Here is a 136085-nt window from a genome sequence, read left to right on the forward strand (position 1 = left end):
GAAAAGCTTTTGTTGGCAGCAAGATCCCGAGGAAGATCGAGGCCTTGGCGGACGTGTGTACTTGTCTGCTCAGTTGTGCTCTATTGGTTTCCCTCATACGAGTGAAAGGACTGTTTGCTTATTTATTGTTAGACAAAAACACTGTTAAATTACTGACATATTTGATTGATAAGCTTAAGCGAATAAACATTTGGATTCGGCAGATTCTCCTAATGCAGCTCATGCCAGTAAAATGCTGTAGCCAACCATACTCCTTCACAAGTATTCCTCCGAGTACAACAGTATTGCTTCTATGGTGAAAGAATATAATTTTAAGTTCAGACTAGGTTAAACTTTTAAAATATATTTCAAAGTTTTTTTAAGTATTTCACTAAAATGCAGAGACTTAGAACACACGCAAACCTAATGGTTATTGGGTATCAAGAATGTTTGTATTCTTTACATTTAGAATTAATCAAATTTGAAATACTAGTTTGACTCCGTACTCCTTAGAAAGTGACGATTGTATTTTCTTTTGCACGGAGGAAGTACTCTAGTACAATTATAAGTTCATAGAAAATAATATCTATAAGACCCCATTTGGATTCTTAGAATTGAATTCGTTATAATATTATAGCTGTGAAAGAAGAAAGTCTACAACTTTACTTAAGTTGGAGAAGAAAAAAAAGAAAGAATACACAAAATCCATTTTTCATTTCTCATCCTATACATTCGAGATAGACTTATTTATATATGAACTTTAAATTCTAAACTAATAGTCTAATTTCTTAAGTAGATTTTAATTTCTCAAAAATGAAGGGATACAAACGGACCCTAACTTCATAGAAAATAATATCATTATTTATCATTTCAGAAAAAAACATACTAACGCTACATATCACTATCTTTTTGTACAAATTTCATTTCAATTAAGAGGCTTTGTCTAAACTTTGTTTTAGAAGGGTATTTTTTTTTTAAATATGCCACCGTAATATGCAATCATTATGTGCATGAAACATGGGATCCCATAATTAGTCGGTGACACAGAGACGATTTGTTTGTTTTTTCCCGCAGAGATGCGCCGTGGTGCGCAGTTGTGTGCACCAGCATTAGTTTATGCGCGCGCACCGGTCTCGTGGGGGGGAGTGGCCGGCGTTGGCGCGTTGCCCAAGCCCAATCGCCGGAGCAGAGCACACGCAAGCCACACCACATCCGGACCAACCGAGGCACGCCAGGCAAAAGAACACGCCCCGCACGCACACCTAGACGCGAGTCCCGTCCCTTCCAGGCTCCCCGGGGCTCCAGGCCCGCGCCCGGTTGCCTGTCGTCGTCGTCGTCGTCGTCGTCGTCGTCGCATCGCGTCACGCCCCCCGCCCCGCGTGTCGATCTGCTCCCCCCAAACAACACGGACGCACACGCACGCAGGAATCAATCACACACACGCACCAGGCACCACCCCCTCCCGTCCTCCCCTTCCCTGCGTCCCGGAGAGAGAAAAGTCTCCTCCTCCTCCCCTCTCCGCCTCGCCCCCTCTCAAACATCCCCCGCGCCGATGGATCTCCGCCTCGCCCACTAGGCCGCCAGCGCGACCGCGTGTGGGTAGGGGGATGGGGTTCCTCGGGCGGAGGCCGTGGCTGCTGTTCCTCGCCCTCGCCCTCGCTTCCGCGGCCGTCGCCGTCGCCGTGGAAGCCTCCGAGGGAGACGCTGATCCGCTCTACAGGTACGAGATCCTCCCTCCCTCCTTCCGCTGCTTGCCTTTGCACGCTGCTTGGTCTCGCAGTCCCGCTCCCGCTCCCACGGGTGGCTGCTGCTGCTGCTGCCTTGCATCGTCGTCCCGTCCCGTCTCGTCTCGTCTGTCTGTGGTGGGGGCACTACGAGTATAGCCCTGTACACGCCTTTCCCTTCTCTCCCTTCCTGCTCTCTAATCTACCGCCGGCAGGAGTGACGCGAGGCGCCGCACTGGTTGAGATTTAGCGCGCGTTTTCTACTGCTGTTATCTGCGATCAGTTCTACGTTGCTCGCTACTGACGACTGCCCAAAGCCTGATGAAACTTAGCAGATTACGTTCGACTATTTAATATTTATGTGCGAAGTCGAGCCTTCGGAAGTTTGCTCAGCTTTAGTTGCACGGTGCCAAGCAGAGCCTCGCTGGAGCAGGGTAAACCATGGCATTCCAGTGCTGTCTCTGTCTTTGGTTCCTCCCTCTGGTGGTTTCCGCCGGTCAAAGCCCTCTCTAGCTAAGCTTCTTGTCTGTAATTTCACTTAAAAAAATCTCTTCTCTGTCAATACATGCTGGGCAGAGTCCTGCCAGCGGTTTGTGAGAAAATAAAGGTGCTGTCTGTCTTGGCCTCTTGGCTATATGTCATTGTGGCGTAAGTCCTATCAGGATTTCATGGTACGGTCCCAAAGGTTGAGCTAGCAAGACTGTGTGTTGCAGTCTTATTTTCGATCAAATCTGTTCCAAATCTCTCACGGAGGGAGGAACATAGGTAAGTTTGCTGTCATCCCAATCCTAATCTTGACTTTGAAATCAGATTCAGTACCGTTTTGCTGAATCCTGCAGATAATGGTGGGCTTTAAAACATAACTGGGTCACCGTCTTGACCCATCTCTCTGTACCAATGGTTAAGCCCTTCTTTTTTAGATCTAGTAACAGTTAAGCCCTGTAATGACTCACTAATTATTGTCGCAGCACATAATTTGGTATAACTTTATGACCAACGAGCACCACTAACTCATGTTCCCATTGTTTTACCAGAGCTTGTGTGGAAGGATGCCAAAAGACAGGCTCCCTGAAGGAGACTTCTATTAAACACTGTTTGGTGCCAACCGATGGCCAACCTGCTGACAAATCATGGTACACGCACGAGCCACTGTACTTGCAATGGAAGGACTGGAACTGCAAGAGTGAATGCAGATACCACTGTATGATGGAAAGGGAGAGTGAAAGGGCAAAGCTTGGCCTTCAGCCTGTTAAGTATCATGGAAAGTGGCCTCTGAAGCGTGCCTCTGTGTTTCAGGTAGTCCATTGCAGCTTTGAACTGGAGTTCTCAATTTTTGTTTCCTTCTCACTTCCTAACTATATTCCTCTGCTTTCATTCCCAGGAACCTTTATCTGCATCTCTTTCTGCTCTTACTCTTGTTGTGCAATTTAATGGGTGGCTATCGTTTTTCCTCTTGCTTTATTATAAGCTTCCTCTACGATCAGAAACTCACAAGACATACTATGAATACACTGGCTTGTGGCACATTTATGGGCTCCTTGCCATGAATTCATGGTTCTGGAGTGCCATATATCACAGTTGGTAGGCTCTATCACAATGGATACATCTTTTCAGATGAATTGTCTGTTGCTAACTCATTGACCAAGATCTGGTGTCTGTTGCAGTGACACAACTTGGACAGAAAAGCTATATTTTTCATCAGCTGCTGCCTTTCTGGGGTATTCTCTCATTTTGACAATCCTGCGGACTTTAAATTTAAGAGACGAAGCTTCTAGAGTTATGGTTGCCGCTCCTATTCTGGCTTTTGTAACAACCCACATTCTGTACCTCAACTTCTACGAACTTGACAAAGGTAATCTTTATTATGAAAATAGCGGTATTGTTTCTGTGCACTTTGTTTTTTCCCAGCACTAAATATGTAGCTCAGATTATGATATCTACACTGTCATCAGTATGCGTTACAAGTTAATTCAGGGTACAGATTGGAATCCCGCATGGTTGGTTACTGAGTTTTGTGAAAAAAAAAACCCTCTTTGAAACACAGGAGTCTAGAAACACATGAATAGGAAAAACATATAGGAATATAATACCCCAACATCTTGAATCCTATGGATTGAAAATACTTAGGCTCTGTTTGCCAACACATGATTTTTTCCCCTGTTCCTATGTTATAAAATTCATGCGTTCCAAACAGGCCCTTAGGAAATTGCAAGATTGAACGTTTGGATGGAGCACAGAAAAAACAAAGGAATTCAATGAGAGAGTGACACAAAGGAACCTTTCCAATTTCCATGAGGTTCAGCCTCTTGGTAGAATTCCTCCAAAATTTCTATGAAACAAGTCATTCCATTGGTTTTTTTGTAGGATTTGTAGGAACCCAATGCTATGTTCCAAAGGGCTTCATAGGAAATTTACCTTTAGGATTCCAATCCTCTAGAATTCCTCCATTTTTTCCTTTGTTCCAAAGGGGGCCTTAAATCAAATTTTGGTTCCTCGAGAGATTAAGCTCTCAATTTAATGGGATCAAGAATTTGTTTGTTGTCCCATAGTAGGCAGGTAGCATGGTGCTTTGTTTGAACTTGTTAGTTGTTACCTTATACAGTAACTAGGAATTTTCTTTCCTGCTTTCATGGGATGGAGATTCAGCAGCGAACAAATGTAGCACTATTGAATTTAACGTGTCAGTGGCTTACGCTTGTAAACTCTGCAGGCCTGAACATGAAGGTTTGTACTGTGATAAGCATTGCTCAGTGTCTCCTATGGGCACTGTGGGCTGTCATGACTCGGCATCCTTCAAGGCTGAAGATCATATTTGTTTCCATTGGAGGTGCGGTTGCAGTACTTCTGGAAGCTTATGACATTCCTCCGCGATGGGGATATGTAGATGGCCGTGCAATCTGCCTTGCTGTGGCTATACCCCTGTCGTACCTTTGGTGGAGCTTTGCCAAGGAAGATGCTGAGATGCGAACATCAGCAATCCTGAAGAAGACACGATAACGAGCAAATATGACATCACCTGTGTGATAATTTTATCTCTGCACCCAGCCATTGTAAAGATAAAAAGTTTCACTTGTAATCTTAGGTAACTTAGTATGTGAATTATCGTCTTATTTTTGTTCCACGATGTTTCCTGTCTCAGTTCAGAAGGCCATATTGTTTAAGGGGCCACTTCTATTCTTTAATTTATACAGCAACTGAACACTTGGTAGTCTCGAGTTCATCAACTATAATCTCAGAAGATTGTTACCATGCGTTAGTGAATGGCTATCATAAAAATGTCTTTGTTGTGTGCGTGCGCTACTGTTTGCTATTCCTTGTGAGATCCTGAACAAAGTTGGTGTGCAGTTATTATATAACATGGGAAGAGATGAAGTTAAAATGCATCAAACGCTTATATCGACATTACATGACGCATAGAAAGAAAAGGAAACCATAGATGCTTGGGGCAAAAATAAACATACGAAGGATATTTACATTCAATAAATAGAGACCCAGGCAGTAATCTACTTGAAATTCCTTAATACATCTCAAAACACACCAGATTTAAAATATCCAGTCGAATGACAAAAATGTAGAGAGAATGAGAGTACAGGCGTTCACAAAAGGAATGAGCGACAGAGCAGACTCAGCTCATACAATTGCCAATGCAACGTCAAGCACATTTAGCAGGTCACTGTACCATCTCAAGGTCCTTGAAGTACTCATGCTCAAGTGCTTGCCTAGCTGTGATTCTTTTGCTTGGCTCGTATCGAAGCATTTTCTGTCAGCAAACAGAAATAGGTGAATTCAAAACACAGGATAATTGATGCAACATTCATGATCATCAACAGAAATCCATTTGACTTACTGAGAGAAGGTCCAAACCAGCAGGTTCAAGATTTGGGACAATTGTTGCCAGGTCCTGGAATGAATGCACAAACAGGGGATTTCAGTGGCATTGGATATATATATATGACAAACACAAATGGTAAGCTATGGCCCAAGGATGATGATGCACAATGCACTTGCCACGTGCCCAGAGAAATGCTTATGCTGTTTTACCTGAGCTTGCCACCTGGGGAAAGCAGTCTTGAAGTCAGGCAAACAACTGACTCCTGGCCAACTTTGTTCATTTGGTGTACCTAGTACCCTTCAACAGTGACCATGATACAAACAAAATCAGATAGTCTAGAAATGCAAATACAAAATAAGAAACTTAATGCCAGCACAATCATAGAACCTGAATATCTTAAACAGTTCGTCGATCTCAGAATCACCAGGGAATAGTGGCTTTTGGTTCACCATTTCAGCAAAGATACAGCCCACAGACCATACATCAACTGGTGTTGAATACTGTTTCGCTCCAAGCAGAATTTCTGGAGCTCTGTACCATAATGTCACTACCTGAAAAGTACTTCCATAGATATGTATTGTGAGTTAATGTGACTAGAATAGACAACAAAAAGCTAAGTCATAGGTATAAAATCGCAGGGATCCATAATTTTGGTATCCCTCACAATAACTGTTTCCCTAACAGGACAATTCAAACTCCCTTTCTCAAGTTAGAGCATAACAAATGTACCTCATGAGTAAATGTACGGACAGGAATTCCAAATGCCCTGGATAAACCAAAGTCAGCAAGCTTCAGTGTATTAGTACGCCGATCTATCAATAAGTTCTGAGGTTTCAAATCTCGATGAAGAAATCTATGAGAATGGCAGTAAGCAACACCACGGAGTATCTGGTAGAGGTATGACTGCATAAACAAGAAAATAGTCACGTTTCAAAATGCATCCACAAGCATCTCATTCATTTTCTGCTTACGCGATATAATGGAAATGAGGAAAGGGAAATAAATAAATAAATAGGATGAAAAACTTCTAGTTACGCTAGTCTTGTTCACTGTATAACACAATCCAACCAAGTAAATAGTAATCTGTTGTGCCACATTGAATACAGTGCAAGTCAGCTAATTCCTAAAAACATGTTAGAGAACTAGTGGAAGCAAATGCAGTACCAGTACTGAGTGTACACAAAAATAGCGGGCATTGGAGCAGGGGCATGGTGGCACCCACATGAGAACCCCACAGTTCTGGTATGGTCGCGCTACAATGCCAGTCACTTTACAGCAAAGAATCGACAATAACAATGAACACATCTGGCATTCACAGGAGTTACTGTGGAGAAAAAGTTGATCTAAAGTCACTAGGGTAGTGTGTCTGTTTACTTGAGGAGATAAAACCATGTGCTTTGTAAACCTTATAAGGAAATATACAGTGCATGGGGTCACAAATAAACAGGTCCTACGGTCCTACCATGTTACTGAGAGGCATTAGAGGCTATATGAATGAAAACTCCAAACTCGCTGCAATAATGTAAGTTGATGGTATTTCCAAAGTTAGGAATATAAATATGTCCAAACAGCAGTTGCGAGTTTGTCTCCCCCCCCCCCCGGATAAAGACAATGTTTACAGTGCCACAAGTTTTATACCAGAGAGGTACATGAGGAAATGTAACCATGGATTCTTCCCAAGTCAAACATCCTGGTTTACGTTACTACAAAGACAAGCCTAGTAAGTAGAAAAAGTCAAAATAAGCACTTTTTTCCTACCGTATACAAACACAGTAACGCTCGAAGAGAGAAGACAACAGGCAAATACGGCATATATCGAGCTCAACTCATGATGTGGGACCCATCTCTGTCTTCTATCTAAATTCTAGCGCATCAGATGGCGACAAAAAAGGTTTTACATGCAATAGGAAGACACTAGATCGGCCTCTACTCTACAACCTCGAGCTGTTCTTTAGTTAGATTAATTACTTTTCAGTTCCACATTGCCATTGTTCGGTTGCAAGTTCAATTCCAAGAATAGCATAACAAGTTGGGTTAGCATATACCAAATCAGTAATCAATAAATGCATGAGCCAACTTCGAGTTTATCTATATGCGGAACTGAACAGAAGCAAGGTGTAGACTTGCAATCACAAACTATCATATTCTGCGATTCTCACCTTAATCAAAGTGGGATTCTTAGCAAACTCCGGGCAAGAGTCCATGAACTTCTTCAGGTCCAGATCCAGGAACTCAAAGACAAGATGTATGCGCTTCTCGCTGTGGATAACATCATGTAACCTGCACGCAGAAGAGTAAAGCTTCTCAGCGTACCAACACTACAGGCCATCACAGCATCAAATGCAACCGCTTCACTGGACACACACCAACATCATCATTTCCACCGATGAACGAATCCCATACTAAAACGACACCTACCCACTGTTGCATAAAACCACCAAAGCTAACCTGGAGGCGCTGCCTACTTGGACCAACCAACGAATCGATCGATCACGGATGCGTCGGCCGATCGATCGATCCTGAATCCGTCGTAGTAACAACTAGAACAGGGCAATGCAAAATGGGAAGTTTAATGGAGGAGGGAGGACAGCACAGGCGCAGCGGACCTGACGATGTTGTCGTGGTTCATCTCCTTGAGGAGAGAGATCTCGCGGATGGCGGTGGATGGGACGCCCTCGTCCTCCTGCTCGAGTCGGATCTTCTTGAGCGCGATCGTCTCGTTGGTGACCTTGTTCACCGCCTTGTACACCACCCCGTAGGTGCCCTCCCCGATCTTCTCCTGCTTCTCGTACTGCAGCCAGCCAGCACGCACGCACGAGAACAGCCGAACACGCTCAATCAGAGAAACCAAATCAAAACCCTCGAGTCCGAATCGGGCCAGATCGCTCGCTTACCTGCTCCATTGCGTCCACGAATGCGGCGACGACGACGGCTGCGGGTGCGGAACGAAGCAACTGGCGAGGAAGCGAGAGGGGGTTGGGGGAGAAATGGAAGGGGATTAGGAGGAGAGGGACAGGAGGTGGGGAAAGGCGGCGGCGGGCGAAGCTGCAGCTGCCATTGGGGACGCCTCTCCGCCGGGGGGCTGCTGGCCTGGTCCTCGTCCTCCACTCCTCGCCCCGCCGCTGCTGGCTCCGCCCGTTTCTATTGCTGCTGCCCTGCCCTGGTGGCTTTGGCTTTTATGTGCTGTTTGACTGCGGCAGCTTTCCTTGCTGCTGCCCAACCCTCCTTGTCATTCATTCATTGTGGTGATGACTGGGGCGGTTTAATGGTTCTTGTTGGGCTGCGCTAGGGTTGGCCTGTTTGGCAGGTTACGCCTAGCTGAGCTCCTTCCGCTTGTCGAGTCTTTTGTTGAACCTCTCCAGCGTTAAGTTGAGCGCTGTATTGGCAGTGGTTTGTTGTCCTAGTAGTGGCATGAAAAATGTATAGATGAGTCCATACATTATAACGGAACCCAGTACTTTTAGAAATCGGATTTTGGGCCTTTTGGTGGGAGGTATTAAAGTTTAACAGGTATTATAATATTTTTGTTTTATTTGATAATTAATGTCTAATCATAGATTAGTTAGGCTTAAAGAATCATCTCGCAAATTATTCTCTAGCTATATTTTTAGTTTCGTAAATATTATATATTTAGTACTCCATGTATATGTCTAAACATTCGATGTGACGGGAGTTAAAGTTTATCGTGACGAACCAAACGGGGCCTTTGTATCATTACTACTAGATGTGAGTCATAAGTATGAAACAAATACGAGATATGTAAGTGAAGGTCGTTAAATGTTATGATAAACGATGAATTTATTTAGGAGGGCTCACGATAAATCGCGGAGTTACCAATGCATTGATAGCTAAACTAGGCAACACCAGGATAAAAGTGTGTGTGTGTTGAGGGGGGGGGGGGGGGAGGGGGACATGAAATTGACCTAGGTCGACATCACAGGCACTATGTTTTTGAGCTTTGAGTTTTGCTCGTAAGGATGTGTTTGTTTGTTATTTCCTTCTCTCGACACTATATCGCCTTACCGAGCAAGAATTCTAGATGAGCCTGAGCCAGAACAAATCACATGTCTATGTTGAGTTTTCTCAATACTCATGCCAACAAGGTGAGGAACGCTAGAGACCAAACATGCACTCACTAAGTTCTTTGTTTATGTTTATTGGCTCCAAAAAATTTTAGTCCCCAATATATAATTCTACAATGTTATTCTAATAGCCAGGTGTTAACCTGGGAAAACTTTGATGTGTAGCTGCTCCAACAAGATCCCATGTGCCTTGCCGATTGGTGGGAGGAGGCGGCGACCAAGGTGCCAAAGCAACAATGCAGAACATTTAATGGAGTGTTTATCTACATTGTGTGGAACCTGTGTAAGGAAAGGAACGGGAGGATCTTTGAAAATGAGCACAAAACGTCAGCACAAGTTGTCGCATTGGTGAAGGAAGATATTGTTCAAATACGTAGGGCCATGTGTATTGCGGGATAAAACAAGCGTGTGAGTGGTGCCTGTTTTTTTTGTCCTATGACCGGTGTTTTTGCCTCATTGGCACTTTGGGCGCTTTTGTACATAAACCATTTTTTCTTTTTAATTGAGCAGGAGAGCTCCTGCCTTTACTTTAAAAAAAATATACGTAGGATTTTGGCTCGCTTGTTGGGCGTCGTATATACCAAGTTATGTAATCACAGAGTCGCAGCCTAGAGCTCGTGGAATGCAAACACATAGCTCGAGTAGTGTCACTTATACCGAAGTGCTATTGAAAACGATATCTACCCGTAGTAGTTGCTAGTAAAATGCGAGATTTCCGTTCTTCTCAAAGCGCCGAACTCGTCGCTGGTGATTGAGATTTCCGTTCTTCTCTAAGCTCCACGTAAGAAATCGGCTAGCTCAGAGCCTTCTGTTAGGGACGCGCTTAGTGTTTGTTTAGTACTCCCTCCGTCCCAAATTATAAGTCATTCCAAGAATCTTGGAGAGTCAAAGTTTTTCAAGTTTGACCAAATTTATATAGCAAAATAATAACATTTTTGGTACCAACCAAGTATCATTAGATTCTTTGTTAGTTATATTTTCATAGTGTACCTATTTTATGACATAAATCTTTATATTTTTCTCTATATTTTTGGTCAAACTTAAAAATGCTTTGACTCTCCAAGATTCTTGGAATGACTTATAATTTGGAACGGAGGGAGTATGGTTTAGTGGTTTTAAATATTTCTCTGGCCTTCAGTTTTGGTAGAAGAAACTGTTTTTTTACATGTGGAAAAGAGTGGGAGTAGTTTTTTTTACCAAAAAAGAGTACAATTTGAGGCATCTTCGCTTTTGACTTGGGCTCTAGATGAGGTGGAGCAGTTGGAAGTGAATCCATACTAAGAGTTTGGTTGAAATTACTCTCACCAATTCTGTTTCACTAACTCTATCTTAAAGCAGCTCTAAAAAAATTATCTTGTTTAATGTATGTTTTTAGGTGGAACAGTTTGTGAAACTATTTTTATTTAGATAGTAAAGTTAAGAACAGAGCTGAAAAGGATGGAGTGTTTTTTTTTTTTGGAATCGGACGAGAAGACTATTGAAATCGGATTCAGCGTTGCTATTGCTGTGGGCTCAAATGGGGCTTCGAGCCAGCCCCTGTGAGCTTTACACGCGAGAGAGGGACGACGGAGACAGAGAGAGAGAAAAGACGAGGCCCCGCTTTGCCGACGGCGACGGCACCGAGGACCGATCGGGCACGGAGCGCTGAGCCGCCGCTTTCGATGCATGCCAATGCCAATGCCACTCGCGAATCAGAATCACGATGTCGCTCGCCCTGTCCGCCCGCTTGGTTTCTCTTGTGCCTGTTGCGCGCTCGAGGGGTGGGGCGGGGCACCGTGCCGGCCGACGAGGAGCCGGGGAAATGAACGCGCGTGCTTGGCAATTGACAATGGTGGTGGGTGGTGGCGGCACTGCAGCTGCACGACCACGACCACGAATGCTGGCGCTCGCGCGGCACCACTGACACTGTTTCCCCTGTTGTGTTGGATGGATGGATGGATTGCATCAAAAGCGGCAACTGCGGCATGTGACGGCCATAAAAGCGGCACGGCGCAGCGTAAAGCCTCCCCGTTCCCCGTTTCCTCTCCCTCCCTGTGCAGCTGTGTTCTGCTGCCGTGGATCCGTGATGTGATGAGGCAACATGTATGCACCTGTGGCCTGGCCTGGGCGCCTGGCGTGAGTGGCGACTGCACGCACGTACTTGTACGTTGCGTACGCGGTGGACGTAGGACAAATGCATGGCCGCGCCGTGTCGTTCCGGCTCCAGCTCCATCCATCGGCAGCGCCAGGTCACCCATGCATCACACACACGTAGTAGCAAGGAGCCAAGGAGGCACCGTGTACCACAGCCGCAGCGCAGGAGTTCCGGTCCAGGTCCAGCCAGCTGCCAGCGCCCCCCGAGCGTTACGAGTTTGCTGTGGTGGGGGGCACTTGGGCAGAGGCGTAGAGCGTACTTATTTAATAGCACATGTTTTCTATCTCCGACAGAGGTCGAATTGTAGTGTGGGCTCAACGGTGTAGATGGGCCACTAGCACACCAGTCACCAGGTCTCAACATAACTGGACCAGATGAGTAGGTATTTCCAGAGGCCCATGTACGAAGTATAATTTAGCGACCTTGGTACGAGTGTACGACCAACGCATAGGAGTATAGGACTGGCGAGACATCCATTATTTTTCTTTTTTTGCCCGTAACAAATGGCCTATTTTTTTTGGTTTATTACATTTTTGTTACTCCGTACTGCTTTTTTTAGTCGGAAGTAGGAACATGGACCGCTGCATCAAAAAGTATGCTTTTTTTCGCGATATGGTTTGTGTCCGTTTTTCATCAAAAAGTATGCTGTGTAGGAGAAAGCAAATAATAAATAACAACACATGGTTCCATCTTTGAGGTTTTTCCTATCTATCTTGGGTAAAAATCTACTACCACGGAGTGCAAGGGAGCATGCCGCTGTGTCTCGATCAAGATAGAAGGAGAAGCATGCCACTGGCCTAGTCTCGTCAGCACTGAGGGAGGATGATATATAAGGGCACTCCAATGCTAGAAATTATATATAGTTTCTATACCTATTAATTTTTATAGATACTATATATAAAAACTATGGTTCCAATAGATAGTTTCTATAGAATATTTTTTATCCAATCACATTCATTCTCTCTTAATTCTTAGCCAATTATATCACTTCATGTCTTGGATTTTGTGTAGACATGGTTTCTAACTTAGACCCAGTTTCTATGATTTTTGCTCTCTCTCTTCAATAACTCTTTTGTCACATCAGCAAAATGCTTAGGTGACACTACAATTAATATCTACAGAAACCACAATAGTTTCTGCATTGGGAGTGCCCTAAGACGTTAATGGGCTTCCTCGGGCCTCTAAACATGTAAAGAGCCACACAATTATTGTACTTAACTACATATGGCAGAATTTGACTTGAGAGCTTTGGCTCTGATATCATATTGAGTCGCATGTACCAACTAGTGACTAGTTGAATAAAACTTAAGTTAATAGGAAAAGTGTGCAATTCACTTTTCAACACTCCTCACGTGAAGGGTCCATTATGACTGGACTTGAATAGAGCAAGCAACAAATATTTTATTTAGAGAAATTTGCACCTAGCATGCAACAACTATATATAAGTCAGTGCACATTGGTGGTCTAACATCTTATATTTGTCTGATTTGATGCACAAACTTGGTTGTTTGGTGTATATATAGTTCAAACATGTCATGGTCTCATATAGATGGTGTATTTGTGCCCCATATTAAATGTGAGGACGATATAGGGCTCGCATTCACTTGAGATCTGGTTTGGTTCCCTACCATACTTCGCCACAACACAACTTCGGCAGCCACGTTAAAATAGTCATTGTTTGGTTGAGCAATAATATTTGACTACTGTAGAAAAAGCTAGTTGATCTCTACTGCATTCACGCTACACTTGTGGTGCCGGTTTACTTCGCAGACAATTGTGGTGCCGCCACACTCTCGGTGGCAGGGCATGGCCAGCAACGAGCAGCCAATAGTTCGCTCGGCTTGAGCATTAGCTTGAAGATGGCAAGTCACACTCAGTTTGGTCTCATTAGTTACCATTCCTAGTGACAGTAATTCCCTATCCTAACTGAGTGGTATGAGCCAAATGTGTTATGGCACAACTCCTAGTGACAATAGTACCCAGATAGGTTATTGTGCTGGATTTACAAATATGCGGTGTGACAGTGTTAAGAATATGTGCTATGCACTATCCGCCCGAGCGTTGAACGGCACGTTATACCTCTGTTTGGTTACTGCCGTAGGTGTGCTGAAAGTATGCCACTGACGCTTGTTTTGTTCGCAACACTTGCGGTTGCGGCGCAGCCAGATTCGTAGCTGAATGACATGTGGCAAGAGCCAAACAGGCCCTAATTAGCCAAGATTTGGCATCAAATTGAGCAGATTACATGTAAAGGTAATTAGAATTCAGACGTCTGGCCCTTATATGAAAAGCTTAAGACGTTAGAGCAAGAGCACAAATCTGTACTTTAACGGTTTAACATTAACCACAGCACATGAGAAAAGCGAGGGGATGAAGAAAGACGTTATTGACTCCTGTAGTGCTCTATCCTCTATGTATCCTATCCTCCTTTGGGACTGTTGTTTTGGATGACTGAATTTCATTTGGGATTGTTGGTCGACCTGGCGTCTGTTTTGCTCTGCTTGGGTCACTATCACACTACACCAAACTTGCCTTTTCCGCGTCCGCTTCTCTGCTCTCAAGGGGCTTGTCGTCATCATCGCCAGAGCGCTCCTCCGTCTTCTTCGGCAGCCGGCGCAGACGTCCCTCCTTGTTCTCCGGCAGGAGCTTGATGACGATGCCCATGGTTATCAGGAGGAGCCCCGTCGCGTGCTGCTCCGTCAGAGGCTTGGTGAATATCAGGTACGACAGCAGCAGCGTCACTGCTTTCCTCGCCGTCGTCACCTGCAGAATAATCCAACATGGTTACGAGCTGCAGGTGCATGGAGTGGAGACGAGTCCAAACAACGATGGCTGACCATGGCTGTGGTTGCGGCGCCGAAAAGCGCGATGAGGGAGAGCACGGAGACCTGGCCGACGAACGTGGCCATCGCCTCAAACACCAGCACCGCGTACACGTACAGATGCTGCAAGCAATGCATGCGTGCGTTTCAGTAAACACGACGGTCAGCTCAGCTTGGTCAATGTAATCCTTTTCAGTAACAAGCTACGTAGCTAGCAAGTAGTAGCAACACTTTTTGAGTGGATCTGATCCTTTTCCTGACAATCAGGTCTGGTCATCAGGATGAGGAATGCAGTGTTCAGAACTTGAGATTGTTTCTCTAAAAAGAGGGATTCCTTGAAGGAGATATATACCAATAAAAGAACATGGAGTATTTGATTCTTTTCCCACTGCTTGGGCTATGCACATTCTGAAACTATTATAAGTGATGTGCTAAAGTGAGCTACTAAGATTCTTATCATTGCTAGATAACTCTGACAAACCATTGTCCTCTTATAATGGCAAGGCAGAGAATCTGAATATTAAGCATAATTAAGTGAATACTACTGTAGAGAAAAATGAAAAAGGGAAGACTTGTTCACTCACCTGGGAGCAGGAAGTCCATGCCGTCATGAGCTCACCTGTTAACACCATTGGCACTGCTAGGAATGGAAGGCCAACAACAGTGGAGCAGAACAGCATCTCCATCTAATTTGACATAATGCTTGACTGTCAGCAATGTAAGTTCTGTCAGGAACAAAAAATAATTACCAGACTGTGACTGGAGTACCTGAGTCGTGTCTGGGTTCATCTTGAAGATTGCTTCTTGCAGGTTGCCAAGAAAAGCATCCATGACAAGTGCCCCGGACACCATGGCGACGCCGACCAAGCTGAAGTTAGGCGATGTCTGCGCATCCGCGAGCGTGAAGAGTATGAGGCCAATGACGAGCATCACGGCTGATACATACTCTTGGAACGGGTACTTGCGCCTTAAACCAGGGATAAAAGCTCCCATTACCATCACCGGTAGAACCTGATGATTGATGATGACAAAAGAGAAACAGATTAATGCCTCTATTGTATTACTTATTATGTCAAAGAAAAGTAAGGAATGTACTAATCGCGGGTAAGAATATACAGTTCGGTATATTAAATTTCTTCTCAAAATGTTCCTTTGCAATTATATATCATTATGAACATTGACAGGAGTTTGTGTTTTATCACAAATGACGAGAAATTAAAAGGTTCTATTATTACTGTACTAATATACATTGTTTTTTTCTTGAAATTCAGTCACTTACATACAGAAATCAAATCAAACCGTAGTTGCGAAGAATTTTTAAAATAGACATATGCTTAGTAAAGAAGGGGCCAAAACGTGCTAATCATATCTATCAACAATGTTATCCTGCCTGTCCAGTTATTCTCATTGTGGCCAGAGAAGTAGTATTCGTACCTAAAGCAGAAAGATACATGACATTTCTGGCTAGTTTGGCACCTAACCAAAACATCAAATCTGATGCTGGACTCTCATATTGGACATTTCCAGGTATACCAGTGTACCTTGTCTTCAATAGCTATCCTAATTGTGTACAAAGTTTCAGACTGCACCGAAATATCAAGAACTATATTTCTTTTACTTTTTGCTCGCAGAAAGCAACTATATTTCTTCTAAAACAAAAACAAAAAGACCATGTGTAGAAGGTACAGGTGAAAAGGAAATCATGAACCCAGGAAATCTTTGCTGCTGCAATGCTACTCAAATTGTCAGCTGAAAAAAACATGGGGTATTGTTCTTCCAACATTTTTTAGAGTATTACTTTTGCCAGCGTATGGGGAACAGTAAAACAGTATGGGGAACCAAAAAAGGAAGGAGCCATTTTTTTTTTTACCTTGGTTGACTTAAACATGATTTGTGCAGGGTAATTGAGGAAGGCGAGGGAGCCCTTGGTGAGGCCATTGGAGCCCATGAGCACAGCCGAGAGGCGCACGTAGGTCCGCCACGGGTTCACCATCTGCTTCACCGTGAACCCCTGCAGCCGTATCAGTGCCAGGTACACGAACCCCTGCACAAACGTGAAGTACCACCCGTAGCTGCAAGCACACGACGAAACAATTCAGATTTCAGAAACGCGTAGCATGCAGCAAGTGATCACTTGCACTTCTTTCATGTGGTACGGATGAAGGCATGAATGCATTGTAGAGCTAGTGCAGTCACAAAGCCGGTCACCTGAACTGAAGCCTGTTGTACACGTACTCCTGGAGCAAGACAAGAGCAGGAAATAATTAGCTAGCTACCAAGGATGGAAACTGGGAGAACTGTGAGCTGAAGTTTCGCTGTAAAGGAAATTTGTGCAGGCAGTGAAATTAAAGCATGGGGGAATTCTTCTGGACAACGTTTGCGAAAGTTTCAGAAAACCACGCTGACCAAGCAAGTGTATAAAAGTCCATGACGACAGAAACAAGGAGGGAAGAAAAGAAAAAAGATGCAGTTTTGTGTGTCACGCAATAGCAACCGTTTTTTTCTGCGATTTCAATGGGAGTACTGGCATCAGTAGGAAAAAATGGCACAACAATACGGCGTCACGGCCACGAATTCTCGTTACAGAAACATAACCTCTCACCGTACTAGAGAATTGACTGCATTTCTTCATCGATACTGACATACTGTATGCCGAAGGAGGATCGGAGGAGGAGGAAGAAGATGAGGAACTGTACCTCGCAGATGCCATTGACGAGGTAGCCGAAGAAGAAGCCCGAGGAGCAGATCAAGAACTGCTGCCACCTGGGCCGGTCCGTCAGAGACATGCCGAACAGCGATCTCCCCTGCTCCTCCCCTCCTCCGGTCATGGCGGCGCTTCCTCCTCCTCGTCTCTCTGGGTCCTTCCTTCCCAAGAACAAGAATGAAGGATCCAGTCGTCAATGGCCGCCCGGCCGCCGGGCGCGACAAGGAGAAGTGTAAGGGTGTAAGGGGACGACGAACGAAGCAGAGCGGAAAGGAACAGATGTGGACGAGTCCTGGGCTCGCAAGTCTGCAACTACTCGCCAAGATATGGTAACCGCCCTTATATATATCATAATCATAAATAAATAAATAAACAAACAAATAAATAAAATAAAAAGATATGTCAACTGCATGCAGGCCAAAGGGATTCTAGGAGAGGTGGCGGCGGCGAGGAGCGTCGTCGTCCTCACTCCTCAGTCAATAGTCATGGAGAGCTGCTGCTGCAGCTGCCTGGTTTCTCAAAGATTCACAGCTACAGCTACAGCTGCGTCACCCATGCCTATTTTGCTCATCGACCGGTCAGCGACGGCAAGCAGGGAGACCCGGTGCTGGCAGATGCGCACCACGCGGCGCGCCACGGCGTGCATGCGCATGCACAGATGCACTGAAGTTACTACAGTTGTGTTTCTGCAGGTGGCTACTCTATGGTGCTTGACAGGTGGGCTCACGAGTCTGGTGGGACCGGTTGTCAAAGAGAACAGATGGGCACATTGGTGTTGGCCGTATCGAACGGAATTGAATGCTGAGATCTCGTCTTGTTCATCAAAGGATATCAAGCCTTATTTAGTTCGACTCAAAATCCTAAAATTTTTCAAAATTTCTTACCATATCAAATTTTTTATATATGTATAGAGTATTAAATATAGATAAAAAATAACTAATTGCATAATTCGGCTATAATTTGCGAAACGAATCTTTTGAGCCTAGACCTTGTTTACTTACTAGAAAATTTTACAAAATTTTTCACATTCTCCGTCACATCGAATCTCGCGACACATGTATGGAACATTAAATATAGATAAAAAAATAACTAATTATACAGTTTGCCTGTAATTTACAAGACGAATCTGTTGAGTCTATTTAGTCTATGATTGGACAATATTTGTCACATACAAACGAAAATGCTACAGTAACTATTTTCCAAAATATTTTGGAACTAAACAAGGCCCTAGTTAGTCTATGATTAGACAATAATTATCAAATACAAACGAAAGTGCTATAATATCCGAACCCAAAATTTTTCACCAACTAAACAAGACCTTATCAATGCCAGTTTTAACAGGTGTTAAACGTTGCTCGCAATTTTTTTATCAGAAGATCATAGCGTTTATAGGAAATGAGTGTACACTCGTGTTTGCCTGGAACTAAACAAGGCCTTGCTGAACTCAGCATCGACTCCGCCATGGGAGTCGCATGTCATATTGTGGAGCATCCTTCAAAGTACCACTCGACATCAACAATGAGTAAAAAAATAACCACACCATGGAACACACATGAGTCCACAACATGCCAGCTTATATTGTGAACTGTTTTGGTCCTACCAACACCACCGCTCACTCCCCCCTCAACTCAATCAGGTGCACCTAGTACACTAGCCACTGACATGCAGCAAGACCCGCTTCAGCACCATAACTACACACCCAGAGACCAACAGATTCAACAGACCATGGTTGTGGTTCACTAACAACAACATCAACACCCGCAAGGACGCACGAGCTTGGTGCAGGAATGACTGGGTGACGGGCACCTCTACAAGGCCATCTTGCAACCAACGTACAAATTGAACGACACATCCTCTTCGTCGACCTCATCAACACCTCAACAACTTAAGCAAACACGATACACCAATACAACAACATCACCGTACATCAGGAGGAATGACAAAGTTGTCACAACATCTCTTGCAAGCTGCTCTCAACAGCAACACGATCTGTTGTCTATGCCACCATAAAAAAATATCATATACAATGTTGTTATTGCCCTACTGCAACTAAACAACAGCCTCACCAATAGTCTTCTCGACATCAACAACACCATCTACTACGATGCTATTGTTGACACTTCTAACGTCATTACTAAAAATAGAGATAAACCCTATCCCCGGCAACAGCGCCAAAAGTGCTTGTTGGTATAAATTAACTGCACTCCATTAAATAAGTTTTAAGTAGGATTATCCGCAAGCGCACAGATATCATACCAGTGTCACATTTTACCCGGAGGTTTTAAATATCATATTCACAGGGAACGGTTGTGATGATGACAAAGTATATAGACTTAACCCTACAATTAGGCTAGATCATATATAAAAAAAAGAAAATAGCAATGCACTCTGCTTCTGATTCCGGTAAACTTTGTATAATAACGTCTTATCGGGCAAGTGACCCGAATAGGAGAAGAAACGGAGTAATCTCCTACCAGGCACCTATAAGCCATAGGTCCTACCAACGGAAAGTTGACTACAGAGGAATCAACGTAGCTGTCACCTACGCAAACTACCACTGTTCGGCTGATCAGGGGACATTCACAAGCAAACCTAGCCTAGGCACCACGCCTACACTACGAAATACTACTTCAACCAAGTAATGACCAAGATCAAAGCACTCAATATGAGTTGTGAACCAAAGAACAAATAAGAACAAGTTGTTTACTTAAATCAGAATGGTAAGTACAAAATTACCTCAGAACGCAGCTCCAGGCGAGGGAACTAGATCCAGAAGAATACAACTATCAAGAAGCGCTGACAAGCCGAAACTCCTTCAGAATCTCTACTCCTCTACTCAATCTCTCAAATCTCGTTCTAGAAGAACTAGACTCTCCTAATTGCTACATCTAGATGAACTAGAACTAGATCAACTAGAGGGACCCTAACTCTAATTATGTAGAGAATATAAAGCACCGGGGTGTAGAATGCCTCCAGGGAGGGGGGTCTGCCCCTCTATTTATAGCCCGGTGAGATCGGCGTGCGCCGTAGGATCAAACCGACTTAACCAAAGGCCGAGATGCATCAAAAGAGGCGGTGGAGGAAGCTTTCGGAAGGCGGCGGCCAGAAACCCTAGGGGGGCGCTGGCTGGCGCTATGGTGGGGCCGACCGGCCCCACCTGGCGGCCATTGGCTCCCGGTTGCTTCCGGTGTCTTCTGGATCCTTCCTACGTTCCGATTGCAATGTTGTCGTGGCAGATAAGTTTCGTGTTTATTTTGCACTAGAATCCCTCTTTTCAGTTTTCCTAAAATTCACCCTGGAAAATACATAATATGCAAAACTCGTGGGAATTGTTAGTTTAAACCCTATACTAGTGTGTATTCATGTTCTCCTTCGGGTTTAAAGTTCTAATAAAAGTTGACGTTATCGATCGTCAACATTTTCCCCAAGCTTACCTTTTGCCAGTCCCTTGGTAAACAACCCAAGCCTAATTAATAAACTTGGATTAGGAGTTGCTACGATACTTTCATTTCTTTTAAGTACACTTGCTTTTAAACATAAATTGTCCTCTGGTCTAACTTTCAAACTTATGGAGCTTTACAGCTTTTGCATAAGTCTTGAGTAATCGAAAGATAGAACTATCAAGTCAAGCACTATGTCTCAAATTCTTCACAGTACCAATTTTCTGGAGTTTTGCAAGTTTTCGAAATAAAACTCAGAGCTTAATTGTATGACACCCTCAAGTCTCTTATTATGTAGTATTTATGGATCTCACTGAGACATTAATGAGGTTATGCCTTCCTACAACTAAGGATATATATAGTGGAGCTTATAGAAGTGGCAATAACAAGGATGAGCATACTTGCAATTCATATATTGTAAAGTCAAACAATGGATCCATAGAGAATCGAGGCATACAATCAAATCAAGATATGCATGTGTATGAAATATGGTGGATGTTTTGTAGATCTAATAGATAATTTGTTACATCTTGTTTTTGTATTTAAAGAAAATATATGAATTAATGTAATTGCATCGAAATAGTTCACGTAGACACGTGTGTGTCACACGAACATATTTGCTAGTGCCACAAGAGTATCAAAAGTAAAGAAATGTAACAGTGATATATGATTAACCTAACCAAATTAGCACAAACAATATAGAAGCGCTTAATCGTCGAAACAGTTCCACCATTATGACTAAAATCAGAAATATCATCTCAACAAAGGGATGACTAGAGATACATGATTAGCCCAACCCAATAGCATAAACAATATAGTAGAAGCCCTTAATTGGTTAAATATTTCCATCATTATGATTAAAATCCTTTTGTTGTAATACTTTTGAAGGTTCTTAACACAATATCACCCCAATAAAAAGCCAGGGGATGACCATGCAAGAATGCAAGCCACGGGAAGACAACTTGATAAATATTGAAACAATATAATTTTTAAAGATCCCTTTAGTAGAGCAAAAAGGTGCATATATATTAAAGATTATGTATACATATTCAGTGGAGTGTAACCAATCAAATATCAAATACAGATAACTTCTAGAAAGAGAAGTGATTGCTATTTCGGCAGCTATGTTGCTATTACTGAAGCATTGCCTCCGTTCATAGAGGTCCAAGAGGAGCACTGAATCTGATTCGGTAGGAGCACAAGAGATGACGTTGCAAGAAAATGAAATATACAAGGACAGGACTTTTAGGTCTTCGTGCCGAAAAGTGAACAACTTCTAAAACTTAAAATTAGATGGGGTCATACAATTTGATGGAACTGCATTTTTAGAATTGGAATTACAACACAAGTACGTGAGTCGAAGATCCACATGAGAATTTGAATCAAAATTGTAAGTTACAGTTATCAAGATAGCATTCTATACTCACAGTCACAAGCCGATATTTATAAATATGTCATATAACGAACTCTTGAACCACTGTTTGTTTCACTGAAATTTGGGTGATGTTCCTGCTGATGCTGATTTCTTGTGAAAAAAACATTATTCCTTTGCTAGTGCTGAAAAACAGGACGTTGTTCAACATGGCAAAAAGTGCACGTTTCAGAAACTAGTGCAGCTAATATTGAATTCTGATAAACACCAATTTCTACAGGTACAAGACTAGCTACTACAAAGGTTTAAATAAAGTGCAGAAAAAGCACAACTACTGACAAGTACAGAAATATTGGGTAACAAATTGAGAACTCTGCAATTCAGGTGGCTTCAATTCATATGAGCATATATTTTTTCGAAAAAGTCTACATAACCCCCCAAACTATCTATGGTGGACTACTTTACCCTCCGAACTATGAAACCGGATATTCTACCCCGTGAACTTTCAAAACCGGTCAAATAACCCCCTCGAGTGGTTTTGAAGGGTGGTTTTGTCTTTTTATTTTTTATTTATTTTTGCTAAATCTTTGAAAAATCATAATAAATCATAAAAAAAATCATAAAATGAAAATTTTAATTTTGTTAGACTTCTGATGAGTTGATCTACATAGTGAATATATAATATGGTATACTTTAGTACAAATTTTTTGCTGTAGCTTTAAATCTATGGTTTTCTATAATTAATTTGAATAATTCATATATGCAGTTCATGTGGTCCAATTGTGGTAAAAGTTTTATGGTGGGCTTATTATTGTATGCTTAAACTGTGGTAAAAATTTGATACTCATTGGATCACGTATAACTTAGTTATAAATAAAACATAGATTTAACAAGAATAAAGCTAAATAAATTGATAACTAAGTTATACGTGATCCACTGGGTATGAAACTTTTACCATAATACAAGCATACAATAATGAGCCCACCATAAAAATTTCACCATAATTGGATAATAGGAACTGCATATATCAATTATTTGATTTAATTACAGAAAAATATAGATTTAAAGCTACAACAAAAACTTTATACTAAAGTATACCATATTATATATTCACTGTGTAGATCTACTCATCAGAAGTCCAACAAAATTGAAATTTTCATTTTATAATTTTTCTATGATTTATTATGATTTTTCAAAGATTTAGCGGAAATAAATAAAAAAGAAAAAGACAAAACCACCATCCAAAACCACTCTAGGGGGTTATTTGACCGGTTTTGAAAGTTCAGGGGGTAGAATATCCGGTTTTAAGTTCGGGGGGTGAAGTAGTCCACCATTGATAGTTTGTGGGGTTATGTAGACTTTTTCCTATATTTTTTTCCGTTTAGCCTAAGAAAGTGTAATACAGCTACTACAATTTTATATGTAACATCAATACATGAGCTAGCTGAAATGTGTGGGGGGAAGCATCTTATGGCACTCACAATGCAAAACTCTATCACAGAGTCCAAAACAATTAATTATATACTATTTATAGTATTTTGCTGATGTGGCAGCATATTTATTGAAGAAAGAGGTAGAAAAAAAATAAGACTCCAAGTTTTATTTAGACTGTAAGTCCACATTGTTCGAGGACTCTAGAATTGTATTGTGAGTGCCCTTAGGCAGCTCATATGGACACAGAGCATAACGCTGTCTCATTGATGCCCTGTGTCATAAGGTACAATTTACTTATGTTGAGATAATAATACAATGCCATATTCATAATTGCTTCTGAGTTATTGACATTAGGCCTTGCAGAACTTCATTTTGGGGATTTGGGGATTTTCCACCCTATAGTTGTACGCTTATAATGAATGAAATCCTTCCCATTTAAAAAAACATATATAAGATGATAAAGCTAATAACAGTTTACAACACAACCTGCGCAAAATTTCATGGAAAAGCATGCCTTACATGTAAGCGGCAACGGAAACAAAGGCATAGACGGCCAATCAAAAGAAAATGGATATCGCAGGTGCAGCCCTGGTAGTTTCATGCAAGGATAGGGTACATTACTGTCCTCTCCGTACTAACATCAAAACCACGTGTTTAAAACATCCAAAAACACGCAATAAAGTTCTACATTAAGTAGTAACCTAACTAATATCAATCCAGACAGAACAGAGCAGGCTGACATGACCACCGACTTCACGCTCTTTACCTAACAGTGACAATGTCATCAATCTTCAAGATCATTCTGACACACTCGCAGGCTAGCGTAATGGCACTTGTGCTCACCAGCAAAGGCTGCACGACATTCTCCTCCAGGATGTTTGTGATCTGCCCTTTCCTCACATTGATGCCAGCGTTCTTCTCACCTCTGGCATGGCGATTCCTGAGTTCAGTGACGATGGAGATTGGGTTGAGCCCAGCATTCTCAGCAAGTGTGTAAGGAATGACCTCAAGTGCCTCAGCAAACTCCTTGATGCAGTAACTCTCCATCCCTCGAAGTTCCTTTGCCCAAGCAGCCAGCTGCATTGACATCTCTATTTCTGGAGCACCACCACCAGCAATCAAAAACCTCTTGTTGACCAAGCACCTGAAGCATCAAAAGAAGTATAACATAAAACTCCTTACTTGGTTTAAGGAAATATAGACAGCATTACTAATGCAAATGTTTAAGTCAATTAGTTGGGGGAAGGGGGCATTTTAAAAGGAACATAATGAGTACTCAATCCATCCCAAATTATAAGACGTTTGACTTTTTGACACCAAGTTTAACCACTTGTCTTATTCAAAAATTTGTGTAAAATATCACTTCTTTTTTCATGGCTTGGTTTATTAATAAAAGTTCTTCAAGAATGACTTGAATTTGACTATATTTGCACAATTTTTTTGAATAAAACAGGTGGTCAAACTTGAGGTAAAAAAGTCAAACGTCTTATAATTTGGGATGGAGTATTTACTTACGCCCAGCTAAATTGTTAGGAAATTTATAACTACCATTATATCCACCATACCATGAAAATAGCTTTACTAAATGAGGAAGGCATGCCACCAATGATCATTACAATTTCCCCAGCTTCGACATGTACTAAATCCAAGTCAAGAAATGAGCAGACAAACCCAAAGCATTAAAGCAAGAACAACTATCAAAACACTGTAGAGACTCCAGAACGACAGTGTACAATGATCACACACTTCCAAGCCTACTTTGCCATGAACTAGGTAAAGGAGGTCCATAAATTGTTTGGTAGCATAAAAGAACAACACAAAAAAAACGTAATCATTCTGCTAATGCAAATTAAGTCCTGAGAGCCCTTTATTTCAGCTCATGTGAATTGAGCAATAAATCAAAGTTGAAAGGTTTTGAAGCTACACAGGAGTCTCAACATCTATATAGTGCTAGGGTTCAATCAGGCCCAAACATGTACAGTTCACGAAAGCAACCAACCAAGACAATATACATTTAATACTCAGTCATCAACTTGTGCATTGTGTGCAAAAGTGTAAACAAAGAGCCAAGTAGACATTAGACCATAGGACAGGCCATTCCATGAAGCAGAGAGAACCACACACCAGACTCTCGGAACATATACAACATATTACATAGCAGAGTGCCGTACTGCCGTGCAACACAAAGCAGTACAGCAGAGGCAAATTAATGAGGCAGAGCATAGGAACAATCAGAGCAAAATAAAAGCGAACCACCACAGACCAGACCAGCACCTAACACTAGAAGATGCATATCCACCATGAGAAAGAGATCCCCAGAAGAACAAACAAATAGCAGGGGAGTTGGGGGAGAGGAACACCTGTGCTATGTGCCGCTAAAACCAAATCAAATATACAGGCACAATCATAAGAAATGCTTGCTCCAGCTAGCGAGTTGGGGGAGGGAAACACAGGAGGCAGAGCGCAGCCTCATTTACCAGGCAGGCAGGCAGGCAAGGAGCAGAGGAAGATGACCGCTGCCGGGACGCGGGGCACCAGGTCCTCCACTGCTGGGATGCAAGGGCACCAGGTCCACCACCACTGGGATACCAGGGCTCCAGGTCCACTGCCTTCTATTTCCCTCTCTCCATGACCGACCCCCTCCCCCCACCAACGGTAGATGACTATGTGTGGTTGATTTCCCTCTCAATGCGCATATATGCAGTCAATTCCCACCCAGTTTTGGCGTCTTGCGCTGAATTACCCACGATACAATGCCTCCCGCTTGATTTCCTCATCTGGTTCCACATCCGGTGTTCGCCACAAGCTTCAAAGTGCCCGACCGACACCATTGCACACCTAGGTAACGCCTAATCACTTAAGGCAGACGCCACACGTCCGCAAGTCATGGCAACACCAATGCCAAGGGCCCATAGCTCACCCTCGTCACCTAGGCGGCTAGGAGACTCCTCATAAACCATGGCAGTAGCAAGTACAATTAGTCTATATTTATGTCTAACATTCAGACAACCCAGCATGGTCATATCATATGGTTGATGATATAGAGGAATATATGATTGATACTAACTAAAATAGTCATGACAGGATAACAAAACACAAATGTCGGCAATCAGTGTACTATATTCAAGACAGGCAATCAGTGTACTCAAGACATATTGCAGGTTCCGGTTTTATTATATATTACATTAATGTAGATACATGGTAAAAATTTCCAAATAACCAAATTAAAACAACATACAAGTCTTCTTGCAACTTCACTAATGCACAAAAAATTCTAAACTACTGTCATCTGTGTATCCCCAACCTAATCCACCAAATTAGGCAATCATGAAGTTTATTGTACTCCAATTCTAGAAGAGCGGAATATGAAAATATTTAATGCAATGAAATCAAACCCAGTAGAAAGTTGGGAAAAACATTCTTAGTGGTACTTGAACAAAGAAGACCTCATCTGTTGAACTTTGAATACATTTTCAAATTTAAATATATATAGCCCTAGTAACCAAAGGCATATAAAGAATTTGGTGAACATAAAGCGTAAACAGTAAGATTTGGCCCAACAATAAACAACAAAGAACATAAGACAGACTAGAATTCAGAAGCAATTATGAATATAGCATTGGATTATTATCTCAACATAAGATAAATTGTACCTTATGACACAGAGGGCGTCATGGAGACTGCGTTCAGCTTCATCAATAACCAACTGGTTCGATCCCCTGACAAGTACAGTTGCGGTCCTACCCATGTCTCTGATACCAGTGATCTTCACAACCTTGCCCTCCCCAACAGAGATTTCCTCAACAACATCTGCATACCCAAGCTTATCCGTGCGGAAGTGCTCAATGTTGGCAATGGGAAGGCAGTTTAGGGTCTTGGTGATGAACTCTATCTCATCCCTCTCCACGTCCTTCACCACCAGAATCTTTGCCTTAGCAAGATAGTGCAGAGACAAGTCAGTGACCGCATCCCGCAAGATGCTCTTCTGAATGAGCAAGACATTACATCCAGCTGCCTTGATCTTCTTGACCATCCCGAGGATGTAATTGCGCTCCTCACGTAGGATGCGGTCCATCTGTGCATAGTCCGATACAATGACGCTCTGCTCAATGTCAGTCTTAGGTGGTGAGATTTGGAACTGTATGACAGCGATCTTGGCATTCTCCACCCGACTTGGGCCCCCAGCAGCATGGCTAGCCTTCTTGTCAAAGATGAGGCCACGGACGAGCTCAGTATCGTCCACGGTGCCACCAAGCTTCTTGACGATGCGGATGTCACGGAGGTCCAGAAGGTCAGGGTGAGCGGGATCCACCACAGAGAGGGCGGCGTCGACGGCGAGGGGCGAGAGGAGGGTGGAGTACTGGGAGACGACCTTGGAGTTGAGAGCAGTGGACGCGGACTTGACGAGGGACTCCCGGTCGGATAGCTCAATGGGGATGGCCATGGCGTGGAGGATCTCAACAGCGCGCGTGGCGAGGCGGTGGAGGGCGTCGGCGGCGGCGGTGGGGTGGGCCCCGGCGGAGAGGAGCGACTGGGCGCGGCGGAGGAGGGATCCAGCGAGGACGACGACGGTCGTGGTGCCGTCCCCAGCGGCGGCGTCCTGCGAGCGGGATAGCTCGGCGAGCATGCGCGCGGCGGGCTGGAGGAGCGCCATGCGGGAGAGGATGGTGGCGCCGTCGTTGGTGATGATGACCTCCTGCGCCTGGTCGCCCGAGGAGATCATCTTGTCCATGCCACGGGGGCCCAGCGAGGTGCGCACGGCGTCGGCGACGGCGCGCGCGGCGGCGATGTTGGCGCCGCGCACATCGTCGCGGCGCTTGGTGTCGGTGTAGGTCTCCGTCTTGCGGGATGGCGCGGTGGCGGCGGCGGCGGCGGCCATGGATCGAGGGGAAAGAGATTTGAGAGGGCGGTGGTGTTTAGGGCTTGGGTGTAGGAAGATGCGGCGGCGCGAGGGTTCGGGAAGGAAGAGCTAGGTATGGTGTGTTGCTGTGGCGCCGTCGCGGATCGAATCGGGGATGTTGAAATGTTGATGACGGCACGGGACGGGAGGCCGGACGGCGAGAGGTGCTGACCGTCCTGGGCTGGTTGTGTGCCTAGGAGCGGGCCCGCATTTTATGCATGATGGGCTTCCTTAGAGTCCAGACTGGGCCGCCAAGACAAAAACAGTTGAGGTTTAGGCCCTGTTTGGATCATTATCTGCTTATATAATACTCCCTCCGTTCCAAGAATCTTATAGAGTCAAAGCATTTTCAAGTTTGATCAAAATTATAGAGAGAAATATTAAGATTTATATAACATAAAGTGAGTATACTATGAAAATATAATTAAGAAAGAATCTAATGATCCTTAGTTGGTATCATAATAATAATTATTTTATCATATAAATTTGATCAAATTTAGAATAGTTTGACTCTCCAAGATTTTTGGAATGACTTACAATTTGGGATGGAGAGAGTAATAGTCACGGTTTAGAGATCCAAAGAGGGTTCTCGATGTCACGCATGCAATGGGGTCAAGCATGGTATTAGATTCAGTTAGCTCACGTGATATGCCTAACAGGATTTGGGTTGTATTAGGGTTAAGATAGAGTTCAAGTCGGACCTCCAACCTAAGCCATAAATGAGGTCAATCTCTATTGTAACATGAGATAACTTGGCAGCTTGTTTGGACGGCAGCAAAACTAGATACGCACCCAGATGCCACTATAGCTGCACTTTTGGAACTGATGAGAACCCATAGTTATACCCGAGGATGTAGTAGGAGCTGACCAAACCTCATGAAAAAACCAATGCTTTAGTGTCGTATTTTCTTCTATGGTACTTATATTTAATACTTCTGCGTTCTTCGGTTAGTAGATTCATTATAGTCTGCATTTAACCATGCATCATGTAGTTGTGATATATACTCCTTTATGAGTAGGATGAGTGGATGGACAATGGATTCAAGGGCCGAGTATGATGTCCTATGCGAACGCCATATGCTATCTATTTGGCTGGAATCAAATCGTTCAGGATGAGACGGTGCAGCATGAACCCATTTCTCAAATTTGATAAAAACAACCTCATTCATCATACTAGTAGGAGTACTAATTATTAGCTTGTTAATGAGATACTAATAGATAACTCATTTCGTTCTATAAACCAAACAAAAAAAAAGTGCACCCTGTAACATTCCTAAGCACATTGACACTTTGGAGGCCTCCCGGTCTGTGGTCAGTGCCTACAAACAAGACGTAGTGGCTTCAGACCAACGCCAAGCTATTCAGACTTCCAGAGGAGGCAGACAGGCAAAGGAGCATAACTATAACGGTGCAGATTAATCAAATATATATTCTAGAAATGGAAGTGCTCAATATGTTCAAAGTTGCATGTCAGATACTTGATATTCATCTATATGGATTGTAGCACAGAAACCCACAATAGTTAAAAGATATACTAATTTGTTTTTTATCATCATTTTACAGATAATGGATAGGCACGGTAATTTCTTCTGTGTTCTTTGTTCCTTATCCTGTGTTTTTTCCCCCAAAAAAGAAACTCTTCATCAAACTGTCGTTAAAAGAACCTCAGCTGTAATTGCAAAGACACTTCAAAAAATCAGCTGTATATGATTTGATCAAACATGAAAAGGAAAGCAGATAATGATCCTCCCAAGTAAAATTCTGAACCGGCTGCTATCAATAGATGATGCATATGCTGGGGCAATGTGTGTATATAGGATATGCTCTTTTTTGACTTTGCAATAGCTTACATTACGTGCTCTTGTTCTCCGAGTCAAAAAGTGGATTGAGCAGGAGCAGCCTTTGTTTAGATGATATAGGACCGAGTTCAAGAGCTTGGGCTGCAAAGTATCGACCTTGTTAGGAACATGGAAACTTCATAGAAAATTAGAATGATATTCAAACTAAGTTCCTTTAAGACTACGGAAAAAAAAATTGTACATTCCAAATAGGTCGGTGGTGAAACTCATTTCTGAATCATTGCTCCTATCACCTCATTCTTCTATACAAAAGTGGTTATAGATGTACTGGATCAAAGGATTAAAAGGGACACAACCAAAAGAAATAAAAATTCTCCGTGAGTAATCTGGATTTGCCAGTGGAATAAGCACATTCTCTGGTTAAATCCTCCAGAAGTTAACAGCAAGTCGAAGTTTTCATGTTGCATGCATTTCGTTTCTTTGGAATGACTTCTGCATGAATAAACGGTTGTTTATCTCAGGAAGTAAACACACGAATCTTGTCTTAAATAACACAGAACATCAAACAAGACTCAAACTGAAATTGTTAATGGAGGTTGAAAAATAAGCTATAAACAATGTAAATTAGATTTCTGAAGGCTCTCTTCTGATTGTTGAGTGTAAATGCACACAGGACCAAGCATCAAACCAGTGTTTGTGGCTTCTACTCCATTGGAGTGTGGAAAATCTTTGTTCTGCAGCTGCAAGCTGAGAGAACAATATTTTTATAAGAATGCAGCAGAATCTGAAGATACAGAACATATCAGTTGAGATGTTAGTTAGATGAACCCACTTCTCAATCTTGTTGACTATACCAAATGTCTACATGGGTAACATAGCTGTGTGGCTGTAAACATCAGCAAAAGCAAGGTATTATGACATTATTCAGCTCAAATATGTCCAGAAACATTTGGCTTCCTGAAACAAGTCTTAAATGGTTTGAATCAGCATCAACCGTACAGTTGTTGAGATCACTAGCTCATCACAAGAATATTTGGGCACATACATATGACTCCTGGTTCTATACTAGTACAGTTACAACACTGTTAGCAGTTAAGACAGCTACTAGTACTCCCCTAATATCTAACTGATACTACATGCTACAATCACCTTTTCACTGTAATGAGTTACAACAACTTGCATTCCCCTTAATCTATGAACCACTGATTGTTTCGGCAGCGGTGAAGAGTTCAACTGGAATGTTTTGCGATCAGAGTTCAACTGGAATGATGGCAGTAGTTTTGCAGGGAGCAGTCTGTAAAAGACCATCATCCTAAGGTCATGGCACAAGACTTACACAGTAAGTAGAAATGTTAAACCCCAATTTTATGATGACCAAAACTTAAAGGTATTTGTCCTTGATTATCTTCACTATCTCTTCGACTCTCTTAATGACTTTAGGATTCATCATGTCTCTTGCTTGCCCAAGGAGAGTGCCTTCTCTGCTATTATAATATGCATCAACTATAGCTCTTGCCCAAGTGTGCATCGCATCTGGACTCCTACAATCCGCCAGGCAACAAGCAAGATTAAAACAAAAGAAAGGGTATACAAAATCATTGCCAGAGAACCAGTTACTTACGTGTATAATGTATCAACATTGTCCCCTTGAAGTTCAGGACCAGGAGTAAAAGCATCATTAAGTGCACTTAACCGTTCTTCTGGATCCTCTATCATTATAAGATGCTTCAGTATTCTGATATCCTTCGGCATTTGTCTCTGGAGATTGGCCACCGCAGTCATATATAGGTGAAACATTATATCCTTTGCCTGTGACATGCATTGCAGATCAGGAAACACCCAAAGACAAATTTGGAGCACTAGAGCACAACTACAATATGCTAAAGAGTATAGAAACTCAAGCACATATGTGCTTGCTGAATGCTATAATCATTTACCTCAGATTTTGTGATGTCAGTGCCCTTTGCAGCTGACCAAGCTTTTGAAAGCATCAACACTAATGCAGAATCCAGTTCTTTCTTCTCAGCCAAGTCATCAATCTTTCTGCAAGCAGCATCCACTGAAGGTGAATTAAGTATATCTTTTAACTTCAGTTCTGCAGCATTCAAAGCTTCAAGGCTCCCTGTTGTATCATCATGAGCTTGTAGAGCATCTACACAATCATTTCCAAGCTTCGCCAACTCTACAAGGACAAAAAGGTCCATGCTACAAAATATAAATCGGTAGAATCCAATTGGCCAAACAACACAAACAACAAATGAAAATCTTTGTCTTCAGATCAGGGATGAGCACTAATGTTGTCTACATGCCTATAAGCAACTAATGAGATTCAAAACTCCACAATAGTTATTGTTGCACGAAAGTGAAATTTCGCAGAAATTATTTAACAATTGAGAGAAAAGAGTTAGTCTTTCATTATGACAGTGCAGGTAAATCAAAATACATTCTAAAAATGAAACTGTTTAGGGTCTTAAGAGTTGTACAATGGATATAGCTCTATTTATTTATAGTATTGGAGTGCATAAACTCACAAGAACTAACATATAGTTAATTGTTAGTGTTATGTCTATAATGCAGATAAGCAAACTAGTACATCTGTCCATTTGATATGTTTCTCTATTATAATTAATGTGTCATATATTTTTTTGGGTGCCCGGGAGGGGGGGTGACAAAATAGCAAAAAAAGGGGGAACAACATATAAAGTTACATACATCATAGACCAGTACTCAAATGCCTCACCAGTTTGCTTTTCAGGTTCATCATGATAAGACTCTGCAACATAGTAAAGGTGATTGAAGAATTCCACTGTGAAATCTTTACGCCTCTTAGCAACAATAGAACCAAGTTCGTCTGATGGTGTGGATTTTACTACTTCAAGAAGTTCATTATGCCTCTGTACGTCCTCATCAATCTGAAAAAGGAGGGGCAAACTATATTAATATCTGTTATGAGGAATCCTAAATCAAATAATGAGGTAAACCATGCCGGCAGTGAACCAGTAAATGTGTGACCTCTTTAAGTTTTCTACCAAGTCTGAGAAGATTGTGCTTCATCTCAGGGTTCAGCTCTGTATCTGCTTTTTCCTGGCAGCGTTTAAAGAAATGAGGCCTTATGTTGTCCCATTCCCTGCTAAAAGCTAGTAATTTTCTCCAATCCATTGGTGTAGGTTTATCCACCAGGAATACACCAATTAACTTATCACATATTTTAATCATTTTATTGTCTCTGGAGTTTTGGTTCATCTTAACAGCCCTTTCTGATTGATTATCTTCATGAGATGAAGCATCCATAGCACTATTCAGATATCCACTGCTTGATGGCGAGCTTTCTACAAAATCATCAGAAACCGCTGCCACACCACCAAAGGCTGAGATAGAACAGCATGACTTGGGAGGACCAAGAAACAGACAACCTAAGATCAAGAAAAAGAAAGTATGCTATTACACAGAGAATAAAATTTTCAAGAATAGATCAAGCACAAGATATAAGGAACCTCATGAGCTTAATCTACTAGATACACCGAAATACATATCGCTGCAATGTCAAGAGACTTGTGTATGCCTAGTAGCTAAGCATCTGACTAGACTAGTATCAAATGCTGCTCCTACACATTAAAGAAGGTGATAGAGGTCAAAAGCAAAGAGGAATGCCTGAACCTGAACCGTATGAAAAGAACAAGCATTAAAAATGCTACTAAAGAAACTCGTGTATGCCTAGTAGCTAAGCATCTGAGTAGACTAGTCTCAAATGCTGCTCCTGCACATATTAAAGAAGGTGATAGAGGTCAAAAGCAAAGAGGAATGCCTGAAGCATATGAAAAGAACAAGCATTAAAAAATGCTACTATAGAGAAAGAAAGATAGTCAATACCTATATAGTATAAAAAATCTACACCAAATACATGAAACACAGTCAAGAGATCATTGTATCACCTTACCTAATTTCAAGGGAAAAAAAACTACACCAAAGACATTAAAGATAGAATAAAACTAAGAAGGGAAGTGATTTTTTTCAATTGACATTCTTTACTACCTAGAATGTTGATGCCTTCATACAAATATTTCCTTTTGTGTTTTGTCACTAACACTTACAATAAATTTTTCATACAAATAGCAAAAGAAAAACAAATTCTAATTTTCAGTTTATCTGAAGGAAAATGCACAAAGGAGGACCTTAAATAATAGACAAATGAATGAGGTCACAGGATGATAGGAAAATACAATTCATCAAAAGAGCCTTCATTTAATGCAAGCTTCAAAAGAACCTTTTGTATAGAGCAAGTTCTACAAGGAACTAAGAGCTGAACTTAGACTACATATAAAATTCTGAACTGACATGCTCCATAGCACCCTTAGACTAATTAGTTGTAGTGTGTGCCAGCATTCAACGTGACAGTAGCAATCACTGATAGGAACAACATTTTCTGTTAGTGCATGGCATACTCTTAGTTCTATTGAATATATGCTATGTTGTGTCCTTTTCTGTCTAGCTTCTTACCGTAATCACTTGTAGTTAAAATTTTAAAGAAACTTTTGGAGAGAGCTGATTTCAAAGCAAAATCTGAGGGATTAACACCATACCAGAATTTGGAGATCATGGGCACTAGGAAAATGTCAATTTTATATGTGGCTGGTGACTAAAAACAAATGTTGGACAGCTGACAGATTTGAAAAGAGAGGTTTGCCACACCCAGCCCATTGCCCAATCTGTGACCAGAAGCCTGAAATGATCAACCATTTGCTGGTTGGTTGTGTATTTGCCCAAGTATTCTGGTTCTTGTTGCTCCGAAGGGTTGGGTTGCAGAGCCTTTCACCACAGCCCACAGTCCCATCCTTTGATGCTTGGTGGTCTGATGCAAGTTCCAAGGTTGATGGGGAAGGTTAGACAGGGACTCAATTCAATGACCATCTTGGGAGCTTGGTCTATTTGGAACCTCCGTAACCGGTGTTTTTTTTATGAGTATCACCGAGTTCATCCTCGATCACACGGTCCAGTTTAGAGATGAGTTGAAATTTTGGGGTTTAGTGGAGCAAGTGGTATTTCCTACCTCACTGCCCTAGCACCTGATGAAGTCTAGGTCAGATTTTAGGGTTAATATTGGTAAGTTTCCTTTTCCTTTTAGACAGTGGGTGGGGGAGTCATTGGATCCCTAGTGTGGGTTGGTCTTGAACATGGCTCGTGTTGAGTACTTGAGTGTTGTTTGTAAGGATTATCTACCCATTTTATTCTTCTTAATACATGATACACAGCTCCCCTGCATGTTCGAGAGAAAGAAAAAAAACACCATACCGGCCTATGGGAAAAAAAAAGGAGAACAGAACAAGCACGATGTTTGACCCTGGTGTGTGGAAATCCACATATCTGTTACCTCAAAGTCATGAGTCTCATGATTACGTTCAACCACTCTTTTTTTTTCATTATAAAATGACATGGCATCAGAAGAAATCAACAACAATTGATATAAACAAAAAACTATGTCAAAAACCACATATATTATCTTCCTCTTTTAGCATTACCTATTGTATATGTATTTTTTATTTGCACAACCAAAATACACTAAAAACAATATGAATCTAGTTCTTGGGCTGACAATAGCATAGGTTGTGAATACATAATCAACCAACACTAGCTATTGTAATGGTTACAGTTTTGATCAACATCATGATAATTTTGCATGAATAATTGAATACAAAGGCCGTTCTGGACGTTATTCAGCTCGCACATATAGGGCCCAAACAGCCAAGTAGTATACAGGAGCCACTAGGTTGGCTAGTAGATTAGGAAAGAGAAAGAATAGGAAAAGTCAATCCGAGTTAGAGTTTAGAAACTGAGTGTCCCAGCTAAAAGTAATAGCCCCATGCGGGTTTGGCCATCTTGACTAAAAAGGCCAGCCAGCAATGTGATAGACAAAATCAAGCACGAAAAGGAAGGAACCAATCCACTCTTTTCCCAAAATTCCACCTGTATGCAGGAGGTGCCCACAGCAGGCAGTTCAACATCTAAACGATCACAATATTTGGAAACCTGATTTGGGCGGTTTCTCAATCTCCGCACTCTGAGAGTTCATCTTCAAACAAATGGCAGAGTCCAGGGTTCCAAAAAGCGGCACTAAGCGCACGATTCAGCGCGCTGAAGCGCTAGGCGGACGGGTAGCGCCTCGCTATGGGGCATAAGCGCTCCCAAAGCGGCGCGACCGCCTTTGGTGGAGCAGCGGCTGCTGGCTCGCTCTGCCCACCGGCCGCGCGCGGCGCGCGGCGAAGCCGCAGGGGCCGTGCGCTGTCGACAGTCCAGCGGAGGCGGGAGGGGAGAGGGAGGTGCGTACGCAGTGTCGCCGGCCGGTGTGCTGAGGACGGAGGTGAGGTCGCGAGGCGACTGGCGAGAGGCGGGAGGAGCCGCTGACGCCGCCGCTGAGCCTGGGACTGCCCCGCCGTCGCTGAGAGCCCGAGCCCGAGCGCCGTCTCCGTCGCCTTCATACCGAGCGCGAGTTGGGGATGGAGCGTCGCCTTCATGCCGAGCGCGAGTGGGGGAGGGAGCAGCAGATGGAGCGCCGGCGCTGCGACGAAGATAAGAAACGGCGGCGGCTATCAGGCTGTGTGCTGCTGGGTGAAGACTACGCGGCGGTGCGTGAGCTTTTTTACATGGGCCACTAAATAAAAAAGGCCATACCATCTCTTTTCTTTTTTGTTACTTTTTTCTTTCTTACATATTTTGATAAATTAGCACATACTTCCTTCATTCTAAATTGTAAGTCATTTTAAGAATCTTAAAAAGTCAAAACATTTTAATTTTAACCAAAATTATAGAAAAAAAATATAAAATTTTGTGGCATCAAATAAATATACTATAAAAATATAAATAATAAAGAATCTAATGATACTTAGTTGATATCATAGATGTTATTATCCTACCATATAAATTTGCTCAAACTTAAGATGTTTTGGCTCTCCAAGATTCTTAGGACGACTTACAATTTGGAATTGAGGGAGTAATATATATTTATATATCTATAATAACATATTTAAATCCACTCCGATTCAATTACAGTGGAATTCATATGAACATATCAATCCTGTTAATTCTAAGAATAAAAATTCTACTCAGTTTTATCAGATTGGTGAATCGAGGAATTTGTTCAAGGTCGTGGTGGATTTGGGCATGAGCGTGGTAGCTATGGGCAGGGGCGTGGTGGTTTCACTCAGGATCGTGGAAGATTTGGTCCAGGACATGATCAGGGTAACAACAGAGTTGGGGGAAGGATAAATTCGTGGAGGCGAAAGGATGAGGGTACTGGTAATGAAGAGAAGAGTGGAGATACTTTTGCTGTTGAGGATACTCAAGCCCAAGATTCTGAAGAAGAAATCAGAGACAGATGGGAAGGGAAGAGTAATCTTAGTGGAGACAAACAAGTGCAGGAAAATCTTAAAGATGCTGATCTGCCAAAGGAGGAGGCTCCAAAGAAAGAAAGTAAGATAAAATCTCTTGATATTGCTGATTCTTCGCAGTCTATGGGTAAATATGTGAATGTTGCTTGTGAGTCTTGTGGTCTCTTTAATCATGCTACTCAAGATAGGCGTAGGATATTATGTGAGATTTGTGGTTTTACCAATCATAATACTTATGATTGTAAGAGATGTCTTCCTTGGAATTATGGTCCTGAACTTTGTGCCACTCAAGTAGAAGAACAGATTTTCTTCTTTATAGAGGAATGTATTGATCCTACAGTGGCTCTAGAAAAACCTAGCACTGCTGTCATTAAGGTGGTTAAGGGTAATGCCAATGCTAAACAAATTGAGTTTGAGTTTATAAATCTGATTGGGGCTGATACTTGGAGATGGCGAGCACGTCCAATAGCTGAGAAGAAGTTTATGCTTAGGTTTCCTAATGCTAAGATGGTGAATGAATGGAGCCATATTAAGAATTTGACTCTGAGAAATGATGCCCAAATTATGACTGAAACATGGTCTCCTGCTATGGGTGCTAAAGGTATTCTGGTCTGCCTGGTTCAGAGTTAGTGGGGTTCCAGCTGATCAGAGATCTATTAAAACCCAAATGTCATTTTTTCGCATGGACCTTGCTACATAAGAAGATCCTCACAGCAAACAATTTGATCAAGAGGAATTGGCCGAATGATCCCACATGTAAGTTATGTAGTGCCAAGCCAGAAACACCGACACACTTGTGCAAGGACTGTATTTTCTCCAAGCAAGTTTGGGCCCTAATAAAGATATGGTTTGGACTGTCCGTGATTGACGTGTTAGGGGAAAACGGATCACTACATAGCTATTGGAGAAGGTGCAGAATGAAAATTGACAAGCCACGCAAGAGAAGGATCGATGACATCATGATCTATTTCTGGTGGAATATTTGGAAAGTGAGGAATATAAGAACCTTCCAAAATAAAAATTTACAACCAAGCGCGGTGGCACTACTATGCAAAGAAGAGATTGATCAGTTCAACCTGGCTACAAGAGTAGAAGTTCTAGTTCAATAGTAAAGTATAGCTGTAACATAGTTCTTTATTTTTGTTTAATCATGTTGTTGCTCTTTTTGTTTTTCCTCGTCTAATAAAAATCTGGCAAAATGCTTTTGCCGCCCTTCTTAAAAAAAGGGCGATGCTACCTTCCGCATCTTGCTCGCCGGCGGCGTGGGTGATTGTCGTTTGGGGGAAAGCTTTTCCGCTCATTAAGGCTTTGTTTAGTTCGCAAAAATTTTCAAGGTTTCCCGTCACATCGAATCTTTAGTCGCATGCATGGAGCATTAAATATAGACGAAAATAAAAACTAACTGCACAGTTTACCTGTAATTTGTGAGATGAATCTTTTGAGCCTAGTTACTCCGCGATTGGACAATGTTTGTCAAATAAAAACGAAATGCTACAGTATCTAAAAACAAAAAAATTTGCGAACTAAACAAGGCCTAATAGGGTGACGAGGCCTGCGAGACGTTCGGGGCCCGTGGATCGAATCGGAATCGAGCCCATGGATTGTGGAGGCAGAATCGGACTCGAGCGCCAACCGCTGCAAATTTTAGTTCGCAAAAATTCCTGCTGTACCACTTTGTATTTGATATATGCAGGGAACGCAATTCCCGTATCTTCAACAACATTTTGACCACGGCAGAGCAAGCTAGGCGGGTTGTGCTGGTTGAGGGGGATGAGTGGATCGCTGTTGGATTCACGGCGATCTCCAAGTTCCTGGTGGTGGCCGCTACTAGCTAGTAGCCATTACCGCCGGTTCCTTTGCGTGTCGCACAGATGGTAGTCCATCTTGCTTTCCTCGGGTGTGCTTGTGAACTTCCACTATCGTTGCATCTCGTCTTGGATAGCATTTGTCTGTATGTATTGTGCTACTTTTTCTTAATGAAATACACATAAAGTCATGTTCTAGAAAAAAAAAAACGTATACAAAACAATCAAGCTAACAAGTATCCTGTCTTCTCAAGAAGCAGCTATTCAAGATGCTGGTTTAACTCCTACGCGATGGAGGTCAACCCGATCGTTGATAGTCGATCATCAAAACACGTTGGCATATACCAAAATTCATCGTAGTGGAAAAACAAAGATCAACCTTGAGCTTGCCACACCTAAAAACCTCCAAAATTTGAGTACCTAGCTAGCTAGTACTCCGTAACTCGGAACCTCGCCTCGGACATGTACACGCTCTATGGACTGACTCCTCCTAGTACTAGACTAGACCTCGCCGGCGAAATCCTTGTGACGTGACGTCAACATTCAGTTAACGAACGAGCACATCCTAGCTCCGGCGCATCGACGGCCCTATCACCGCGCGGGCGCGGCCACCAAGGCAGCACGGCCATCTCCATGACGAGCTCGTCCAGCAGCGCGTCGACCACGGCGCCCTCCACGTCCGCGCCGACGTCGCGCTGCTCCTCGCCCACGCACATCCACCGCCGGCTCCGTTCCATGTCGTCCAGCGCCGACTTCCCGGAGAGCACCACGTCCCCGATGCCCCACCGCGGCCCCGCGCCACGCAGCCACTCGGCGGCCGCTCCCAGCAGCGCCTCGCTTCCGGCCGCCGAACGGATGAGATGGTCGGCGCCCTCCGCGAAGAAGTCGAGTACCAGCACCCGGGAGACCTCGTCGTCCAGGCACGCCGCCGCCGCCGCGTCGTGTTCAAGCAGCCGCGCGAGCAAGCGGTACTCGTCGTCAGGCTCTTCTTGCTCTGCCTGGTGATCGGGCGAGGGCGAGGGCGAGCGCTCGGCGCTCTGGTGCTCCGTCTCGTCGTCGTCGTGCCGTGTCGCCGTCGTCTCCGAGGTGCTGCTGCTGTCCGTGCTCGAGCTGCTGGTGGTGGTGGTTGCGAGACGCGTGCTGGCGTCCGCGGACTCCCCGGACTCCGAGGTGGCCGCCGTGAACCGTGCGTCGAGATCCAGGGGGTCGATTCCCTGCGCGACGCCGCCTCCGTCGTACCGTCGGATCTCGTGCAGCAGTCGCGTCTGCTTCTTCGTCCCTGCGTGCAGTACGTCCGATGATGAGATCCAAGCTCATTAAAAAAAAGGACATGCATGCAGGTAATTAAAAATCTGTAAATACATGCTAAGCACGTTCTCGAAAAATCTGGTAATTGAAATCAAACTACGTACTGTGCTCCTCCATAGCATAGTACTGCTGCTCAACAAATTTACTATAGCAGATACTGGGACCTCCAAAGCCCAGCTTTAATTAAGCTAATGTTAGACGACATGCCACATCAAGAAGAGATGAGGCTAAAATCTTTTGAGCTAGCGAAAAGACAAGAGCTAAACTCTTTACGTGTTCTAGATACATTAAAGACATATAATTCCTCTACATTGCTTAAGAGGAGAGAGAAGATATGAACTAAAAGAATACTCTTTCCCTTCTAAAATAAATGTACATCTCTCAATTTAATTTGAAAAGTCAAACAATCACAAGCTTGACTAGATTTATAGAAAATTATATTAACATTTGTATCTTTAAAGTTGATTAGTACTATAGTATAACAATATGTGATATGTTTAATCTAATGATGATTATTTGACATTATAAATATTTTATACTCCCTCCATACCCATAAAGAAAGTCATCTAGGATAATGACGCAGTCTTCAAAGTCTAACTTTGACTATTTATTTCTATAAAAAATATTTATTAAAAAATGGTATATGTGTACTTTTACGAAAATATTTTTTTCAAGACAAATCTATTCATATAGTTTTCACATTTGCAAACTTAACAATTTAAAAGTTAGTTATGATTTATATTTTCAATGTTTGACTCAAACCTTGTCTAAAACGACTTTCTTTACGGGTATGGAGGGAGTATATATATATATATATATTGTCAAACTTAAGTTTGTTTGACTTCTCAAAGTATGAGATATGCACTTATTTTATAAGAAGGAGTATATAACAGTACAAATAGTATGAGATGAGACATCACTTGTTGGAGATGCTTTTGTTTAAGGCCAGTCTCGGTGGGGATTTCATGTCACAGTTTCCATCGTATTCAGATGTTAGTCCTCTACTTATATAAAACTCTTATCATCTATGTCTTCATTAATATATGTGTCTGGTCAGCATAATTAGAGCTCATGAAACTTCATTAAGAGACTGTCCTATAACGTATGATGATGCATCACAATTACTATGTAACCTAGTTGACCTAGGTGCGTAGTGAATCATGATGCCATGCGACGACAATCGTCGCCATCATCACGTGCCATTGATTCACACTGTAGCACTATATTTTAGTGTGATCGAGGACAATTATAATTATAGCTAGTATTGATTGACAGTAACTACTACTTCATGTTTTGTACAACAGACTCTACTAGTAGCGTAAAAAAAAACTCAACGAAGCGACCGGGGCAGCTACCAGCTAAGCGTTGTTTTCCTTTTACAGCCGGGTTGCCTGATCGAGGAGCGAGGCTCCCGAACTGTTTCGGCATCGTTGGAGTGCTCAAGTCAAGAATCTCGGCGTACCATTAATGATGTTCGGACAGTGCACGATTCTTCGGTCGTACTACTGGCACGCTAACCAAGCAAGTGTTACTCGGACATGGTGGCTAGATGAGCGAGACTAGAAACAATTTGCATGCCTAGCCGATTCCGAGCTCTAGAGGAGACTGCTGCTGATACTGAGTACTCCGATGGAAGTTGGGATAGATAGATGGATGTGCAGTGCATGGATGACAATGGCAAGAAGAAGCTAGCTTACTCTGGACGTCCGGCGGCGTGCAGCGCTGGAACTGGAAAGCGGGGGAGGAACAGGTGCCGGCATCGCTCCCTTCCTCGCCGTCGTCGTCATCGAAGGGGAAATCCAGAACGGACACGGGGCTCAGCTGTTGCTTGTCCTCCACCATGCTGGCCTCCATCAGCTTCTTCCGCCCCACCGCGGAGTCGCCGTCCGCTAACTCCTGCACCTGCCATCATCCACCATTTAGCTACCGTTAACACTACCGTTAACAGTACAGTATGGATCTGTGCGCGCACACAGTAAGTACAGCGTCTATTGCTACAAATACAAAGAAGTCAAGAACACAAGACTGCTAATGGTAAGTACGGCTGGTGCAGAAAGTGGAGCACACCACACATGATTGACACAGTGGCCAATTGCTTGTCTTTTTTGGATGTAGTTTTCCCCCCAAAAAAGACAAGAACAGATGAAACAAAAGGCTTTCAAGTGGAGAGAAAAACATTGCAAGGCTCACGGGGAAAATTTAGATAAATAGACCATTCGCTGCAGGAGTGCAGGATAAAAGAATGGGGCCCGGCGTTTCCAGAAGAGCAGATCAGGAATCGGGATTCAGGATCAGGGTGGTAGTTGGTGATGGCGGCATACTGACACGCACGGTGCTTGTGCTCCGTTTTTTTTCTCCCTAAATAATCAGATCCAATCATGCATGTGACATGGTAGTGCCAGTAGATATGCCCTGTGTTATGCAGACATTAATTACAATTATTAAATTGGAGAGGAGATACAGATACTGCCCGTAGCTTGAACAAAATACTGCAGTGCATGTACCATTAAAATCCTAGGAGTAAAGAGGAGTAATTAACCGGTGTAGCCATCAAGTCTAGCTGCCCTGATGCCTACACTAGAACTACACTACACACAATCTTTTGGAGCAGCGTGACTGCAAGTGATAGAGTAGCCACTCCACTGCAGGAAGCTATAAATTTATTAACTAACTGAGGCTAACACCACCTCACCACAGTCCACAGGCAGTCACACTCACCATAAGTTCCTACAACACTTATGAAACTACTAATTTCATGTTGCTAATAGCTAGCAACTACTAATTTTCTTTTTATGGAACCGGAGGGATTTGCACCCCTACAGAAGTTTTATTGAAGGAAAAAACAGGTTTAGGCAGCGAAAGCTTAGAACAGAAAAGAAAGACTAAAGTCTACTGAACAACTACTAAAATTTATTTATCAATCCATCTACAAATAGATGTGCTAGCCAAAATTAGCAAGGTTACATTAGTGTACTAAACCTTAGTCATCTAACTAAAGTTTAGTTCTAATTCACTCGTTCGATTACGTGGACCAATCTGTAGCCAGCCAAACTAGTTGTTAGTCTTTTTCTATATGTAACCGATATATCCAAACAGTACAAGATAAACAAAATTAGTCATCTAAACTTTAATCACCTAAATTTTAATTAGTGCTAACTCTACCATAATATTAGTTGGCATCTAAACTACCGGATTGGAGTATACTCCTAAATGAGTAGTATGACTACGAGTGTACTACGGTGTCCGGTGATGATGGAAGATAAAAAGTGTATTTGCCCTACATGTCAGGGAGGTAATGAGGTGTCCGGTTTCACGCACGCCGATGCTGCGCGGAAGTTGACGCGGGGGCCTGAGCCTGACAACACAGAGTATGGCTTGCCATCTGCCTGTTGGCTGATCAGTGAACAGTGAACACCTGAACTGACGACGAGGCATGCGCGTGCTCCCCGCAGGGCACAATCTGAAATCGCATCGTTTTCTATCACATCGATGTGGGGAATATTTGGGGCTTCACCGACGAACAGAAACCCATCCTTTCCTTTTTTTCCCTGCCCTCGGTGATATTTGTAATTCACTCAAAAAGTCTTACTAGTAATTTTCTATGCACTGACACTACGGCATGCGCGCCACTTGTAAAAACTCCTACGCCGGTTGTATTTACTCTATCCTCAGATGAATATGCTACAAAAAAACAAATATGGCAATTTTGCTGCACTGCACATGAAGTAAATCACCATTGCAAGTCTCATAACACACCTACGTATACTATATGGTTAATTTTTTCTTGCAAAATTTTGGAACGGTTGAAGCGCAGACATGCAGTACTACCGAACCGAGAATTACCACTACCGGAACAATGGAGGAGGAGGATGGGTACGGTTGACCTGGGAAGCAAATATCTGTGCTACCACGGGTAAATAGAAATTGGCCCACAGTGTGTGGTGTCATGGTGTGCATGGGCATAGCGATGGATCACCAGCAGACGCTCTGGAATTTATGCTAGCCCAACCAACAAGACGCAGGATGATTGAAGCAGCATTAACGCGCCAGGACGCTGGGCGGAAGCGGAACAGAGGCAGAGGCACTCACCTTCTTCCCGTCAGCTGCAGCGGCGTCGTCCGTGCGATCGTGGTCGGCCGATCTTGAGGAGGAGGAGGAGGACGACGACGATGAGGTGGAAGCGGTGGCCTTGTCGCGCTCGGACGCCGGCGTCGTCTCCTCGGTCGTCGTGGTCACGTCCGCCTCGGACTCGGCGCCGTACTCGGACTCGTCCGAGTCGGACGCGGAGCAGCTGCTGACGAGCGGCGAGGGGAAGCCGCACGAGTCCCGGTCGTCGAAGTAGGCCGCCTCTTCGTCGTCGCCGTCGTCACGGCGCCTCCAGAAGCCTTCCTTGATCCGCCGCGAGAAGGTCCGGGAGAGGCTGGAGATTCTGGCGAGCGCACCGAGGCCGGAGCCGTGGCCGGAGACGGAGCCGGGGAGGGAGAAGAGCGAGAGTGAGAGCGAGGACGGCGACCGCGAGGGGCTACGCCGGAGGAGCTGGGCCGCCGCGGCCTCGGCCCGCGGGGCCGGGGGCGCCGCCTGCTGCTGCTGCAAGTGCTGCAGCACGGAGTCGTCGGCGTCGGGAACGAAGGGCAGGCGGCGCGGGTAGGAGCGGAAGCCGTCGCTGCTGGAGTCGCAGCCGAGCTCCAGGAAGTCCCGCAGCGTCACCGGCCGCCGCGGCGCCTGCACGCCTCTCGCCGCCATCGGTACGTACGGGCACGGTGCGTCGTGGATGGCGCGTCGGCGAGCGACGACTGGACGCCTGGTGCTATACCTATGGATGATGGCAAGGCGAGGAGGAGGAAGTGGCCGACGGCATGTGGGGCTGTGTGCTGGCGCGCTCGGCAGGCCAGTGGGTGTTCGTGGCGTGGGTGGGCGCGAGTTTAAATGAGAAGAAGAGAGGTGGATCCGTGGATGGATCGACGCGGGCGGAGCGGAGCGGAGGGCGGGAGGAGTGGAGTGGAGTGGGAGTGGGCAAGCGAAGCGACGCGACGGGTAGAGCGCTCTGCCGCTGCCGCTGCCGCTGCTGCTGCTTGCTTGGCTGCCTGCCCGGGGCCTGGGGACCGTCCGGCCGGGGGGCTCGGGCAGCAATGATGAACGGAATGGAATGGACCCTGCTGGCCTGGCCTGGCCCTGCCGCGGTGGGCTCGGGCCGGCCTCGAGTCGGTTTAAGTAGACGACGGTCGGGGACTCGGGGTGGATGCGCGCAGCTATTGTGTTTGTGTCGTGTCCAGCGGCAGCGGGTGCCAAGTCGTTTTTGGTCTGCCAAGTGCCAACGCCTCAGGCCGTGACCACTACTCCCAGCCACTAGACACACTCACGTAGTACAAGGATTGTAGTTCAATCAGTACGTAGGCACCGAGGAACAGCACTGCAGCAATCAGTTGAGGGCCGGCCGGGTGAAAACCGGCCAGAACCAACAGCTGAACTAGGCCGGGTGGAGCATGCATGCATGCCACATTGAATCCGTACGTGTTCCATATGCTTTGCTGTATACTCGCTCGCGCGCGCGTGTATATCTTGCATTGGGGTTAGACCACCAAACCATTTGCTTCCATTAAGCTATTTTTCTTTCTCGTGGTGGTAGCGAACTAGGTCGAGAGGCAAAGTGAATGGAGTATTTTCCAACCAGACAGACACACATGCACACTACGTACTGCTCCGTTCTGCAGTACCGCGGAGAGCTAGTAGTTCAGTAGTCCAGTCCACCACTCACCTGCTCGATCACCAGCAGCATCCGCTCAGATCATCCAGGGTTCAAATTAGGTGAACAACAGCGAGCTCGAGCCCTGCAGAATACGTGCACACGTTGTGATCGAATGATTCGCTCACCTGTAATAACCTGTTCACGCAACAACGCTAAAAACAACAACCCCCAAAAAAAATGATATCAGGGTTGATGGTTGGGCTTACTGCAAGCAGCTCGTACCGGCCCAACCAAAAACCACGACGTAAACGTCGCTGCATGCGATGCGACGCGTGTTTGTTCGTTCCCGTACGTCACAGTACTGTCACACAACTCCATTTATCACGTGCATCGCTCCGTGCCCGCATGCAGGCATGATGGATTGGTCCGCCCCCAACCACACACGCACACACGGTTCTTCTTCTTCGTTGCGTTGCATTGCATTGCATTGCATGCACGGCCGTGCCCTGTCCGCGCGCTGCGGGACACGGCTGGGTCCCGACGAATTCCGTCAGTGTCGTGGCAATGCCAGGTTTAGGGGTGTGTCAACGTCGCCGGTATCATTTTAGCAAGGAAAAAAAAAAATCCTGCATGCATGGAATCTATCGCAGAGACACGCACACACCAGACACATACTACGAATTGAAGGATGTATCCCTGGCGATGAATTCCGGTTCACAATTCCGCCGTAGGAGTAGCTAGCAGTAGCAGGCTCGTCGTCGTATTCGAGTGTACATTACGGATCGGAGCGCGTACGTATACGCTGTACCTACCGTGTGTCTGGTGGCTCGGGTACGTGCTCCTCGTCGGACGCTAGCTCTGCTTGCTGCGACAGTGATATCCACCGTACTAGGCCGGGTGCTACTACCGTGCTTGCCGCGCCGTTCCCGTCGGCGGCAGGCATTGACCTCGCAGTGAACCTTCGGCGCGGTTTCCGATCCGGGAACGCACGCATGCGAGCGTTCATCAACCTCGTCGCCGCGTGAGCGTGAGTTTCGAAAGTTTTCGAATGCAAAGAGTGTCGGAATCGCCGTCAAAATGAACTACGAGTACGGATGCACACGTGTACATCTGGTTTTGCATCCTCCTCTCTGCATGGAGGACTGCCGGAGGAGCTGGTGCGTCGAAGCCCGCGCGCCAGCTGTGCCATTAATCGTCAAGATGCCCCTTGCCTCCTGTAGGCTGCAGCGCGCATTGCTCGTCTCGATCGTATTGTCAGCCGTCGTCGTCGCCCCCTGATATGGCGTCAGGGATTAGTTTATTTTTTGCACACTAATTCACTAAACTAACCTCCAGTAGGAGTACGGTACGTACTACTCAGTATGAGTAGGACAGCTTGCCAGCTCGGGTTGACAACAAATTCCCGGATTCTTTCTGCCTTTATTAATCCATCGTCGTCCATGGACAAAATCATTCAAAATTTCGATTTCTGGCGGAGGTGATTTTGAGTGGGCATATGCGGCCACCTGACATGAGATCGCGTGCAACCAGCTGCACAGCAGCACGAGCACGCGGGAGGAAGAAGAACCACCAACGTCGCCACGAGACATCTCTAGTTGCTCATCCCGGTATGGCAAAAGTGGGTGTATATATATGGGTCATGAGGATGACACATAGTTAAAACAAAACAAAACAGAACAGTAATACCACAATGTGTTTTCATACTTGTGCTCTCACCTTGTTGATGCAAGGTCAACTACGGTTTCAACACGCTACCACAATATAGCCATCTTGTGCAGGATACATATTATGGGTCGTTGGCATCGCCTCCTCCCACCCCCACCCAAAAAAACCTCTCTTTTCTTTTGAAATGGTGATTAAATAAACAATAAGAAATAGATACGCAATTATCTAAACTTGTATTCGCTAATATGGAATGAAGGGTGGAGGGGTCAATGCCCTCCTTACATTTTTTTGCACCCGCCATATATTTTTTTAGATAATGGATATAAAATCCGGCCTCTACATCTAAGGATGTACACAACCCAAAATTACAGAGTTTGAAAAGAGATAAACAAAGAGAACCATAGTCCTAAACATGGATCGGGACGCTAGTTTAAACAGTATAAATGTTTTCATCCTTTATTGGATATCTCTAAAGCAATTATTTCTAATTTCTTGCTTATCTTCGAGAGCACGTCCTTGGCTGTCTCATCATGCTGCAGCTAAGCCCAAAAGCATAACCAATACGCTTCTCTGAAAATTACCTGCATAATAGAGTTAGTTTTCATTTTATTAAAAACATAATCATTGCGGCATCTCCAGATAGCCCAAAGCAAAGCAGCCACCCCGACCGAGATCAAATCTCTAATCTTTTTATTTTGATTAGATAGCCAAGTACTAAACATGTGGCTGATTGATCTAGGTTGGGTCAAACTAGTAGCAAAGAAGATAAGCCTCCAAATCATTTTGGTAAAGGGACAGTCTAGGAATAAATATTGAATAGTTTCACTCCCATTACAGCAAATGCACTTGTGACTCCCTTTCCAATTTTTTCTAGCAAGGTTGTCTTTGGTTAGGACTACACCCCTTTGCAGGAACCAAAGAAAAATTTTAATTTTTAGAGGTACCTTTATCTTCCATATCTTCCTGTGCCGAAAGGGTGTATGTGTATCTATAAGATTGAGATACAAGGAACGGACAGAGAATAACCCTGATCCGGTTAAACTCTATCTGAAATAATCTGAACCATCCACTAATTCGACATGGGATATCTTTGCCACTAGACTAAGTCATTCTGTAAGTTTATTATCCACCAAGGCCCTCCTAAAAGATATGTTCAGAGGGTTCGTACTCATAATTTTTGAGACTGTGGCGTGAGGATCTCTCACTATGTTATATAAAGATGGATAACTAGCTTTCAGAGGTTTATCCCCTACCCATGTATCATCCCAAAATCGAGTTGCGGTTCCATCTTTAATATGAAAGGAACCTTTTGCCAACACCTCGTCTTTGATACGCATGAGGCCTCTCCAAAAATGGGAGTCATTGGGCTTAGCTGACACCTGGGATAGGCTTTTGGAGTTTAGGTATTTATTCCTTAAAAGCGTTTGCCATATTCCTTCTGTGTTCAAAAGATTAACCAGCCATTTGGCTAGGAGGCACTTGTTTTGTAATTGTAAATTTAGGATACCTAATCCTCCTTGATCCTTAGGGCGACACAGAATGTCCCATTTGGCAAGGCGATATTTATGTTTATCTGAGGATCCTTGCCAAAAGAACCTTGATCTATAATGATCAAGGTTCTTTAAGACTCCCTTGGGGATCTCAAATAAAGACATTATAAACATAGACAGACTACTTAGGACTGAATTAAGAAGTACTAGTCTTCCCCCATAAGACAGGTACTTCGCTTTCCAACAAGAGAGTTTCTGTTTGAAACGATCTTCTACTTTTCTCCATTCAGAATTAAGGAGTTGTCTATGATGCATAGGGATCCCAAGATATCGGAAGGGATATTCCCCAGTATTGCATCCAAAGAGACTAGTATAAAAGGATTTCATCTCTTTAGCAGCTCCATAGCAGAAGATTTATGTGTACAAAAATTTATGACATTTGTAAAAAATATATTCTCTCTCTTTCGTAATTAATCAAAAACCGTATGGGGCTCATCTTATGCATATTCTTTGATTCTACATATTTTGTCACTAACTGTGTCGATTCCATCTTGATTCATATTCCAAGTAGACTAGAGCCCAGGCCTCTGCTCGTGCTGCGTGATTGTCCCTGCCGTTCATTAGCTTATCTACTAGTATATGTCTTGTCGCTACATCCGAACACTAATGCATGTTATGTTTGAGCAACTTGGCAACTTTAACCATTGTTTTTGCTCTGTGTTACATTACTTTGCTTTGTATAGCCATATTCCCCTGCCAAAACCCTCTCATTTATTTTGAACCGGGGATATCGAAATTTGTATTCGCTAATATGAAATGAAGGGTGGGGGTGCCAAGGCCCAATTAGACTTTATGCACCCATCATATATTTTGTACAAAATTCTGTTATATAGTGTGTAAAAAATATTCTCTCTCTCTCTCTCTCTCTCTCTCTCTAGAAGTTAATTAGATCGCATGTGGCTCATCTCAGGGATATTTTCCAATTCTACCAATTTTTTCATTAATTGTGTCCATTCAATTTGGATCCATATTTATCCAACACTACATGTATCCATGAAAGAATGAAGTACCTATTCAAATGTTATCTCTATGACTATGATTTATATTTAGTGACAAATATATACATGTTAAGTCTCTTTAGCTCCAATAAAATTAATAAGACCTTAATGTAGTATAGTTAGTACTTTACTTTAGTTTGAATGATTTTTGAAATGTTTTTTTTTATAAATTTTTTATTTATACATGATGAATCTATATTTAGTTATAAATATTGATATAATTGATTTTTTAACTTATATATATATATATATATGTTATTTCTTGAAACTATCTTTGTTCACAATTTTTATATACTTATACTTCAATCCCTATACCTACACGTGCAATTATTTTCTTCTTCTTCTTGAATTGTCGATAAAGCAACAAACATATTATGTTCGCGTGAATCAAATCTAGCATTTACCCCCACTATTCCAAAATAAATGCTCATCTCATACTATTTGAGAAGTCAAATAGTCTAAAGTTTGACCAAATACATATATAAAAATTACTGATATTTATAAAACCAAAGTATCATTAGATTGCCATATATTTTCATTGTAAACATACCAAAGGATATAAATGTCGATACTATGTTTTTATATATTTAGCTAAACTTAAGAGTAGTTGACTTCTCGAAGCACGAGGTTGGCACTTATTTTTGGACAAAAAGAGTATTTTTTAAATGTGCTCGTGCGAATATACAGTGTGTTGCAGGGTCACCTAGATAATTTATAGCTTAGAGATTTATTGAACGATCATGATATGTTCCAATGTCCAATGTTCTGGAATCCAATTTCATACCTTTACTTGACACATCTTGAGATCGGACTCCGCTCCATTTCTGTACGCGAGTTATTTTAACTCGGATTAGAACAGATCACGAGTGCCCCTCACGTACGAGACATGAATAACGTGAGATCGTCGTAGGAAGCGAAAAAAAGAAGCATGCAGTGATGCAGAGCAAATAGATATAGAGTGTAGATAATAATGTAAATTCAAATTTAAACTACTTAATTGTTCTGCACTCGTATATATTTGAGAACGTTCCAGTTCGTATTTATATCCAAACTCAAGATATGGATATCCCACCAAAAATGTACTCTATCTGGATTATTCGCACCTCGGTGTCGGTGTCGGTGTACCTGCCACAGTAAACTAGACCCCGACGGGCCTCTGGTCCTGCTCCTGGCCTGCTGCTACGTGATCGCTCATGTCGCATTCTGACGGTGGACCGAAGCGTACCCGCAAGGCAGAGCGGAAACTAGAAATGCTTTTGTCTACTAGAGACGCGGATTCGGCACAGCCGTCCAAAGTGCCGGAAGAAACCGGCTCCGTCGTCGCGCCCGACACGTAGTTCTCGCTCGGCAGGCCGGCACGAACACCGCCCGCGCCTTGACATGACATCAGCAGAAAACCTAAAAATATATACGAGGGCGGGCGAGCGGTGGCCGCGACACGCACCCGCACGCTAGCACCGACGACGACTCCCGAATCGCGTGCCCAGCCTACAGCAGCGCCTCGTGTCGAACAGCTACGTACGTGACGGTCGCTGTTTCATTCCGCGTACTGCTACTGCTAGAGCGCTAGCTAGTCATTGGTGGTGCGCCATGCATGATGGCATACGGTTGCAGGCGATAGACTAGCCAATCTATCGAAACCGAGCCGAGCCGAGCCCGAGGGACCGGATGCCGTTTCGGGCGTGGCAATATGGCATTCCGTTCACTGCGCCTCGAGTACACCGCCACGTCCTACTCCAGTTGAAATCGGCCGCCCACGGGCCAGGGCTATCGGCCAGCTGCTACACCACGTACTCGTCGGTGTACCGTGTACTGCAGTCGTACACAAACCAAGTGTGGTGGGGGGCGTGAGAGGCTTTCAGCTGCCCTGTATACTGTACTATTGCGTTTGGAGACTGCCACACATGGAAACACAGAGAGGACGTTACATGCTGGCCGATGAGCGGCGATGAACCTTTGGTACAGATTCGAGCACGTTACATGTTGGCCGATGCGATGGGGGTCAGATCTTGCAATGCAACGTACTACTACGGCCTTGTTTAGTTGCAAAAAATTTTACAAAATTTTTCAGATTCCCCGTCACATCGAATCTTTAGACACATGCATGAAGTACTAAATATAGACAAAAATAAAAACTAATTGCACAGTTTGGTCGGAATTGACGAGACAAATCTTTTGAGCCTAGTTAGTCCATGATTAGACAATATTTATCAAATACAAACGAAATAGCTACAGTATCTATTTTGCAAAATATTTTAAAACTAAGGCCTTGTTTAGTTCCGAAAAGATTTCGGATTTCGGTACTGTAGCACTTTCGTTTGTTTGTGACAAATATTATCCAATTATAGACTAACTAGGATCAAAAGATTCATCTCGCGATTTCCAGCTAAACTGTGTAATTAGTTTTTGCTTTCGTCTATATTTAATGCTTCATGCATGTGCCGCAAGATTCGATGTGACAGGGAATCTTGAAAACTTTTTGCTTTTTGGTGTGAACTAAGGCCTTGTTTAGTTCCCAAAAAATTTTGCAAAATTTTTCAGATTCTCCGTCACATCGAATCTTTAGACGCATGCATGGAGTATTAAATATAGACGAAAATAAAAACTAATTACACAGTTTGGTCGAAATTGTCGAGACGAATCTTTTGAGTCTAATTAGTCCATGATTGGACAATATTTGTCAAATACAAACGAAAATGCTACCGTTTCGATTTTGCAAAAAATTTTGGAACTAAACAAGCCCTAAACAAGGCCAAGGCCGTCGACTGGTGTAGTAGTAGCTGCACTGCACGGCTGTACTGCAGAATTTACACATCTGGGACACGCCTTGTCCATGCTCTCTGCTCTGCTCTGCTCTCCAGCGAAGTGTGCAGAGCCGTGTGCTACGGGAGTGCAGACCGGTACTGGAGTTACAGATGCACGTGTTCAGCGATCTGGCGGCAGAGAGTATCAGGAGCATCAAAACTCCGCCGTAGTAATAACTTGGCCACGGGCTACCTGATCCTAATCCACTAGTGCATGCAGTGAAACAAAGGACAGATTCGTTCCAGAGGCACGCCGTCCCCCTCTCTAGCCACACTGTGGCGCGACGTTTGTACTTGTATAGTGTTTGTAGCCGTTGACGCTCACGTCCACGTCAGGATGCAATGCAATTATGCATGCATGGTTGAGTTCTGAGTTCACGAGTGATCCCACAGGCTCACCACGCCGTCCTCGCTGCCGTCCTCCTCCAGCAACACGGCGCCGTCCGTCGCGGGGCCGACGAGCCTCGGTGGGCTCATCATCAACCCCTCGGCCATGCCCGCCAGCAGTCGCGGCACCTGGAACACGTCGTCCTCGTCCACGATCCGCCTGTCGCCCGCTCGGTGCTCCGGCACCTGGCCCTGGGCACCGGCACCGGACGACCAAGTGCTTGCACCGCAACCACCACCAGCAGCTGCTTCACCACCCACCTGCGGCGAATGGGAACGGCCGATCACCGCGGCAGCGGCGGCCGCAGCGGCCGCGCGGATGTCGTCGGGAGAGCACGACGCCGGCGCGGGCCGGGACATGGCCGCGCCGGGGAAGTTGAGCGCGGCCTCGGCGCCCCGCAGAGCCAATGCGGCGGCGTCGTAGGCCGCGGCGGCCATCTCCGGCGCCGGGTACGTGCCCAGCCAGATCCTGTTGGACTTGCGCGGCTCCCGGATCTCCGACACCCACTTGCCCCCGCGGTACCGGATGCCGCGGTACACCGGGTGTCGCGTGTCCGCGCGCACGCGCCGACCGAGCAGTTGCTGTGCTGTGCCCGCCTCCTGCTCCTGCTCCCGCTCCATCTGGCCCGGACACTCCGGACACACTGGTACTGATCCGCGCTGTTCTTCGCCGGAGAAACCAGGGATTTCCGGCAGCAAAACGTGCAGGAAATGCAAGTGAGCAATGCCAGTTCCGGATACTACGGCCACGGCCACGGCCATTGCGATTCCAGGAGCGCGAGGGTTTAAAAACGACGGAGTAGGTGGTTGAAAAACTTGGGACGACGCGTCTGAGTTGCTTGCATCGCTAAGGATTAGCTGGGGAGCACAGGGAGCGACAAAAAGCCTATGCTTTTGAAGCCTATCGGGCAGGGGTCGAATGGGAGGCCGCCACGTTAGGTGGTCACCGGTGGTTAAGAATGTCTTAGTGCGCGGACAGGGACAGGCCTTTTTCACTAACGTTGTTAAGAATATCCAGGTCGCAAGCATATATCCGCCGCCTGGTGTTGTTCCAGCTGACTGGGGTGGAGTAGTTTAGGAGGATGGGTCAGAAGATCACTATTACGTTGACTCATTCTTCCTGGGACCGAATCATGATTCTCCACCACACGGGCAGATTACTGGGACCAGGAAATACATTATTATCCTTCTGAGGCACAAAACGTGTCCAAATGGACCAGCAGCGAGATATTTATTTACACATATGAAGATTTTTTTCAGTGATTGATATAGTGGTGTAGCATGCCCGCAAGGAGCTCACAGCAGATTTCACAGGGAGTGAATCCACAGCATATCGAGAGGGGTAACTGTGAAACACTGAAACATGTTATGCACAGCACAGGTACATCGTTGCTTCTATTTTCATGTGAGAAAAACAGAAGAAACTAAGCCGCCAGCACATATAAGTAGTCTTCGATTATGGACATAGCTGATGAACGGTACCCGGAGCCAAAAAGATTGTAGTGATTCAGGTAGTGGTAGAGGAGATAGAGGTCCCTCCTCTTCTCAAACCCTGGCTGTTTCGGCATCACCTGTATATAGAGCAAAAGTACTGTTAGTGTCTCCATCAAAATAGTGAAACAATTCAGTAATCCACCGACCACGAGGCTTGAAATTTTTATAGGACTAGAGAAAGACATGCACTCTGGAAGTAAAGCTGGAGGTGGTAACTTTATTTTGTGGCAGTGGTCCAAAGACATTCCCTACAAAACAAGTAAAGCAATTTCCACGACAACGCTTGGACTGCCTTATTCAATGGTGTAAGACAATAACTATGTTGTTGACACCATTCTTTACCACAGGAACCTTCCTGCTAGAGGTTTCAGGTCTGGGACTTTACAGGCCAACAAAAGGTAAATCCACAAAGCAAATCTGACCCGTAACCAATAATCTCGGACGGTGGTTTGTTAAGTATGTCTATTATCCGTTTGCACGTGAGGACTTGGCGGTGCTCCAATCAAATACTCTATGCAGCAAAAATCAATGGGGTACCTGAAAATAGGCATTATAGAAGTCCCCACCAAATCCAGCACACCAGGACATCCCAAACTCTGCCTCGTTGTGTCCATCTGCAGTTTAAACCAGTGATCATGTCTTTGTAAATTGTTTGTTGCTTGTAAATTGCTACATGCAATGCATTGTCGGCATCCATGAAAAGTTCAGCGACATAATATTTAAAATAGAATACCGTGAAGAAAAATTACTGGAAAGAATCAAGCAAGTTCATCCCTTTGCTACCACTATTCATGATTCTAAATTTGGATGCTAAAATCAATCAGTTTTACTTACAGTAGCAAGCAGGATCCAATATTACAGGATCTCCGTTGCTATCGGAGCTTATGTTCCCGCTCCAAAGATCACCATGAAGCAAGCAGGGCTCAATAACAGCTCCATCAAAAAGTGGGTGAATATTCTTGATCAATCGCTGACCTGTGCAAAGGAATTTATGCAAAAAGGAATATAAAAAGCAGTTTCTACAGTCAGCAAAACTTAGCCAAGAATGGCAGACCGTGAGAGAAATGATAACTACAAACTTAATCCTCCTGTTCCAACTGTACCTTTTTCGTATATGGCTGAATCTCCATATCGTCTCGAGGCCAATTCCAACTGGTAGCCCAATCTATGCTTGGAGTAAAACTCAATCCAGTCAGCAGTCCAAGTGTTAATTTGTGGAGTGCTGCAATAACAAAACAGGCGGATTAGGGAGACTGACATAGCAGTTCTGAATTCTGATACACCTCAATTAATGCCACATTTCATCAAAGCAGTACTACCTTCCAATAGTATTATCAACATGGAAACCATATCCCTTATCAGATTTAGCAGCCTTATGCATTTCGGCAAGCTTCCTTCCCAAAACTGACTGACAAAAAGAGCTATGTTAATTATAAAGGAACCAGAGGTGAATAAAAGCTCAAAAGTATTTGGTATATAGTTACCTGGTCTCCCCTTGAAGGACCAAATTCAATAAACTCCATGATGATGAAAGAACCACCGGTGGGTAAAGAACCAACCTATACTAGTGGCAGGGATAAAAAAAGGATTAAAGTTGAAAACAACAAGTGGATGCACAGAACTACTGAAACAAGTGAACTAATATCACTACCATCAGCAGACATTGGTACCACTAGATGATTAACAGTCTCTACATCAGTGGGCACAAATGGAAATATGCATGCTAATTAACTCGCAGCATAAATGGCCAGGACTGAAGATTTCAGTCACTATAAGAGTACTCCCATCATGTACTAGTCATGTGACAGTATCACAATAGCAATATTATTGTATTCCACGTTTGCAGTTGTACATATCCCAGCATCTGCTGCCACTTCTCTCACCTTGTATGGTAAAGGAACACGGATCGACTTTGTGTCATACATTGCCTTCAAACCAAGCGCTTCCCCTTCAAACATTTCTGGACCAATGCGGCTGGAACATACAAAAACGTACTCAATTCCATCATTGCCGGAAAAAAAAGCAAAGCATCATTACCTACATAATCTCAAGGCAAGAATTATGAGTTCAGAAGAGAGATTTTCTTTGAGTGCACCTATTGGTCTTAACAAAGAAGGGCCCTGCGTCAGTATCATAGCGCTGAGCATTGTTAATGCAGCCACCACCAATGGACCTGATCCCTTTTATTTGTGTGGCCTTCCCTTCTGTAAGAATCCATTCCCTGATTGGGTCATGGCCCAGAGCTGCCACTGCGAGACACCCGACAAACCAATTACAGGCAAGCAATTAAGGTAATCGAAAACTGCAAACTCCATAGTACGCACATGCATTCTGAATCTAAGATGACACGAATTGGGGCTGGAATCTGCTGTGCATAAAAGCTACGCAGCCAACAGTACTAAACGGCCAAACCCAATGCCTCTCAGCACTCGACTGCCTGCAGTTCAAATTCACATTCCAGTTCCACCGCGCTCACATTCCAGTTCCACCGCGCTGATTCTACTAGAAGTCTAGAAGTCTAGAACCAACCGAGACAGCACAGCACAGGACAGAAACTGAATCGGCGCAGCACATCACAGCATAGCACAGCGGAGAAATTAAATCGGCGCGAATACCAGAGAGGTTAATTGGGAGCGAGTGGGGAGGCAAACTTACTGATGGTGACTCGGGAGCCTGCTCTTCGGCGGGAGGCCAGGCAGCGGCTAGGGAGGAGCGAGGAGGCGGCGGCGGCGGAAGTGGAGGGCGAGCAGGAGCAGGAGGAGAGCAGCGCCAGCGCCACGTTTGCTGCCATCGCGCTCGCCAGAGCCGAGCCGAGTCAGGTGTGGCTGTGGCATGTGTTGTCGGGATGCCGATGGGGCCTACTGTGGCCTAGCCGCATCCGCCACCGCCAGGCAGCAGGCCTACTCGGGCCGAACGGGTTTTAAGTTGGGCTCATTCCATATTGGGCCTCAGCTTACGAAGCTGAACGGAATTGGTCCCAGATTCACCGTGCTTGCTCACGGGTTCCGGTTGCCATAATCTGAAGTTGTGAACCAGTACTATGCTACATTTTGCTTATTATTAAATCTGATTTATTCTAGTTTCAAAAAAAATCTGTTTTATTCTTCGATTCGAAGAACTTGGGCCTTGTTTAGTTCCAAAATTTTTGACAAAATGAGTACTGTAGCAATTTCGTTTGTATTTGACAAATATTGTCCAATCATAGATTAACTAGGCTCAAAAGATTCGTCTCGTCAATTCCGACCAAACTGTGCAATTAGTTTTTATTTTTATCTATATTTAATACTCCATGCATACGTCTAAAGATTCGATGTGACGGGAAATCTGAAAAATTTTACAAAATTTTTGGAAACTAAACAAGGCCTTGATGGTAGTGGTAGGCCAGTGCCGGATTTTCGTAAATATTTTTTGAATAACCATTGTTGACATTTCCATTATCACGTGAGCTTATTGCCAGTTTGCCGCACCTCAAATCGAAGTTCTAAGCCAATCCTCAGTCCGAAGCATAAAACAACACATTGAATTATTCAACGAACAACATAAATACAGCCGATGAAATGTTTGTTTCACTGATCAGACCGCATCCATTATTCATACATCCGTTTTGGTTGCAGCGACACTTGAACAAAACGAAATTGCATCGCACCACCAAGATCTAAACTTCACCGGCTCCGGCGTCCTTCTCTTTTCCCGCCGCTGCCGCTGCCGCTGCCGCCGCAGCATCAGCGTCGGCTGCAGGATCGACAGCAGGCGCATCAGCGGCATCTGCATCCTGATTCTCTTCGTCTTCTTCCACTAAATGCTTGGCAGTGGGCACCATGACGTCCTTGTAGCTGCAGACGTAGGGCGCGTCGCGGCCGTGGTACGTGCCGGTCCACTTCCCGTCGGCGATGTAGCTGGCGTCCCACACGGAGGCGTACAGGTACATGGGCTTCTCCGGCCACGGCTCCCCCTCGCGCCGCTCCTCGCGGCGGATGAGCTCGCCGTCGACGCGCCACTCGATGGTGGCCGCGTCCCAGGCGATGGCGTAGTGGTGGAAGCCGTCGGAGGAGTCGAACGGGAGCGCGTGGATCTGCTCCCGCCCGCCGTCGCCATTGACGTGGTAGTTGGTCTGGACGGCGCGCTTATCGTGGCCGAGGAACTCGAAGTCGATCTCGTCCTGGTCTTTGGAGCCCTCCAGGGAGGACAGGTAGATGTTGTAGTTGAGGCCCGAAGTGTCCCCCGCCGGCGCGCGGATCGTGGTGGCCACGGCGCTGCCGGGGCGGAACCGGCGGCGGGAGCGCCAGCGCGCGCCGCCGCGGTGGTCGTAGGTGACGTGGATCTCGCCCGCGTGGCGCTCTTCGAGGCATGCCTCCGGACAGTAGTCCACGGCGATCTGCTGCAGCGGTTCAGTGCCGTCGGGGTGAAGCGGGTGCGGTTCCCAGCTGCAGACCTCGGACTTGGCCGCCATGGTGGTGACTGGTGACTGGTGAGCAGCGCTGGGCAGAGGTGGACTCGTGCTGGTTGGGGCAGAAGCGAAGAAAACGGAGCTTTTTTATTGGGCTGGGTCCGCGACAGTCGCCGGGTTAGCCGCCCGGGGCACGTGGGCCTCCAACGCGTGCTCAAGGGCGTTGGTTCTTCTGGGTTCCTGATTCCTGAAGCAGCAGCAGCTTGCTATTTTTTCAAACCATTTTAAATCAATATTTTAAAATTATTTTATTATGACCTTTTCAGATCTAACACTTTTTAAACTGGATAGAATATTTTAGAACATTAAGGCTCTGTTTAGTTCTCCACCCAAAAAATTTTCATCCATCCCATCGAATCTTTGAACAAATGCATGGAACATTAAATGTAGATAAAAAAATAAACTAATTACACAGTTTAGTTGAAAATCGCGAGACGAATCTTTTAAGCCTAGTTACTCCATGATTGGGCTTAAGTGCTACAGTAATCCATATATGCTAATGACAGATTAATTATGCTTAATGGATTTGTCTTGCAGTTTCCTAACGAGCTATATAATTTGTTTTTTAACGAGCTATATAATTTGTTTTTTTATTAGTTTCTAAAAAACCATCCCGACATCCTTCCGACATATCTGATGTGACATCCAAAAATTTTTCATCTCCAATCTAAACAGGGTCTAACTTGAAAAAGGTAAAAATTTAAAAAGCTTGTAAATCGCACATGGACGACCAAAAGAGTAAAAAAAAGGATACATTATTTTATTGTATTAATATTAATTTAAAAGGTTTTCTCTTTTAAAAAAATGCAGCTTGCAGCTCGCCTGGAGCTGGGAGGATAGCAAAGCAACTGGACTGTCTGCACGTTCTACTCGAGCCTGCCCCTGCCGTGCCATTGGCAACTGCAGACAGGGAATGTGTCATGTGTGATCGGAATAATGCACTGTATCATTCAGATTATCAGACATTTGCAGACAGGGAGTTTCATATCAGTAAATGAAGGACGTATGTCATTGTTTTTCAACTATATAATTTTCCCTAAGGCCTTGTTTAGTTCAAAAAATTTTCAAGATTCCCTGTCACATCGAATCTTTGGTCGCATGCATGGAGCATTAAATATAGATAAAAATAAAAACTAATTGCACAGTTTACCTGTAATTTGTGAGATAAATCTTTTGAGCCTAGTTACTCCATGATTGGACAATGTTTGTCAAATAAAAACGAAAGTGCTACAGTAGTCAAAAACCAAAGTTTTTGCCAACTAAACAAGGCCTAAAACAAAACCCCAGATGACTCATGGCTCTGCAGGTAATGGTTCAAGTGCAGGAACTACCAATCTCCGACTAGAAGAGAGATTACACATAGCCCTCCATCAGCACGCCCCCATTCACCTCCCTGTGCTCCAAGTTCTTCAACGGGAACGATTGGCTGCCACCAAATGCCAGGTTGCTGAGCCCTTCACTCGCGAACCAAAAAGGCAGGATCTCCACGACGACCTTCTGCACCAGCTTGTCCTCCTGGAAGTCGTTCAGAAGCGACGCGAAGCTTTCTGTGGCCTCTCTGAAATCCACCAGCACGCTGCAGAGCCCTCGCTGTGCAAGAAGTTGGAGAATAGACTCCAAGTCTATCTGACGAAGGACTGCAACTTCAACTCCTGCTGGCGCCGCGGTGACAGGGCTATCAGCAAGGACTATCACCTTCGATGCATGCTCTTCGCTGAGAGATGGGATGTGTAGTCGGGAATTTTCACCCTGTGCTATGATGATATAGAGAGGTTGGTTTGCACCAGCTTCGCGAGATAAAGGTAAGCTTGACATCTTGGCCAGGTCACTTGAAATTATGACGCCATCATATTCTTTCATCAACTGCGAGTAGTACCCACCTGACTGATCAGCTCCCTTCCCAATTTGGTTTGTGACGATTCCATTCATTGAGAGTGTAGCTCTGTTATTCATCCGATAACAAATAAATACCATTACAAACATTGCACATGATACTCAAATGGTCCATAGAGAATATTTTTATACGCAGACAACAACAATGGACATTACTACTCAAATAGATGAAGCAATGGGCTTTCAACAGTCCTCCCAGACCACAATTAGTTATATAGGATCTATCGTCCATCTCACATTTCAAACTCAAGATATGCACTGTACACTGTCTATTTAATATTTGCTAGCAGGTCCTTCAGAGCATTAGCAAGTTGGAAGATTAGGAAGTTACTTGGAGTTGGATATTTACCTCAAAGTTGCAAAAGCCTTCCCGGTGAGCATACGATGGATGTAAGCCTCATTTAGTTTGCGGCATAATGCTTCCTCCACACCCACCCTCACATTTATTCCAGCACCTTGGAGCTTTTCAATCCCTTTGGATGCGACAATAGGATTTGGGTCTGTCATCCCCACAACAACTTCTTTTACTTTTGCATTGATGAGTGCTTCAGTGCAAGGAGGGGTTCTCCCATAGTGGTTGCAGGGCTCCAAGCTAACATAAGCCGTTGCATTTTCAGCTAAATTACCTGCATCTCTCAGTGCAAATACCTACACATGATTTTAACACAATATAAGGATATGATGTTACGTAATGATACTTTGTCATTGTATAAGCTCTTAAGCCAATATAAAACTTATAGTGTAGCAATGCAGGATTAAATATTGAGATGTGATGTAAACTGTTTATAGGAGAGAATCTTCAAGGAGAGTCGACTAGCAAGATTCAGCATCCACTGTCCCTCCCAAACCAAATTATTACACATTCTTCTAGTAGAATCTTTCCCACAAAAAAAAAAGAAAAAAAAAAATGTTGTCACTATCCTCCTCTTACAGAGCTTGACATTTTTGTTTGTTAGAGGTTAATGTAATGTTGATGATTGTTTTTAACTTTTTATACACCGTGATGTTCACAGCTTTAACATAAAGCTTAGTGTTTTATAGCAATCATAAAGAAAGGAGATGAGTGCTGGGACACAAGGTACAAGCGACACGCACAAAGTTTGACAACGAGATAAGCAGGACAAGACTAATTGCTTCCCCTAGAACATTGATAGCTAACCAATGGATGACGGGTTGTTTTACAAGCTTTACTTGTTGTTGCGGTAGACTAAAGTTTCCATTAATCTTCGCATACTAGTATAAACACAAACTATATTGTTCTGTGCAAACCAAAATAGCGTTTACTTTCCATAGTCGCATAGAGTTGAGGTTTCATCGTGTTTGGCGTCGAATGTCTCGCTAGCTAAAAAGTTATAACAACTCGAATAGTGCAGAAGTGGTTTTTGCTTACAAAGGACAATCGACATCTTGTATGATGACGCCAAAGAACACGGCCAGATTCCGTTGCACATTATGACGATCACCAAACAACCTTTTCCCTTCCCTTTGTGAGAATAAGCATCCAAAGAAAATATTGAAAAGCGAGATTGGAAGACATGCTACCTCGGCATGAGGTTGGCCGGCTTTGGGGTGGAATCCTTCTCCAACGACGCGGCCGTCGCGGACGATGACGCAGCCCACCATAGGGTTGGGGCTGGTGTGGCCGGCCGCCTTGCGCGCCAGCTCCACGCACCGTCGCATGTACTGGGCGTCCAAGTCCCCCGCCGCCTGCGCCTGGCAGCGCACGCCGCGCCCACCAAGGGCCCCGGCCCCGGCCGCGAGGCGGGAGCGGTTATGGGAGGCGAGCGTGGCGGCGCGGACCGGGCGCTGGGTGAGGTGCGGGCGCGAGACGAGCGAGGACGCCATGGGCGCCAGGGTGTGGGCGGCGAGCGGTGACGACTGGCGGTGAGAGGGAGAGCCCAATCCGAGGGGAATTTTTTTTTATTTTTAGCCCATTTTTGAAACAATTTTCAATTTTGACACGGTTTCGAAAAAATTTTCAAAACTAGGCCGTTTGGCCCCGCCACCACGCATGGCGGGGCAAAATTACTGCACCCCGCCATGCATGGTGGCGGGGTACACCCTGCCACGTGGCCACTGCATGCTCCTGTGTGCCGACGTGGAACCCGCCACGGATCGTGGCGGGGTACGGAACCCGCCACGGATCATGGCGGGGTATGCCCGCGCCCTACTTAGCCGGCCGAACGGCCATCTTTTTCTCATTTCTCTCCCTCACTCAGCCCGAGGGTCTTTCTTTCTCTCCCTCTCTCACACCCGAGCTCCGCTCTTCTCCGGTGCCCCTTCGCGTCGTCCTTCACCCCCATTGCCCCGCCTCGGCGTCCCTCTCCGCTGCGTATTCCCCACCTTGTCGTTCTCTACGGTTGTTTTTCCGGCCACCCCTCGTTTGGAGAAGGTAAATTTCTTACCACCTTTACGTTTTCATAGTTTAAATAACATCAATTGTTTATTTTTAATATGTTTAGTAAGTCTCTTGTTACGTTACTTTGTTTAGTTATGTGATTTGTGTTGAATTATTTTCGCGAATTTAGATGGAGGACTCGTATCGTGAGTCGATTTGGCGAAAAAAGGGTCGTCCTAGAGAGTTGTACCCCGATGTGTCTTGCAAGGATGCCCCCGTGCCTCCAGAGGAACCTATTCCTAACTGTGATTGTGGACATCCGGCACACGTGAGCCAGTCGAGACATCCGGATACTGCGGCACGTTGCTTCTATACATGTTATAGTTATAGCGTAAGTCACTGTGCCCTTTATTTTTCTTATTGGTTTTTTATGTTTTTATTCCCCATGAGACAATCGAAACTCTTTTGCAGCCCTACTTCCGGTGCTTTTTCTTCCAATGGATCGACGGGCCGGACAAGTTTGACCCAAGAATTCTGCTTTTCTACCCCGGCGTTGATCATTGCAAACGTGAGTTGTTTACTCGCTGGGTTCCGCCCCCCCCTAACCCTCCTCCTATGACGGAGGAAGAGAAGGCCGTCGCCTCTGCACTTCGGCTCGAGGATCCTCCGAAGTGTCATTGCGGAGAACAAGCCGTGATAAATCCACAGAATGAACTAGAGTTTGTTTGTCCTCTGCGGCGTGAAGTAAGTTTTGATTCAATCTTAAAATTTCAGTTCGTATATGTGTGTTCTAATGTGTTCTTTTTGTAGGATCGTGGTTTTCGAAAGTGCCGTTTCAAGGAGTGGATCTATGGTCCAAAGAGCCATTGGCCAGAGCCTGAGAAGCAGGAGGAGGTTGTAGAGTGGAAGAAGAAGCGGAGGTCTATTGCGCCTCCCGTGATGTGCAAATGTGGTGTTGAAGCTAGCTACGGCCTAGTTCCTTCAGGTCTTGGGATTGGCCACTTCTGTGGCCACATGATCGACTATGATGAGGTTTGCTAGGACTGTGCACATTTAGTACTACTATACTCATATATTTGTTTTTGTACGCTAACTTTGTATTCATATATTTCCCGTAACAGAGCACTCAGAAATGCAAATGGGAATCATCTGATGATGTGTTTAAGTTCAAAGATGAATATAAGGCAAGAGTAGCAGTTCGCAAGACGAGAGGTTATCCTGCAAACTACGTCACTGATTTTGTGAAGGACCATAAGAAGAAAATGCTTGCATTCGCCCAGGAGTTGCGTGTTCGTAACCCTGCGAGTATTGCATGGAAGAAGTGGTCCGAGGAGAGGGAAAAGGAGATAGAGGATTACCGTGCAAGCAAGGCTGAAGAGCATGCAAGGAAGGCTGCGGAGGAGGCTGAGCGAGTTGAGATGCAATGCTTGAACGATACTATTGCCTCATTATGTGCTAGTGAGTCATTTAATTTTTGAAAGTGAAACCGTTTGTTTCTCTGAAATGAAAATGTTATTAATTCTTTAAATATTGTACTTACAGAGATTGGATGCACCGGAAACTGGCAAGCAGATGTGGGCCGTGCTAAGTACGCGGAGAATATGATATTAGGGCGGGACGGTGCAGTTGGTGGCACTGCTAGCCGTCCGATTGTGGTCGAAGAGGAGGCCGAGGCGGAGGAAGACGACGACACCGGAAGGATAGGCGACCTCATTCGTCTTGCCGAGGAATTGGGGTACCCTGAGGAGAAGCATGACCAGAAGACATCGGTCTACCACTCATGGTGGCCAACAGACATGACCGAGGAAGAGGGACAGTTATACTCTCAGGCGGCAGAAGAGGCGGAGGCAGCTTACTACGAGAGACAGGCTAGTGAGGCCAAGGCAGCGGAGGCGAGCATGGGTAAGGAGGCTGTAGTGGACGATTGGGAGTCCGAGGACGAGTTGCTTACGCAGTGGTGCACGCAGTTTGATTGATGTGGTAATGTATGTGAGTGGCTTAGGGATGAGACTTTTGTACTATGCAACTTGTCATGTAATAATTTGTACTCCGACGTATTTCAATTTGATCGCTCCTCGCCAAAGTCCACAGCTGTCCGAATGGTTAAAAAGAATTTCTAATATGTTTAACTAATATAACAATTAAAAGTTTTGTTTCTTGCGTGTTTAGGTGCTGGGGCGCGCCGCGGCGTGCGGCGGGCGGGCGCGGGGCGTGGCGGGCCGCTGGGGCGGGGTGCGGGGCGCGGCGAGGCGCGGGGCGCGGGGCGCGGCGAGGCGCGGGGCGCGGCGGGTCGCGGGGCGAGGTGCGGCGGCGGTGCGGGCGCGGGTCGCGGCGGCCGGGAGTGGGGAGGCACTGCGGGATACTCAATTGAAATCCGAGAGGGGGGGGGGGCGTTTTGTCAGGTCGCACCCCGCCATGATCCGTGGCGGGTTCCGTACCCCGCCACGATCCGTGGCGGGTTCCACGTCGGCACACAGGAGCATGCAGTGGCCACGTGGCAGGGTGTACCCCGCCACCATGCATGGCGGGGTGCAGTGATTTTGCCCCGCCATGCGTGGTGGCGGGGCCAAACGGCCTAGTTTTGAAAATTTTTTCGAAACCGTGTCAAAATTGAAAATTGTTTCAAAAATGGGCTAAAAATAAAAAAAAATTCTCCGAGGGCGGCCCCGTGTGCGCGCGGAGGGTTTGGGACTCTTGGTTGGTGAGTTGTAGGCGCGCACCTTTCAACCAGTAGCGAGCCCGTGCGCGCGTGCCGCGCCCGTGCGAGCCGCGCGTAGCTCCGTCACCCCCACGCCGCCACGCGGCCCCTCCGCCGCCGCTGCCGTCACCTCCCCGTGCGAGCTGCGCCTAGTTCCTGTCACCTCCTCCTCGTAGGCTGCTGCCGGCTTCCGCGGCTCCTCCCCTTCGTCCCCAACCGCCGCGCCCATGCCTTCCATGGCCGCGCTGGCCTGGGGACGCCTCCCACTCTCTCCCGCCCCCCGCCTTCGGCCTCCTTGTTCGACCCCATAATTTGGCTTGGCTCGCCGCGTGCGCCGCCGGCCGGCCACCGGATCCTATCCCGCCGGTCCACCGTTCGTTCGCTCAGCCAATGCGGCTGCCGCGTGGGCCGGTGTCGTCAGGATGCTGGCCCGTATCGGCCCATTATATTACATCACTTGTTCGATTCCGGCCCAGACAGTACACGTTTCGTCGTTGAACTCCCTTTGCTTCTTCGTGTGGCCACAACAGGCCACAACCAAAGGTGAGTGTCGCCTAGCGGACGTACCTGTCATCTCATCTCACTCCAGTAATCCACACAAAATCGAGTGGCGCAGTGAAGTAGCCGATGAAGCTACTCCAGGACTTTTTGCTTGGAACGGCTCGGCCTCGGCTGACACCAGGTAGCGGTAGCCGTCCCTCCTCTATCCAGTATCCACCTGCCCCTTCACTTGGTTTCATCATCTCTCCTGCAAGAGGTACGTAATTGCACTTTCCTGCATACGTTTTGGTTCGGTTTCAGTCATGTTGCAGAGTTTCGTCTTCGTTAGTCCAATAGTTAGGCTACTTCAGAAGTGATGCTAGATGCTACGCTAGTACTAGTTCCTAGTTGCTACTGATTCGGTGATGAACTGCTGCTTCGGATGCTTGGGTTCATGGTTGTCTGCACATTGTCGCGCCTATGCTCTGCTTGCTTTGGTCACAGAAACTTCACCTCGTAACCAAAACAAGCGTCACGCGTTGAAGGATGAAGATTAGTGTCTTGAACATATAGATGATATGCTATATCATCCCTGTAATTTTCTGAGTTGATGAATTTGGGCGTCTTCTTCTCGTTGAGGACAGCAAGATGAGCTCGTTAGATGCCACACGAGCTGAGCTCGGCCTCGTTGTTCTGTACCTGAACAAAGCCGAGGCTCGGGACAAGATCTGCAGGGCCATCCAGTACGGCTCCAAGTTCATAAGCAACGGGCAGCCTGGCACGGCGCAGGATGTCGATAAATCGACCACCTTGGCTCGCAAAGTTTTCCGGCTCCTCAAGGTCAGTCAGATATGACGATTATCTTCTGTCCGTATCAGCTCATTGTTCTCGGTGTACCATTACCATCATGCAGCCGATGTTTGTCTAAAATAATTAATTGCTTGATGTTGCATATGTCCAGTGGGTGAATGATCTGCATGCTCTTATCAGCCCGCCGGCTAAAGGGACACCTCTCACCCTTGTCCTGCTTGGCAAGGTAAATCTTTTATTTTTGCTGTACTGTTCGTGAAGAATTCCTCCGTTTTGGAGTGACAGAGTTCAAATTAACTTATGGGTTCTTCTATAATTGCAGTCCAAAAATGCGCTGCTTTCGACGTTCTTGTTCCTGGATCAATTTGTGTGGTTAGGACGAACAGGGATAATCAAGGTTTGTCCAGATGGAAAGACTGCCTCAATCATCAACTGCATATATAGTGTATGCCTTTTCTTTTTGACAGTTCGTTTTTCTTCGGTTGGTAGAACAAGGAGGCGACGGACCGGGTTGCCAGGATATCCTTGTACTGCTGGATGGCTTCTTCTGTCTGTGCAGGTCTAGTTGAGGTATACAACATTGTTTCTTCGCATGCATATGCTTCAAGTTTTGTACACCTATAAGTGATGTCTGCCTCTTTTCAGCTTGGAGAGCTTAAAAGGCTATCAAGATCAATGAGGAAGCTTGCAAGAGAGCTGAGGAACACAGATAAATATGAGGTGCATATATATTTTCGTTTCTGCCACTGACTGATCATGGAGTGTGTGTGTGTGTGTGTATATATATATGGTAAATTTTCTACTCCCTAGGAGTAGTTACTCCCATCTCTCCATGGTTCATTTCACGCACACACGGTGTGGTGCCATATTAGTTAGCGGGTTCAACTAACAGATCCATTATATATATATATATATATATATATATATATATATATATATATATATATATATATATATATATATATATATATATATATATATATATATATATATGCAGTTAAATTTTCCGCCTGATTAAGTGTTTATCATGTGGCCATTTTGTAGAATGAACAGTACCAAAACAAAATGAAGCAGTCAGATGAAAGGCTCCTGGCCCTTGTCAAGGCGGCCATGGACGTGGTCGTGGCCATTGGGCTTCTTCAATTGGCGCCCAAGAAGGTCACTCCAAGGGTGACAGGAGCCTTTGGGTTCATCACCTCGCTCATCTCCTGCTATCAGGTAACTTCTGCCTCTGTGTTGTCGCGGTGCATGTGTTGTTCAGGAATGGAACTGCAACGCTAATGTTTCGTGTGTTCTATCTACAGCAACTTCCTTCCCGCGCTCCTTTGGCCAAAGTCAAAGTTTGAGTAGTGTCGCCGACCTAGAATAGTAGAATAAATGAGACAACGCTGGAAATTGGTCTCTACTTCAACAATGGATCGTACTACAATTTTATAGCCCTTTTTTTTCAAAGAAGAAGACAAAATGGAACACCAGTGATTATCAGTGTATCTTCTCTTTTTGCCTAGCAATGGACATGTACGTACGGAATGTTCACATGGTTATGTCTTTATATATGCTCGTATGGGGCTCCTAGTTTTCCACCGTGCATACTAATCCTTACTATGGACATTTCTCGGCTTCTTTTTCTGGGGAAAAAAGGCACGAATTTCTCCAACATGTGGTTTGTGATAGGCCACATAATGGTCAACCATTAACCAAAAAAACAAAAACGATTTTAAGAGATAACCTCTCTAATTAATAGGGGTGGAGACAGCTAGCCTAGCTTATTTAAATGACCAGGCGACCTCTAGTTAAATGACCACCTTTCAAATTTACTCGTTGTCCATTTCATAGAGATCGTTGGCTAAATATGGACAGGCAATCTCTGCTCGCGTTAGGCCAAGAAGTTGCAGCTCCATGATTAGTTCGCCACGATGAAACAACACCTGTTTATGTCGTTTTTGCCAGGTGATTGGCCATGCATCTGAGCATATAATTAGCAATGATGAAACGGCTGTCAAAATGATTAAGTTTGGTCAGAGCATCTGAGCATATGGTCAAACAGAAAATCTGTCGCTGTAGCAAATCTTTTTTGTCACATCAGCCAATCAAAAGCGCACACACACATTCACACATTCAGAGCTGGTGCAAGTGCATATTTTATACAAGAGCTGATTGCTGAATATATTTGAACCAAAAATTGTTTCAATCACAATTTGACAATGAAAATGTTCTCTACAACACGTAAAAAATAGTTGATCTGTTGGAGTGGGCCTAATTTTGCCAAGCTCAAATGCTAAATTATTGGAGATACTAATTTTTTGACTTGCTATATGTTTTAGTCACTTGCCAAATACCTAGATTTGCCAAATTTTTTGCCAAACTATTGGAGTTGCTGTAACTAGTAACCATACTTTTGCCAACAAAAAATGTCCATTTTGTGAAGTTTGTCAAAATGTGGAACGAACTTTACCATTGTGTTAATCTCATCAAGACGTTGAAAAAACATATACGAAATATCTAATTCAGAGTTCAGATGAAAGAGTAATGCCCCCGGAAACATAATCCGTCGTTGGGACTTCCTAATGGCAGAAGTTGTTGAGACTTTGGAGAAGCCTGAAAAGACCTGCATGGGGTGGGTGGGGGCTCTCCTCATGTCGGGAGTTCCGGCCCAAGTCGAGTCGATAAACCTAATAAAAAGACCTCTTTGAATTTGGTCTTTTGGATTTTAATCTGCACTATTTCAAACTCGTGAAAAATATGAAAATTTAGTTTTCTACTATATATATATATATATATATATATATATATATATATATATATATGACTTATTATGTAGATCTACTTATGGGAGTCTAACAAGATTAGATTTTCCATTTTCTGATTTTTATATGACTTATTATGTTTTTATCAAAAATTCAACAGAAATAAATAAAAAAAGAAAAGAACAAAACCACCCTCCAAAACCATTTGAGGGGGTTATTTGACCGTTTTTAAAAGTTCAGGGGGCAAAATATTTGATTTTATAGTTCCAAAGGTAAAGTAGTCCACCCTAGATAGTTTGAGAGGTTACATAGACTTTTTCCATAAAAAACTTCTAGGGAGCAAGCTCCACATATTCCCTTAAAAATATTATATTATACTCATAAATATCATTATTGTTTGTTATTTAAAACAAATATTGTACTAGCCATTGATAATGTCTCATGAAGATAATTCTCTTCATCCTAAAATAAATGTTCGACTTGTTTCTCTAGGACTCAAATTTGACTGGTAATACAAAAAATAGTATGAATATTTGTATCGTCAAATAAGTTTATTATATCAAAATACATTCTATGCTTAATCTAATAATAGTTATTATACATCATAAATATTAATATATTTTATTATATATTTGGTTGAACTTTAAAAAGTTTGGCTACTTGGGAAGCAATATGTGTGTTTATTTTAGGATGGAGGGAGTATATGTGAAATAAAAAAGAATAAAAAGTTTTTAAAACGGAGACAAAGAATAATAAAGAAAACAGAAATTTCCAAAGAAACTGTGAAAGAAAACGGCCCAGAAGAACGCCGTCTCTGCATAACCTAGCATCCCCGGCCACTTCCGTCGGCCGTCGCTGCATATTCGTTCCGTTTGGCTCTCTCGCCCCATCTTCAGTCTCCGACGACTGGTAGCTCGCCGCCGCCGCCCTAAGCCAGGTGCTGAGGTTTTCGTTGGTCTCTTATCTGGCGAAGAGCAGCCACCAGGTACTCCCACCCCTTCTCTTCCCTTCCCTTCATGCTGATGACTGAATAGGAAGGGTTACTGCAGCAGCAAGCTGGTAGTATACATACATGTATTAAGAATATACAAAGTTCGATTTCTTTTTCTCTTTCCTAAAAGATTATTGGTGCAATATATGATGCCCCCCTGGTCTCTCTGTTCATGTATCTTCTGTTAGATTAGAAGACTTGCCGACCTCCCGGGACTGACGCTGGTACGACATGCATAGGCACTTTATATATATTTTTTTTTTGTTGAAAAATATGAATTTTGATGATCAATGTGGGCAAGTCTTGTATGTTTAATAATCAATATGGAGATACGCACTTTCATATATTGTGTTCAAATTCACTGATTTTGCCAGGAATAATTCAGTTGTCCATATATATTCACAGGAGGAGGGGTTTTTGGATCAATCGAATCCAAGATGGGGCACTGGAGGCGGTATGTGTATCTGCTTGTGAACAATTTCAACCGGGCAACATATCCTCTGCGTCGCATCAACGCGTCTAGCCTCTTCTCCTCAAGTAATAATAATAATACTAGTATGATGAAACCGGAGGAAGCTCGTCTGCCCAACCCTTTCATCTCTTTCACCCCTCCACTCAGCAACTATGGCAATGGTATACTGAATTTCTTCTCATTGTTTGGCCGAGGCAAGAATAAGAGCCTCATTGCTGGCGCAGACCAGCAAGGCTTCACCTTCCTGTATGACCTCGACCAGCATGCCATCCACAAACAGGTCTTGCTTAACGAGCCCAAGATTTACAACACCATCTCAGTAGCGGCTGGCGACGCCCTGTATGTCCTGGACAAGAGGCCACGCCCAGGCAGCTTCGAAGCCCTCAGGTATGAGGTCCCCATGGACCTGTCCCCCTCCCGGGACTGGCGCTGGTATTGCCTCCAGCCGCCACCCTACGTGCTTGCGCCTGGCTACACCCCCAGTACTGCCATCTCTGCATACGCTGTGGTGAATGACACTGAAATCTGGACATCCACACCTGGATTTGGCACCTATTCCTTCCATACAGTGCGTGGCTCGTGGAGAAAGTCCGTCAACTGGGAGCTGCCCTTCCGTGGCCGCGCCGACTACTTCCCGGAGTACGGTCTGTGGCTAGGGTTCTCCTCGCGAGACGGCATGCTCTGCTCATCTGTTCTCAGGGCTGCCACCAAGCAAAGTGGACCGCAGTTGTTACACAAGGACTGGAAGGATGTGCAGGCACAGGAGGGTTGGATCTTGATGGAGTCGTTCCTGGTACATCTTGGGTATGGCAAGTTTTGTGTGGCCAAATTCTTCCAAACAGTAGACAGGGGATCCTCAGAGGAACTTTGCCAGATTGAGAGCTTCGTCGTGCTTACGGGATTAACGCTGCAGCAGTGTGGAGCCAATGGGGAGCTTCGCATGATCAGGCACAGATCCCAGCTCTATTACTTTCAGGCCATGACCCACTGTTGGGCGTTTTGAGTTGTCGGTTCAATGAAAAGTTCAGTTCTGATTTCTGAAACGAATTGAAATGGGGTGTACAGTATAGTTTTGGCTGCGTCTAGCATTTTCTGAACCTTGGCAGCAACCAAAAACACAGTACCAGTGTATTTTCTTTTGCATTTGTGACCTGACTCTACTGGTCTAGCATTTGTGATCTCTATCCTACATGTGCACACATATCCATCACTAAATCTAAAGGTGAAAGGACGTAGAGGAAATAAAAGTAGGATAGAGATCATGATGTAAATATACAATAGAGAAATATAATATAAAAGTAATCAAGTTAATTTAAAAATAGTCCAAGATTCCCAATACAAAATTATCTACTACACTATCCTAGATTATTAGTTATTCCAACTTTTTTAGTCAAATATCTCAAGTTTGATAAAACTTATATAATAAAATAATAATAATATGATATCAAATAAGTATTGTTAGATTATTAATAGTGTACCTATTTGATGTCATAAATTTTTATAATTCTATCTGTCACAAAAAAATATATAATTCTATCTATAATTTTGATCAAACTAGAGATGCTTTAACTCTTTAGGAAAAGTAAAATATTAAGTTGTAATTTAGGACTGAGGGGGTATATTTTAGGATTGGGGATTATAAAATTGTAGGACAAACCCAACAAATACACTCTAAACGTTTTTTGGCCACTTGGAACACTCAGTTAATTGCTTTTGTTTTTGAACTACTGGACATGTTCTAACATCACAAGACCAACCGATAAACCAATTTGAAATGGCAAGTATTTTGTATGTATGGTTTGTCCGGTGTGAATAGGACTTTGTCTCGTTTAGCCACTATATATTCCGTTTAGTTAATATTCCTTCGTTTTAAACCGTGCTCCCTTTCGTCCGATGATAAATGTACTTTTAGAGTTTAAAATTTGTCTCAAAATAAGTGTATTTTTAGACACTCTAACTCTTGTTTTTTCTACTCTCTCTTGTTGAGGTGCAATGATTACATCTTCATAAGGGTATATGTACGTAGTTCACTAACGGTAATACCAGAGGTGCTATTATTCCGAGAAAAAAGTCTACTTCACCCCTCAACTATGGGGTGAACTATTTGACCTCCTTAACTTTAAAATCGTATGTTCTACTCACTGAATTTTTCAAATCTGTTCAAATACCCCCCCCGGCGGTTTTCGATGGTGGTTTTACTGAGCAGAATTTAGTATCATTCAATATTCGTGTTTCAGTATTATTTAGAATTTCATTGTTCTAGGCATAGTATTAGATAATACTGAATGATGTTTACTACTACTCAGTATTTTTTCTGCTCAGTTTTAGTGGCGTAGAATAATATTCTACACATCCTACACCTAAAATATAGAATAGCGCTGCCATATATGGGCTATGTCTTCTGTCATGGGCCATCAGCCGAATCGTCAAAACTTAGAAAAAGTCCACTTTTCTAGCCCCAACTTTCACGAAAGTCCACTTTTTTCTAACTCAACTCCAAAACCGGGTAAACCACCTCCCTCAACTTTTCAAACTGTGCATTTTACCTCATTGGAGCGGTTTCGAAGGCGGTTGAAAGGTCCTAATATGGCTAGAGGGGAGGTGAATAGCCTATTTAAAAAATTCTACAAACTCACTAGAGCAAAAGGTTAGTAAATAACAAAGCGAAGCTTTTTGCTCTAGCTCTAAAGGGGTGTTTGCAAGCCACCTACCCAACAATTCTAGTTGCTAAGATCTCTATGCACACAAGAACTAAGTCTCTACAAGTTACACTAGAGAACTAAGCTACGCAAGTCAAAGTAAGCAACAAAACTAGTTACACTAGTTTGCGGTAAATAAAGATAAGATGAGATATTTATACCGTCGTGTAGGGGATGAACCAATCACCAATATAAACAATCAAGCACCGGGAGAATGCCAATCAAACACAATTGAGACACCGATTTTTCTCCCGAGGTTCACGTGCTTGCCGGCACGCTACGTCCCCGTTGTGTCGACCAACACTTGGTGGTTCGGTGGCTAAGAGGTGTAGCACGAACCTCGTCCTCACTAGGACACCACAAGAACCCACCCACAAGTGAGGTAACTCAATGACACGAGCAATCCACTAGAGTTACCTTTCGGCTCTCCGCCGGGGAAGGTACAAGACCCCTCACAATCACCGTGAGATGGCCACGAACAATCACCAACTCGTGCCAATCCTCCTCCGCTGCTCCAAGCCGTCTAGGTGGCGGCAACCACCAAGAGTAACAAGAAAACCGCAGCCAAAACGATCCCCAAGTGCCACTAGATGCAATCACTCAAGCAAATGCACTTGGAATCACTCACAATCTCACAAAGATGTTTAATCTATGAAGGAGATGAGTGGGAGGTGTTTGCTTAGGCTCACAAGGATGTCTAATAGTCAAAAATGCCAAGAGAGTGAGCCCCAAGCCGGCCAAACACGTATTTATAGACCCCTCAAACAAATAGAGCCGTTGGCTCTCTCACTGGGTCTAACTCGGGGTCACCGGATGCTCTTAAAGGGGCACCGGACGCTCAACACCAGCGTCCGGTGCTCCAACGTCAGCCACGTGTCACGCTCTTGTCAGAATCTAACGGTCACCTGCAGTGCACCGGACGCTGAGCAAGTGAGCACCGGACGGTCCGGTGCACACCGGACTCATACGCAGAGAGGGTTGCGAAACGCCCTCACACCGGACGCTAACCACCGGACGCTCCAAGCTACGTCCGGTGCCTATCGTCCGGTGCCTAACCCTAACCGAGTTAGGCAGCCTGCACACCGGACGCTCAGACACAGCGTCCGGTGCCTCTGAGCCAGCGTCCGGTGAGTGTTCCTCAGCGAGAAACACTCCCGCGACTTCTCCAATTTTCCCACCGGCGCAATAGAAAATATGCACTTCATTTTCTCGAAAAGCGCCGAATCCCGCCTCGCAAGCTCGGCGGGAGGGAGAGAGGAACCCATCCTCTCTCTACCCTTCAAACTCCACCTCCTTCTCAAAGTGTGCCAACACCACAACGTGTAAACCAACAAGTGCACGTGTGTTAGCATTTTCACAATCATTTTCTTCGAAGGAGTTAGGTTAGCTCACTAGGTTCTAAATGCATGCACATGAACAATGACACCTAGTGGCACTCGATAACCGCTTAGCCAAAGAATTCCCCTCTTTATAGTACGGCTATCTATCCTAAATATGATCACACCCTCTATGGTGTCTTGATCACCAAAACGAAAACCCTAAGCAATACCTTTGCCTTGATCTCCATAGGGTTTTGTTTTTCTCTTTCTTCTTTTCAAGTTGAGCACTTGATCATCTTGTGGTCATCACCATCATCACCATGATCATCACTTGCTCCATCACTTGACATGTACCAACCTCATTAAGTCTACACACACTTAGTACAGAGGTTACCACAAGGGTTTCATCAATTATCCAAAACCAAACTAGGGCTTTCAGCGGTTTTGCTACAATGATGGTAGTTTTGTCTTTTTCTTTTTTAATTATTTCGGGTAAATTTTTGAAAAATCATAGTAAATCACATAAAAAAACTTAAAATATAAAATCCAAATTTGTTGGACTCCATATAAGTAGATCTACGCAATAAACATAAAATATAGTGTGCTTTAGTACAAAGTTTTTGATATAAAGGTTTTGTCTTTTTCTTTTTTATTTATTTTGGCTAAATATTTTAAAAATCATAGTAAATTATAGGAAAATCATAAAATAGAAAATCCAAATTTGAGCATATCTAGACAGTAAGTATATAATATGTTATAGTTTAGTACAAATGTTTTGTTATAGCTTTAGATCTATTCTTTTATGTAATTGATTGAAATAATTCGTAGTTGTAGCTTCTGTAATTATTTTGTCGAACTAAAGCATATCCATATTATATATTCATTGTGTATATATACTCATGTAGAGTCCAATAAAATTAGATTTTTCTATTTTATGATTTTTCTATGATTTACTATAATTTTCAAAAAATACAACCAAATAAATAAAAAAGAAAAATACAAAACCTTTATAGCAAAAATTTTATACTAAAGCATATCATATTATATATTTAATGTGTATATCTACTTATGTGGAGTTCAAAAAAATTAGATTTTCTATTTTATGATTTTTTGTTATTTATTATGATTTTTTTAAATATTCAGACGAAATGATTAAAAAAGAAACAACAAAACCACGTAACTGTAGCAAACCACCATTTACTGTAGTAAAACCACCTTCGAAACTGCTCCAGAGAGGTAAAATATACGGCTTAAAAAGTTGAGAGAGATGGTTTACCCTATTTTAGAGTTGAGGGAGAAAAAACGAACTTTCGATGAAAGTTGGAGAAAAAAGTACTCCAACGTTTCCTGTGCGAAGAACAGCCTACCATTGAGTGCACCAACAACCCCTTGTCTTCCCCTCTTTTCCCCTGTTCTTTATGGTCCATGGCAGCCCATTAGCCACAAATGCTTGTCTCATTGGGCTATTTTCATCCATTCTCCTTCCCCTCAAATTTTTTTCATCCATTCTCCCTATTTTAGTTTTCTATTTTGTTCTTTTGGTTGTTCTGCTCCTTTTTATTTGTTTCTTTAATTTTTCCTTTTTCCTTTCCTTTTTAGGTTTAAAATCTACTTTCAAATTTCTTTCACTCTCCCTTTTTATTATTTGAGTTTATGCACCTAAACACATAAAAGGGCAAACATTTTTCTCTTAAAAAGGTAGAACATTATTTCTTATTGAATAGAATAGATCTCAAAAAATCATGGAACAATCTGCATCCATGAGCATAACAATTTTTTCTCTTTAATCTATTTTTTGTTTAGGGAACACCAATTACATTTATGGAGCAAAACACATATATACGGAAAAAAAATCTCTTGATCATATTAATTTTTTTGTTATTAAGCAGGATATTTTTCTTGTGTGATTGGAACAGTTTTCTTGTAATCCCGAAACATTTTTCTTCTAGAACAATTTTCTATTAGAACTCCAGCAATCAATCTTGTTTGTGAAGGCGGAATAGTTTTCCACTTTTTCATGATTTTCTCATACATTTCTAAGTTTGGAATTGTTTTCTCGCTTGGAACATTGTTGTTCCTCTCGATGAAAAAAAAATGTCCCAGTTCCATTCAGCCGCAAGACACAGCTGCACAGGAGCTTATTGTAGCTCACTAGGTCCCCAGATATGAGCATGGTGGACATATGGAGCTAAGTGCGTTTCTGAAAGAAAACTCTCACCGGACGTCTAAGTTGGAGCATATAATAAATCTTAATAAAAATTTTCATCAAAATATAATGATATACCGCACGTCCGTAACGAATCAAGATGTACAAATTTGCACGGTTGATCTTGCTAGATGAAGATACAATTAGGCGAAGTTCCTGAACAGACATTTCATTTCATACAGAGTGTGAAACTGGGTTTGATTTCTATACAGCCGAGGTGAAATTTTTGCAAGGCAATAGTACAGGCAAGGTTGTTATTAGTTTTAGTTACAGGTGCTAGTGCCTACTGAACATGCTGCGTAGCCTGCCGCCCTCCAGCCTCTCGTGCAGCTTCTTGGCGCCGGCCACGTCCATGTCGGAGAGCTTCTTCAGGTACCCGATGGCGCCGTGCGAGACCATCATCTTCTTGCATCGCTTGGCCCCCGACAGCGTGAGGAGGCAGGCGATGGCGTACTTCTTCGCCGTGTTCGCAGGGCTCGGGTCCAGCAGCTGCACCAGGTTGGGCACGCACTTGTCGTCCTTCTTCATCTCCCGGGCGTTGGCAGGGCAGCTCACCAGGCTCGCCAGCGCCTGCGCGGCCACCTCGCGCGCGCCGTTCGACTTGGCCTCCAGCAAGCGCACCAGCAGCGGGATGCAGCCGTGCTCGCCGACGGCGCGCTTCATCTCGGCGGAGCTGGAGATCCGGCAGACCGCCGCCGCTGCCGCCTGCTGCGCGCCACTGGGCCCGACCCTGAGCACGTGGACCAGCCGAGGCAGCACGCCGAGCGCCACGAGGCTGTCGGGCGAGACGGCGCCCACGAGGTTCCGGAGCGCGCTCACCGCCGGCTCCTGCGGCAGCGGGCCGTCCAGGTAGAGCAGCAGGCTGCGCAGCCCGCCCTCCGCCACGACGGCGTGCCGCAGGTCGTCGTTGCCGGACGTGAGGTTCTGCAGGCACTCGGCGGCGTGCTCCTTGGCGCCCGCCACGGCGCCGCGGTCCAGCAGGCTGACCATGACGCGGACGATTCCTTCGTCGGCCAACGCCAGCCGCACCTCCGGCACCGCCGAGAGGTTCCTGAGCGCGCCGGCCGCGGCGGACTGGGAGACGGAGTCCCCCGTCTGGCAGATCTCGACGAGCGCGCCGGCGCCGCCGTGGCCGACGACCGCACGCGCGACGTCAGGCGACGACGCGGACAGGCGCTGCAACGTGACCACGGCCTTCTCGCGCGCCACGAGGCTGCCGGACTCCGCCAGCCTGACGAGCGGCGGCAGGACGCCCTCGGACACGAGCAGCGCCTCGCAGGCGGCGCCGCCCGACTCCGCGACCTGGCACACGACCGTGGCGGCCTTCTCCCGGACCACGGGCGCCGACGCCGTGAGCAGCTGCACCATCGCGGAGACGCTGGCGCGGCCGAGCGCCGCCAGCACGCTCCGCTCGTCCCTGCGCAGCGCGTCCAGCAGCCCGTCCACGGCCCGGCTCTTGGCCTCGGCGTGCCCGATTTGCAGCCTCGCGAGCAGCTCCCGGACGTCCGCCTGCACCGCCGCAGACGGGGCCTCCGCCGTCGGCGGGGACGGGGACGGGGACGGGCCGGCGGCGTCGGACAGCACGCCGGTCTTGACGAGCAGCGCGCAGTCCCGGAGTCCGAGGTCGAGCCTCCCGGACAGCGCGTCGATGGCGCTCTGCGTCCTGAGCTTGCCGTCCGCCGGCGGCTCCCGGCACCGCGCCGCGAGCTCGGCCGCGTCGGCGAGCGTGGCGGCAACCGACTGCAGCAGCTCCCGGCACAGCGCGTTCCTGGCGAAGCAAGGGTGGCTGGAGAGGTCGGACAGGCACGCCGGGAGCGTGTCCAGCTTCGCGGCGATCGCCTTCCACCGTCCCGGGAACCCGCCCGCCGCTCGCGCCGCTGCAGCCACGGCCGGCACCATCCCACGGACGCGCTCCAGCAGCTCCTCCTCCTCCTCCTCCCCGGCCGCCGCCGGGTCGACCCCACGGAAGCTCATTTCTTGGACCCCGCTGATACTGCTACTGCTGATGCACCAGTGTCCGCCGTGATCTGGAGTGGTTGAGGAGAGAGTGGTCAGAGCTCAGTGGTCCGAGTTGAGCCACTGGGAGCTAAGGCCTTGTTTAGTTCGCAAAAATTTTCAAAATTCCCCGTCACATCGAATTTTTGGTCGCATGCATGGAGCATTAAATATAAACAAAAATAAAAACTAACTGCACAGTTTACCTGTAATTTGTGAGATGAATCTTTTAAGCCTAGTTACTTCGTGATTGGACAATGTTTGTCAAATAAAAACGAAATGCTACAGTATCTAAAAACAAAAAATTTTGCAAACTAAACAAGGCCTAAATCCGCGGAGGGAACGGAGGGTGGCTGAGACGAGGAGAGGAGAGGAGGGAGGAGGAACCCAACAAAGGAGCAGTACTGGAAAAAGAAACAAGGGAACAAACACTAGAGAAGAAACGAGCATGCAGCAGCTGGGGAAGGAATCATCCCCGCCCGGCTGGAGTATTCTACTGACGAGCAGACAAGAACAACCAACAGTGGTGGTTGCATTTCGCGCATTTGCAGCGTGGAAAGATACCGGTAACCATGAGGCTAGCCGCTAGCCTACATGGCTTCTTCCTAAAAACAATTTGCCTGGCGATCCGATCGTGTTGGGTGGAATGTCAATTCCGTTCGGGGGTGCGGGGTGGCAGTGCCAAGACGGCACGGGGATCTACGAGGGGGGTCTTGTCGTCACAAACCACGTCTGCGTTTCCAGTTTCTTGTGCTTGGCATGTTTGTTTACTCTATTAATTAATGAAGCATTAATCATGTGAGGTTAACTTAAAAACCGGGTGGGTTTTGGACTCGAGGGAATGAGAACGAAGGACGGGCACCGACGACAAAGAAGGTCGTGGTGTCCGCGGAATGCAAGCGTAAAAAATCGCTCGCTGCATGTAGCCGTAGTGTCACTGTTCCTTACAGTACAGTAGTACTTGCTGAAGCGGGCGCCGGGCAGTCACGCGTGCGTACATGTACACATATACGTACCACTTGACAGTTGCCACTGCGTACCTACTACCTAGACGGACGGCATTGCTCATTGCAGAGGTTGCTGCCGCTATTCGGATAGATGCGGGGGAAACAACAGTGAACAGTGTCACGGCACTAGTAGAAAAGAAGCATTGGCCATCACCCTCGCCCATGCGGCGTGCCATGAGATTTTTACCTTGGCGACAGGGGCAAGATTTGGCCAGCTCGTGTTGCGACGCAACCGCTCCAGAGCGCTTTCTAAAGATCCTCTGCCGTTTTATTTTCTTTTATTTATATTTTATATCTGAGCAGGAAATAGCGGCGTAAAAGTAGTTTCACCGCGCGTGACGTGTCGTCCTGTGTTACAAATTACCTGTAGTGGTACAACAAAAGAAGATGGCAGTGGGTGAGTGAAGGGGCGCCGTCACGACGTGGTAGAGGCAAAAGCGAGCGAGCGCTCGTGCGACGCCGGCGTTAAACCATTTCCCGATCTCGGAACCCATGACGACCCCGATCATTAACGGCCAGAGTACTGTCGTGGGGCCCGCGCGTCAGCGACCCCACCGCGGCTCTGGCTAGCCCAATAAATAATTTGCGAGTGGGGCGCCGTGGCAACTGGGCGGGCGACACGAGAGGGCGGCGTGGTGCGTGGGGCCCGTCTGTCAGCCATGGCGTTCCGATTCCCGAATCCCGCCAGCAGCGCAAGCGACCGAGTCCACGGAGGCGCATCGGGTTCGTTCGGCTCTTGGCTGGGTCTGAGTGGGTTGGTCACTGGTGTGGTGTGGTCAGGCAGCTCACTCGAGTGCGCGTGGCGTGCGCATCCAAAGGTGAGCCGGGCCCGCGTGTCAATGTGATAGCGGATGGGTTTGGAAGGAGACGGGCGGCACCCTAGGCTTCGCTTCTGGTCATCTCTGGTTGGGTGGTCGACTAGACGACTACCGAGGGCGGCGTCAGGCAGGCGTGTGTGCCTGCGTGACCGAGCGCTGCGCTATCAGCCGAGTAGCATCACGCCTGCTGGTGTCGGAGTTACCAGCACGCCCCTGCTCCAAGAAAAGACCAAAATTCTGCAGCAAAGTACCCTAAACCCTAATCCGTGGGTGATGGCGATCCAACGCAGAGTTACCAGTACTCCGTACATTGCATTTTGTTCTGATCCACTGGACAAATCTCTGTATATTGACTTTGTGCCGGGCCATGTCCTCGCATTGTTTGGAAACACATGAAACTTATAGGAATTATGCAAAAATTCTACAAAGATCAGTTTAACTTCACTGCAAAAACACAGGAACATAACAAAAAAATCCGCATTCCAAATAGAGCCTCCCGGAATTTGATTTGTCAGACCACAACTCCTACAGTACCCAAATTTTGATTAGGCCCACATTTGTGGAAAACTTACTAGCTCGTTTGAAAATGTTTTGGTGGATCGGTTTAAAACCTCCCGAGCTTATTCGCTGCTAAGTTATGGCTGAAAATACTATTAGCTAATTTATTATAATTTAGTGAATTTATTGTGAGAGAAAACATTATTGGTTATTGGTAGAAAAACGTTGTTGATTGATAAAATAAAATATATATAACTTATAAAACAAGAGAACCACAGTCTCGTTTCATCAAAAAGATGAAGTGTGTTGCCCGTATGGTGCCCCTAGCGAAGTATGCGGTTTCGGTAGAAAGGCGAATGCACGCGAAAGCGGATGATGCTTGGCTTCCAAGGCCTTGTTTAGTTCTGAAAAGTGAAAAGATTTCGGTACTGTATCACTTTCGTTTGTTTGTGACAAATATTATCCAATCATGGACTAAGTAGGATCAAAAGATTCGTCTCGTAATTTACAGCTAAACTGTGTAATTAGTTTTTGTTTTCGTTTATATTTAATGTTTCATGCATGTGCCACAAGATTCGATGTGACGGGGAATCTTGAAAACTTTTTGGTTTTCATGGACTAAGTAGGATCAAAAGATTCGTCTCGTAAAAATGTTTTGGTGGATCGGTTTAAAACCTCCCGACCTTATTCGCTTCTAAGTTATGGCTGAAAATACTGTTAGCTGATTTATTATAATTTAGTTGATTTATTGTGAGAGAAAAATATTGTTGGTTGGTAGAAAAACATTGTTGATTGATAAAAAAAATATATAACTTATAAAACATGCGTAATGACAGTCTCGTTTCATAAAAAGATGAAGTGTGTTGCCCGTATCGTGCCCCTAGCGAAGCATGCGGTTTCGTAGAAAGGCGAATGCACGCGAAAGCGGAGTATGCTTGGCTTCCAAGACGAAGGACAAGCAGGAGGAACCCAAGCAAAGCGAAGAAAGGCACGCGCGAGCAGCAGCCGCCGCTGATTCTATTTCCATCTACTAGCTACGACGCAAAAGCGTATTTCCAGATGGCCCGGAACTAGCGGAACGAATGCAAGCGGAGTTTACGCCATTACCTTGGCCAATAATCCCTTGGCTTAGTCCGGCCGACACCGCTGCGTCGTCGTCTCCGGCGCCGCCGACTCGCCGACGGCGACGTCGTCTCTTCTCCGCCGCAGCGACGGCGACGGCCGAGGCGACGCAGAGCCCCAGCAGAGCTGCGATCAAGACTGCAATCATCAAAAGCCCAGTAGTAGCAGCTGAACTGAACTTGATCAGCTGATTGAGCTGCTGGTGCCTTTTAAACCCACCCTCTCCTCGTGCGTGTGACAGCCTGATGGAGAGGGAAGAAGGGCTGGTGATGTACACAAGAGGATACTCCTCCTACTACTAATACAGGAGTGGCTGGTAGGATTGGCGAATCATCACTTCACTTGCCGGTCACGTACGCGTGCGGCGGGCCGGCCGACAAAGCACGTCGGGTTCCGTATCTGTCTCGGGCCGTCGTCTTTCTCTGCTGTCCGTTGTGTTGTTCGGTTCGGCCGGCCGACGAGATCGAGCTCGGACCTTGGCTTGCACCGATACCGATATATAGCCCGACGTACGACACCCATCATGGCAATGGCATTACCAGCAGCAGCAGGGCAAATGAACGTTGGCCAATGCCAGCCTGACAGCGCATTCATCCAGTCAGTGTGCTACCTGCATCAAGAATCAAGTACTAGACACTGGGTTACACCAGAGATTAGAGTGCACTCAACAACACTGGAAGCGTTTCATGCATTCAATTAGAGTTGCATTCAGTGCTATTGTGCTAGCCTAACCTACTGGTTAGTAGTTAGTACTCCTAGAAAAACAGGCACAAGGCCGGGGACCAACTCAAGAAGCTGGTATTACGCAGATAAGCCAAATGGCTTGAGGCCACTCACTTCCAGACAACGAGACAAGATAAGATAAGGCCAGGACACTGGAAAACGCAAACGGGAGGGCAAGGCATACACTGACGAGTGACGACTGACCTAGCACCACCAGCTCCATCAAGATGGTTTCGCTATGCCATCCGATTCGGATCCGAGCATGCGGGAACACCGCGACGAGGAGGAATGCAGCAGCGGCGAAGGTCCTCTGCTCCATGCAGCAAACGCCGCCGCCGCCGGCCCAGAGCACGATCAAGGTACTCCACCACCACGGCACCACCACCATGGTGGTCTGTGTTCTTGGAGAAGAGAAGCCAGCAGCCAGCTTCTCACACTGGTGGAGATTATATTTATATATGTCTCCAGGTTGTTATCGTTGGGGCCACGAAGGAGATCGGGAGGACGGCCGTTCTTGCGGTGACCAAGGCCAGGGGAATGGAGCTTGCAGGGGCGATCGACTCGCAGTGCATTGGCGAGGACGCAGGACAGGTTTTCCTCGCCGTTCATTCAGCGTCCGGATGTTTCCCCTCTACTTGTTGCCCTTCTTTTATCTCATAGGAGCTGTAAATGCTGGCATTGTGCTTCAGATAAGTGGCATGGATGAGCCATTGGAGATCCCTGTGCTGAACGACCTCACCATGGTTCTGGGCTCCATAGCGCAGGTACAATATAATGCAAGCCTCCCTGGGTCGGGGCTGTGAATTCCCGGCAGGCTGCCTTCATCTTTGGGCTAACTGCACTGTCTGTTCTTCCAGTCGAGGGCAACTGGCGTGGTTGTCGATTTCAGCGAGCCTTCAGCTGTTTACGACAATGTAAAGCAGGTTTGTACATTCTCACCTACAACATGGAAAAGGATATCTAAGCTGCATACAATCAATGGCGAGGTGCTTAAGTCCAAAGCTAAATAAATACTGCTATTTCAACCTGTACGTGGTTTGTTTTCACACGCATCGGAAAGTCCTACAGGGGAGTTAAGGAGCAAACTAAATCAGGGCTTCGTCAGGAATGCATTTCAGCGATCCTGACAACGACAGAGACAAACATGAATAAATGGCATTAACGACTAAAATAAACCAGCTAATTTTTCAGGACAAGATCGATCTACTCTGTCTATAGACTCTACAACGATTGCTTCAGATTTTTTTCATGTTGGGAACTCAATATTAAATATAGTAATAATCCTTGTCTCTTTGAAATGGTTTCTTTATGAGCAGGCAGCGGCATTTGGTTTAAGCAGCGTCGTCTATGTTCCAAAAATTGAGTTAGATACAGTAACTGAACTTTCAGCATTTTGCGAGAAGGCAAGCATGGTAAATTGTCACCGTCACACTACTTCTGAAATTTACACCGCCATTAACATTTAAGCTTGCCAAATTAATGACTTATGCTGTGGTTTCCTGATTAGGGCTGCTTGGTTGCACCAACATTATCAATTGGCTCCGTGCTCCTTCAGCAAGCTGCTATACAGGCCTCATTCCATTACAGCAATGTCGAGATTGTGGAATCAAGACCTAACCCATCGGTATGAAGTGTTTCTGACAGGTTTAAATCATTTGTTGCATAGTGCTAACAATATGTGCCCTGCAACATCTCCAGTCAATCAAGGAATGAAAATACCAAAAAAGAAAAAGAAAGATATCAACAGTACTCACAACTGTTGTCAACCTAGGATATTAGGAATCTGCAGACTAATATACTAATTTTGACATTGACAGGATCTGCCATCGCAAGATGCAATACAGATTGCAAATAACATATCAGATCTTGGTCAGATATACAACAGGGAAGATATGGATTCCAGCAGTCCAGTAAGTGTCAACAAAAGATAATGTGCTATTTGCAATTTTACCTTCCTAGATAGAGTCCTACAGAAACAGCATCGTCCTTTGTGTGCATTTCTAGCTATTTTTTCACCTAAGTCACAAAAAAGCTATTTTTTCACCTGTACAAAGAATGAAGTGCGTGTGTACTTCTAGCTATTTTTTCTATGTGTGCATTTCTAGCTACTTTTTTCTCTAGGAGAACTGTGTATCATTATATCAATCTAGCTATTTTTTTCACCTGCACAAAGAATCAACAAACTGACTAGTGTTTTGGAAAAGGCTAGGGGCCAACTACTTGGGGAAGATGGAGTGCGTGTGCATAGTATGGTTCTCCCTGGTCTCGTTTCCAGCACATCAATCAACTTCTCAGGCCCAGGAGAGGTACTGGTAACCTCTACTGATATGTTTCACTCAAAAATAATACACTGAATTGACTAGATTACTCGATCAACACTTTCAGATTTACGCCTTACGGCATGATGTTGCAAACGTTCAATGCCTGATGCCAGGACTAATCCTGGCAATACGGAAGGTGGTACGGTTGAAGGTAGCCTGGAATTCTTGAGTTTTGACACAGGGTCACTTCACTCTCTCTGGTTTCCTAACAAGGCATTTTATTTTATTTTTTGGCAGAACTTGATTTACGGGCTAGAGAAGTTCTTGTAGATATCATTTGACATCGCAACCACGGCGACAGTTTTGAAAAATAAAGGCTGCACAGAGGAGGTCTGGAATTTTGTATGCACAATACCTACTGAACGCAATTTTATTAAAAGGCATGGGGGGGAGATCATACATAGGAAAGGTCATGAAAAAAGGTCACATGGATATACAGCTATTGGTAGCACAAGCAAAACAATGAATGGAGTGGTCAAGAATCAGATTCGGTTCCATCGGCACATGCTGTTTACAAGAAAGTTCCATCAGCACTTGAAGAAAAAAGAGACTCTACTTTGTAATCGATACTTTGTACGTAATTCAGCTTGCGTATGGCAATCTGGAGGCTTATGCAGCCCACGTTTCTCTAGACATGGTGCCAATTCAGTGCTCAAGATTGAGCTCAAGCAAATTGCATTGCAACAGCCCACAGCCCAAATCCTTTTTTTTCAGCAGAAACGGAAGACACTCCAGTCTCAACAGGAAAGTATAAAGTAAAGGAGGAGAGCATCCATGCACTGTACCATAGACAAATCCACGAACTGATGGGACTAGCGCTGCTCCGAAGAACATGTCCAAAGACTTTTGCCGCCGCCGCACATTCTTTCGGCACCAGCTCCGGTGACAACCATTCGCCGTACGCTCTCATTCCGTCGCACTGGTGACCATCGTGCGGCAGCACTCATGGCTGCAGTTGATAGCTTTGGATTGGCGACGGCCGACGGGTACGTCGGATCGGCGAATCGACGTCGGTCGACCCTAACAAAAAGTAAATCTCGGTTAGGTATACAAATTAGGGGCTGTTTGCAAAATACAGGGGCTTACTTGAAAAAAAGGTGAAGTATATTTTTCATCAAACCTGGTTTCGACGGTCCAAGTGTGTCCTTTTATAGGTTGGAATAAATTGTTCGTTGCCCATTTGAAAAAAAAACAGCAGATCACAATTACTATCATGATGATGCAGAATAGGGTCTATTTGCAAAATATCCTAAATATGAATACGCTATTTGGCAAATGTTTTGTCTCTCCCATGATCGAGATCAAGCAAAGCTGAAAAAACAGAAGTCTGAAACGACACAAATCTTTTTGTTTTTATATTTATCAGAACAAACTCCACTCAATTAGGATACACAAGATCCGGTTTAGAGAAAACAAAGCCTACAACAAGTGCAGCATGTCAGCCTCAGCTTCGTCTTCTTCATCCGCAAACTGCACAGGTCCAAGCAGCATATACACCATCGCCAATTGCCTCATCTGCCTGTACCTAGAAACAAGCGAGCGCCAGTCCGATGAGTCCTCCTTGGCGTCACTGCTCAGTAGGTCTTCTGGGCGCAAGTTACCGGCACCCGGCAAATACTTGAGGTTTGAGTAATCAGCAGGATCGGAGATGTCTATCATTAAATCTGGTGAAAGTGAGCGCCCCATCACTTGGACATGGCAGACACTGTCAACGCGCAAAAAGAAAACAAAACTGTTAGCGCCGAGATGATGCATATCCAAGGAAATGATTCAGCCGTGTTACATGCAAACTCTACTTTACAAGATGCTAACAAAGAAATTTCACCATCAGAGATGAGATGGCATGTGTCTGCACATGCACAAGCCATACATAAACCATGCTTCAACACAAGGATGAAGACAAAATTACAGGAAAGATTGTTAAAACCACATACAAAATGCTGTTCTGTAGACAAACTACTTTAAGGCAGCAGTGAAAATAAGTAGCACACACTCCTTTAGTTCTACTCCAGCTTGAAACTGTACATATATGCAAGCTCAAAATTTATATAACAAATTAGAAGCCCATGCATGTTTCCTTCTTGGAACTGAATCATGACACTGTCACTGTGTGCTAAGAGAACAATGAAGAAAATACAGGTGACCAACACTGACATTAGAAGATTGAGAACTCACCATATGTAATACTTATCATCTGTAGATTGTTTCTGTAATCTCCCCAGAAGTTCAATCTTCACTATACCACCAATGCAAAGGGCAGGGCGTGGAAGCTTGAAGGTTTGCAACACATTTTCCTATCAAACCAAAATAAGATGGCATCAGTAAAGTTGCCAAATCATCCATTCAGTAAAACAAATCGGCAGAGAGCTGCCAGTTAAATATTAAGGCCTTGTTTACTTCCAATTTTTTTTGCAAAATATGAATAGTGACATTTTCGTTTGTATTTGACAAATATTGTCAAATCATGGACTAACTAGGGTCAAAAGATTCGTCTCGTCAATTTCGACCAAACTGTGCAATTAGTTTTTATTTTCGTCTATATTTAATACTCCATGCATGCATCTAAAGATTCGATGTGACGGGGAATCTGAAAAATTTTGCAAAATTTTTTGGGAACTAAACAAAAAAGAAAGGAAGTCCTGGGGCACTGTACAAGAAGTCTACAAGAAAGGCTGGAGCCTAGCAACAAAACAGCCGCAAACAAATGAGCAATGAGAAACAGGAGAGAAGCTCAGGTCAAAAAAGATAAAAACAATAAGAGAGCTGTTTTGCACTTTTGCTCCTGCCGCGATCCACAGACTTGCCTCATCTTTATTTTTCTGCAGCACTCGAAAACACAATTTGAGTCCACAGCCACCTAGTGAATCTGCAATCTCTGAAAAAATGATTGTGTCCTATGCACCCAACCTGCTGAGCAAAACCTTGAAACACCTCTTCTAGATGGCTCAGTCTTAATCTTAGTGTTGACATTGAGGTTGAACCTTTTGTCACTCTGGAATGTTTCGGACAACAATTGGGAGTCCCTTTCTACATGGAAATTATCATACTAATGAGCTGGAGCATTTGGGTCGCAAGGAATGACCACATCTTATTTTCCCCTTTACAGAAGAATGGCAAGAGCACCAATTGTGATCTTTTATATCTTCTTTGTCTCTTTTTTTGTCTACTAAATTCTGTTACTTGGGACACAACTTTTTGTCCTCGTCTTATTAATACAAATATTAACCAGTATGGGGCTAGCCCTCCTGTTTCTTCATAAAAAATAAAAAATAAAAAAGTTCCAAATCTTGTCGACAGAATAGGAAAATTCTATGGTTTGGCCATCCTCGAACTTCCAGTCTATCGGAAGTGCATATTTGATTCTGAGACCCACCTGAAGAATTTCAGTTGTAACCGAGGAGAGAGAAATACAATGCTTGGATATTCAGTACCAAGCCCCGCTTGTCTAGACTATTCGACCAGTGAGATATTTATACTAAAACAAAATGATAGACAAGCCACAAGGCCCACAACACCAACTTGTGGACTGAATTGTCATTTTCTTAACTGCAATGGTGCATCAGTGCTAAATAATTTTAAACCTAAGCTGTTCCATCTTTGAAAGTGAATACAATAATGACGGGAAGGTTCAGATTTCTATTCAAAACTGCAGTAAAACCAATCATAGCACCTGCCTATGTTGCACAGGGGATGAATGAAGAATGACATCTCTAGTAGTATATTCCAAACAGATGCCTAAAATTCTCAAAAGTGTGGCATCTATCTATATTTCATATATCTTCCACAATTCCTGAGCAATGAACTGATAAGGATAGGACATAATAAAGTATAGCTTTACTGTGTCGGATATCATCTTAAAAGAAGCTGCTGGTGAGTAGAACAGTCAACAGGAGAGGGGAAGAAGGCAAGAGAGAAGCGTTTAACTCGCCTGAAGCATAGGGAACTCTGGCGACGTGTATGTCCACGTGTAGTTTTCATCAGCGATTGCTGTCAGGTTCTCATTCTCAGCTGACACGAAAGTCTCTGTTCCAGGATCAAGCTTGGAATGACCCAGCCGGATCCTCACCGCCTTGGAAGAGTAAATAGGATGGCCAAGCTGAAAAGCAGCTGGAAGAACAAAAACAAGCAATGAAATTCACATGATCAGTCTCCTGAAATAAAATGCAAACCTACCTAATCGTAGGCCATGCATTCGAAACTTCCCGACATCCTAAATCAGTCGCGTGCCCTGCCACGCACCTTTGTAGGGGCGCACCCTGATCTCATCAATCACGCAGAGGTCAGAGGAGAGCCTGTAGGTCAAGCTCTCGGGGGCGTCGGGGTTGTCCTTGCCGCCGCTGGACCAGTACGAGTGGCGGTGGTTCACCCATTCATGCGGCACGAGCGTGTTCTCCATGCTCTCGTCGGGGAAGAAGTCGGTGCTGGAGGCGCCGACGCAGCGCATGATGAGGTCCATAGCGGGCTTGGCGGAGACGATCGCGCCGGCGAGGTAGGAGTAGGCCGCGTGCTCCCCCTCGCGGGCCCTGCACTCAGCGTCCTGGCTGGACTCGGACGCGGACGCGGCGGGCTGCGGCGGCGGCGGCGAACGGGTCACCACGACCGCGCGGGTGAAGCTGGCGGCCTCCGGGCATATCCGCCGACACAGGCGCTTGCTGAATTCGTTCTCGGTCACTGCATGCGATGGGAAGGGGGCGCAAATCAGCGGAGGCGTCGTGCTCAGCGCATGAAGGGGAGGAAACAGCGACCGGACCAACAACAGGGAATAGGGGACAGGAAGCGTACCGAATCGGCGCCAGGAGCGGGAGACGGCGCCGACGCGGGCGAGGTCGGCGGGGTCGTCGAGGAGCTCGAAGACGGTGGTGGAGGTGTCGGGGCCGAGCCAGTCGAGGAAGTCACACCCGCCGCTGTCGTCCTCCTCCGTCTCCATCGGGCACATCGATCGAATTGGAAGCCGATGGCACAGGACAGGCGGAGCCGGTTGTTGCTCGCGGTCGGCCGCGGTCGGGAGGGAAAGGGCCTCCTGGACGGTTTTGGTCAGATCCGCGTGCCCTGTGCCGTGTGCGGGAGAGGAGAGGAGAGGAGAGGGGAGGGGAGGGGAGGGCGGTGGAGGGAGGAAGGGAGAGGAGGCGACGGACGGACGGACGGGACGCGAATTGGGGGAACCGACGGAACCGAGTTCCGGGGCGGCCGTCCCTTTCCTTTGCGTGGCCGCTTTTTGCTTGCTGCGCCGGGCGTCGCTTGTGTGTTTTCTGGCGCTTTCCGGGGGGACGGACGCGGACGCGCGTGGGTGAGGGACGAGGGCCTCGCGGCCTGCCGCGTCAGCGGCCGCGCGGCTTTCGTGCTGTGCGCGGCGCGGGCGGGCGGGGGGTGGCAAACCTGTGGGCTGTGGCTGGGACTCGAGGCTGCGGCCGCCACGCCACACGACTCCGCCGGTGTCGGGTCCGCGGGCGCCCCGTGGTGTCGTTGTCCGTGGCATTTACGGGGTGTGGTCACACGTCTCGCGTGCTGTTCGAGCCCTAGCGTGACGGTCCGGCCCGTGCGTAGGCGGTGAACGTGGCGAGCGAGCACCGTTGCGAGATGTCGCGGGTTGGCAGGCATGCGGGAGCAAGACCGCCAACGCACGGCGATTGCGCAGTCAAAGGAGTCCGTCCAGCACAGGCACTTTGCGATGCAACGACTTCTTGTGATTTGCAGAGGGGGGAAAGGAGAGGTGAAAGATCGTGTCGGGTGGTTAAGATTTGCACACCGGTTTCTAGGTAAAAGGATTCCGGTACTCTCATCTCTTCTGTCCTCCCGTGTCCCACGGTACCAGACTAGCTGTTAAATTTTCCTTATTTTCAACTGACATGTAGGCCACGGCCACAACTCTAAACACAACAATGAAGGTCTTGTTTGGATGTTGTTGTATTCACTTCAATCCATGTGTGTTGGTGTGGATTGGAGTGAAATTTAGTTCAAGTTCTACTCTAATCCACCTCAACACATGTGGATTGATGTGAATCCGACAACATCCAAACAAGGCCTAAGGTGGTTATTAAGATTTGGATTCTATTTGTTCCCTAAAACTTATAGGTAAGAATTTTACAAAAAGTCAGCAATATTTTTCTAAATCGCTGAAAGAATATCAACAATTGCATCGTCGAGTACGACATAGGTTGCGGAATCATCACCTGGAGACCTTGGATTCCTCTCCGCGACCATCTATAATGAGATCGATGACCCGAAGTCGTTGTCCTTATAGGAGACTCTCAGAAGCACCCCTCCTCTTTCAGATAAAAAAATTGGACTTGATTGAATTGGACAATTGAATTTATTTACCTTGGATTTTAATTAGATTTCTCTATATAAAATTGGACTGTAATTTCATTACCACGTCTACCTGCCAGCCTGCTCGGTCCATCAGGAGGTGACAAAATCACGTTGGTTTTTTTCTTCTTTCTTTAACGGTCACGTTGGGTGTTTAAACTCTATGGGCCTGAATGAAAGTCCTAGGGCTGGCCATGAATTGGGCTTGTTAACAATTACATAGGGAATTTGGCGCCTGAAAGCCTACTCTTGGGCTCTTGGCATCAACAAAAGAAAACACTGCCTAAGTGCCAATGGTTAGCCCCTGCCCCCTGGGACCCTGGTGAAACTGGTGCAGGCTATAACAACATGGGGGAGTTAGCAGTGCTCTGAGGTGCATGGTCGTGGAACCTGTTCTGTTTTGTCTACCAGTATGTAGTGGTATGTGTGCTTCGTGCTGTGGCATTTGCTCTCAAAAAACAAACTGTGTACTGATGCAATGCAATGGACCGCAGGTCCGGAGCTCGGTACCTTGAACTCTAAAACGAAACAATTTTTTATCCTCGCAATGATCTCGCCCATTTCAGTATTGTAACATTCAATTATTGTAAGATATAAAAGAAATAGTGACACTCAAGAGTTAAGACATGGGGCAACTACACTGAAAAGAAATTGAGAAGTACTGAAACTGTGTTGGTCACAAGGGGTAACTGAACTCAAAAACTCAAATCAATATATACAGGTTCCTTGGCACAACCAGCGCCATAACCATAATGAGAAAGGGCAAACTAATGCACACTGATGCTACCAAACCCAAAAAAAAAAGTTCAGTGTACTATGTATACATACTTCCACAGCATACAATTAGCCCAATTTAAACTGGTAGGGTACTCATATTTCTCGACAACTCTAATATACAGTGACTCTATCAAGTGTCTACACTCATTTCTGAGCCTTGATCACCCTTTCTGGCTCAAAGCCCTTGGGATATATTAGCACTGAATCGACGCACAGACCGCCTTTTGTATGAGTACAGTCGATTTGAGCTAGTGAAAATTTCAGCTTGATTGATTCTTCAGAGCTTGATGCAACAAAATCGCCGACGTGGTACAAGATCCAGCTTCCAGGCTCATCTAAGTAACACTGGGACACGGCGTGCTGGCCATCCGATGTGGAGAACTGTAACCGTACAGGCTTCTTGTCCCAGCCATGGACTTGCTCCGAGCTACAAATACGGCGGCCAAAACGTGTTGAAGACTTGCCAAGATGGAGCCTGAAGTACAGGCTGTAGGTCCCTGCAGGGAAGCAGAAATCGACCTCTCCAACCACCTCAAACCACCAGATTTGCTGGAGATATGCAATGGAGTGGAACCTGCAGGATCAAGAACAGAAGGCATGGCTCAGATTATTTTCACCATATAGAATGAAGAACAGTGTGTACGTTCTCCAAGTTGGAAAAGAGATTAATCAACGACAACAACGTGTTGACAGTTACTTTATTAGTAAGAGCCACAGCTACCAGCTGTCTTTTTTCTTTTTATTACAAAATTGAGGAGTACAAGAAACAAGCCATACGGTCCGCATGGCCCTTAGACATGAGTGCAAACGTGTTCCTTAGGTGTCGCCACGATGGACTGGTATTTGTTTAACTCATTAGATGTGAACATACCAAAGAAATGCGCAACTTTCCCATAGTATAACAAGTCAAAAACAGGCGAATCACATGCACAGATAATTCTGGAACAATTATAAATTTATTTGTGCCTTTTGTCCAAAAGAATGTAACTTATTTACGCATTTTGTGAAGAAAGTTTTCATTATCGGTTCAAAGAAGTATACCTATATAGCTGACCATACAAGGCCGAGCCATTATCTGCTCAAAGAAGTATACCTATATAGCTGACCATGCAAGGCCAGAGAAATCTAGTGGTCAGACGGTACTAACAACACAACTTCAAAGGGAAATGAAGGAAATACTGAGACTGAGAGGGCAGTTGAAATTTCAGACCCACACACTGTGCTGTCTCTACCAATTATCTCCTGTCAATTTTTGCTATCGTCCATGCTTACCTCATCAGTGTAGGGATAGCATAAAATTCATTTCCGAATTTAATGTTTTCATTAATACAAGTCAATCATAAAAGAGAATAAAATGTTTCACTTTACTCCACTTTTGCTATTCTCAACTGTCAGTCTGTCACAACAAGACATTCATTACAATTCGACAATATACAAGGCAGAAATGTCAACAACCCTAACTGTACGTCAAAAACAAGACGGGGAGATATTTCAATATGGTAGAAGTAGAACAAAGGGGGAAAACAAGAAGTGAGTTCATATTTACCTAGATTCAGTGGTTGGCATGTTAATCCAGTATCTTCTATCATCGATCCCTGTTATGACCAGCGCTTTCGACGACAACGCCATGCAAATCCCACCTTTACTCTTCTCCAACCAGAATTCCTACAGCACAAAGCAGAAAAGTACACGTTGAAAAACTCCTCTGTGAACAAAGCATGTGTCATATTCAATCTTGCTTGCCTACAAAGCAAGAAACCTCATAGTAATACTTTTCACTAGTCCATGGTAAAGATAGTTTTTCTTAGAGCAAGTATTATAGCAGGCTGTAAGCCAGCTAAATGCTGAGGTGGAGTAGAGAGAAGAGGAGAGAGAGTAAAAGCAGGCTGTAAGCTTACAGCCGGCTCAGACAAAAAAACCAAGAAAGTCTGTGAGATAGATAAGTGGGCCATGTATTAATAGTGATGAGCTAACCATTATATGAGTGGGCTGCAAAAAGGTTGTAAAGAAATCTTACACCCTGCAGCTGGCTGTATTATAATACTTGCTCTTATACGAATTTTCGTAGTTCCCCAAGAACCGACAACTTTCTCCTATATCGAACACAAAAATCAAACTCAAGAATTGAAATTCGATGAACTGAACTTGGACGTCTTTCTTTGCAAACAAAATTGAATGAGAACTACCATAAACCTTCGCTTTTCTTTGAGGAAAAAAAAGTTCCTTTTGCATCCGGTTTAGTAAACCAATAATACTTATATATTTACAATCATTAATTCATAAAACTTTATCCAAGTCCAAACTCCTTAACAGTGGAGAAACAAGCTAGTATTGATGAACATCACGAAATGGAACAAGACCGATCAAACAAAAAGTAGAGAAATCTCACCCTTTTGCCACCATCAAACGGCACAGGCTTGGCGAGCCTCGCAAAGACGTCCTTCTTCCCCACCGCGCTCCAATCCCGGCCACTCCCTCCCTCCTCGGCGTCATCGACGAAGCGCAGGAGACGGCCGTAGTTCCCGGGCAGCTTCGCCTCCCACACGAAGTCCGCGGCCGCGGCGCCGCGGAACTCGCGGTTGAGCCGCGCGAGCCGGCAGATGTCCGGCGCGCCGAGGCGGAGCAGCACCTCCGCGGCGCACAGCTCCGGGAGGTCGCCCAGCCCGGCGCGCGCGACCTTGCCGCCGGGCTCCACCCCGCCCAGGTCCGACGCGCCCGCGCCCATGCTCCCTCTCGCCGCCGCCTCCAGTCGCAACTACTGTCTCCCCTCCGTGGAAAAGAGCGCGCCTTTAGTCCTTTACCGCACTCGCGCGCGCCGGTAGCCACGAGGGCGCCGAATCCGCTTCCAAGAACTCGATCCCGTGTCACTTGCGGAGCAGCAAGCTAGGGAGAAGCTAGGCACCGGATGCGAAGAACTGGGTTCCAGGACAAGGTCGTTGAGGAATTTGTTCCAACTCTGCTCGTGCGGAGCGTGTGCTTTGTAGTTTGGAGCGCCAGCCGCCAGGGAGCCACAACCCAGCAAGAGGAAGAGGGACGTGGTGTCCGAGAGGAGCTGGGAGAGGAAGGAGAAGGGAGAAGGGAGAAAGTGGGGGTGAGCATTTATGTTTGACTTGTCTGACTACAAACTCCCTGAAACGCAGAGCAATTGCCACCAACTACTCGGGTACTTCTATGAACAATTCACCCAAAAACCAAAATCTTTTACGCCACATACATAAAGTATTAAATATAGATAAAAATAAAAATTAATTACATAAAAATAAAAATTAATTGCACAGTTACTTGTAAATCACAAGATAAATCTTTTAAGTTTAGTTACTCCATAATTAAATAATATTTATCAAATAAAAATAAAATTGTTCGGAACTAAACAAGGCCCCAGTTTGTTGCCTCTGCTGTACCACAACTGCAGAATTACAATTCTTGACTTACAAGGGGTTATCGGAGAAATATTTATATCTGGTCCTCCTTTTTTGAAAAATAATATGTTTGAATTTTTCTGAAAAAAAAAATATGTCTGGTTCTGGACTTTAGGGATTTCAGCACATACTAGTACGTAGGAAACAGTTGAGCGTCAGTTTCTTTTGTTTGGTGAGACAAGCAGCTACCTAAGACCTACATATACTCCTCCAATGTAGCTCCTCTCGAGACATAGTAATTGGTGTTAGGTATTTTAAGCATCAGATGTAGCTTTCGGCCACAATAATTAAAACCAAAGCCGGCACTTTTTTTGGTCACTGCAATTAGTTCTGCTGACCTTTGCTCAGCCTAAATACTGAACAAATTAAAATACTGATCATTTTCTCTGTCCAGGTTGTTAAGGCCTAAGGGTTGGGCCGATCCTAAAGTTCTTGGAGCAAGAAATCTAGGCCTTGTTTAGTTCCGAAAAATTTTGAGAAATCGATACTGTAGCATTTTCGTTTGTATTTGACAAATGTTGTCCAACTATGGACTAACTAGGGCTCAAAAGATTCATCTCGTCAATTCCGACCAAACTGTGCAATTAGTTTTTATTTTCGTCTATATTTAATACTTCATGCATGCGTCTAAAGATTCGATGTGATAGGAAATGTGAAAAATTTTGCAAAATTTTCTGGGAACTAAACAAGGCCCTAATGAAGCCAGAATCTAACGAACCCATTATTTGTGCATCGCTTGCTGCCTTGGTGTAAAGAGAGCCCTTTTGTGTACTATTTTTTTATTTTATATTTATAATGCAGCAAATAGCTTTAGCCAAATCCTGCTTCTTGCCTTTCGGTCCTAGCCACGCCAATTCTAGCCTTATACCATGTGAAAGCCTAGAATGGTCACGCTAACCCTTACCTAAAGATTTTTTTTAAAAATGTTTTCATATTGTTTCCTGTGATGATTGTAAGAGCATCCCTTTAAGTTTCACAAATTCAAATGATACCCGATCAACATCTAGTTTACTAAAAGTACCTTTTTTGCTGTTCCGTTCAAAGAATATAGCTTGTTTTAGACAAGCGAAGGAACAAAATAGTTTTCCACCACCACGTAGTTACCTATGCCACCGGATCCATCCTTTGAAGCGCGCCACACCAAAATTGATTAGCCATATATGTTGATTTATTTTCAGCTACCGTGGTCGTGCACACATTTTTTTCATTAGGAGGGAAGCAAATAAGTACAAAGACACGTTGCTATGTCTTGGTTTTGTTATTGTGATCTTGCCCATTGCCCTGACAACATGAAATTGAACGCTCCACCATACTGGATCTCATATAACTCAATACAAGTTAACAATTATAAAAAAAACATGTTAACATGGGCTATGACTAAGCGTTGGCTAAAAGTAACAATTGTGTGCTATGCCTAGTACCCTAATAATCTAGGACAACAGGTCAGCAAGGAATTTTTAACATGGTCGGGATAATTTTGTTTTCCACACTATGAGGAGAAAAAACGACCTGGGTAATGCTAAACCCTTCACGCATACTTTTCCTCCATGACCAAGCCCCATATATATTACTACTAGACAGTGGCGGATCTAGAATTCGCTCAAAACTAGGGCTGAATTCTTCTAGCAAAAAGTTGAAAGCAACCCCGTAATCTTTGGCCTTGTTTAGTTCGCGAAATTTTTTGGCTTTAGTTATTGTAGCACTTTTGTTTATAGTTGACAATTATTATCTAATTATAGACTGACTAGGCTTAAAGATTCGTCTCACAAATTATAGATAAATTATGCAATTAGTTTTTATTTTTGCCTATATTTAATACTTCATGCATGCGTATAAAGATTCAATGTGATAGGAAATCTTGAAAAAAATTAGTAACTAAACAAGGCTTTTATATATGTGTGGTCCTACGCGCATAGATGAATCCCAGTTTTTCACGCTCATCTCCTTGTGTGACGAAGTGACGATGACCCATGCACCATCAGATGAGGTACTCGTACACCATCAGATGAGGGAGGCATTTTGTGGCCATGGCACAGGGATGGGTTCATCAGCTGATAGGTGGTGGCGATCGTCTACTGGTAGGACTACAGCGCAATGAGGCACTAGCAGGCAACGGACACCCGCTACGAGCGGCGATGTGAGTGCGCGAGCATCAAAGCGAGAGGGTTGAGACTCAAGACTAGGACGAAACAATGAGAGATGCGTTAGTTCCTTATCTACCTGAGCTGGTTGCTGGCATGAAAGGTGTTAGGATGAACTCTGATAAAATGATAACTATTATTAAGGTGTACCTAGATTACATGAATCATGACTAGGGCCTTGGCACTAGTGGCTTTACGCCTGGGTCCGCCAATGCTACTAGACTAGAGACGATTTGAAAATGAAAAAGACAAAAAAGTGCATCATACACAACTGCCACAGAAACACAATTACTAGTCATACTAGCTAGTCGTGAGTGCCAAGTCATTCTCGAATTTAACACCAAGAAAGTTCCATGCACTTTTGGGCCCCACCAGAAGAGGAAAAGATACCACAAATGGACCTTTCCCCTCACTCCACTTGCACTTTTTGGAGTAATCTAATCACCAACAATGCTTTGATCTTTGCTCCAGACCGTAATCTCCAATCAGATTGCAACCTGTCAATGCCTGTATCACGCGTGGGCCCCCTGGAGTGGATAAAACCGAATCAAAATATCGCCATGCCATTGCACAGGTGCGTGGATCCGACTCAGCACGCGCGGGGCAGCACACGTGGCGGCGTCTCAGGGGGGTGCACAGGTGGAGGGAGGGGAGAACAAAGCGCTGGTGCTGCATTGTGTGGTTAGGCCTTTGATTGTGTGGCTGTAATTCAGAGGCAAGCTATTAAGCTTGTTAGCAAAGTTTTTGGAGTGGGGCTTGTGTTTGGGGCTTTGCTGCCAGTGATACTACTATTAGGCCTTGTTTATTTCACCCCGAAATCCAAAAAGTTTTTAAGATTCTCTGTCATATCGAATCTTGTGGCACATGTATGAAACATTAAATATAGACGTAAATAAAAACTAATCACACAGTTTGACTGTAAATCGCGAGACGAATCTTTTGACCTTATTAGTTAGTCTATGATTGGACAATATTTACCACAAACAAACGAAAGTGCTACAGTAGCAAAATCCAAAAAAAATTTCGCATCTAAACAAGGCCTTACTATAGTACTGATGATGATTGATGCTTAGTTTAGGGCAAGTGCGTGGGACCTCTTTGCACTATTAGTATCCAGTCCAACATCAGTGGCGTGTTAAGCTGATGGCAACTGCAGCATACTTGCTACTCTTTCTATTATTTTTTGTCTTACTGGCCTTAGGAAAAAATATACTTAGAAAACTAAAATAATTTACAATTTCAAACGGAGAGAGTATTTTTAGGAACCAGAGATTACAGACCAACTTCAGGTTCAGTAGGTGCCGCCACATTTCGTGAGCAAAGATTTCTTAGGATTGGATCGATTGTAACCTGTGACTGACGCGGGTTCGCGTGTATGGAAACGTAGTGCACTGTCTTGTGTGGTCGTTTGTTTTAAGGCCTTGTTTAGTTCCTAATTTTTTTAAAACGTTTTTAGATTTTTCGTCACATTGAATTTTAGGACATATACATGGAGCATTAAATATAGACAAAAAATAACTAATTAAACAGTCTTGTAATTTAGGAGATAAATCTTTTAAACCTATTTAGTCTATAATTAAACAATATTTATTAAATATAAATAAAAGTGTTATAATGTATATTTTGCAAAAAAAAAATGGAACTAAACAAGGCCTAAGTGGCAGTGGCTGCAGCTGGAGCTCCAGATAGCTGGCCGGCGATGTGCAGTTGAATTCGTCAGTCCAGAGCTGCTATGTGATTGAGGCCTTGTTTAGTTCACCCCGAAATTCAAAAAGTTTTCAAGATTCCCTATCACATTGAATCTTACGGCATATGCATGAAGCATTAAATATAGACAAAAATAAAAATTAATCACACAGTTTGACTATAAATTACGAGACGAATCTTTTGATCCTAGTTAGTCTATGATTGAATAATATTTACCACAAATAAACGCTCCAGTTCCGAAAACTTTTCAGTAACTAAACGAGGCCTGAGGCGGTGCTGGCTTTCGGCGTTGCAAACATTCTCTCGGGAGTTGTTGAGCAGGTGGCCGATGATGAGTCAGCTCCGACGCAGATACGGTAGTAGCCAAGGAAAATGAAAGGGAACCAATGGCTCTCGTTTCTCCATGGATAATTGTCGTCGACTCGTCGTTGGAATCTAAACTAAATTGTCACATGATTGGCACGCACGAACTACAAATATTCATGGCACTACCTACATTCCTCTGCTCAGTGCTCTCTGCCTGTCTGGACAGTTTGTGGTCGTTGAATGGACGTAAAGCTATCCAAGCAAAAAGTTTTCAAGATTTCCAGTCACATCGAATTTTGCGGCACATGCATAAAACATTAAATATAGACGAAAGTAAAAACTAATTACACAGTTTAGCTGTAAATCGCGAGACGAATCTTTTAATCCTAGTTAGTCCATAATTAAATAATATATGTCACAAACAAACGAAACTGCTACAGTACCAAAATCTGAAATCTTTTCGGAACTAAACAAGGCCTAAGTGTGCGAACAGTTGCCGGGTCATCGTCAGCTTCCGATCATGCCGACGGTCGTTTATCTGGCAGCCACCGCTGTCGCCGCCTGGTGCAGAGTGGTGCGGCTCTCGGTGGCTCTACAGCGAACTAGCCAGCCGAAGTGAGGGGCTGGAATGGGATCGTGTGGCACTGGGACCTCAAATCGCCCACACTCACCGAGCACTAAAATGTTGCCTGATAATTCACAGATGCTCCATAAGATGGCGTTTCTTTTTTTTTTCTCTCTTGAATATGCTGGAGATCTACGTATCATTTCCATTAAGAAGAAATTAAGTACAAAGACTGGCTGACCAGGCCGGCTGCTTAAACTGGGCTACATGATTGAAACAAAAAGAACGACTGTGACACAAACTGGAGGGAAGGTTAACACCTAGCTAAGACCGCAAGCCCGGCGGCGTCCGCGTTGATCCAACGATCGGCTTCCATCGTGATGAGCTGCAGCAGATCGTTGATGGTGGCTGAGGCATCTCGAAAACACCTATTGTAGAGGTGACATTTGTTATTTATGTCCACATATTGTTCTCCCGTATTATTTAGACTGTATATAGACAACTCACATAATGGCTTTGTCTATTGTGCTGTTTATAAATGAGATGGAACCATATCCGTCGCTGTACATGTCCTTAAAGATGAAGAAAAACACAATCCTGAATGTCTTTCTTTGGCAAGTACACCTTTATCGCTCTTAATTACAAAAAAAATATTCTCCAAGAGAATCAACGTATAGGATATTGATGTTTTATTGAACATGTGTATCCAAGCTGGCACTCATCCATGACCATGACAGAGGCACAAGACTGGAATTTGTATTTTGTAGTTCTCAATAATTTTCATGTGCCGGGTACATAACAAACTACTCTTGACTTGAGGGAGTCCACACTCATCTACAAAGTGCATGTGCTTTCATACTTGGCCAAAACACTCCAAATTTTTTAATGTTCTCAGTTCACTTTTCAGTGATGGTGCTACTGCGAGTATGCTGTTTTGTAAGAGTACTGCACACCGTCGTGCTGCAGGCCGCACCACTTCAGTGCTGATAAAGTGATAAGGGATACCTTTGCAGATGCGCGCCACCCATGCTGCAGGCGCCAGCGCTAGTGTGAATATGTGATGTTATCTGAAGCACCAGATGCAGGGGGAGTCTGGCAAGAGCCTGATACTGATCTTGATGATAACTTTCTTCTGTGATCACCTCTTGGCCTGATGAATCCATGGCTTCTAATCCAATCTCTGGCTACCAATTGCCCAATTGGTAACAAAAGATGTGGCAGCATGTAAATCTGCGAGCAATGGAGCCAATCAGTGACTATAAAAGTTTATGTATTGAGGTGCTACGTTGATGTGGCCTAGGGTACCTATGAGGGTTCGAGTTAGCCAGCTAGGAGATTAAGGGTAAAATTTGTTACAAAAATTCAGTGCGGGAGATTATATGCTAGATGTTTTGCATTTTACGAGAATTTCTAGCCTATATTTTTCCTACTAAAATTCCAAATTGCAATCCTCTCCACCAAATGCCCCCATGGATTCGTTCAAGAAAAAAAAATGCTCCAATGGAGAAGGAAACTCTGCACATAAGAGCATGAAAGCTTTAATGGGTCTCGGTTGATTTTCCTTCCTTTAGCTACTCATATGTTTCAAACAATCACATAAGAGTATTAACCTACAATGGAGAAAAGTTAGCCTTCCATGCTATTCTGCGGTTCCATCTTTAAACAGTTACTTTCCAAACCAGAAAATCTCCTAAGTCCTAATGCCAGCTGCTTGTGAGAGCAGCAACGGTCACGCCAAGCAGAGCCAGACATCCACGCTAGCAAAAATACAGGAACCGCGGACTATAGCCACACCAGAGCCAGCGTTGTACATGGCCTAGATTGGTTCTTAAGATAATGGACATGAGTTCCACAACTAAAATATCTGTGTATGTGTAATGCATAACAACTTTGCAAAGCAAAAATTCAACTGGCCCTTCAAACTGGCACTCAGCCATGCGAGACGTTGGGTGATACAGTATCTACCTGTTACAAACTGAAGACAAGTAATGATATAATTTGTGGGTAATAGGTATTGACACATTAGCTAAATTACTTTTTTAAATGTTGATCACATGAAGCATAACAAACCTGGTCCGAGATGAATGTTCTGTACTGCCCAGAATCTAGATTTAGGTTCCAATGGCCAAGAAAATTATGACAGTATAGTTATGCTACCGGATCAAGGTAAAAATCTCATAATAAAGGCAAATGGTTAAGAATGGTGGTTGCGGATACCGTTGTACATCATTGCTGGTGTGAAGATTGCTGCACAAAGTACTGCCAACTTATGTTTTCAATTCTAGTGCATTCCTGCAATGTTGTTAAGAAACTTGTAGTGCATTCCTGCAATTCTAGTGTTTAATAGATGAAGGAAACGAAGTTTCTTCCTGGAAATAGTGATAGTCAACTTTACATCATTTCCCATATAATGATATTTATTATCTTCTGTGCATGCAATACCAAAGCATTCCTTCTGGCACAAATCAATCCCCAGCTCACGATTAGTGTAATGCACTCGGAAAATTTTGGTCCTCAGTTTCTTTCAACAAGTTAATTAATTAATATAAAACAGAGAAATATATGCAGAAATCATATAAACGCATGACTGACATGTTAAGAACAGAGAGAGAGTTCATTCCACAAGAACACAACAAAGAGCAGCAACCAGCCAAACGCCCACACTAGACCAGAGCACAATCTCAAAGGTGTTCACAGCTGCCGCTCAAGCATAAGCCGACGAGATTACAGCGGGCCTACACTACACCCTGGTGCCGCTCGTCTTCCGCTTCTTGCTCGGCTCCTCCGGCCTCTCCTCCGCCCCTGCGCCTGTGTCGCGGCGGAAGGCGTGGAGCTCGGCGGCAGCCTTGGCTGCAGAGAGCACCAATGCGCCGGCTTCAGCGGGTAGCCCCGACGACGCCTCCAAGGCGGCGATTATGAAGTATTGCCCAGGCCTACCGGCTTCCAAGACACCACCTCGCCACTCACCGCCCTCATCGACACCGCCGCCGCTCCCCTCGCTCGTTGTCACGACTCGGATCAAACAGCACTTTTCAAAGAACAAAACGGTCTACTTTCTAGCCCACTAGCCCAGTTTTTCAGTGGACCCAAAAACTCTTGAGCCCTGTTTAGTCCTTGTTTGGATGTCGTTGGATTCACCTCAATCCACATGTGTTGTAGTGGATTGGGGTGGAATTTAGTTCAAGTTCCACTCTAATCCACCCCAGCACATGTGGATTGATGCGAATCCGACTACATCCAAAGAAGGCCTTATTCGTAGAAAAATTTTGTTTCCTAAAGAAAAAGAGTTGTAGATTTTTTTTGCAAAATGGATTTCGTAATCCTTTCGTTTGTATAGGGAACATATCATGTGCAACCCAGCTTCGTGTGCAACCTATGCAATTACCAATTAAGACCACAGGATCTAGATCCAACGTCTGAGGTTTTTTCACTTAAACCCTTCCATCTGGATACGCACGGGTTTGATTTAAACCCACGGGTGGAGGGGTTTAAGTGAAAAAAACCTCAGACGTTGGATCTAGATCCTGTGGCCTTAATTGGTGGTTGCATAGAGTGCACACGAATCTGTGTTGCATATAATACGTTGCCTAATAAGTATTATCTAATTATAAACTAACTAACCTTCAAAGATCCGTCTCTTAAATTACAGTATAAAATTAATTATTTTTTAATTTATATTTAATGGTCCATATATATACAACAAGATTCGATATAACATAGAATCTTAAAATGTTTTTGCAAAGCTTTTGAAAACTAAACAGGCCCTTGAAACATTCATTATGGGCCTCTGTTCGTATCAGGCCTACTTCCTCAATTAAGCAAGCCCACGGTGATTTTTACCTATCTTACCCACACCATCGTATAATTGCAAACCAAGCCCCCCCTCCCCACGTTTTCCTTCCTTCTCGGCGTCTCCGATTCCTTCCTCTCCTCTCGCCCCTCTCCATCCGCTCCCACCGTCTCGTCTAGGGTTTTGCCCCAAACCCTAGCCCCCCAAATCCCCCGCTCCATGGACGTCGAGGGCGAGGTCCCCGCCGCGGCGGCGGCGGCGGTGGCGAACGGCCTGGGCGGCGCGGAGGAGGCCTCTGCAGCGCCGGTCTCGGCCGAGCAGCTGGACGTGGAGGCTTACGCGGCGCAGTACTCGGGCCGGACCCGCCTCGCGCGCCTGCTCTTCATCGCGGACCGGTGCGGGGTGGAGGCGATGCAGCTCGAGGCGCTGCGGATGGCGTACGATGAGATCAAGCGCGGGGAGGACGTGCAGCTCCACCGGGACGTCGCCGCCAAGATCGGAGGCCGCCTTGGTCCGCGCTTCGGCCTCGACCAGGCGTGGGTCGACACCGTCACCCGCCGCGCCGATCAGCGCAAGGAGAAGCTCGAGAACGAGCTCAATGGATACAGGGTGCGGAAACCCTACCCCTTTACCCTTCCTCGGAGTATCTGCTGTGTAATGGCATGGTATTTCCTTGTATGTGATTGTGGTTGATTTACTTGCCTTGTAGTTACGGTAATAACATACTGTGTGCTTAGTGTAGTTCACTGACCGTTGGGCTAATGCCTGTGAATTCGTTCGTATAGTCCTAATCCTAAGCACTGAAGATGATATGCAAGCATTACATTTCTTGTATGTTTGTGCTTTGCTAACTTGTTATTACAATACATTTTGTGACCATATTTATTATTGGACATAAAACAAATCATTTATTGTGTCCCATATTATATGAAACTAGTTGTGATTTCTGTTTTGTGTTTTCTTTTGTGGCCTTAAATGGGTGTATATCTCCTATTCTAAGGTGACACGTGCTTATCACGAAAATGTCCTTTATGTTTACTCTTGATTAAACCTGAAACGGACCCCTAGCGTCTCATTTAGTGCCTGGGCGACCAATAGAACTCCTGGACACATTTAGACAGTGCATGTAGGCGTAAGGCAGTGCTTAAGCAGTGCAGAAACGCGAAAAAAAACGGTGGCATGGCTGGCTTGTTGGGCTATCTGTGACCACACATGCTGGCGGGTAGCAAAAAAGCATGTGGAAGAGCCGGGGAAAAGGGAAACATGACGTGTGGGGATAAAAATTACAAGTCCCTTCACCACTTCTTTGCAAGTTTGCAAGAATTGGAATCAGAATTGCCTGAATGTGTTACGATATCTCCTAAGATTGAAGTTGGGAATCTAATCTGAGTCATACGTGTTGCCAGAAAAAAATTAAAACAAATAAAAAAGCACAAACTCTTAATTATGTTTTTTTCTACATTTAATCTGTCTAGGAGCTAGGAACTGGCCTAGCACCTAGTGTCTTTTGGAACCTTGATTGTCTCTAACACTCCAAACTACATTGATTCTCTTACTGCAGACTAACCTGATCAAAGAGAGCATCAGAATGGGCTACAATGACATTGGTGATTTCTTCTATGCCCATGGCCAACTTTCGGATGCCTTCAAAAGCTACATCAGGACTCGGGACTATTGCACCACTTCCAAACATATAGTTCAGATGTGCATGAATGTGATTCTGGTTAGCATTGAGCTGGGGCAATATGCACATGTTTCAAACTATGTCAGCAAAGCAGAGCAAACCCCAGACTCTCTGGATCCTGTCATTGTCGCCAAGCTGAAGGCAGCTGCAGGATTAGCCAACTTGGAAACAAAGAAATACAAATTTGCTGCTCGTAAGGTTAGTCATCAATTCTTCATCTCCACAAAAGAAAACTTTAACTTTCAAGTCAATTTTGTGCTTCAAGAACTCCAGGATTGCTTGATCATGACTTATTTGTTTATCTTGATATGTGTGGTTCTATGTTACTTGTGGCTGTTATGTTTGCTAGCAGTACCCTAGTTATAAGGTATCGAAATAAGGTCATGATTGATCTAATCCTTTCCATGGAACTTCCGACATGAGGCTGGTTGATTTGTTCTATTCGATTTTGTAGGAATTACACTTTATACGACTTAAGATAATTTTTAGTATTTCATTGACTCTGCCGGTAGCTGGAGTTGTGTTTACTTTTGAATTGGTTATATATAATGATGTTTTCCAACACTTGTAGTCAGTGGCAGAGCTTGGACCTATATCTAGCAGAGGCCAATCATTAAAGAACAAGGCTAATCTTAAATTTTCTTTTGTCAAGCCAAATGGCTGGAACTAATGTAGTTTAAGTTCAGGGGTGGCCATGGCCCTGCCACTGCTTGTAATCCTATCACATCTGGATAGATGTCCCATTTTCAGATATAATGGAATGTCCCTCTCTAGTTCTCTTTTGTTGTCTACCATGTAGGGCTTCTCACCAAGTTATGCTTCCCCCTCCAGTTTGTTGAGACAGGAATTGAACTAGGAAACAACTACTCTGAAGTCATAGCTCCTCAAGATGTAGCGGTCTATGGTGCACTTTGTGCACTTGCTTCTTTTGACCGTTCAGACCTGAAGGTTTGCCATTTCAGTACTTATTTGTCTAGTGGAACATGTTCCATTTATGCTGCTGTTCTCAAAATGTGATTGCTTGCACATTTTTCCTAGAGCAAAGTCATCGACAATATCAACTTCCGTAACTTTCTGGAGCTGGTGCCTGAAGTAAGGGAGCTGGTTAATGATTTTTATGCAAGGTATGATGCTATCAAAATAGCCTTGTGTATCGTTGACAATCTCTATCTTATCAAGGTTGTTGTTTCTTGCACTTATCTTGTGATAAACAGTGCAGCCATGTATGTTCTGTTAAAATAATGACCTGCAGTGCTTTTTAGATATGTTTCTATTTCATTCCCATATAGCAGAATAAATCCCGTCTTGGTTCTTTCCTTTAATTGCAGAAACCAGTATTAACATTTGGCTATTCAGAAATATCTTAGTTCAATTACATTTTTTATCTCCTTTATAGTGGACAATGGCAAATTAAAACCAGTGAAAACTAAACTGCCTAGTTGTTTCCATAACCATAAGATGAGAGTTCCATTGAATTTCATTATCTAAGCAACTGGCATTCTGCCTCATCATGTTTCTCTACCTTCCTGTACATAAGCAACTGGCACCACCGAAAGGACTGCAGAATATATATGGGTAGTGTTATGTTGATATTCTACTGCAGAAAATTCTTTTCCCCTTCTGTATAATATATTTAGTATAGACTGATTGATCTAAATAGTAGTAAGTGAATGGGAGGTGACCACCACACCTTGTAGCAGTATAGTTGCATGCAGCTTTCGAAGCGCCCAACAAATACTATATATGAATAACCACGAATTGAAAAGCGCTCAAGTATTGTTTCATATGAGAACATATTGCTAGAAATTGAGTTACTACTAGTTTGAAGTTGCGTTTGCAAAAGGATGGAAGGAATTTATCTGACCTGAGGAAGCAACTTGATTGGTTCCTCTGAGGGGAATAAACAATTTTTTCTTGGTCCGCTACTGTGACCTTCTGTAGAACTTCTAGAGTTACCAGATTTGCCTGCTAAAGTGGAACATTGAATTATGTGTTTGTATTGTTAATGTTAGCTGTAGACCTTCTATACCTTCATTATCATCCATTAACAAGTTAATCAATACTGCAATTTAGAACACTCAGACTTTTGGTTTTGGGTAGCCATCTCAAATATTATGGAATATGGATCATGTAACCTTATTGTAGGTAGCACTTTTATCATTCTAAAACTGTGTGTTGAGCCTTATGCAACTGACCATTTCTTGCTGGCATGTTTTACTGTATTTTGTTTGAAGTTCCTTTTTTTTCTGTTACCTAATTAATAATGGAAATTGCCATATTCCAGTCGCTATGGATCTTGCTTGGGTCATCTTGAGAAGCTAAAGCCTAACCTGCTCCTGGATATCCATTTGCATGAGCATGTAGAGACTCTGTATATGGATATTCGCCACAAAGCGATCATACAGTACACACTTCCTTTTATATCTGTTGATCTCAACTTGATGGCAACTGCCTTTAAGACTTCTGTCTCCATGCTGGAGAAGGAGCTGGCCGCACTGATTACTGAGAACAAAATACAGGTAAATCTCAGGAGTTGCTCATTCCGAAATTTGTGTGCATCTTGTTCACTTGCTTCTAAGTGAAACCTTTGCAGGCCCGGATAGACTCCCACAACAAGATCCTCTACGCAAGGCATGCTGACCAGAGAAATGCAACTTTCCAACGTGTCCTTCAAACCGGCAATGACTTTGAGAGAGATGTCAAGTCCATGCTTCTGCGGGCCAACCTCCTCAAGCATGATTACATTCAGAAGGCGAGTGGACCAAGGAAGATGTAACTTGCGAGCATTGCTTCTAGACACGGCTTCCTGCATAGTACCTCCTTTGTTTTGGAAGAATTGTTCTGGACGTAGAAGGTGCATGCACGGTCTCGTCTAGGTGGCTGAAGATTGTCTAAATGCCTCGCCCTCTTCTTTTTGGTTTCTGAAAGTATGGATGGTTGAGCATCTGGAGATGTGATGATCTGTCATGCTCATTTTGTGGGCAAGATTTAGTTTTGAATTCTTAAATGCTTTGGAGGTGGTACATATGAGTCCAGACAAAATTGATTGGTGGTTCTTGGAATTTTTAACTTGTCGCGCCATATTGTTTCATTAACGCTTGTGCTTGCATGGGCATCCATGGTTGACGCTGCCGAAATTTAATTGAGGCCATGTGGCTACTGCGCCGTGTGGGTTTACCAATGCAGTTTGGACTACAGTTGAGGTTAGTTTGTGGTGCGGTGTTGTTAACGATTGCTGATATGGGTGATCGTGATGCGTTGTCCTTAGTACTTTCACTGAGTGCTCCATTTTTTAATCACTCACTTGTTGTCAATTGGAATCTTGAGAACATGTGCAATTCGAGACAGACACATGTCACGAAACACACTAGCACTATAGTGGAAGTTAGGCGGCAAGTGGTAGTTGCGCGTTAGGCGCGTTGCTTGTCCACGGGTTCAAAGCGGCGGCGCACATTGTACACAGACAAGACGAGATTCCAAATCTCAATAATAGCATTGCATTATGTAAAAGAATGAATCAAATGAACAGGAGATAAGATCTCAACGGGACTCTACAGTTCACAACCCCCATCAAAGAAGCTATCTACAGTAACAGTACCCCGGCCGAAAGGAATTACAACTGTGTGTAGTATGTGTATGCATGACAAGCTGGGTAGGATATACGAAGGAGAGAGAGGAATTAAAAAAGGTGGCAACTCGTGCTGCTGCTGGATGATCAGTTGGTGCAGTTCCATCTGGCGGTGGGCACGCAGCTGAGGTAGTGACACCAGTGGCAGCTGTCGTTGGCGTTGGAGCCGCGGAAGACCATCGCCATGCCGACCGCGAATCTGCAGAGGAAACACGACAACACACGCAAGGAATGAGTTCACGTACAGCTTGGTTTGGTTGTTGAGACCTCGAGACTTAAAATACGAGTACGTATTAGTCTTCTCTAAACAAAACGACGTAAAGTATCGTGCACAGCGTGGTTGTCAACACGGTGCACGTTGGCTAGTGAAGGTTGGCTGATTGGGGAGGAAAAGGAGCATCTGGGCACGTTACTCCGTGCGCTGGACAAAGCAAATGGCCAGCTATACGCAGGCATATATGATATATAACGTAATAAATAAATAAATCAGGATATCTTGAGAGTGACAGGTAGCGACTGCGAGAGAGGCTGTCCCTTTTTCTCCTGATTCGTGCTACTCGATCTCTAGCTGGCTGCGGGCTGCCAATTCATCACTTCACATGATGATACTCTAGAGCCCGGGAGGCAAAGGCAAAGGGCAACATCACCGTTGCTTCGTGGTATTGTCAATGCCCACCGCACATCTCATGACACACGTACGATGCGTGCCCAAATCTCTTTCAACACGGTCGCAGTCGATTGGCGTGTACTAGCTACGTGCCTTGATCAAATGGTGTGGAAATGGCGTGTGTGCATGATATGCATGTGACCGGCCGGTGAACCGGTGATGGATGCTTACCCGACGACGAGGAGGAGCAGGGCGACGGCGAGGAGGATCCACTGGTAAGCGAGGTACTTCCTGGCGGTGCAGGGTGCGCCGGCGGGCATGCTGTATCGCTCCATCCACCCGAAGTGCGGGCGCATGAGCACGACCAAGCCGAGGAGGAACCCCGCGAGGAATCCGCCGATGTGCGCGAAGTTGTTGACGTGGGGCAGGATGCCGAGCACCAGGTTGACGGCGGCGACGAACAGGAGCGTCGCCACGGCCACCGCCTTGTTGGTGTAGATGGTCCAGTTGGTGATGAGCTCGGAGAGCATGGCGCCCAGCAGGCCGAAGAGCGCGCCTGAGGCACCCACGGAGATGTGGTTACGGATGAAGAGCGACGACAGCACGGCGCCGCCTAGGCCGGACAGGATGTAGATCGCACCGATCCTCACTGCAAAAGAACATTTGGAATGGTCGATGGATCAGCATGGTATGCAGTTTGGTGTTTGCAAATGGAGTGCACTCCATCGGGGACGACATTGCAGCTGTGTAATTATTGCCAGGGCAGGTAAGGGAGCTGCTGCTCTGCTGTGGAGTAATGTTAACAACTCCTCACCGTATCCGAACTGCTGTTCGAGGCGCATGCCGACGAAGAGGAGGCAGAGCATGTTGGCGACCAGGTGGAGGACGCCGGCGTGGAGCCACATGCTGGAGAGGAGGCGCCAGCCCTGGTGGTGGTGCACCACCTTCTCCCAAACAAGGGCCCCCATCTTGGTGAGCCTGCAATGCACAAAGTACAGGACGTCAGAGTCAGACTGACAGGCAGTCCCCACATCTCATCTGATCGCACAGCACATTCTCGTCTACTAGTCTCATGAATGCTGTCAGCCCAGCCCCACTGGGAACTGATGAAACTGATCCACCTCTGCTGTTCGATGTGATTCAACTACTACTATGCCCTACCGCATGTTTTTCTATGCGATCCATCCAGTCGTACTCCACAAACTCCTGCTGGGCAAATCATTTGGGTTGTGGATCTGAACCAACCAACCAATCAACCGGACTGAACTGTGTGCTGTACTGATTGTTTGCCACTACACTACTGATTTGAAAAAAGAAGTTCGGTGCGAAGGAAAACAGAATAATATGCAGTGACAAATCTTCCCTAATAATAATAACTAGAGCTCTGGCTATATCTGGCGTGCTATGAACATCTTTGCAGGCAAGCAAAGGAAGCAGTGATAGATTCTGTAAAAAACATAGCAGAACCAGCATGTCTCTCCCCGATGGGCTAGACTAGATCCGATGCAGATTGCAGAAGCCCCGCCCAGGAATTTGATCGACCGAACATTTAACGAGTAGTAGATGGACGGACGGACAAAGGAATGAAGTAATAAGTGTACTCACGTGGCGGAGGATGGTCCGAGGAGCGGGTTCTGTCGCAGCGGCTGGAAGGAGAAGCGGCCGAGGAATCGTGCGACGCACTTGGCGTCGCGCGGCGTGGTGGTGTGCGTGGGGCAGTTGTTGACGTACATGGTGATGACGAAGACTGTGATGTTGGCGACGAAGAAGACGGGGACGATCCATGGCACCCACTCCCTCTCCCCCTCGTGCTGCGGGTACAGCGGCGACGGCACCTTGCCGGGCTCCTTCCTCACCACGCCGCCCTTCTCCACGTCCGCCCGCGTCGCCATGCCTGCTATAGTCGCCTTTCCTCTCGGCTCTGGTGGTGCGTGAGCTCTGTGATGAGGGGGGGAAGGACGGCGAGACGTGAGGAGCGGCGGGGTGGGAATAAATAAACGCGCGAGCCCGGAGCCGGAGAGCCCGCGGGGGGCCCGGAGCCGGCGGTTTTTCTTTCAATTCGCAGGGCAGGCAGAAGTGGTGGCGCATGGCTGGCTGCTTCGGTGCAACTAACCCTGTTGTTTGTGCTGTACTACTGTACCGTGGACTGGTGTGGAAAAGGAGGTGGACGTGAGTTCAGCGGCTGCAGCCAGGTAACCGTGAAACTACCTGCTGCCAGCTGCTTTCACTTTGAACCTACCAACAGCCACTGGGCAGAGCAACAGCGTGCGTTGCCTACATGTATCAATCAATGCTTTATCAAGATCGATGTACTGTTGTGCTGTCACGTTTACGTTTGCAGAAGCAACGATAAAACTGATGTGAATTCCGGCTGATCAATCAGTGATTCAGTGACTAACACAGGGCCCGCCCGGCGACCACGCACCCTAGTAGGCGTTGTATTGTTGCCTCTTCTTTTGTTTCAGAAGCTTCAAAGCACATGCATGACCTCGATCGTCGGCGTCTCTGCACATTCGATTTCGACGATCAATGATGAGGAGGGAGAGGAGGTTTTTTCCTTTGTTTAACATTTGCGGAGGGAACCATATTTCTAGATCTGATGATGATGATGATGGAGGCAGGCAATGATGATGCGACGACGACGCTAGTAGTGGACGCAGCTACCAGCAGTAAAGAATTTCAACTAGTAATTCGGAAACACTACTATATTCAGTGAAGACTACTTTTGATTTAGCAAGTCGAGTCGAGATCGAGCCACTCGGGTTTCTTCCTTTTTGTGCCACACTGTATAACTCGGTTGGCACCGACAGGCCTGGTGGTTGTACATGCATGTCTGCAGCAAGCATGAAACATGCATCCGATGCCCTTTTGTTTTTGTCAGTGCCTAGGCTTTGTTTAGTTCCGAAAAGATTTCGGATTTCGGCACCGTAGCATTTTCGTTTTTATTTGACAAATATTATTCAATTATAGACTAACTAGGCTCAAAAAATTCGTCTCGCGATTTACAGACAAACTGTATAATTAGTTTTTTTTTGTTTTTGTCTATATTTAATGTTTCATGCATATGCCGCAAGATTCGATTTGACAGAAAATCTTGAAAACTTTTTGGATTTCGAGGTGAAAGCCTTACTTACGGGAAAAGCAACGCACCCGGTGTGTCTGCTCTTTGCTGCCTGCCTGTTACGGCCACGCGCATGGTCAGGCTCAGGCAGGCAGGCTCATGGAATGGAACCTGTGCGGAAACGGCCCTCCCGCCGGTCTACGCGTTCGTGCGTGCGTCGGTGCAGTCAGCCCTTTGAGCCCGACGAGAGAAACGGCCGCGAGTTTGGTTACTTCGGCGCCTCCCCCGAGCGCGCTTTGTTTCCGCGTCTCGAGGTATGTCGGCGCGTGTGAGTTGGCACGCGGGCAGGCAGCTGTACCGTTTCGTCGTCGTGTCGGTTTCATCAGTTTGGGAGGTTGGTGCCTTGGTGGCCGTGGGCGGGGCTGGAATCGATTCTTTCTGCCTCGCCTACTCCGCATCCGCCCGCCGCCGCCGATCGAGGGCCTTGTTTAGTTCTCAAAAAATTTCGCAAAATCTATCGGATCAAATCTTTAGACGCATGCATGGAGTATTAAATATAGACGAAAATAAAAACTAATTGCACAGTTTGGTCGAAATTGACGAGACGAATCTTTTGAGCCTAGTTAGTTTATGATTGGATAATATTTGTCAAATACAAACGAAAGTACTACTATTTCTATTTTAAAAAAAAAATTTGAAACTAAACAAGGCCCGAGCTGGGGTACAGCTTGTTGTTTGCGGCGGCCGGCCAAGGCCACTCCCCCCCGGCCTGGCGCACGGCGTAGGGCCATGTGCTGGGAATGATCCATCCCAGCCACGGCCAGCGCCAGCAGCGCCCATTGCCGTCGTGTATAACGTCATAATAATAATACAATAACAATAAATAAAATGCCGATTTCGGCTGGGCTAATGAGTCATCAGGCTAAGTTGTTTATGATGCTCGATCGACTACCTGCGCGTGCCACGGCAGCCTGCTGATAGATTCATCAGTGCGCCCACTGTACAACAACCAGCCTCGTATGATTGATTCACACATCGAGGCAGGCCCAACATGGGCTAACAAGGTTGTTAGCTTGAACATAAAGTAGGAATACATGTAGGCAGTATTAGAAGTTTGTACCCATGTCATTTTTCTTTAGCTTTTTCTACCGCTTCCCAGAGCAAGCTACCGTAACATAGTTCCACAATTAACACCCTCGAGTAGACTGTTGCGTGATACTTCTGTCAAATGAAGCCATGTATCTTGTGCAAGAGACACCGTACCAACGCACTGCAGGGCTACAATACAGCGTGACATGGAACACCACTGCAGATGTGTCATTTGAGGCAGTACTGTGCGCTGGAACGTTGGGGAAACCCTGAGAGGCCTTTCGAATTGAATTGAATTGAATCACTAGGTCTCTTTACTGGATTTTTTTTTTTCGAAAGCCTCTTTACTGGATTTTTGAGAAAACTCGAACAACTCATCATCGTGCAGTACGTCGCTACTACGAAACAAAAAACAAAAGTTCACGAGTGAGCTGGCAGAGAGTCGTAAATGTTTGACCGATCAATTCAGTCAAATATTTATGGGACCACCACCCATGCCATGAGAAATTGGTGCCCAAGACAAGTGCAAGACAACGTCAGGTATCACGGTCACGGGTCGGCAGCCGCGGTTCGCGTGCCGCGCCGCGCCCGACCACGTGGTCCCAACTCCCAAATAGCACATCTTATTCGTTTGGCTATTAAACCAAAATATCTTTGACTGATTTATTATTTTAAAAAAATACTGTTAGATAAATAGTACTTCCTTCATCTTAAATTGTAAGTCATTTCAAAAATCTTGAAGAGTCAAAGTATTTTTACATTTGACCAAAATTATAGAAAAAAAATACTAAGATTTATAACGTAAAGTAAGTATACTATGAAAATGTAATTAAAAAAGAATCTAATAATATTTAGTTTATAATAATAATTATTATTTTATCATATAAATTTGGTTAAACTTATAGAAGTTTAACTCTCTAAAATTTTTAGAATAACTTTTCAATTTAGGATAGAGGGAGTACAAACGAAACTACCAACGACAGCAAATCTTCGATATAAGAAAAAATGGAAATGTACATTCTATGGCCTTAATGGGCTCATCTTCCAAAAGAAATTATTATGGGCTCGATTCTTGCGGCCAGTGAGGCCCGCGCGCCCCCGTCTGCCATCCGCTCCAGCTCCGAATCATCGTGGTCGTGCACGCTGCATCCATCGCCCTCCGTTGGTGGTAATCAGGACAATTTTTTTTTTTCATTCACGACGATAAATGAGTTCATGCTAGGATTCTGCTAAACTAGCCGCGTACCATACATAGCAAAGGTTCCCTGAGATTCTGTCGCCCGGGGGTCTCACTTCTGAGATAGTTTAGGTCAGTGTCAATGTATAATTTCATTACTAAGATCATAAACTAGGTAACCAAGCCTATGAGGATGAAACTCCTCTCTCATCTAATAAAACTTCTTAATTTAATGATCTTACCAAGTCAACAACTTTGCTTATGTGTCACCCTATTTAATATGCATTACACTCTCAGAAACACATGAATTGAGACTAGCCTTATAGTTTAGCAACACCACCACCAATTTATATTAGGTCTATATTCATCTTAATCCACACATGTTGAAATATATTGAAGTGAAATTAAACTAAGTTTTATTCTAATATACTTCAACACATTCGAATTGAACTATAGATACATATATAGTATAAAAAAAGCCTCATAATAAATTTAAATATCACACATAACTGAATCAGTGCTGGAGGCAACCGGTGTGCCGCTACCACCGTTCTCAGTCATGGTTGCCAGCTTAGTCGATCTAGGCATGACGCTGGGTGAGATACGCAGTGCGGTTAGACAAGCGGTGGACGGAAAGTAGACGACGGAGTTGTTTGGTTGGTCTTCGCTCTATTTCTTCTCTTTTCTATTCTTCCTGTACCAAAAAAAACCCTCCTGGCCACTCCATAAAACTCTCTATAGAGGTGATCTATTTCTTGGACCACAAATTGTCTCAGTGTTTCTGGGCTCTCTCTTGGGCCGAGCGTTGCAATCTTTCCTCAAAAAATTCACATTATCTGCCTCAATTTTTAGGAAGTCTATTTTTCTTTCTAAACTCTAAAATAGGACAAAATACCTCTCTCAACTTTTAAAACCGTTCATCTTATCTCTCTAACCTGTTATAAGTGGTTTAAAGGCGGTTTTATTTTTCTTTTTTATTTATTTTGACTGGAAACCGTCTTCAAAACTACTTATAATAGGGTCAGGGATGTAAGATGAACGGTTTTCAAAGTTAAAGGAAGTGTTTTGCCCGGTTTTAGAGTTCAGAGAGAAAAAAATAGACTTTCACGAAAATTAAGAGAGATAATATTAACTATTTTTTTCCTCGCTCGCATCTTCTCCATCCATGGCTCTCTCTTCTAGTTCTAGATCCACACATATCTTTGTGCATTTCAATCCCTCTCGTAGAGTAGTGCTAGTGCATCAGAAATTGCACATTACAGAGGTGATGTGCTGACTTCTTAGCTCCTAACTACGAGTATTTCTCTACCACGTCATATCAAATCGATTTCTCTATCAAATCGAAGAGCAAACAAGTGGAGGCCAACCATCATGGCGGCTAACAAAGGGGTGGGCACTCACAATGCAAGACTCTATCACAGAGTCCAAAACACTTAATTACATATTATTTATGATATTTTGCTGATGTCGCAGCATATTTATTGAAGAAAGAGGTAGAAAAAATAAGACTCAAAGTGTTATTTACTCTCTAAATCCATATTGTTCGATGTAATAAATAACTTTAGACTCTACGATAGAGTCTGCATTATGAGTGCCCTCATGAAGACCACAAGCTTGCAATATCACCGCGGTAAATGTTCCCTATTATTTTACTTGTTGTCTATGTGTCGCTTTATAAAAGAATGTTTATTTAGGTTTTGAGCGACACCTTTCTTATCGTTTCAAAAAAAATACTTTAGTACTCCTATGTGTTGCGTTATGCTCGTTCACACCCTAAACAGTATCACATCACCGTATGACTAGTATTTGTATATATCTGATAGTATTTGACTTTAAAGATCCTGCATCTACATCACCATTATCATCGCTAATCAGCGACAACCATCGGCCTTACAATAACAAATGAACTAATGCGCCACGACTGACACTACTAGTATACTTTAAGCTTAGCACCGTCCATACGTCGTCGTAATGAACTGTTTGTTGCTACTGCTTCTGACCGAAAAGGGTCCTGAGGACGGTGTCTCCGAGCCCAGGCACCGCCGACAGGAAGTGTCCGGTGCCGGGGAGCTCGTGGTAGTTGACCCAGGCGAGCTTGCCGGCGAGGTACCTCTGCAGGACGACGGGGACGAGGCCGTCCTCGTCTCCCTGCCACAGGTGCACGGGGCACGGCGGCTCCGGCAACGCCATGGGGTCGAACTCCCACTTGCCGAACATGACGGTCATGTCGCGGTAGTAGGACTCGTGGATCCCCTGCTGCGTCGCCTGCTCCCGCTTCTGCTGGAACGTGCCGTCCGCCTGCATGTTGCGCCGGATCTCGGCGTCGCGCGCGTTCGGCAGCGGCGTCGTGCCGGCCACCACCGTCGACGTGGGCAGCCAGCTCTGGTCCATCCACCAGTGGAGGATCCCCGGCGCGTGGTGCGACACCCGCAGCGCCCACTGGTCCCCTACCTCCTGCTTCGCGTACACCTCCGCCGCCAGCTCCGGAGGGAACCCTGGCCACCAGTAGTTCACCACCGGCGCCATCATTGCCGCGCCGGCGATCCTGCAGGCAGGGCGAGCTGCTCTGTTAGTACCAGTAGGACACACAATCGATCTTCTCCTTTCCTCCACACAAGCAAAAGCAATGCAATGCAATGCATGTTGTTCCTCACCTGTCGGGGATGTACTTGAGGGCGCCCCAGACGGCATGGCAGCCGAGGGAGATGCCGATGACGTAGAACTTGGGGCCGAGCCCCAGCGCGTCCGCGAGCTCCTCCACGTCCAGCGCCGCGCTCTTGACGGACCGGTTGGGGTTGGGGTCGCTCTGCCCGTACCCGGCGCGGTCGAAGCCCACCATGTACACGCCCAGCTCCTCCGCCACTTCCTAGAAATTCAATTTCAGGATACAATCCGTCAGAATTTGTGGACAAAAACGAATTGTTTTTATCTGAATCTAATGACGATGTGGTCGAAATCACTCGTCAGCAGCTGTGCTGTGAGAAACAGAGCAAATTTCCACAATGCAATGCAGCTAATTTCCGCAACCGCGCCGGCGATGGGTACAAAGAACGGGGTCAAAAGAACAAGGGCGACAGATCCAGAAAAAGCTCGAAGCTTTTCAAATGGAGATTCCCCATCCCCACGCGTATTATATATGATGAAAGGTAGCCGGGTCCGCGGCGACCAAAGCCGCATCTGGAGCTAGATCTGCGGAGGCCCGCGACGGCGAGTAGGGCCACTGACCGGCGTCGGGCGGACGGTGTCGAGCCGGGAGCCGGTGAAGCCGTGGGAGAAGACGACCTTGAACCGCGCGTCCTCCTTGCTGACACCGGACTCGGCGTACGCCAGGTGGCGCCCGTCCCTGAGCCGCACCCTCGGCGCCGTCGCCGTCGCCGGCGAGGCCCTCGGCGGCTGCGCCACGGCACGGCAAATCCACCTGTTCAACGCGCCCGCAACAAGGGAGCCCATCGCGGAGCCCCGCTGCCGCTGCCGCTGCATCTTCCCGGCGCAGCCCAGCACGGGCGCCTTGGCTAGCAGCTCCATTGCGGCGCGGCGAGGGCGATGCTCACGAGTCCAAGTCCGGCACCGGCTGCTGAGTTGTAAAAAAAAAAAAAAAAAAGTCCGGCTGCTGAGGGAGGGGGAGGGACCGCGGCGGTGCTCTGCCTGGCTGGCCTTCTTCGGCTCTGTCCGTGACGTGGTTGCTCCTACAGTCCTATAGAAATGGGCAAGAAACGTGACGGCCCCCCGATCCGGCCTCGGTTGCCGTGGCGCGGCTGTCCCAAGGGGTTTGGAGGCGTTCCGCTCGGTGGTTGGCTGGCTGGTTGCAGAGTCTGCCCACCACCGCCCAGTCAGCCGCGTCGCTCGCCACGACGGCCGCGACGCGGGACTGGGAGCCAGACAGCACCCAGCAGAGCCAGAGAGAGACGCTGGTGTTTGGCCACCGACCGACCCACCGTTTCAACGAACGCCGCTGCCTTGCGCCAAACGACGCCGTACAAGGGAGGTGGTGTTCCAGCGAGACAGCAACCCTGACACTTGCCATTGCCAAGAAGGACGACGTCGTCGTCGACGACGAAGACAACAAGGAGTCTATTCTTAGGTTAGGGCGACGACGACGACGACAAGGATCCATTGCCAGGGAGCAACAGCTATGACCGGTGCGGGTTTAGGTTAGACATAGGTAAATACGTGGAGCGGATCAGGGGAGCGGATTTGGAATGCGGTTTTTGTAGCCCTGAGTGGGTGAGCTAACGTGTCGGACCACAGTCTAAAATGACATGTTTTTGGTTTTGGTGCTAAGGTTCTCAACATTCTACTGAATCGGTTTCTTGTTAGGCGGAGAAAACAGGAAAACAGTGGACTTCCTTTTGTGCCGGTAAGAAAGCAAAACACTTGGTGATTATATTCTGTTTTTTTTTGTCAAATTAAGATAATTAAAATGATGCTATCAGTAGGCATATCATAATGAGTAATGCACAGATGCACTATACTCCCTCGGTACAGAAATACCACTTATTATGACTTTCGAAAGTTGTATACTTAAATACACTTTACATTCCAAGTGGTAAGTCGTTCCTAAAAAAAGTAGAACAACTTACGATTTGGAACAAAGGAGTATAAAACATTCTATACGATACTCATACTCATATTTGGCAGGCAAACATAATTTGAAGAAAAACTTCTTTATTATGTTTAAAACTTTTGAAATACTTTATATTATATAGGATACAACTGAGGGAGTAGGAAGTTGACTTTTTTTTTCTTTCAAATAACTCTCGTCTGACGTAGAGGCACATGATCCACAAGGATTAGTGTATCCTTTTACTAGGTACTTCGTCTAGAAAATCATGTGATTCTAGCATAGTGTCATGGTTTAGTACATCAAGTTTGATTAATTATAGATAAGAAAAATATCAATAGGTATGATATTAAATAAATATAATTAGATTATTAGATTAATTACGGAATGTATTTTTAATAAATTAATTTAGAGTCATATATGTAAATAATATTCGCCAAAAATTTAGAGTCAAACGGTAAACTACTTTTACCGGTACGTAACCCGTGGTTGCATGTTTTGTTGGACAGAGGAACATCCATATAATATTTACTCATATATATTAGTATACTCCTTATTGATAAGACTATCTCCAACAATTATCACCCAAAATACAAGAACCATTTGTCCTTTGGATAGCGCTACAGGTAAAAGGTTCCATACCTATTTTTAGTCTTCTCCAGCAACAAGACCTAAAAGACAACACTCTCTGCAAATGGGTCTTGAGGAGAGAGGATACCAAATTTGGGTTATGCCTCTTCTGATACCCAAAATGGGTCTTCTGTATGGGTACTTTGTTGGAGGCTATAGGTATTTTGTTGGAGACCCATTTTGGGTTTGGGTTCCCAAATGGATTTGTTATTGGAGACAGCCTTACGCGTACATGAGGAGTCGATAACTGCAAGTCCGGACCACCTAGCACGTTTTATTAGCTCTAAGAGCATCCCCAACCGTTTTGCATAATTGGTTTGGCAAATGAGGGAGTTTGCCAAGTCTCAAAAAAATATGGCAAAGGTGAAAAGAGGCAATCTCCAATGGTTTGGCATTAATCACTTCGCGCCAATTTTCCAATGCCAAGTGTGAACAAGTTTGGCATATATGCCAATCCTTCTTCTCTTTTTGCCAAGTTAACAAAATTGCAAAGTCTAAATGCCAAACCGTTGGATAAGTGTTTTGAAGACTTTTTTGCAAATACATGAATACAAAGCTTATTTGCAAAACGGTTGGGGATGCTCTTAGGTTTGGGAGACAGCCTAAGAAATGAAGAGTACGCTACACTTTGCTTGGAACAGAGGAGTTTGTGAGTGGAAGTGGATCCGTCCGAGCTGGAGAACCAGGACAACTGGGCAAGAGGATAGTAGGCAAATCCATCCCATGCATCCATCCAGGATTCCAGATGGTAACATATGATATGCCGGCATGGCATGAGGAGGCTGGAGGTTCATCGATCCAGGATCACAACTCACAAGGCCCTGCTCGGTGCTATCCACTTCTCTTAGGCCTTGTTAAGTTCACTGGGTGAAAAAAAATTAAAGTACTATAACACTTTTATTTATATTTGGTAATTATTGTTTAACCATAAACTAATTATAGACTCAAAAGATTTATCTAATATATTATAGACAAATTGTATAATTAATTATTTTTTTATTTATAAAATAGTCCATGTGCCGTAACATTAAATCTTAAAAAAAAATGAATTTCGGGGTGGTGGTGGGCAGCCTGTTGCGCACGCAGCTGCACATCTGGCGCTGTTGCTGTTCTAGAAGCTGTGTGTGTTTGACTGTGTTCGTGTGAAGTGAAGGGATCTCGGCAACCTTTGGACACAAGAATCCTATGACTTGTTACGCCAGCAAGCACGCACGCTAACTGTTATACTACTACTAGGAAATGATACTCCTAATACAATACACACAACTTTATCTATAATAATAATAAAAAATAGTACTCCAACGAAGAGATGGAATTCTATAGCAGCCAGGCCGGTACTCGAATTTTTAATGCATGTCAACTACTAGAAGAACTGATATTTTAACCTTTTCATAACACAGCTGGCAGAGAAATGTTTTTAGTTGGACACCTATTACTATCTATTAAAATATCTGTTTTTTTGGAATAAAACAAAATAAAAGAAAAACCCTGGTAGTAGTCCTGCAGAATGGCATAGCAACACAGTAGCATCCTTCTTTTTTTCTCAAAAAAAAGGAAAAGGAAAATACATACGTTTTTTGTTTTCTTTTATAATGTAAAAACTAATAAAAGCGGCAGCTCTGAGCTGCCAACCATCGATGCTCCATCAAAGTAACGACGACCTTGGGATTGGGAGGGACGCCTTGACACTTGACAGGCAGGTGGTAGCACAGCACCGACACGGAGCGAGCGACGCAGATCGATGGATCGGGATAGTTTTGTTGGGCAGCCCAGAGAAAGAAAACGCTGCTTCACCTACCTTGCCAAACAGCAGGCAAGCCCGCCGTCCGCCAGGTCGTCGTCGTCGTCGTCGTCCAAAGACACCGACAGTTCTCTCCCTTAAAGTTCAATGGATGGATCCGCATGCAGTCCCAGACCAGCGAGGTAACCACCACGGTCGCCAACTAAAGATGGAACGGAATACCAACACCTCACATGGCGACCTACTACTTCTTTTCCGGCTTGATCGTGCTTCTTTAATTTGCCGCTTATTATCATTAGCAGCAGCAGCTGCTGCTGCTGCTGCTTTAGAAAACGGTAAATCCCATTTCCGTTCGTGATTAACCACCGACAACTACATGACCGGTGATGGGTGAGAAGAGAAGAGAGCGATATGATGGTTACCTGGGAGGCGCGGACGCTGTCCTCGCGGGAGCCGGTGAAGCCGTGGGAGAAGACGACCTTGAACCTGGCCTGGTCGCGAGGCACGCCGCTCTCGCAGTAGGCGAGGTGGCGGCCGTCGCGGAGCCTGAGCCTGGGCGCCGTCACGGGGGGTCCTCCCTCGGTGCCGCACACCCGTGGCGGGGGCGGCTGCGGCTGCACGGTCCGCGACAGCCACCCCGCCAGCGAGCCCAGCATGGCCGCCGCCGGCGCGGGGGTCACCGCCGCCGCGCCGCCGCCCTTGGCCGCGGCCTCCTCGTCCCACACCTGCGGCATCGACGACGTCACCCACATGGTGATGGTGGCTGTGCCTTGTGCCGGGAGGAGAAGCAGGAAGAAGCAACGGTGGCGTGTGGGTGTCGCCGCGCGCTGGACTGGCCCGACGTGTCGAGGGCCGGGATATATAGCTAGCGAGGGCGCGCCGGGGCGGGTCGGGGTCAGAGGTTGGTGGGTGGGCCACCGTCCCGTTTCCGCCCGGCCCGGGACTCGCTCACCTACCGGAACGCTGACAGGCTCCCATGGGTCGGTCGGGCACCACACCAGCTGACCAGCGGAGTGCCCTGTAACTTAAGACTACTGTGGCCTTCTTTCGGCCCTGTCTAGGCCTTGTTCAGTTCTAAAATTTTTCAGATTCTTCGTCCCACCAAATCTTTAAACACATGCATGGAGTATTAAATATAGACGAAAATAAAAACTAATTGCATAATTTGGTTGGAATTGATGAGACAAATTTTTTAAGTCTAGTTAGTCCAAGATTGAACAATATTTGTCAAATACAAACGAAAGTGCTACAGTGTCGATTTTTCAAAATTTTTTGAACTAAACGAGGCCTTAGGCCCTGTTTAGTTCCCCGTCTAAAAAATTTTCATCCATCTCATCGAATCTTTAGACACATGCATGGAACATTAAATATAGATAAAAAATAAACTAATTACACAGTTTGGTTAAAAATCGCAAGACGAATCTTTTAAGCCTAGTTAGTCCATGATTAGCCTTAAGTGCTACAGTACCCCACATGTGCTAATAATAGATTAATTATACTTAATAGATTTGTCTTGCAGTTTCCTGACGAGTTATGTAATTTATTTTTTTATTAGTTTCTAAAAACCACTCCCGACATCTTTCCAACATATCTGATGTGACACCCAAAAATTTTTCATCTCTAATCTAAACAGACCCTTAGTTTCTCACCAAAATTTTTTTGATCCATCTTATCGAATCTTTGGACATATGCATGAAACATTAAATGTATATAAAAAAAATAAACTAATTACACAGTTTAGTTAAAATCACGAGACGAATCTTTTAAGCCTAGTTACTCTATGATTAGCCTTCAGTGCTACAGTAACCTACACGCGCTAATGATAGATTAATTATGCTTAATATATTTGTCTTGCAGTTTTCTGACGAGCTATGTAATTTATTTTTGTATTAGTTTCTAAAAACCTCTCCCGACATCCTTCCGACACATCCGATGTGACACCAAAAAAATTTTCATCTCCAATCTAAACATGGCGTTAGTTCAAAAAAAATTTACAATTTTTTTCGGATTTCCTATCACATAAAATCTTACGGCACATACATATATAATATTATATATAAATAAAAGGAATAGTAACTAATTACACAATTTAATTATAATTTGCGAGACGGATTTTTGAGACTAGTTAGTCTATGATCGGACAATATCTGTTAAATACAAACGAAAGTGTTACAATCTCTATTTTGTAAACTTTTTGAAACTACGTGTGTTTTCTTTTCTTTTGTACGTGTACTGATGACAACGAGAAAAAAAAGTACTACTGCAAGTAACCGAAGACCTGATCCGGCGCGCCGTGTCGTGCCGTTTGACTTGGCCGGCAGTTGTTCCTGTTCCGCCGACGCCGAGCGGCGCGGGTGGGTTGGTTGGTGAGGTAGCTACGTGCGTGGTGGGTATGCATGCATGCTGTGTGCATCAGTCAGACGGGCGAGTGCGCTGCGGATATGATGGCGCGACACGACCCGCTTCCCACCGGGAGTCCGGCCGGCCGTCGCGCCGCGGGCACCGGAAATTAAAGCAGGCTACCTGGTGCGCGCCGTCCCTCCGTCTCCGTGGATTGGTACGTGGGGATAAATCGCACTACTGGCACACTACCTGCAGCGGCGGCGTCCGCGCGCGTGGCCTGGATCCGGCTGCCGCCACTCTCCGACTCGGGTTACAAAACGTGTCCGTGATGCGTGGTGGAGGCCGACGACGCATCACGTCAACTCAGACGATACATACATAAAATACTACGTTGTTACGGGATCTGTCTATATTCTTCCTTTTTCATTTCTTTTTAGTTTTTGTTTTTCGATTTTATTTTATTTTCTGTTCTTTCCTTATTCTTTTCTTATTTTAATTTTACCTTTTATTTTCTTTTTCTTTTGGTTTTATTTTTATTGTTCTTCCTTGCTTCTATTTGTTTTTCTTTTTTATTTTCAGATTTTCTATGTTTCTTCATTCTTATTTTATATTTTATTTCCTTTTAATCTTATTTTTACCCTTATTTAAATTATTCATTAATTTTATTTGCTCTATGCACTTTTTATCATTTGTTAATTATGTTTGTTTTTATATTGTTTCTTAGTAATTTTATTTTTTATTTTTATTTTCTATATATATGTGATATTTATGTAGTATATATTTAGTGTTCTATATTGTGTTATGTCATGTTTACGTAATATATATGTGATGTTCTATGATGTTTCTTACGGTGTTCACTTAGTATACATGTAATCTATAATAGATGTGATGTTCTATAATATATTTAATGATGTTCTATGATGTATTTAGTGATGTTAATGTTTTATAAATATATTTACGATATTTAAAAAGTAACCCTTTGACATTATTTGAAAATTTTCTCCATTTTGTGTTTTTATTATTTTTTCTTATGCTTTTTACTCTAGATTTTTTATTATTTTTATCTATGTCATGTATTTATGTATTTTTATGTATATTGTAATATCAGTTTCATAAACCTAAAATCAAAATACTATTCTTCTAAATCGATTACATTTTTTTACAAAGACAGAACATTATCTGTTGAACCTAGAATATTGTTTCTACTTAATAAAATAAAATATTAATTAATATAAGATAAATATTAATTAATAAAATTATATCTAAATATATCTATGTGATCTTGTTTTGAAGGATTTGTTATGAGAAATTTAATGGTGCAATCGGAATTTAATTTATATCTTCAGTTTAAAAGTTATGACTTTTTTAAATTCGCTAAAACAATTTTGTATGCATGGGTGAGTGGAGCCTAGGTTGATGGGATAGCCTATCATGGCTAAAAGGGATGAGAGTTGTGGCTTCACCATAGGTGTGGTAGATGGGTCCTTTCCATAATTTTTAGTTGTAGAGATTAAATATAGATAAAAATAATAACTAATTATACAATTTATCTATAATTTACTAGATGATTTTTTAAGTCTAGTTAGTCTATAATTAGACAATAATTATCAAATAAAAACGAAAATATTACAGTATTCAAAATTTTTTTTGACTAAACAATATCTTAATTGTGAGGTTGTTTGGATTCACGTAACACTCTGCCTCGACATAGTTGTGGTCCGCTAGATTGTCACCATTTATTAGGCAGACAACCACAACACCAGCACACTTGTTTCCCGTCATAGCCCATAGAGTGCGGCGTTAGATTTTTTTTACCACACTTGCGGAAAACGTGAACTAGAACCAAAACATCACCAGTTGTTGCCGTGGAGAACGATGTGTTGGGTTGGCCTACCTCTATCGTAGTGGCTTAATTTATCTCTCCTGTTTAATCAGTTTATTTATTTATCCATTTCAACACGCCTAGCTGTTTTTATATACTTATTAAGCAAATTTCTTTTAAAAAAGTTATTATCCTACTGGCATCATCTGCAACGGCGACATGCACCCCCAATCGATCGCTCGTCACGCAGTCCTCGTGCTGGATCCTGTCGCGGCCCCATATTTATTCCGTCGTTAGCCACTCTCGCTCTAAATACACTACTCTACCTCACTTCACTTGTGGATCAGGTCTACTGTAGTAGCTAGCTAATAGGAACAGATCACGCACATATCGCACTCGCTTCTTCGTACAGTGCAGATGCATAATTCACTGGTAATGTAGGTCCGGCTGCATGCGCCTAGCCAGCATTAATTATTCTTCATTTCTTGTCCCTGCACTCAAAGTGTCTGAGAATTTGAACCATTATACTAGCTGCTAATCTTTACGTTCCAGTCGCTGAACCAAGCTAAGGCCTAGTTTAGTTCAAAAAAAATTTTGCAAAAATTTTCAGATTTCCTGTCACATTGAATCTTGCTGCACATACATGCAGTGTTAAATATAGATAAAAGAAATAACTAATTGCACAATTCAACTGTAATTTACGAGACAAATTTTTTGAGTCTAGCTAGTCCATAATTGGACAACATTTGTTAAATACAAACGAAAGTGCTACGGTGTCAGGCCTAATAATCTTCCTTCACGTTCCTGTCGCTACAACATGAATACATGATGCTATATGACCTCAGTAGGTCTGCTCTCTCCGTCAAGAGAGAGAGAGAGGTCACAGCTACTATTCTCCTTCAGTCCTCACAGTATTTCTCCTCGTCTTATTCACCGTCGCAACCAAATCCATTCAGCAGATATGACAGTTCCTTAGATTTCTCATACCTACAACGCCTATGAAAGTTACTCCTTGTCTATGTGTTTGTCCTTTGACAAAGGTGTATGGTATGGTGATCATCATCAGTCAATCAATCAAACAAAGAAACCCCCTCAATCTGTGGATGCTTTTACAAAGGCTAAAAATGCTGATGGAATGGTCTGATCCATACATACAACCATATGGGCAAGACCGGCTCCTATTTCCTTCCTTGTGCTTTCAGGAAATTGACGCATGGATCATCATGGATGCAGCGATAGATCGATGGCGTCTGTGGTGTCACGCACTGCTCACGCTACGGACCACCCGCCCATCGCATCCATCCAGCAAGAGCAAGCTCTTGAGGTCGGCTTCCAACTGGGGCGATTAGATCGGTCTTGTTGACGCGGCAAACATAACGATGAACGGAAGCGTGTGTTTGTTGCCTTGTTGGTGGTCAATTATATTCAGCAAGAACAGACTACTGTTTCCTCATTCATTTCCCTGTGGAAAAACACAAACCAAACGCATTGTCTTGTCTTGTGGATATTTTCATTGGGGGCAGGTAGGCACTCGCACTCTGTCGCTTTCATATGAGCCGCTGAATTCATTCATTCCATGGCTCATCCTTCATCCAGTGGTAGGAGTTGGACTGCAACTTTTTTTTATTGATTTCTCAACTCTTCAAGTATGAACTCATGCACACTCACACCATCACGCACGCGCACCTAATGTGCAAGCTAGACCTACACTTATACGGAGAGGCTACACGTGACTGAGAGATATTTGAAATCATCCAGGGCCTCCAGGCTTCGCACGTGATGGACACGTCACCGACTATTGTAGCGCATCCACATAGTTGGACTGCAACTCCTGAAGTGCAGGACACCAACCGGATAAACAAACAGTGATTGGTCGGTTTTATGGGAAGAGTACGTGAGGCCAGCTGAGCGAGCTGCTGAATTCTTGCAGCATGTAGATTGGTTGTAGAGAGAAAGCAAGGGTTCAAATGGGAGATAATCATCAGATAAAGAATTAGTGGACTCGGCTCGGCGAAGTAGTTGAAGATATATGATGTAATGTAGCCTTCACGATTTTTCGAGCAAAAAACTTTGTCGATTTCCTCGTTTATATATATGTGATCAGCAGATATCATTGAAGAGGTGGACTGAACTGTATATATAAGGAACCATAGCTTTCTAGTCCTGTTCGTGGACAGGAAAGCATCTCGAGTAGGTAGGAGAACGCCCATTTCATATCCTACTAGATGAACCAAAAGGAAGAAGCATCCACAAGCAAATCTGAAGGAGCAAGTGCTGCAATTGCGTGGTTATAGACGTATATACTAATTATAAACTACTCTGAACATTTTCTGACCCTCGAGATCGTAAGATCGAGACTTTGACACAGATGCTATCTATGCAAACTCTTTGTTCATGTCCAGCAAAAATCAATGCCTTTTTTTTAAAAGATAATGAAACATACTATATAACACTTTGGGAGGATCTTTATATAACATGCAGCACTAACACCATATACAGAACAGAGTAAAACCAAAAGTCACATCACAACTTCTGCTCTAAAAAATTGACAACATTGCAAATATACAGATACAAATATCTCAAAATTTCAGCTTTCAGCATGAAGCACATACTAGAAAAAACCAACGTGTGCTGCTCAATAGCAACAATATGCTTAATCCAAGGAACATCATGGCTATTGTTAGCTAGTAAGGTTATATCATACTGTGCAACGATTTTACAAGCCGATACTACACCAATTTATTCACGGAAACATGGTCGACCCATATATGTTGAAAAAATTTCCGCCTCTTCAAAATTATACCTCAGTTTGGGTATCCTTTGCTCGCAACAAAAAGGATACCAAAACCCCAAAGGAGGTGCGCTTCATTACTTCCATGTGCACAAATCCCGAAATTACTCTTGAGATCCACCCCTTGATTTAGCCCTTATCTCAAGATCTCTGATACGGTCACTTAGCACAGAACTCGATTGCTCACATTCCTTGTCTGCTATAGGAGAATCGGCTCCAGTACTTAGCACAGAACTCGATTGCTCACATTCCTTGTCTGAAATAGGAGAATCTACTCCAGGACTTGCCTCGGGTCCGCGCGACAGGTTTAAGGGTTGCACTTGTGCAGGTGTAGGATGAGATTCCAAGGGAGGAAGATTTAAGCAGAGTCTTACAGCCGGATTCCGGAGAACTGAAAGATGAATTTTTTTTAATCAATTAAGGAACATAGATCATAAGATAGGCAGAGATCATGAACCAAAATCTGGAAAGTGACATACCAGCACCGTAAACAAGTGAGAAAAGGTTTGATGTGACCCAGTAAAAGAAAATTGCCTGTCAAAGAAATGAAGGATTAATGGCAGCACAAATGTAAATTGTGGTGTTATAGTTCCACAAGTCATCAAAGCTAAGCATATTTGACATGAGACGAATAATAGGTTTTGGATTGCCCTCAGCATAAGTATAAACTTATTAGCAAGTGAGAACAACAAGCACAATCGGCACTACTAAGGGCTCTGTTTGGCAGGGCTCCTCTCCGGCTCCGGCTCTTCCAGAGGAGCCCTGCCAAACATTTTTCTGGAGAAGACGTTTTTTAGTAAAAAGCAGAGGAGCCCCTCGTGAGGAGCCCTGCCAAACAGGCCCTAAATATGAACTGTCCCTTATGGTTACCACCAGCAATTTCATTCAGCACAGCATATTTTGACATCATTTTGGAGTAAAACAATTGGCCATAGCTTCTAGAGCAGTAGCAAAGCCAAAATAGCTGCACCAAATGTAAAATACAAAATAGACTTGTTCGAGGGAAAAAATACAAAATAGACTTGTTCGAGGGAAAAAATACAAAATAGACTTGTTCGAGGGAAAAAATACAAAATAGACTTTCTCTCTAACCCAGTCCCAGATAATTCAAGAATTCATTACACCTCACCCTTAAATTAAGGTGCTGTGCATGTTAATTTTTAATGTATTAACAAAAGTAGGAAGCCATAACTTGCTGTCATGGCGTCTGGTAGATAAGTATAGACAACCCTAATTCAGAGAAGTACTGAGTAGATTTTCCCAGACAAGGTATGATCTGGTCAGTTTCAGAAACCAAACTGTCTGCCCAAAAACAGGTTATGGAAGTACATAACCAAATAAGCCCACAGAATGTTCATTTATTTATTTTGAGAAGGCCACATCTAGCGTTTAGGAGGGGGTAGCCAGAATGAAAACTAGCTGTTATTCCAAAAAAATTGAGCCCTTAAAGGTAATTTCTTATAAGGGCATGTTTGGATCCTTTAGTAACAAGTCATTCGATTAATCATGACTAATCGGCCTAGTCAGTATCTAGAGGTCGATTAGGGTCACCGAGGCGACTAGCTCGACTAGAAACCAAGTTGTCCGATTAGTTGGTGCCTAATCATGATTAGTCGCCGCCTAATCACAATTACTTGTCCGACTAGGAGGGGGATGACCGGGCTGGATCTGTGACTGCTCGTCCTATTCATGAGCCTGCTCAACTGGGATTAAAGGTGGCCCTACTGGGCTGCCAATTTGGCATGTTAGGTCAGCAATTTGGCCTGTTAGGTTAGCTTAAGTGTACCCAGATTCCGCGCATGAGGCAGTAGTGATTTCCTTCTCCCATACCGCCGCAATTCCTCCTCCCCTCACGCGTGATTCTTCCTCTCCAGCACGCCCTTCCTCCTCCCCTGCGTGCTACTCTTTGTCTCCTGCACGCTATTCTTCATCACACGACGTTCCTATGGTAAATCTGTCACCACTCTTCATGATGCCTCCACCAAAAGTGAGTGTGCCCTTTCCCTCCTTCCCTATCCCTCGCTCTGCAGCGCTAGTGTCAACCCCCCCCCCCCCTGTTTGCTTACTATGCCGCTACCCCTCTGGTAGTCTGAGTACTTGCTATGCTGCCCCTCTGCTACTATGCCTGCTTGCTGGCACTCCATTATATAAGATGTTGTACTACTGTTGCGTATATGTGCAAATGTTGAATGCAGAAATCAACTTCACAAGTCACCAACTAGCCATTAATGTAGTCTTCATGTTTGCTTTATTGTGTGTTATATATAGTATATATAGGTATATATATTATGTATATGTCCTGAAATATATATAGGACGACTAGGACTGACCAGGCTCAACTAATAGGTCTGGTCAACGACTAATTGTGATTAGTCACCTAGTTGGTCTCATGTCAGCTTGCAAACATTTCCTTTCATTTTGGAGGAATTGGAATCTACTTTATGGACTAGGCTATTTGGCTTGGAATTTGACCTTCCACAACTTTCCAAAGTTTAGACATAACCTTGTCTTAAATTCATGGGGTGAGAGATAGAATTGAGTCCATAGATCCTCAAGCTATGGTTCTGCTTTGTAACTTATAGCACACTCTTCAGCTTGCTCCTCTGAAGCAGAACTGCAGCAAATAAGTATCACCCGCATGTGGCCAATGATGGTATACAATTATATTCTGCATGTGGCCATATTAACTTAATTGATCTGTGTCTAAATTTTGTTTGTTAGAATGGATTTCAATTCCAAGGATCCAAACGAGACCTAAGTGATTTCAGAGTTTTGTACCTTTGGAAAGTTCATTATAAATGAAGGAAAACAGGACAATGAATTGATGCTTACTTAAAAACCTGAGTAGTTTCGCAGTTACATACCTTTGGAAAGCCTATTGTAAATGGAACAAACATAACTCCAAAAAATCTAGAGACCTTTTTCATTGTTTTTGCCATAGGATTTCCTTCCATGCCATCTTGCATATTAAGCTGAAAAATATATATATTTTTTAGAAAGAACACTAATATCTTGACAACAACGTAACAGATGAACACAGTGGATAAAATACAAACCTCTACTGTAGCCAGAAAGGTCAGTGATGTTAACACTGGGAGAATGAATAAATTATCAGGAGTCGTCAAATCAGTAAACCAATACATACCACCTCCTTTCATAGAAGGGACTTTCTCAACCATATTTGATATCTACAATTGCAAAACATATACATTGAAATAAGAAATAAAGTTAATTCTATTGCTACGTGAAATATATAAGTCGGTGACAATGCAATGGATGATTAGAATTTTGGATGTGACAATAATGTAGTGTTAATTATACACTTACAGCAAAGAAAAAGCTCATGAATATAGGTCCCTGTATGAATAGGCCCTTCAATGGTGTCAATGGAGTCACTCCATGTCTGAAGCAAGAAGTAATGAAACAATTATTTTAGTAATATATATATTATATAGCTTGTATGACAAGAGGAAAGAAAATACTAACACAAAAAGATAACCAAAAGGGCAGTCAAGCTAGTTTAAGATGTTCAATGGTTTAGAGCGAGGTAGGTTGCTTTCATATTGCATGCATAGACAATAGCATGAGTGAACATAATAACATTCAAAAAGCTTTTGTAGAGCTACTTTAATTAAAGGAGCGAGTTAAGTGCTAGGCATTCCAGCCTCGTAAAATGATGAATGTGTAAAATGATATGATATAAAAAAAATCTGGAGCCACACAGAAATGGAAAATAAGAAACTATCTTTCAGTTTTGAGGTTGACTAAAAAGTTAGACATAAGCCACACACCTAAGGAACAGCTCCCCCAATTTCTGTTTCCCCACTTCCATTGATCTTGGATCAGTTGACTGCAAAGAATAAATAATAAAATAGAATGTCATTATGAATATACCAAGTAAATGCTAAACGAATTCCATATAAACTGCAATGTGAACTGAACAAATTAACATACTTACATTTCGCATCTCTTCATTGATGGCTTCAATTTCTGGCCTCATCTCCTGTGTCATATAATAATGATATAATAGTAGTAGAAATCTGCTTAGATGTGAATAATGTTGGATGCAGGAACACTAACCCACGTTGCATGATATGGTTAGAGGGGGGGGGGGACAAAATTTGAAATCTCATGGCCAAAGCAACAAGCCTTAAAATTTGCCTGTGCCTGTTCACGGTTGGATATGAGATTTCCTCCTTGACTATACTAAAACTTTGAACCATACAGAAACATAGGCACCACTTCAAATCCAATTTTCTATTCTGCATTCAAATTACACCAAAATAACATGCATCCATATAGCCAGCAAGGTGTTGTAAGGGCCTGTTATAAGCTTCCGGTACTGCTTAATCTCTGGGGAAGGGGGAATTGATGCTGTGGCTGAAAGTTATTCTCTAGAATAAACTCTAAGGAGGACATGATTCTATGTGGCAGAGTTCATTCAGAGAATCAACTGACATAATCATCTGGGAGCCATTCTCTGTAAAGTAGAGGTTAGCAGAGTTCCCTGGAGTGGAACCAGCAAGGGAGCTGCTCTAAGACTATGCCAAACAGGCCATAAGTTTTTAGCATCCATATCACTAGAAATTGCACAGAAACATTGTAAGCTTTCGCTTAACCAAAGTCAGGTTATTAGTAGGGGAAGCAGTGAGTGGAGATTCCCCAGCAGACCTTGCACCCAGTTCGTATGGCGGGGATATCCTGGTCATGCTATCATTATGCTTTAGCAATGTTTCAAGTTTCGAATTTGAACAGTTTTAGAAGCTTAGGTTCAAAAAAAAATGACAAACTTTAGAAGTTTGAGCACACTCATGCAGTAACGCCTGGGCCAGTAACAAACACGCATTATGTGTAACTAAGGATTAAGCAGCAAGAGAAGGTTGTAAAGTACAGGCATTACATTTAACTTCATCGTGGACTTCATTTGGTTGATGAGCAGCGGGACAGTCACTAACCGGATCATCACCGTCGTCAGCGCAATAGTGGCCCACCTATTGATCACCGGAGCAGGAATATAGAACTCACATCACACAGGAAACGAAACCGAAACAGAAA

At 44.5% G+C, this 136085-nt stretch overlaps 20 protein-coding genes across 26 annotated transcripts in view; 6 read left to right on the plus strand and 14 right to left on the minus strand.

Annotated features, from left to right (window-relative positions):
* Positions 1300-4959, plus strand: LOC8077984 (post-GPI attachment to proteins factor 3). The gene is made up of 5 exons (XM_002465934.2): positions 1300-1699; positions 2738-2999; positions 3085-3284; positions 3368-3555; positions 4414-4959. Exons 1-5 carry the CDS (start codon positions 1587-1589, stop codon positions 4698-4700), a joined length of 1050 nt encoding a protein of 349 aa, XP_002465979.1. The 5' UTR covers positions 1300-1586; the 3' UTR covers positions 4701-4959.
* LOC8059476 (cell division control protein 2 homolog) lies at positions 5124-8737 on the minus strand. Its single transcript, XM_021446518.1, has 8 exons — positions 8430-8737; positions 8142-8326; positions 7695-7815; positions 6265-6438; positions 5923-6086; positions 5745-5832; positions 5551-5604; positions 5124-5463 (listed from the first exon to the last, which is right to left on the minus strand). The coding sequence occupies exons 1-8, from the start codon at positions 8436-8438 to the stop codon at positions 5374-5376; spliced, it is 885 nt and encodes a 294-aa protein (XP_021302193.1). The 5' UTR covers positions 8439-8737; the 3' UTR covers positions 5124-5373.
* Positions 14000-17614, minus strand: LOC8077985 (UDP-galactose/UDP-glucose transporter 2). Its single transcript, XM_002468587.2, has 7 exons — positions 17270-17614; positions 16782-16810; positions 16444-16645; positions 15342-15584; positions 15158-15259; positions 14589-14696; positions 14000-14514 (listed from the first exon to the last, which is right to left on the minus strand). The coding sequence occupies exons 1-7, from the start codon at positions 17399-17401 to the stop codon at positions 14269-14271; spliced, it is 1062 nt and encodes a 353-aa protein (XP_002468632.1). The 5' UTR covers positions 17402-17614; the 3' UTR covers positions 14000-14268.
* LOC8077986 (T-complex protein 1 subunit delta) lies at positions 23958-28552 on the minus strand. The gene is made up of 2 exons (XM_002468588.2): positions 27177-28552; positions 23958-24667 (listed from the first exon to the last, which is right to left on the minus strand). The coding sequence occupies exons 1-2, from the start codon at positions 28400-28402 to the stop codon at positions 24286-24288; spliced, it is 1608 nt and encodes a 535-aa protein (XP_002468633.1). The 5' UTR covers positions 28403-28552; the 3' UTR covers positions 23958-24285.
* LOC8077987 (uncharacterized protein At4g37920, chloroplastic) lies at positions 31118-36847 on the minus strand. 2 transcript variants are annotated; one of them, XM_021450968.1, is made up of 6 exons: positions 36545-36847; positions 33235-33635; positions 32963-33134; positions 32160-32404; positions 31844-32031; positions 31118-31755 (listed from the first exon to the last, which is right to left on the minus strand). In XM_021450968.1, exons 1-6 carry the CDS (start codon positions 36729-36731, stop codon positions 31722-31724), a joined length of 1227 nt encoding a protein of 408 aa, XP_021306643.1. In that variant the 5' UTR covers positions 36732-36847; the 3' UTR covers positions 31118-31721. The 2 variants fall into 2 exon arrangements, with proteins under 2 accessions (XP_021306643.1, XP_002468634.2); XM_002468589.2 differs by having other exon boundaries at positions 31118-31763; positions 36545-36845.
* Positions 39601-46130, minus strand: LOC8077988 (uncharacterized protein DDB_G0271670). The gene is made up of 3 exons (XM_002468590.2): positions 44807-46130; positions 42415-42619; positions 39601-40688 (listed from the first exon to the last, which is right to left on the minus strand). Exons 1-3 carry the CDS (start codon positions 45458-45460, stop codon positions 39946-39948), a joined length of 1602 nt encoding a protein of 533 aa, XP_002468635.1. The 5' UTR covers positions 45461-46130; the 3' UTR covers positions 39601-39945.
* LOC8077989 (ethylene-responsive transcription factor ERF024) lies at positions 53302-54550 on the minus strand. The gene has a single exon (XM_002468591.2). The coding sequence runs from the start codon at positions 54426-54428 to the stop codon at positions 53796-53798; it is 633 nt and encodes a 210-aa protein (XP_002468636.2). The 5' UTR covers positions 54429-54550; the 3' UTR covers positions 53302-53795.
* On the minus strand, positions 54982-58137 carry LOC8077990 (protein-ribulosamine 3-kinase, chloroplastic). The gene is made up of 9 exons (XM_002468592.2): positions 57957-58137; positions 57397-57550; positions 57185-57275; positions 56786-56860; positions 56621-56709; positions 56405-56523; positions 56136-56276; positions 55839-55915; positions 54982-55378 (listed from the first exon to the last, which is right to left on the minus strand). The coding sequence occupies exons 1-9, from the start codon at positions 58090-58092 to the stop codon at positions 55232-55234; spliced, it is 1029 nt and encodes a 342-aa protein (XP_002468637.1). The 5' UTR covers positions 58093-58137; the 3' UTR covers positions 54982-55231.
* On the minus strand, positions 58803-67119 carry LOC8077992 (riboflavin biosynthesis protein PYRD, chloroplastic). The gene is made up of 5 exons (XM_002468594.2): positions 66639-67119; positions 63184-63549; positions 61991-62289; positions 61138-61690; positions 58803-59733 (listed from the first exon to the last, which is right to left on the minus strand). The coding sequence occupies exons 2-5, from the start codon at positions 63484-63486 to the stop codon at positions 58957-58959; spliced, it is 1932 nt and encodes a 643-aa protein (XP_002468639.2). The 5' UTR covers positions 63487-63549; positions 66639-67119; the 3' UTR covers positions 58803-58956.
* On the plus strand, positions 64418-65985 carry LOC110430526. Its single transcript, XM_021448275.1, has 4 exons — positions 64418-64723; positions 64790-65011; positions 65101-65437; positions 65522-65985. Exons 1-4 carry the CDS (start codon positions 64595-64597, stop codon positions 65953-65955), a joined length of 1122 nt encoding a protein of 373 aa, XP_021303950.1. The 5' UTR covers positions 64418-64594; the 3' UTR covers positions 65956-65985.
* LOC8077994 (peroxisomal membrane protein 11-1) lies at positions 67274-69557 on the plus strand. Of its 3 annotated transcripts, none has more exons than XM_002465935.2 (8): positions 67274-67434; positions 67802-67997; positions 68119-68193; positions 68290-68364; positions 68457-68537; positions 68613-68687; positions 69012-69185; positions 69272-69557. In XM_002465935.2, the coding sequence occupies exons 2-8, from the start codon at positions 67806-67808 to the stop codon at positions 69311-69313; spliced, it is 714 nt and encodes a 237-aa protein (XP_002465980.1). In that variant the 5' UTR covers positions 67274-67434; positions 67802-67805; the 3' UTR covers positions 69314-69557. The 3 variants fall into 3 exon arrangements, with proteins under 3 accessions (XP_002465980.1, XP_021303957.1, XP_021303959.1); XM_021448284.1 differs by having other exon boundaries at positions 67298-67434; positions 67662-67997; XM_021448282.1 differs by having other exon boundaries at positions 67292-67997.
* On the plus strand, positions 71448-73407 carry LOC8059477. Its single transcript, XM_002465936.2, has one exon. The coding sequence runs from the start codon at positions 72143-72145 to the stop codon at positions 73178-73180; it is 1038 nt and encodes a 345-aa protein (XP_002465981.1). The 5' UTR covers positions 71448-72142; the 3' UTR covers positions 73181-73407.
* Positions 78455-81363, minus strand: LOC8059478 (U-box domain-containing protein 4). 2 transcript variants are annotated; one of them, XM_021451553.1, is made up of 2 exons: positions 80827-81363; positions 78455-80428 (listed from the first exon to the last, which is right to left on the minus strand). In XM_021451553.1, exon 2 carries the CDS (start codon positions 80373-80375, stop codon positions 78678-78680), a length of 1698 nt encoding a protein of 565 aa, XP_021307228.1. In that variant the 5' UTR covers positions 80376-80428; positions 80827-81363; the 3' UTR covers positions 78455-78677. The 2 variants fall into 2 exon arrangements, with proteins under 2 accessions (XP_021307228.1, XP_002468641.1); XM_002468596.2 differs by having other exon boundaries at positions 80603-81363.
* Positions 84686-87516, plus strand: LOC8077995 (dihydrodipicolinate reductase-like protein CRR1, chloroplastic). 2 transcript variants are annotated; one of them, XM_021457380.1, is made up of 10 exons: positions 84686-84923; positions 85033-85155; positions 85254-85328; positions 85422-85487; positions 85881-85976; positions 86072-86188; positions 86382-86474; positions 86769-86870; positions 86950-87036; positions 87123-87516. In XM_021457380.1, the coding sequence occupies exons 1-10, from the start codon at positions 84792-84794 to the stop codon at positions 87153-87155; spliced, it is 924 nt and encodes a 307-aa protein (XP_021313055.1). In that variant the 5' UTR covers positions 84686-84791; the 3' UTR covers positions 87156-87516. The 2 variants fall into 2 exon arrangements, with proteins under 2 accessions (XP_021313055.1, XP_021313049.1); XM_021457374.1 differs by having other exon boundaries at positions 84780-84923; positions 85033-85328.
* On the minus strand, positions 88122-92120 carry LOC8059479 (F-box protein At4g00755). Its single transcript, XM_002468597.2, has 5 exons — positions 91668-92120; positions 91125-91556; positions 90814-90992; positions 89061-89179; positions 88122-88590 (listed from the first exon to the last, which is right to left on the minus strand). Exons 1-5 carry the CDS (start codon positions 91819-91821, stop codon positions 88305-88307), a joined length of 1170 nt encoding a protein of 389 aa, XP_002468642.1. The 5' UTR covers positions 91822-92120; the 3' UTR covers positions 88122-88304.
* On the minus strand, positions 93833-97087 carry LOC8077996 (F-box protein PP2-A13). Its single transcript, XM_002468598.2, has 3 exons — positions 96358-97087; positions 95515-95633; positions 93833-94542 (listed from the first exon to the last, which is right to left on the minus strand). Exons 1-3 carry the CDS (start codon positions 96691-96693, stop codon positions 94113-94115), a joined length of 885 nt encoding a protein of 294 aa, XP_002468643.1. The 5' UTR covers positions 96694-97087; the 3' UTR covers positions 93833-94112.
* On the plus strand, positions 105993-110649 carry LOC8077997 (COP9 signalosome complex subunit 1). The gene is made up of 6 exons (XM_002465938.2): positions 105993-106505; positions 107458-107778; positions 108412-108528; positions 108619-108704; positions 109865-110099; positions 110174-110649. The coding sequence occupies exons 1-6, from the start codon at positions 106116-106118 to the stop codon at positions 110354-110356; spliced, it is 1332 nt and encodes a 443-aa protein (XP_002465983.1). The 5' UTR covers positions 105993-106115; the 3' UTR covers positions 110357-110649.
* LOC8059480 (RHOMBOID-like protein 2) lies at positions 111055-113834 on the minus strand. The gene is made up of 4 exons (XM_002468599.2): positions 113421-113834; positions 112630-112793; positions 112047-112464; positions 111055-111407 (listed from the first exon to the last, which is right to left on the minus strand). The coding sequence occupies exons 1-4, from the start codon at positions 113705-113707 to the stop codon at positions 111296-111298; spliced, it is 981 nt and encodes a 326-aa protein (XP_002468644.1). The 5' UTR covers positions 113708-113834; the 3' UTR covers positions 111055-111295.
* On the minus strand, positions 118926-124913 carry LOC8077998. Of its 2 annotated transcripts, none has more exons than XM_002468600.2 (3): positions 124497-124913; positions 119797-120008; positions 118926-119687 (listed from the first exon to the last, which is right to left on the minus strand). In XM_002468600.2, the coding sequence occupies exons 1-3, from the start codon at positions 124824-124826 to the stop codon at positions 119129-119131; spliced, it is 1101 nt and encodes a 366-aa protein (XP_002468645.1). In that variant the 5' UTR covers positions 124827-124913; the 3' UTR covers positions 118926-119128. The 2 variants fall into 2 exon arrangements, with proteins under 2 accessions (XP_002468645.1, XP_021306708.1); XM_021451033.1 differs by lacking the exon at positions 124497-124913 and adding an exon at positions 120368-122358.
* Positions 130746-136085, minus strand: part of LOC8077999 (mitochondrial inner membrane protein OXA1-like) — a 5935-nt gene continuing 595 nt past the window's right edge. Inside the window, exons 2-9 of the mRNA XM_002468601.2 lie at positions 135931-136021; positions 134989-135033; positions 134822-134880; positions 134358-134433; positions 134087-134218; positions 133895-134002; positions 131510-131564; positions 130746-131421 (exon numbers count right to left, since the gene is read on the minus strand). Of these exons, the coding sequence (XP_002468646.1) occupies positions 131135-131421; positions 131510-131564; positions 133895-134002; positions 134087-134218; positions 134358-134433; positions 134822-134880; positions 134989-135033; positions 135931-136021 (853 nt within the window). The 3' untranslated portion in view covers positions 130746-131134. The remainder of the gene's footprint in view (positions 131422-131509; positions 131565-133894; positions 134003-134086; positions 134219-134357; positions 134434-134821; positions 134881-134988; positions 135034-135930; positions 136022-136085) is intronic.

The sequence above is a fragment of the Sorghum bicolor genome, chromosome 1, assembly GCF_000003195.3.
Source record: "Sorghum bicolor cultivar BTx623 chromosome 1, Sorghum_bicolor_NCBIv3, whole genome shotgun sequence".
NCBI lineage: Eukaryota > Viridiplantae > Streptophyta > Magnoliopsida > Poales > Poaceae > Sorghum > Sorghum bicolor.

Excerpts from the sequence above, each read along its gene's own strand:
- LOC8077997 (XM_002465938.2), top strand. The coding sequence starts at position 106,116 with ATGGACGTCGAGGGCGAGGTCCCCGCCGCGGCGGCGGCGGCGGTGGCG. Across the intron at positions 107,779-108,411 it reads ACAAATTTGCTGCTCGTAAG|TTTGTTGAGACAGGAATTGA; the intron begins GTTAGTCATCAA and ends TTCCCCCTCCAG. Across the intron at positions 108,529-108,618 it reads TTGACCGTTCAGACCTGAAG|AGCAAAGTCATCGACAATAT; the intron begins GTTTGCCATTTC and ends CATTTTTCCTAG.
- LOC8077987 (XM_002468589.2), bottom strand. The coding sequence starts at position 36,731 with ATGAAGGCGACGCTCCATCCCCAACTCGCGCTCGGTATGAAGGCGACG. Across the intron at positions 33,135-33,234 it reads TTGGTAGAAAACTTAAAGAG|ATTGATGAGGACGTACAGAG; the intron begins GTCACACATTTA and ends CTCCTTTTTCAG. Across the intron at positions 31,764-31,843 it reads AATGTTGATACATTATACAC|GAGTCCAGATGCGATGCACA; the intron begins GTAAGTAACTGG and ends GGCGGATTGTAG.
- LOC8077985 (XM_002468587.2), bottom strand. The coding sequence starts at position 17,401 with ATGACCGGAGGAGGGGAGGAGCAGGGGAGATCGCTGTTCGGCATGTCT. Across the intron at positions 16,646-16,781 it reads TACAACAGGCTTCAGTTCAG|CTACGGGTGGTACTTCACGT; the intron begins GTGACCGGCTTT and ends GTGTGCTTGCAG. Across the intron at positions 15,260-15,341 it reads TGAACCCAGACACGACTCAG|ATGGAGATGCTGTTCTGCTC; the intron begins GTACTCCAGTCA and ends ATGTCAAATTAG.
- LOC8077989 (XM_002468591.2), bottom strand. The coding sequence starts at position 54,428 with ATGGAGCGGGAGCAGGAGCAGGAGGCGGGCACAGCACAGCAACTGCTC.
- LOC8059478 (XM_021451553.1), bottom strand. The coding sequence starts at position 80,375 with ATGAGCTTCCGTGGGGTCGACCCGGCGGCGGCCGGGGAGGAGGAGGAG.
- LOC8059476 (XM_021446518.1), bottom strand. Across the intron at positions 5,833-5,922 it reads GAACTGTTTAAGATATTCAG|GGTACTAGGTACACCAAATG; the intron begins GTTCTATGATTG and ends TCACTGTTGAAG. Across the intron at positions 5,605-5,744 it reads TCCCCAGGTGGCAAGCTCAG|GACCTGGCAACAATTGTCCC; the intron begins GTAAAACAGCAT and ends CATTCATTCCAG.
- LOC8077986 (XM_002468588.2), bottom strand. The coding sequence starts at position 28,402 with ATGGCCGCCGCCGCCGCCGCCACCGCGCCATCCCGCAAGACGGAGACC. Across the intron at positions 24,668-27,176 it reads GACGCCCTCTGTGTCATAAG|GTGCTTGGTCAACAAGAGGT; the intron begins GTACAATTTATC and ends TTGATGCTTCAG.
- LOC8059479 (XM_002468597.2), bottom strand. The coding sequence starts at position 91,821 with ATGTGCCCGATGGAGACGGAGGAGGACGACAGCGGCGGGTGTGACTTC. Across the intron at positions 91,557-91,667 it reads CCGCTCCTGGCGCCGATTCG|TGACCGAGAACGAATTCAGC; the intron begins GTACGCTTCCTG and ends CATCGCATGCAG. Across the intron at positions 90,993-91,124 it reads CAGGGTGCGCCCCTACAAAG|CTGCTTTTCAGCTTGGCCAT; the intron begins GTGCGTGGCAGG and ends TTGTTCTTCCAG.
- LOC110430526 (XM_021448275.1), top strand. The coding sequence starts at position 64,595 with ATGACGGAGGAAGAGAAGGCCGTCGCCTCTGCACTTCGGCTCGAGGAT. Across the intron at positions 65,012-65,100 it reads ACATGATCGACTATGATGAG|AGCACTCAGAAATGCAAATG; the intron begins GTTTGCTAGGAC and ends TTCCCGTAACAG. Across the intron at positions 65,438-65,521 it reads TATTGCCTCATTATGTGCTA|AGATTGGATGCACCGGAAAC; the intron begins GTGAGTCATTTA and ends TTGTACTTACAG.
- LOC8077996 (XM_002468598.2), bottom strand. The coding sequence starts at position 96,693 with ATGGGCGCGGGCGCGTCGGACCTGGGCGGGGTGGAGCCCGGCGGCAAG. Across the intron at positions 95,634-96,357 it reads CGTTTGATGGTGGCAAAAGG|GAATTCTGGTTGGAGAAGAG; the intron begins GTGAGATTTCTC and ends TTTGTGCTGTAG. Across the intron at positions 94,543-95,514 it reads ATGCCAACCACTGAATCTAG|GTTCCACTCCATTGCATATC; the intron begins GTAAATATGAAC and ends TTGATCCTGCAG.
- LOC8077988 (XM_002468590.2), bottom strand. The coding sequence starts at position 45,460 with ATGGCGGCGAGAGGCGTGCAGGCGCCGCGGCGGCCGGTGACGCTGCGG. Across the intron at positions 42,620-44,806 it reads CTGCAGCTGACGGGAAGAAG|GTGCAGGAGTTAGCGGACGG; the intron begins GTGAGTGCCTCT and ends GGATGATGGCAG. Across the intron at positions 40,689-42,414 it reads CACGCCGCCGGACGTCCAGA|GGACGAAGAAGCAGACGCGA; the intron begins GTAAGCTAGCTT and ends TACTGCACGCAG.
- LOC8077990 (XM_002468592.2), bottom strand. The coding sequence starts at position 58,092 with ATGGCAGCAAACGTGGCGCTGGCGCTGCTCTCCTCCTGCTCCTGCTCG. Across the intron at positions 56,861-57,184 it reads GTGTTCCTTTACCATACAAG|GTTGGTTCTTTACCCACCGG; the intron begins GTGAGAGAAGTG and ends CCACTAGTATAG. Across the intron at positions 55,916-56,135 it reads ATTGGATCCTGCTTGCTACT|ATGGACACAACGAGGCAGAG; the intron begins GTAAGTAAAACT and ends TTTAAACTGCAG.
- LOC8077995 (XM_021457374.1), top strand. The coding sequence starts at position 84,803 with ATGCCATCCGATTCGGATCCGAGCATGCGGGAACACCGCGACGAGGAG. Across the intron at positions 85,329-85,421 it reads TTCTGGGCTCCATAGCGCAG|TCGAGGGCAACTGGCGTGGT; the intron begins GTACAATATAAT and ends CTGTTCTTCCAG. Across the intron at positions 87,037-87,122 it reads GGAAGGTGGTACGGTTGAAG|AACTTGATTTACGGGCTAGA; the intron begins GTAGCCTGGAAT and ends ATTTTTTGGCAG.
- LOC8077998 (XM_002468600.2), bottom strand. The coding sequence starts at position 124,826 with ATGTGGGTGACGTCGTCGATGCCGCAGGTGTGGGACGAGGAGGCCGCG. Across the intron at positions 120,009-124,496 it reads ACAGCGTCCGCGCCTCCCAG|GAAGTGGCGGAGGAGCTGGG; the intron begins GTAACCATCATA and ends TTGAATTTCTAG. Across the intron at positions 119,688-119,796 it reads CTCAAGTACATCCCCGACAG|GATCGCCGGCGCGGCAATGA; the intron begins GTGAGGAACAAC and ends CCCTGCCTGCAG.
- LOC8077992 (XM_002468594.2), bottom strand. The coding sequence starts at position 63,486 with ATGGCGTCCTCGCTCGTCTCGCGCCCGCACCTCACCCAGCGCCCGGTC. Across the intron at positions 61,691-61,990 it reads AAGGCTTTTGCAACTTTGAG|AGCTACACTCTCAATGAATG; the intron begins GTAAATATCCAA and ends GATGAATAACAG. Across the intron at positions 59,734-61,137 it reads AGAACTTGGAGCACAGGGAG|GTCTGCAGCTGGGAACCGCA; the intron begins GTGAATGGGGGC and ends GCCAAGTCCGAG.
- LOC8059480 (XM_002468599.2), bottom strand. The coding sequence starts at position 113,707 with ATGGCGACGCGGGCGGACGTGGAGAAGGGCGGCGTGGTGAGGAAGGAG. Across the intron at positions 112,794-113,420 it reads CTCGGACCATCCTCCGCCAC|GCTCACCAAGATGGGGGCCC; the intron begins GTGAGTACACTT and ends TGTGCATTGCAG. Across the intron at positions 112,465-112,629 it reads CGAACAGCAGTTCGGATACG|TGAGGATCGGTGCGATCTAC; the intron begins GTGAGGAGTTGT and ends GTTCTTTTGCAG.
- LOC8077984 (XM_002465934.2), top strand. The coding sequence starts at position 1,587 with ATGGGGTTCCTCGGGCGGAGGCCGTGGCTGCTGTTCCTCGCCCTCGCC. Across the intron at positions 1,700-2,737 it reads GACGCTGATCCGCTCTACAG|AGCTTGTGTGGAAGGATGCC; the intron begins GTACGAGATCCT and ends TTGTTTTACCAG. Across the intron at positions 3,556-4,413 it reads CTTCTACGAACTTGACAAAG|GCCTGAACATGAAGGTTTGT; the intron begins GTAATCTTTATT and ends TAAACTCTGCAG.
- LOC8059477 (XM_002465936.2), top strand. The coding sequence starts at position 72,143 with ATGGGGCACTGGAGGCGGTATGTGTATCTGCTTGTGAACAATTTCAAC.
- LOC8077994 (XM_002465935.2), top strand. The coding sequence starts at position 67,806 with ATGAGCTCGTTAGATGCCACACGAGCTGAGCTCGGCCTCGTTGTTCTG. Across the intron at positions 68,365-68,456 it reads GACGAACAGGGATAATCAAG|AACAAGGAGGCGACGGACCG; the intron begins GTTTGTCCAGAT and ends TTCGGTTGGTAG. Across the intron at positions 69,186-69,271 it reads CGCTCATCTCCTGCTATCAG|CAACTTCCTTCCCGCGCTCC; the intron begins GTAACTTCTGCC and ends TTCTATCTACAG.